Genomic DNA, 131244 nt, shown 5'->3' on the forward strand with positions numbered 1-131244 from the left:
AAATGCGCCTAGTTTGGGGGCGTTTAAGAGATTGGTGGATAGGTTTATGGACGAAAAGGGATTGGTTTAGATTAGTGGGTCAATGTTTTTTTTTTAAAAATAAGACTGGTCGGCGCAACATTGTGGGCCGAAGGGCCTGTTCCGCGCTGTAATGTTCTATGTTCTATGTTCTATCTGAGCTGCAGCCTGTTTATCTCTGTCTTTTAAGCTGCAGCCTGCTGTTTCAGTGCTTATCCAATTATCCCAGCGTGCTCTGTAAATCGCCTTTTTAGGTGGCCCGTTTGGCCACAGGACAAAAGAGAACCACTCTGCCCCACCCCACCCCAACTCCAGGAATGCAAGAATTGCATTCAAGACTGGAGATAAATCATCATGTGGAAATTATCAAGTTATCACTGTCTTATCCAGAGTATGGAAAATCCTGACACAGATTCTTGTGAATTGCCTACTTCCAGCCGGAGATAGAGTGTGGCTTTAGACCCTCCAGAGGAGCCTCTGATACGTGCTGCCAGAAAAATCTGAGGAAAATGTCAAGACAACGCCAGGAACTTTTTGTTGTATTCATTGACCTCAGCAACACATTTGACTCAGTAAATTGCGAGGCTCTACGGGTTGTGCTCCTAAGATTTGAACGTCCAAGAAACTTCAGTACAGTCTGGTGACAGCTTCATGATGATAGATCTGTAACTGTGTTGATGGGAAGATCTGAAATGGACACCTGCAAAGACTGGATCAGGGTCAAATAAGGCCTTGTTAAAGCCCCATATATTTTCAATCTGCTTAACACTGGTTATTCACCTTATCAAAAATCAACTGCCCTCTACTGTCAGCATTAAATATAGTCCAGATGGAAAAATCTTTAACCTTGAGTTGCCTCCATGCCAAAGCTAAACTGACTACCATGATCTGGAATTTGTGGATGATTGCAGTGTCATTGCCCACTCCTGACCAGATTTGCAAGCCACTCTTGAACTCTTCAATTCTGCATACTCTTTGAATGATGCCAAAACAAAACTAATATAAGGAGGGGTGGCATTGTGGCACATTGGTTAGCACTGCTGCATCACAGCACCAGGGACCCAGGTTCAATTCTGCCCTAGGGTCACAGTCTGTGTGGAATTTACACATTCTCCCCGTGGCTGCGTGGGTTTCCTCCAAGTGCTCCAGTTTCTTCCCACAGTCCAAAGATGTGCACACGGGTTAGGTTGATTGGCCGTAGTAAATTGCCCCTTTGTGACAGGGGGACTAGCAGGGTGGATAAGTGTTGTTATGGGGATAGGGCCTGGGTGGGATTGTGATTGGTGCTGACTTGATGAGCTAAGTGGCCTCCTTCTGCACTGAAGGGCTTCTGTGATTCTATATCATCTCACATCTGGTTGGCCAAATATTCCACCCCCCACCTTTTTTGAAGGAGAAACTCTGGAACATGTTGAGCGCTTCTCATACTTTGGAAGCTATCTCTATCAAAGGCTACCATTGAGCTACCATTGATGAGGCGACCCAATACTAGATCAGCAACGCCAGTTCAACCTTCTACAAATTACGGTGGTGAAAATTTAACAGCAAAGACTACCATAAGTCAATAAAAGTTATATTGTACAGATCAGCTGTTGTCACTGCACTTTGATACTGCAGTAAGATCTGGACTGTGCATGTGTCACATAACAGCAATAAAGAACTTCTATCAGTAATCCTTCTGCTGCATCCTCCAGATCCAATGTGAAGACCACCAAACAAACTCTAGCACCCTTCTTGAAGCCAGCTCCAAAAGTATTCAAGCATAGCTCCCACAAAAACAACTTTAATGGACTAAACATGACAAAGACAGTGAACCATTGAAAATTGTTATACCCACGTGCACTAATAGCTACCATCTATCTCCGCAGGTGAACAATGGATTTTGACCAGAGACATAAAAACTGATTGTTAACGAAAAACTGATCATTAATGGGCAACACCACATGAACTAAGCTCCTTTGCCTTTTGGAAATTCTTGATGTTACATTCCCAGATTTCCTGGGCAGTCTATTGTTAACATCCAGCCTGTCAACAGAAAAATAGGACTCCAGCTAATAACAAAGCCTGCCTCAAGTCTAAACTTCGTCAAAGCCTGATTCTCTGAAAGATTCCTGCCACTTGTAGAGTGGAATAATTCTCTGTATATCAACATCATCCTGCTGCACCATCACCAACTCTGAAGGAATTCTGCAGCTCCTGCTTTTAGCTAGCTAAACTCGTCTGAACTTTAACTCCTGCATGAAGGAATTCTTACTGGGTTCTGACATTCTGGACTTAAACATTCATGTGAATTAATATTTCTATCTTTGTTTTTCTTCATTGTTTTGAGTCATTCTTATTGTAAAACTCTTTTTTTTGTTCAAAGCTATTCTTAGCTGTAAAGCTCTCTTCTTTTCTTTACCCTTCTTGTGTATGTAGTTGCGATGACTATCCCTCAGGTTTGAACATATGAATAGATAATAATTCTGATTTAACCTTAAATAGAATTGGCTGCACTTTAAAGTTGCTTTAAAATTGAATTCACAAACAGAGATTTGGGGAAACATTGCAAAAATTAAAACACTTCTGCCCATGTACAGATGGCGAGAAAAAATAAAGGAGTTCCACTTGCCTCTCTTCCTCGTGCAGAACATAAATTGTTAACTTTGTTTTTTGTAATGTAACATTGTTCTTAAATTGCAGCATTGCTTGAAATGTACCTTTCACCTGGAGCTTGATTCCTTATAATCTGCACCATTACGTTGTAGGTGGCTGCAGAGATTGTTTTACTGGCATGTTTCTTTCAGACAAAATTGTCACACTGACTCCTATGTTTAGTTCAAAATTAGTAATGTGCTCACTGACACGTCAGCGTTTCAGAAGGTCGATCTGGGATCTTTAATCTAACCAAGGAAGCATTATTGTTCTTCATTTTGGTGTGACTCTTCAATTTTGTAGGTGGTCTTTTATGCAAAGATTCACTGGTGATCCTCTGTATGTTTAGGGGTTTGTGATCTGCACATTCTCCCAAAGTATCCCAGTCATTTTGTGGGAGCAATGTATTGTGCTTGGAGGACATTGTGCCTGTGAAGCTATTCGATGCCACAGTGCTGGCATGATTTATTACCACCTTAAGTTTTAACTGCATACATTCTTTGTCCTGGAGTGGCTTTCACATTCTGTTGTTTAATGATCCATTATTGGATCTATTCTGCAGCATGGTTTATCTTCTGCTCTTAAATGGATCAACTTTGGAAATGGACCTGAGATTATCTGACAATCTGTATCGCCTTCTCCAAAGTTAAATCTTCTTTGGATTGAAGAAAGACTATTGTCAGCTATCCCAACTCATATGCTGCCTCATATCAGCTCAGACTTAAGATCACCACATCCACAGCCTTCAACCAAATACAAATCATTGATGAAGGTGTCCACAGGTTTTCCAGGTTTTTGGACCTTTTTATTAAACTTTGATCTTTCCAAAATTTTGTTACTCATTGGTTAAAGTAACTGACAAAGGATTTCACGATCTTTCCAAATTTGGCAGATGATCCATTTTTCCATTTACCTGGCCACTACATCATCAGCAATTGCACCAATTAAATACAATAAAGTATTAACTTGTGCAGCCTTTGATTTATTATCTAATCCTAAAGTAGTTCTGAAATTAAAAATTATCTCCTTCAAAGTGTCCAGTTCTGTCTCTGGTCTTGCCTTTCCAACTGTTCAAATCATTCTGGCAAAATCAATTTTGAATCTATCACAGTTTTTAGCTCAGAAGAGACTTGCTTTAAAATCTTTAAAATGCTGCTAACAGTAATTAAGTTTTCCCACGCTGACTGGGGGTTTTCGGCTGTTGGCTGCTGTGACTACTAAGCCATTTCAAATCTTCACTAAATCTTACCAAAATGATTCTTAAGGCCAATTAGTTACAGCAGATGTTTTTATGTTTTTCATCAAGCATATTATATCTGGACCTGGGTTGCAGTATGTGTCAACTGAACAACGAACTGTCTCCCAGTGCTGCCTGGTTTCTGCACCTTGTTGAGTCTTTTTAAAAGTTTGCTCATCCTTGATTGTTGCCAGGTTCTCAACCCAACTTTTGATTGGGATTTTCAATGACCGCCATATGCTATGGTGGAATCCTTCTTGAGCTACACAGTTGATTTTTTTTCTCTCTGCCTCTCAGCCTTGGGGTGGCACGATGACACGGTGGTTAGCATTGCTGCCTCACAGCGCTAGGGACTCAGGTTCAATTCCCGGCTTGGGTCACTGTGTGTGCAGAGTTTGCACGTTCTCCATGTATCTGCACAGGTTTCCTCTGGGTGCTATGGTTTCTTTCCGCAGTACAAAAGATCTGCTGGTTGGCCATGCTAAATTCTCCCTCAGTGTACCTGAACAGGTGCCAGAGTGTGACGACGAGGGCATTTTCACAGTAAGTTCGTTGCAGTGTTAAGTCTACTTGTGAAATGAATCCATGTCTATTATGGGGCTTTTCTGGCAATTGCCAGTTCTTTTATCAAAATCTTCTAATTTGGCACTTTTTTATGTTGGACTGCAGATTTCTCAATATTAATTTTTGGAGAATTTGGGGTACTTCACCTGCGGCCACCAGTAGCACAGAAATAGGATTTTTCTACTTTTTAAATACCTCCTCTATTTTGTATCCCATCCTGTCATACCATTTCATTTCTAGTTCTGTTGGTGCCATCTTCTTCTCTAATTAAGTGAGATGCAAAGTAGTTAGTAACTGCTCTGAGGAATGGTAGTTCTCGTGATAATTCTTTCTCCACAGATGCTGACAGGTCTGCTGAGATTTTCCAGCATTTTCTGTTTTTGTTTCAGATTCCAGTATCCGCAGTAATTGGCTTTTAATCTCATCAGTGATTCTGCTATGCCTCTGGCTCCACAAAATCATCTCCTTTTAGTTCCCTGATGGATCCATCCTAACTTTGACAACACTTTGATTATTTATATCTACAGTGTATCTAACTGCTGTCTGTCAAACCAGTGCCAGTTGTTTACTGCATTATGATTAAAGTGTAAATGGATGCCAGCAGCACCTCGGACACCGGCTCAGTGTCCAGTCAGTGCCCATGCAGCTGCAGCCCTGCCGGAGCCTCTCACCTTTCAGCAGCCACGTGTGAAAGGCGTGCTCCACCCGCCGCGCCATCCAATCGCTCTCGCCGTGGGGCACGTGGGCCCTCAGGGTTCGGTCCAATGACAGCACGTTCGTTTGTCCGCTTCCCTCCAATCAGCAAGCGCACTTCCGAGGCCGCGTCCAATCAGAAAGTTGGCAGCTGTCGGGCGTTGTCCAATGGGGGCGCGCGCTGCGGCTGGGAACCGAGCGCCAGTCACATGACAGTGAGGATTTAGATGGAGTTGTTCAACTTTTATTCCCAATGCTGCCGAATGATCTTATTTTGTACCACTAAAATGGTACAAAATGGCTCCGACCCTGCTGCAGAAGCTGTTTAACAAAAGGGCAAATGCGGCGTCGCCTTCGAAAAGTTCTAAGGAGGGTCCGGGGTTTAGGTAATGTCGAGTGAAATGCTTGATGTGCTGTAAGGGGAGCTGGGGCAGGTATTTGAGGACATGACTGGAGGGAAGGGGAGCTGGGGTCTCAGTAACGTTTGGTATCAGAAAGAGGAGGCGTTTCAAAATGTGTTTCTATCGTTGTGAAATTCTCTTGAAAGCAGCAATAACTGCTGGCTTATTGTTTTTGGTTTATAGTTAATCACTGTTGCTATATAGTGTTGTTGATTTAATTGCAAGTATTTGCTGTACTCAAAGTGTATTTATATTATAAAGGTTGTCAGTATTTGCTATTTACATAAAATTAACATTGAAAACAGTGAAGCTTTGTGGGAGATTTGCTTAGAAATCACTATCAATCTACACTATTTATGTATGTTAATAGTCACTTGAGTTTTCTAGTTTGTATTATAAAACTGTTGGACTGAAATATTAATTGCTCAGGAGAAATATTTTGTTTCACAATATTATAATGGATGTCATTTAGTAATTAGAATGGAGATTGGTAATGTAGGAGGTCAGTTTTTAATTTTCACAAATTGGATTGAAAATGTGTTCCTTGTCATTGTTGTATATAGTGTTTGATTTTGTTACTGTTACCAATCCCAAAATAAACTTTATTTTGCTCTATAGTATCTATTGTAGTACACTGTTCTGTGAAATACTTCTGTAACCCTGCAGAATTTTTTCTTTAGAGTTCTATGAATGAACTTTACTGAGACAGGGAATGCAGGAAGCACTTGGCAGGTCTGGCAATGTCTGTGGATGGAGAACAGAGTTAATATCATGAATCTGAATGTTTGACTCTATGCTCGTAAAAGGCCTTGATTTTTTTTTATTTGATTATGTTGCCAAAAATTGTTAATGCAAGGAAACTTCAACTGTGTTTCTCTACAAGAAATCAAGAATGAAAACTGATCAGAGTGATATTGTGTAGATATTGAATGCATTTTTTAGTTCAGCCAGAAAACCCATGATTCTAACTGTGTTGGAAGGTACAAATTGAGAATTAATATTGAACATGGGAGTCCAAGAATATATATACATTAACTTTATTTTTAATGTAGTGTAGCAAGTTTTCAATCTGCAAAAATCACCAATGTTGGAAGACTCATTGATTGAAAATGCTTTTGGGAATTATGGGTCAACTTGTAGCTAGACATTGGTTAAGGGCATTTCAAAGGTTTTAGAGTTGAGCCTATTGATGCACCTGAGTCCAGTGTAATTGCTGGATTGAGGATCTTGAGTTTGTTAACTTGTCTGTAAAGATAAGTCAAAGTAAACTATTTGTTGTTAGAGGTCGTAACTGTTTGTACATCACCTGATTATTATTCAACAGGTGAAATGAACTTAAGCTGAGTTATTAAAAAGTTCGTTCTGTATGTATTTGGGTAGGTTCTTCACTAAATAATTAATGCAAAGATATTTACTCATGCTGCCATTTCTTTTGCTGTGGCTCTGATTTGTGCTGCGTTCCATGATTGTGTTGAATACTGAATCAAAAGACAAGGATTCCGTCTCCTATCTCTACAGAAACATCGGGATATTGTCATATTCGTACAGCTTTTCTAGTATTTGATATTTAACAATTTTGCTTCCTGTCAACTTCCTTCTCCCTCCCCAAGACTATTATGCCCTCACTGGTTCCAAAATACCTCAATCTCTCTTTCTCCCACACTGCCCCTCCACTTCTGGAACCCTGATAAAGCCACGGTTTGAACAAAGTAATTGATTGTCATCTGTGCGTTTGTCTCCAGATACATCATAACTCAGCTCATTGCCTGTACATGCTTCCTGAAGTAATTAGAAGTAGTGATTACTCTAGTACGTTTGCCAACTATTTTAGTTTTCAGTTGTAAATTGATCATGTTGGGTGCAAAATACTGTACATGATGTCATTAAAAGAACACTTAAGTTGTATTTATTGTCACAACATTTAGGATTTGATCCTCTCCTATTTCTCATCCACGTGCTGCCTTTTGATACATCATTTGAAATGTAACGTACGTGGCCGTTACATATGTTGACAACAACTAACTCTACCTAACCTTCACGTCACTGAAGCCGTTCGTTCTCTAGATTGTCAGACTGCTTGTCGACATTCAGTATTGGATGAGCTGAAATTTCCTCCAGTTAAATATTGGCAAAATTGAAGCCATTGCGTTTGGTCCCCATCGTTAACAATTCTTGGCCACTGATTCCATCCTCCTTTTTAAAATGACCTCAGGCTGAACTAGACTGTCCGCAACCTTCTGTTTGATCCCAAGATGAATTTTCAACCGTGTATCCATGCAGTTGCTACGACTGCTGATTTCTGCCTCCATAAAATCATACTACTTCACTCCACCTTAGCTCCTTTGTTGCTACAACCCTCCTCTCTGACTTTGTTACCTCCAGATTTGACTTCTATTTACACTCCTGGCTTGCTTCCTGTGCTTCCGCACTCTAAACTTGAGGTAATCCAGAACTGTGTTCTCCTTCCTGCCTTCCATCACTATCCCTTTGTTCACTGACTTGTATTGGCATCTGGACGAACAATGCCTTGATTTTAAAATGCTCGTTCTTGTTTTCAAATCTCACCATAGCCTTATCCTTCCCAGCTCTGTAATCTTCAACCTCTCATTCGTACTTGCACTCCTTAATTCTGGCATTTTGAACACCCCCAATTAGTTGGTTATATTTTCAGTGCCTGAATCCTAAAGTATGAAGTTCCCTCACTAAAGTGCTCTGCCTTGCTTTTTTTCCCCTATAAAATGATCTTGAAACTTGCATCTTTTAGCAAACTTTAGGTCACCTGCCGTAATATCTTTGCGTAGCTTGATATCAGATTTTGTTTTACAATGCCGCATTAAAGTGCCTTGGAACATTTTTATTATGTTGAAGATGCTTTACATACATTGGTCTGTTGTATTGTGTCAAACCTGAACCTAGAGGATAGCTGTCCTGCAGCATGTGTTGCCAATGTGAGCTAATACCAAAGTATCCGATTTTTGTTGTGTTTATCTCTATCTTTTTCTCCAGTTGCACGCACAAGAGTCTTAAATGTTTGTCTTTAATAAGCAAGGTCACTTTTTTTTAGCTACTACTAATAATGTAGAACACTACTTTTTAGCAGTGCATGTAAATGAAGGGTGTGACAAACCTAAGGATTGAATGCTGAGTGCCCTTGGACATGCTTCTGGCCTGGCAACATTCCACTTGCTGTATAAGGGGAAGAAGACTGTCTCTTACTTATGCTTCAGCATGTGTTGATGAAATTATGTCATAAGAAATGGTTTAGAATTATACAGGTCTGGATTACCACACGACATACAAAAAGTAATCTCGGGTCTAACTTTAAAAGCAATATGAAAACAGCTTCCGTTAAAGCTCTACTCGGTTTGAGGTACCTGAATCTCGGGTTCCACTGACATTTGTTAGAAATGGGTTAACGGTCACCTTCCACTTGACATTTCAAGTGGATGTTATCATTTTAATAAAAGTAACTGGGACATATAAAGGGGCTACAGGTGGCACTGAATGTTGGTGGAGAATTGCATGTGAAGTTGAATCAAAGGTAAAAACAGTTTGAAGAAGCAAAACTCATTTCCTTTACTGAACTGCAACCGAGAAGCTGAAACGGTGGTAGTAGACAATGGTGGCTGGTTCCAAGTAATGGGCTCCAAGTTATGACTTTTTTTGGGGGGGGGGGGGGGGAACTTCACTCAAATTCTAATCGAAGGAGTAGGAGACAACAAGATGGGTGAATCTAGAGTAAAAGTATCAGGATATGACTATCCATCATTCTGCTCAGACACAAAACCTTGTGACCTATGGAGAAGTTATCATGTGGACTAAAGTAACCACTGAGGAAAATAAAACAAGGAATGGCCTTGGCTGTTCCTTTACCACATAGAAAATACTTTGACTAATTTTATTTCTAAATTGGAGTTGGAACATTTTGGATTCTGAGGAAGATCTGGATAATTAATCTTTATGGATAAATCTATCAAAAGGAAGACCTGACTATATATAAGGCTGCAAATTCCACAGTCCATCTTGGCAATTAAGTTACTGGACTGTGCTAAAGTTACAAACATGGATAGGCTTCTGGTTTTGACAGGAGATAAATTTGCAGACAAAGGTATCATGTGATCAAATGTTAGAGGCCTTAAAAAACTTTATTTTGGGAAAACATTCTATCCCCACAGATGGGTCAGTCAGTAATAAAACAGACTGTGACAGATACACTGTTAACAGGATGGTAAGATTGTGCAGCACAAGTTGAATATGGCAGAAGATTGGGACTCAGAAATTGCATGGACAGAAACCCCTTTAATATCTAGAACCGGAGGATGGATATGGAGAGTGACAACAGAAATCTGAGCCCCAGAAATGCCCAGGGTGTGATTAATCAATGTTTTTAGTGTGATTCTAAATTTCATTGTTTTTGGACAATTGAAAGCATAATCAGTGTTTGATGCTGCATGTGACACAGAAGAATCAGCAGAGGAAAAAGATAGTGAACAGAAAGAAGGCATTGTCTTATGTTTTTCTCCTGTAATGAAAGTTTTGGTTGCAGAGACCTTTTTAGTTGGGCTGTATTGGTCAGTAGTTGTATGTCTTTGTGGAATTGGCAGTTATCTGGACTCTTTTTTAAATGCTGAAAATCAGAACAAATTCAAAAATTTGGAAGTTCCACAAGTTTCAGGTTTGGGGATGATGCCCTGAAGTTACTGAAGAGTGGTGATCCTTTGCAGTGTTGTCAAGTGAGATACCATTGCTTCTCAGAACGTTGATGAAGAAAGCACACAAAACTGGTTATAGAAAATGATAAGGCAACAATTTTTGGAGAAATGGTGCATTTATAATAGTGCCCTGACGATAGTGTGTAAATTGTATTCTGTTAATGAAAATTTTTTTTTTGGGTAAAGAGGTTAAGCAAGTGTCATTAGCGTCCAGAAATAAACTTTAACTGATGAAAAAGCTCATTGTATTGAACCTGCATCAGAAATTTGCATATTAATCTCCTCAGAGGCTGCAAAATTTATTAAAAGATGCAGAGGTAAGAGATGAAGACTATACTAGCTTGTAAAATAAGTCAGTGATCAGTGAGAGCTTTGTAGGCAGTACAGAAGGACCCCACGACCGATAGTAACTCTACCTTTGCCACAGGTTTTAATGACATTGTGGCCTTGGACCTTAAGATCTGGGATAAAGCAAACAATATATTTGTAGAATCATAGAAACTCTACAGTGCAGAAGGCGGCTGTTTGGCCCATCAGGTCTGCGTTGATGATCCCACCTAGTCCCTATCCCCATAACTCCATATTTACCCCACTAATCATTCTAACTGATGCAGCCGGGACACTAAGGAGCAATTTAGTATGGCCAGTGCACTTAACCTGCACACCTTTGCACTGAGAGAAAATTTAATGTAGACATGGGACAATGTGCAAACTCCACCCACAGTGACCCAAGCCAGGAATCAAACCCAGGTCTCTGGAGCTGTGAGGCAGCAGTGCTAGCCACCATGCTGTTCCAGCCACTGTCATTTCGCACGCTGTAGATTTAGTGACCAGATTTAATGGAGCACAGTTGTACGTAGTAAAGAGAGTAATGCTGGATCAGATCATGGAAAAATGGACAGAGACAGAAATGGGGTCATTAGCAAAGTTCCTTACAGACAATGGGGAGGGATTTGCTAATGTGTTTAGGGATAATTGTGAAACCATGAATATCATGGTCATGAGTACAGTTGCAGAAAGCCCATTTAGTAATAGTGTGAGAGAGGAACCATGTGGTAATAGATGACATTCTCTGGAAAATTTGGCAGATCAAGTTGCAGGTTAAATTCAGCCCTAGCATAGGCTGTACGTGCAAAGATTTCATTGCAGATGGTTAGGGATTATAGTCTATCAATTAGTATTTAGTCGAAATCCTAAAATTCTGTCATTTTGAATGACCAGTCTCCAGCTTGAGAATGGACTACAATTAGCTCTGCCTTTGAGCATTTAAATGCACTGCATCTAAGTAGAGTTTTTGGAAGCAAAAGTGCCTGAAAGAATTCAGAGCTTTAAGGCACAATGTACGGCCATCAAACACTGTTTATTCAGCAATGAGACATTGTATACTATGAGATTCAATTTTAATGGGAACGTTATAAGCGTAGATGGCAAAACAATTGTTTTGCAACATGGTAATCAGACTGTTGAGATACATTCATCAAGGATAATGGGTACAAATTTGTGAATTTGGAGTAGATGACCATGATGAGGAACCAGGGTCATCAAACTCAAATTACGGAATTGAGGACCAGTTAGCTGAAATAGACAGGGCATCTGTAGAGGAACACAATATTTCTGAACTAGAGCAGGCCTTTTTTTCTAAAGGCCAACTAACAAAGATTGGTACAAAAATGACTTATTTGACTGACAGGTAATGACATTTTCATCCTTCCATTGACGTTAGTAGAGCAGGGAAGGCCATTAGAAAATATAAACACTGGTTGAATGTAAAGAATACAGGGGAGGATGTCAGGACCATGGATTGGGAACACAAGGTTCAAAAATAGAGGGCACTGAAATGTGGTGTCGTTCAGACAGTGAATCCAATAGTGAACTTGATCGCAGGAAGAGATTGAACCATTGAAAGAACATTCTACAACAGAGGAAAAGATCAAACAGTTGTGGTTCAGATATCAGGTGGGGAAAGGGGACATAACTTGACAAGGTCTTGGAATAAGACTACAAATGCCAGTAGGAGTAGAAGTCCACGTGCTCATGAGATTTTGGTGGCTTCCAATAAATTAGATGAAAAAGTTATAAATTCCAAACAGTAAGAACTGCATGATTTGGCGTGATTTCAGGGTATGCATGGAGGTTCCAGATGGGGGACAGAGAGCTCCGGCTCGCAGATGAATTTGTATGGAAAAGGTGCATTCTGATAGAACTTGTTAGACTTGTGACAAGGGGATTTTGATTTTGATTTATTGTCATATGTATTGGTATAATAACTGTTTTCCTGTGCACTATATAGACAAAGCATACAGTATAGAGAAGCAAAGTGCAGAATGTACTGTTAGCTAGGGTGTAAAGAAAGGTCATAATTCCAGGTAGGTACATTCAAAAGTCTGACAGCAGCAGGGAAGAAGCTGTTCTTGAGTTGGTTGGTACATGACCTCACTTTTTTGCATCCTTTCCCAATGAAAGACTATATCCAGGTGTATAGGGTGCTAGTGTAGGCAGAGTTAATGGATGGGAGGCTGGTTTGTGTGATGGATTGGGCATTCTCAACGTTTTGTAGTTTGTGGTTTTGGGCAGAGCAGGAGCAATACCAAGTTGTGATGCAACAGTAAAAAATGCTTTCTATGGTAGCTGATTTCCCTACGCTTAGTGTAAGTGTTGGTGGGCTTACTTAACTCTAATGTTGGCGTGGGGGGCGATCAGGACAAGTTCATGATCTGGACATAAGAACACAAGAACATAAGAAATAGGAGCAGGAGTAGGCCATCTAGCCCTTCGAGCCTGCCCCGCCATTCAATAAGATCATGGCTGATCTGTCGTGGCTCAGTTCCACTTTCCCGCCCTCTCCCCATAACCCTTAATCCCCTCTCTTATCAAAAACCCATCAACCCGCGTCTTAAAAATATTTAGCGAGGCAGCCTCCACCACTTCAACGGGCAGAGAATTCCAGAGATTCACCACCCTTTGAGTGAAGAAGTTCCTCCTCAACTCCATTCTAAACCGCCCCCCCCTTTATCTTGAGGCTGTGCCCCCTAGTCCTACTGTCTTTTTTGAGCAGGAAGAGTCTCTCCACCTCTATCCTATCCATCCCATTCATCATCTTATACGTCTCAATGAGATCTCCCCTCATTCTTCTAAACTCTAACGAGTACAAGCCTAGTTTATTCAGCCTCTCCTCATAGCTCAACCCCCTCAACTCCGGTATCATCTGACGCATTTGACCCTTTCTACTTTGTAGATGGGTGTGTTCTTTACTATGTTTCCTGAAGTTGATGACAATCTCCCTTTTGTTTTGTTGGCATTTGAGGGAGAGATTATTGTTGTCGCACCAGTTCTCCAGATTCTGTCTCATTCTTGTACTGTCTCGTCATTGTTTGAGATCTGACCCACTATGGGAGCAAACTTGAAAATCAAGTTGGTGGGGAATTTGGCCCTACAATCATAGGTGTACGAGGAGTATAATAGGGGGCTGAACTTACAGCCGTGTGGGGCATTGGTGTTTATGTTCTATGTTCTATTTTTCTCCTTACTGATTTATAGTCTGTGGGTTGGGAAGTTCAGGGTGTTTTTCCAGGCAGCAGGAAGTGTAGGCAGAGTTAATGGATGGGAGGCTGGTTTGTGTGATGGATTGGGCATTCTCAACGTTTTGTAGTTTGTGGTTTTGGGCAGAGCAGGAGCAATACCAAGTTGTGATACAACACAGATCAGGATCCAAAGAAAAAGGCTGAGGCCCAGGCCATGGAGTTTGGAAATGTCATAGGATTAGTGGTGTTGAAGACATGGCTGTAGTCAATTAATAGCAGTCTGACATGGGTTCTTTTGTTTTTCTAGGCTTTCTGGGGTTGAGTGCAGGGCTAGGGAGATGGTGTCTGCTGTGGACCTGTTGTGGCAGTGGGCAAACTGTAGTGGATCACAGAGGCTGGGATTGATTTGTGCCTGACCTTTTGAAGCACTTAATGATGAATGTCAGAACCACTGGATGATAGTCATTAAGGCATGCTGCTTGGCTTTTCTTTTGGTACTGGGATGAAGGTCCTCTTCTTGAAGCAAGTTGTAAAGGGACGTTAAAGATGCCTGCAAATACCTCACCAGGTGATCTGTGCAAAATCTATGTGCTCGTCCGATACCCTATCCAGGCCAGTCGCTTTCCGTGGGTTGTCCTTCACGAAGGCTGCTCTGATATCTGCAATGGTAACCTCTGACACAGGCTCATCCAAGTCTTCTAGAGCAGAGGGTGTGCTCTCACTGACCCATTTTACATGCCTTCATCTTGGAGCCTGTTAGGTCTTGCAGACCATACCATGGTCAATGGGGCTCCATGTGGCTAGCCTGGTCCATTATGTCTTTTGGCATCTTTGGATTTCCTTGGATCATATCTGGTTTTGTTGTATTGGTCATTGTTGCCTGAGTTGAAATGCCTCACACCTAGACTTTGGCAAGCAATGGATATCCCTGTTCATCCATAGTTTCTGGTTGGGAACTGTTCGAATTTAAAGAAAATTTAGACCAGGAGTTGAGTGGATTCAGCTATGGCAGAAAGATAATTTTAAAAGATCATCTTGGCTCTGTTAGCTACAAAGGTATGGGAATGCAAATTTATGGATAATAAGGCTGCCCTTTTGCAGGGACATCAGTTTCAGAGAGCCCTTTTTCTCTGTCCACCTAAAGAGGCAACCAAGGCAAAAGGGGTATCCTGCAAGTTAAATGTTTATATGGGCTAAATGTTGCATCTAGAGTTTAGTTTTTTTTTGGTAAGGTTGGGTTTTGTTCAAGTTAGGATCTGCTTTCAACTGGCAACTGTCTGTTTACGACGTTTTATGGTACTATGGAGGAAAATTTTCTGGTATCTTTGCGTGTTGATTTTCTATGGAGTGGGAGTGATTTTGAAACTACTGTAACTTATGGGCTGAGGAAGGAATTCAGGATTGGAAGTCGGGCTTCAGGGGCTTTTGGATATAATGGACTGGAAATTGGACAGACTGTCAGGTGTCACATTTTCAGTAATCTTATCTGGAGAGCATCAGCCCATTAGCAATTAGTCGCAGTAAGGCTTCAAAAGGATGTGGTAGTTTCTAAGATGGAAACAGTACCCTGAAGTTTGGGCAACTGAATTGGGTAGGTAGACAGACCAAATGCTCGTTTTAATGTCTTAGAGTGGAGTATAAAAATGAGAGCAAGCAAAATGTTGGCCAAACTAAAAATGCAGGAGTGTTTTTTTTTAAGGTTCCCATTTTGGGTGATCTTGGGCACTTGAAACTTCTAGTTTATAGTGATGCATCCTATGCCAATTTCTGTGATGGGTTTTCAAGCACAGGGGTGTTTTTATAATCTTCTGGGGGGAAAATGGTAAATGTTGCCCTCTTGTATAGGAAACAAAGAAAATGAAACAGTGGTAAAAAGCACATTGGTCACTGAGACACTAAAGCCTGATAGAGGCAGTAGATATGAGCTTTATCACATCCCAGAAATGATTTTACCCATTGAGTCACATTGACAAGTCCCTTTGGGAAAATGTGCACTCCACAGTGTAAAGGAGTAGAGTTTGAGGATAGACTTAGCCAGCTTAAAACAAATGTTGGATAAGGGGGAAATATCAAAAGTAAAATGGGTTGGTAGCTACTATCAGTTATCCGATTGTTTTACTAGGAGAGGAGCTAGTTTGAAGAAACTTTTGGACGTTCCTTCTGTTTTTAACTTTAAGGAATGTATATGAAAAAAGGAGAACAGGAAATAGTGTTGTGTTTTCTGTTTTTCTATAGAAACAATATTAGTCAAAATATTCTCTAAGGAAGGGGAGACTGTTGGAATGGGTTAATAGTAGCCTTCCATTTAAGATCTAAATTGGATGTTAATCATTTTATAGAAGTCACTGGGATAAAAAGAGGTTACAGTGGCACTGTGTTGGAGAGAACTGTATGTGGAGTTGAATCAAAGAAAGAAGATAGTTTATGACAAAGCAGAACTCCTGTCTCCCTTTACTGAATAGCAACCGAGAAGTTCAAACAGTTTTATACTAGGGTAGAAATAAGAGAGGAAAACTCGACTCGGTTGAGTAAAATAGCGAAATAATTTTTGAGCATTATAAGAACATAAGAACATAAGAAATAGGAGCAGGAGTAGGCCATCTAGCCCTTCGAGCCTGCCCCGCCATTCAATAAGATCATGGCTGATCTGTCGTGGCTCAGTTCCACTTTCCCGCCCTCTCCCCATAACCCTTAATCCCTTCTCTTATCAAAAACCCATCAACCCGCTTCTTAAAAATATTTAGCGAGGCAGCCTCCACCACTTCAACGGGCAGAGAATTCCAGAGATTCACCACCCTTTGAGTGAAGAAGTTCCTCCTCAACTCCGTTCTAAACCGCCTCCCCTTTATCTTGAGGCTGTGCCCCCTAGTCCTACTGTCTTTTTTGAGCGGGAAGAGTCTCTCCACCTCTATCCTATCCATCCCATTCATCATCTTATACGTCTCAATGAGATCTCCCCTCATTCTTCTAAACTCTAACGAGTACAAGCCTAGTTTATTCAGCCTCTCCTCATAGCTCAATCCCCTCAACTCCGGTATCAGCCTAGTAAACCTCCTCTGCACTCCCTCCAGGGCCAAAATATCCTTGCGCAGGTGCGGCGCCCAAAACTGCACACAGTACTCCAGCTGCGGCCTCACCAATGCCCTATACAGCTGCAGCAAGACCTCCCTACTTTTATATTCAATCCCCCTCGCTATGAAGGCCAGCATCCCATTCGCCTTCCTGACCACCTGCTGCACCTGCAAGCTGGGTTTTTGCGATTCATGCACAAGGACCCCGAGGTCCCTCTGCACCGTCGCCTGCTGCAGTTTTTCGCCCCGTAAGTAATAGTCCTTCCTACCATTCTTCCTACCAAAGTGGACCACCTCACACTTGCCAACATTAAATTCCATTTGCCATTTCCTGGCCCATTCGCCCAGCCTATCTAGATCCTTCTGCAGACTCTCCACACCCTCCGCACAATTTGCCGTTCCCCCAATCTTGGTGTCATCAGCAAATTTCGACACCCTGCACTCGGTTCCCTCCTCCAGATCATCTATATAAATGGTAAATAGCTGAGGCCCCAGCACCGACCCCTGGGGCACCCCACTAGTCACCATCCGCCAATCCGAATAGCACCCATTGACCCCCACTCTCTGCCTCCTATTTGACAACCAATCCTCTATCCACGCTAACACCCTACCCCCAACTCCATGTCCCCTGACCTTCTGCAATAACCTCTTGTGAGGTACCTTGTCAAACGCCTTCTGAAAATCCAGAAAGACCACATCCACCGGCTCTCCTCTATCCACTGCCCTAGACACATCCTCATAGAACTCCAGTAAATTTGTCAGACACGACTTCCCTTTAATGAAACCGTGTTGCGTCCGCCCTATCAAGCAATTCCCTTCAAGATGCCTCGCAATTTCCTGCTTAATGATGGATTCTAACATTTTACCTACCACAGACGTTAAACTAACCGGCCTATAATTCCCCGCCTTTTGCCTGGCACCCTTCTTAAACAACGGCGTAACATTAGCCGTTTTCCAATCTTCCGGCACTTCCCCGGAATCCAGCGACGTCTGGAAAATAACCACCAAGGCATCCACTATCACCTCCGCCATTTCTTTCAGAACCCTCAGATGCATTCCATCCGGTCCTGGGGACTTGTCCACAATCAGCCCCTCCAGTCTGTCGAGCACCACCTCTCTAGTAACAGTAATGTCATTAAGACCCTCCATTCCTACCACCTTTCCATCGCTAACACCCGGCAAATTATTCACGTCCTCCTCCGTGAAGACAGAAACAAAAAAGTTATTCAAGACCTTCGCCATATCCCCATCCCCTACCACTAGCTCCCCTTTCTCATCCTCTAAAGGACCAACGTTCACCCTAGCCAGCCTCTTCCTTTTTATATATTTATAAAAACTCTTGCTATCCTTTTTTATATTAAGTGCTAGCCCAGCCTCATAGCTTCTCCTACCCTCCTTTATCAACTTCTTTGTCAATCTTTGTTGACATTTAAACCTTTCCCAATCCTCTTCTCGCCCACTGCTCTTAGCTACTCTAAATTCCTCCGCTTTTAATTTAACACTTTCCTTCACCTCCTTCGTTATCCACGGCTTATTACCTCTCTTCCTACTGTCCTTTTTAACCATCGGAATAAATTTCTGCTGAGCACCAAGAAAGATCTCCTTAAAGATCCTCCACTGCTCCTCAGCAGACCTACCTTCCAACACATTCCCCCAGTCCACATTCGCCAATTCTTCTCTCATCCTACCATACTCCCCTCTATTCAAACAAAGGACGCGTGTCCGGGAACCCACTTTCTCCTCCTCCATCTGCACCAGAAACTCCACCATACAATGATCACTCTCTCCAAGAGGATCCTTCACCGCAAGGTCCCTAATTCTACCCGCCTCATTACATAGCACCAGATCCAAGATAGCTTGCTCCCTCGTCGGCTCCAACACACACTGTTCAAGGAAATTATCCCGGCAGCATTCCAAGAACTCCTCCTCGAGCCCACCTCGTCCATTTTACTTGACACTTGGCAAGAATAGCAGAGCTGTAATGGCTGTATCTGTGGGGATTCTTATAGGTTGTTTGTAAAGAAATAAGTTGGATAAGAACGCTAAAAAGATCTTAAATTGTTTAATCCTACAAACTGAAAATGGAATTTGATTTACCCAGTCCCTGCTAGTCCTGATGATACAGGTACTTCAGACATGTTCTCAACCAGGAATAGTGATCTTTTTCATCTTTATTATTGAATTGGACCTATTGTAATCTGAAATGTACACTTTCATCTGTTTTTAAAAGTTCAGTGTCTTTGAATCTTTCCTGTTATGTTGCTAACAATCTGCAATATGTTAAGAAAATCAATTCCCATAGAAACTAGGTTTTACTCCTTGGATGAAACAAGCTGGTGCTGTGAAGTGTACAATGGAAGCACATCCTCATTACTTTCAAGCAAACCAACTGCAGTGCATTCTGGAGTTTTGATGTTAAATAAGACTTTAAACTACTACAAGTACTATGAAAACTCCCATAAATACTGCATTTGTGAATAATTGAACTGAATAGCCCTTTTAAAAAAAAAATTACCAGCGTGTGAAGTATATTTCTGTAAATGTGACGAAGACCACAAATTAAGTGCTATTTAAGTTGTAGATTTCCAAATTTTATGTTTATAGTTGTAATTCCAAACTGGCTATCATTGTTTTCCCTAAATCAAAACAAGCTAGTCAGATGTCATTCTTGAGGGCATCCCTCATTCAATCTTGAGTGGGGAAGACATTCAGCTGGAATGAATTTTCTAATGCTGTTTTAGAATGCTTTGATCAGGAGCTGGCAATGCTGCACATTTTGTGACTGACGGACGGCCACCTGCTTCAAATGATCAGCAGAGGCTGTTTTCTTGCTGTGTAGCTGGCAAGACAGGTCTCCAGGCATCCTATAATTTAACTTTAGCATTCCATAAAGGCTAGCATTTAGTGCCTTATGAGAACTGCTCAGTGTTTCATACATGCCTTTTTGAAGTAGAATTAGTATGCAACTACTACAGTAAGTTTCCAGTAAACATGAATTCTCAAATTTTTCATTAGAAGAATGACCAAGTGAGGTAGATATCTCTGGGAGGGTAACTGATTGTGTACAGGAAGGGTGGATTTTGTTTTAATACTTTGAAGGATGAAGATTTATTCCAACCTCTGCGTAGTCCAGGGGCTCCCAAATAGTGGGTCTCCATGGAAATGAACTGCGCTAGAAGACAAGACTAAATATCAATTCTCTAGTGAGGGTGAAAAGAGATGTGATTTAGAGGACTGGCAAAGCAGAAAAGAGGAAACCTGTGATTTGGAGAAGTAGAGAGGGGCCAGAAAGCTGTGACTGGTGGTAGAACATCTAAGAATGCATTACTGAGCCTTTTGATGACATTATTCTGCTCTTATATGGAGTATAGTGTATAGGTCTGGTAATTGGACTGCAGGAAATGCTTTGTAACACCAGAAGGAGAGCTATCTTCTTAATTCAGTATCAGACATCAGAGCTGTACAGGGAAAATACAGAACATGAGTTTATTTGGATTACAGAAAAGAAAACCAAGAAGGGATCTTAAGAGATTGAAGATCCTTGAGGGTATTGGCAAGCTGAACTAAAAATGTCCCTGAGAATGAATGAGGGGATCAGCAAATAAAGCTTGAGTAGGTGATTAGATATCTAACATTTTTGCATTAGGTGGAAAGTGTTTTGAGCGGAATGAATAGAATGACAATAACATCGTAACTTTGAGAGAATTGGACAGATCTGTGCTTATTGAACTATATTGGATTCTGAAGCCCTGACTGTAAAATTCTTCTTTGTCAAATCCCTCCATTGTTTCACTGCTTGTCATTGTGTACTTGTGAGAAATGCAACCAATTGTTTGTACTCCAGTCTTCAGACTGCCTGGGGAACCCATACTCAGCCCCAGGACTTGCACTTTCTGCTCAGTTGGCTGAATGGATCATGTGACCCTCTACCTTGTCCCTTAAAGGGTAACTAAATCCACCCCTTCTTGGTTGGTATGTGTTAACAAAGGATTTAAAGTTAAGCTATTTACAATACAATACCATAAATGAATTCTTTACCATAGTCTATTATAAAGTCTGCAACTATAAAGTCTTGATTACCTGTTGAGACTTGCATGTCAACCATTATCTTGTAATTGAGTCTGTATGTCTATGTGCCCTGTTTGTGAACCCAATTCTCCAATCACTTGATGAAGGGCAGTGCTCCAAAAGCTCATGCTAACAAATAAACATGTTGGACTTTAACCTGGTGTTGAGACTTCTTACTGTGCCTACCCCAGTCCAAGACCAGCATCTCCACATTATAAAGTCAATCTGGCAGGTTTCCTCTCCCTCTGGAAATGAGACAGCTTAGCAAAAAGGTGCCTCAACAGTAGGGGTTGATTCAGTTTGACTTTCAGAAATTGGACTTCCAACGTGTAAAGATGCATCAGTGCAAATCGTGTTTCCAGTTCCCACTTGGAACTGGACCCTTCCTCTGACTTATTTCTATACTGCTTTTGACTACGACAACATCATTAGTAGGCATACTCAGAGCAGATGCCTCATTGGTTCTCTGTGACTTGCTTCTTCAAGTGACCTGGATGCTGCTTCAGTAGTCTATCTTTGAACTTTTACTCCCAATGATATTGGGGCCCATCCTGGGACCCAACTCTGATCAATCCCAACAATTTTCATGTATGCTAGATCATCCACTTCGAATTGTGACATTTCTTTTGCATGCTGTTTTGCTTCCACTCTCCCAACCAAATTTGGAAACACCAGGTCCAACTTAATTTGCATATACCTACCCATCAACGATTCAGCAGGACTTGCTTCATTGGTCATGGGTGTCTTTCCATAGGGAATAAGAGCATGTTAATTTGGTTTGTAAGACTACTGGTGGTTGCTTTTTGATGGCTGCTTCAAAAGTTTGCACAGCCCTCTCTACTACCTGTCTTTTAATGACTTGGCAAAGTGCAGTACATATATGCTTAATGCCATTTAATATGAAATGCTGGAACTCCTCACTGGTAAATGTTGTCCCATTGATACCACCTCTACCTCTGGCAAACCATGGGTGACTAAGGTTTGCCTTAACTTTTGCATTCTTAGAAAATAAGTGATGGACTTCATTTCAGCTGCCTAGTCACTGAGTGTGAATCCACTGTAAGTAGGAACATTGTACCCAAGAATGCACCTACAAAATCAATGGCGTTTTACCCATGACTGGCCCGGCCACTTTCAAGGATGTATCAGGACTGTTGATGGTAACTTGTGTTGTCCCTGGTATTGGTCGCAATGTTTAATCAGGCTTTCTGTCTGTCTAACCTGGACAACCACACCTGCAGGCCAACATTTTCACCTTGGACATCCCTGACCATAAGTGCTGTGTAGTTCCTCCAGTAATGACTTTCTGCCAGGTATAGGGATGATCACCCTCGCTTTCTATAGAAGACTCCTCCTTTGCAATTTAATTCATCCTTCCTTGTTTGAAAATGCTTTGATTATATCGCAATGCCAGCCATGAAGAATCACACGTTTAACCCTCGGCAATATTGAATCCTTCTGGGTACATGGATAATATTGAGGAAATTAAAGGCAAAGGTAATGTCTGATGACACTGACGCAGGTATGTACTTTCTGCTCGTGAGATGGCTGAAGGCAGTATCTTTAAGAAATGGATTAATCATGTTTCTCAGGTTTTTCAACCTGAGGCCCTAGCATTTTGTCTGCACTGTCTGTAACTGGTATCCTTTTTATTACTGAACCAATATAATGAACATCATGCTGACTTTAACCTGGACTAATCCAATCTTCTGTCGTTTACTGGCCCTTTTGAGAATTGCTGACTGGAGCTTGATTTGAGATTGTCATGTGGTTAGGGACACCACATGATTCAGAAAAATAAGTCCATATTTATTAATGTCCAAGTAGGCTTACATTAACACTGCAATGGAGTTACTGTGAAAATCCCCTAGTCACCACACTCCAGCACTTGTTTGGATATACTGAGGGAGAATTTAGCTTGGCCCATGCACCTTAACCAGCATGTCTTTCAGACTGTGGGAGAAACTGGAGCACCCAGAGGAAATCCATGTGGATGCAGGAAGAACATGCAGGTTCCGCACAGTGTCTCAAGCTGGGAATCAAATCTGGGCCCCTGGCACTGAGGCAGCAGTACTAACCACTGTACCACCATACTATGTTTCATTTTTTTCTCAGCTGGTGGAAGGAGGCAGTATCTCTGGCTCGCTTGCTGGAACAGCGAAGATAGTTAGCTGTTCGTGTCATATTTATTTCTTGTAATTGGTAAAAGTTATGTTAAATCTTTTATATTTTAAACTTTTTTGATAAAAGCTTCCTAGTGGGTCACTTGAATCGTACCTGGCATGAAACACCCTTATGCTCACCCATGCCAGCATCAAATGTAAAACTTGGGAACTAGGCTAACTTTGTAAGCACCTTGGAGTTTCTGGACTGGGTCATGATGGGATGTGTCCCTGCTCTGTGTTGGAAGGTATATGCATAACGGGTATTTTGATATTTCTATTATTGCATGTGGAGTGAATGGGATCAAAAGTTATAAGGAGAAAGCAGGATTAGGCCGAGTTGGATGGTCAGCCATGATTGTAATAAATGGCAGAACAGGCTCGAAAGGCTAAATGGCTGTCCCCTGCTCCATCTTTTATGTAATAAAGCCCAGTGTATCATTGAAAATGCTATTGGAGTACTGGCATTGTCATATCGTTACAGCCATCCATAAACATATTGCTGGAATTTCTTTATCCCAAAGATGACATCCAGCCTCTTCCTTGATCTGTGAATGTTTTTCTGATCGCTTAGGGTCCATGAAGCTTAACCATTTGGTCTTTTTAACTGTGCTTCATTTTGTGACAAAATGGCTCCATTTCTGTAGAGAGATGCTTCACAATGTAGTTTCTTTTGAAGAGTCTAAATGGACTAAAAGGCAGGATGACTGCAGAGTTTGTTTCAGTTGTCTGGAGGTTTTGTTTTGTCTTCCAGTACTATCTTTAATAATGCATGTAGAAGTGCCAATATCATTGACAAGTTTGGAATACACCTTCTGTAATATTCTATTCCAAGAAAAGATTTAAATTCTGACGCATTCTTTGGGGCTTGTGCTTCTTTAATGGTCCTAACTTTATCTCCCATAGGGTACAACCCTTGTGGGTCTACTCTAAGCCCCAGAGAAGTCGCCTTGTTTGCCTTGAAGGCACACTTCTCAATTTTATTCCTGCTTTCTGGAACCTTTTTTAAAACCTCCTTTAGGTTATGTAGCTTCTGTGACTAGTACATCATCGAAGGAAACTGCTTTGAGTAAATCTTGATATAGGCTCTTCATCGTGCTTTGAAAGATTGCACAAGCTGGTGAAACTCCAAAAAGTAGTCTGGTATACAGGCTCCTGTGTATTAATAGTGACTAATTCCCCAGATGATCATCCAGTTCCAGCTATTGGTGCACAGGGCCCATGTTGGCTTACAAATCCTATATTTTGGGTATGGGATACCTGTCCAATTTTGTCATCTGATTTACTGTTAATTTATAGTTCCCACACATTCATACAGTCTTTCTGGCTTAAATATTGACAGAATGGGAGCTTCCCACTTCACAAACTGCATGGGCTTGATCATGCTAAAATCTTGCGTCTAAGTTTGGTCTCCACCTTATGTGGTGTATAGGGCATGGGCCTTGCTCTATAAAGGGTTGGTGTAGCCTCTGTATGCAAATAAATTTGATTTCCAAGCCTTATATTTTGTCTAATTTCTCTTGAAATACCCCTGGTATCTCCTTCTAGCTAATTTAACTTTCTTCCTGAAGCCAATCTCATCAAGCTTGACCCTCAACTACAATTAAAGGCAATTGGACAGAGTACTGCCTGTAACTTACAGGTACTGTTGTTTCAAAATCTGTGTATAGTGACCCTGACCACCACCGCCACCGCTCTTCTGCATTACAGACCTGGTTGCAGTGTTTTTTGAAGTTGAGTTGGGTGACTCCCTGTAGGTATTGCTAAGTTCTTCTATGGTGGCCACCTCCATTATGAGCAGACTATGATTGTGATGGGAACCACTTTGCCCGCTTTAATATTATTCAACCTGTATACATCCAGTCCTCCTTCAGAATAACACTCTCTCTGCTGTGCACTAGAGCTAGTTTTTTTTTCCATCTAGCACTAGGCAGGTCCTGTTTAGCCTTGCACGTGTATGTCCCTTTTTCTACTAAAGGCTAACAGCTTCCCTAAAGCTATACTTCTCCTGCAGGAAGGCTCCCCCAAACCAGTAGTGTTCTTCACAGCTTGTAGACTGAATCTGTTATACCTCTGCACTCTCTGATTCTGTACTTTGTTCATTAAACTCTGCCTACATCCATGGCACTACTACCATTAGCAGTTTTTCTCAACTTGGACTTCATCAACTTGCACAGTTGGAAGCTACATTGTGCCCTTTTCTGCACTTTCCATATAAAGGGCAATTTATATTCCACCTTTTATTTCTGTTTCTGCTTCTGTACGGCAGTATTGTTCACCCCACACGTTAGCCTGTGTCTCAACATCTCAATGGCAGATCCAAATGCACAATGTCCAGCCATTTGCCTCAATCTTGTCACAAAATGATTACTATTTTGAGTCCTTTGAAGATTTTACTATCAAGGACGTGTCAGAAGTCCAAGCTCCTTTTCAACTGCTACTGTCATATTAGCAGGCAGATGTATTGCACTTTTTGTTTCATCCAAATTGTTCTCGAGGAGTATGCTATGACCAAAGTGTAGAGTCGTTTACCCCCTCCACATGCACGTGCACACAGTTCCCCGAGTGTTGCCGAGCAACATGTCCAATGCACAACAGTACCAGCACATAAAATAACTTATTGTACAAGAAAGTTGTAACACAGGGTGCCGGTAGTGATGTTCCATGTGCTTTACTAAACCTGTTTAGTTGCTGCCAACATGATGAGGTGAACGGCAATGGTTATTCCTTCACCACTGAGAGCAAATTTGACCCTTTTGATCCTGTAGAACCATTCCGTTAAATAATTAATTTTTGTGCATTTTAGCACATTTAAAATGTGAAAATTGTCCATGTACAACTAGTATTCTTCCAGTTGATGCCAGGGAAGTAAATTGAAGGATATTAATACTGCTTCTATAATCTGTACATTCAGGCACTTTTGTATTTATGGTCACTTCAAACTTCTCATGCTAAATCCAGTTTGGAGGAATTTTAATGCTTAAAACTTTGATAATACTATATCTTGTACCATACTGACAATTAAAACAAAATGGGCCACAAAAACATCTTGTAAAGAACTGAATACAAAGTGATATTAATGTATATTTTTACTAATTTATTGTTTTGTGCACGTGACTTGTAAAATTTTTGGCAGGAAGAAAGCCTATTTTTAAAAAAATGAAAATTGACCAATTTAGAACTTGGAGCTGTTAAGGACTATAACAAACTCCCAAGCTTAATCCCTATTCTGTACTTAGTTAACTGAACTTTGCTTAAAATCATTCTCCAGCACAGTTTTGAACTAATGTCTGTTAGATGGAGTGCTGGAGAGCAACAGGATTTTGTAGTACTGTACCTTAGCAAGTATCATTCAGTCACAGGAAGGGTTGAGGTCTGAAGTATATGAACTGAATGAGACTAATCTATTGTGGCTGCATCATCTATTTGTAGTACTAATTGAAGTATTGGGGTAAGCATCTTAATATGATTTAGCTAACTATATATGGCATGATTAACCTTCCTTCCTCAGGAAGGTGTTGGACTATTTTCTTTTTGATGGGGGTTCAGTTTCATAGGCAAAGGTCACTTTTATATATCATGTGGTTAAATAATTGCTTACATGGTGATGTCACCGTGTTTCATAGGTTCCTGCTTTAATTTCATTTCCTGATCTATACAGACGACAGCTCCTATAATTGTTATTTTGAATCTACACGTGCAAACCACATTTAATTTTAAACCCACAACCCCACCCTTGAAATAGTTAAGATTTTACAGTGACTTTGAATCCAATTGCCATAAGTGATTCTCAGGCAGTGCAATTTTATTAATTTAATTCTATTCAACCCTCATTTAATGTCCAGAAGAATAAATTTCTGATCAGCTAATCCATCCTGCCAGTGTCACCAATAGGTCATTTAAGCTGATTTTGATTATAAAGTGAGACACTGTCTCCTTTTCAGATATTGTATATCAAAATTTCAATTTGTAAGTAGACATTCCTGAAACAGAATGTTGTTGGCATTTTGTCTAAAATGCACCAAGTCAGAGAAGAAGATGAGGACTTCGGGTCATTTTGAGGTTGTGAAAGGTACGTTTGTGAAAATCATAGCTCAATCGACAGTGTGAAGCACAGGCAGAGATCAGTTCTGTATATCGTAAAGCCAATTGGCCAAACACCATCAGGGCCAGTTGTGGCTCAGTTGGTAATATTCTTGCCTCTTAGTCATAGGGTTTTGGGTTCAAATGCTTCAATCAGTTGTAGTACTGGGGGACTGTTGGTGACACCCACTTTCTGATGAGAAATGGAGACATGGATATAAAGAATTTTAAACAGTGGAATTATTCCTGGTATACTGGCCAATACTCACCCCCTCAATCAACATAAGAGCAGGTTACCTGATCATTATCACATTGTGGAAGTTTGCTATATGTAGATTTGGCTGTTTATGATCCCTACATTACAATAGCATTACACTTCTAAAGTGCTGCATTGGCTCTGAAGTGCTTTGAGATGTCCAGTGCTTGTGAAAAGTGCTACACAAGTGCAATTCTTTGATAACAAGGGAAATAAATGAACCTATAACATTATGTTGTGACTTTTTAGATAGCTGTTGGATGAAGCAGCATTTATTTGGTGCTTGAAAGAATGATCATCTATGCTCCATTCCCATTATAAAAAAGGGAAAGTTTTAGGAATATCAATTTTGCAGAGGTGCTGCCTTGCAAATTCTACTGTTGGTAGTTCAAAGAAGAATAAGTTTGAAACCAACCACTAAGCAACAGGGTGACAAAGGGTCATCCAGTCTCAATGTTAGCTGTGTTCTCTCTGCATAGGTGGTGTTACACCTGCTGAAATTTTCAACCACTTGTTTTGTTTCAGATCCAGCATCTGCAGTAATTTGCTGTTAACAGGTATGCAATCCAGAAGAAATGCGATTCTGGCTAGTTTAAAAGATCAATCTGATCCATTGTAACACTGGGATATTTCCCTGCTGTCTCCTTTGCTTCCTGTTTCTGTCAACAGTAGACTCATGAAGTTTAATGCTCTGAATTAGAATGCCCATACATCTTTTATTTCTACAGTCATTTGATTTATTGTCACATGTACTGGTATACAATGAAAATTGTTTCTTGCGCGCTATTGACAAAGCATACTGTACTTGAACATAGAGTGCAAAATGTAGTGTTGCAGTCATAGCCAGGGTCTAGAGAAGATAAAAGTCTGGCAGCAGGGAAGAAGTTGTTTTTCAGTTGGTTGATATGTGACCTCAGACTTCTGTTTTTTCCCTGACACAAGGCAGAACAGAACGTCCAGGATGCCTGGGGTCCTTAATTAAACTGGCTGCTTTTTCTGAGGCAGCAGGAAGTGTAGACAGTGTCAACGGATGGGAGGCTAGTTTGTGTGCTGGGCTTCATTAATGACCCTTTATAATTTCTTGTGGTCTTGGAGCAGGACCTGTACTAAATTGTGATAGCTGGAAAGAATGCTTTCTATGGTGCATCTGTAAAAGTTGATAGTTGTAGCAGAGATGCCAAATTTCCTTTAGTCTTCAGAGGAAGTAGAGGTGTTGGGCTTTCTTCACAATAGTGTCAGCATGGAGGGACCAGGACAGGATGTTGGTGATTTGGATACCTTAACAACTTGAAGTTCTCAACCATTTCTACTTTGTCCCCGCTGATGTAGACAGCGTGTGCCCTCCACCAAGCTTCCTGAAGTCGATGACATTGAGGGAAAGATTACTGTTGTTGCACCAGTTCACCAGATTCTGTCTTGTATTCTGCCTCGTCATTGTGTGAGGTCTGTCCTACTACTGTGGTGTCATCAGCAAACTTGAAAATCAAGTTGGAGTAATTTGGCCACGTAGTCATAGGTCTGTGGAAAATGGGGAAATCGGTAGAATGAGTGGCATGGTAGCACAGTGGTTAGCACTGTCAACTCAGCGCCAGGGACCCAGGTTCAATTCCCAGCTGTGTAGGGGTGCTCTGGTTTCTCCCACAGTCCAAAAATGTGCAGTTGATTGAGCAATTTAGCATGGCCAGTGTTTGGGGGGGGGTCAGTAAAGTAAATATGTGGAGTTACAGGGATAGAGCCTGGATGGGATTGTTGGTGCAGCCTTGATGGGCAAATGACCTCCTGCGCTGCAGGGATTCTGAGAATTCAGTTACGGAAATTGGAGCCTTTTGGATTTGATACCTAATAGTTTGTGAATCACTAATGGAGGCATTTGGCTATAGGAATAATTGCACCACACGATGAAGGATAGTTGAAGGAAAATGCAGGACTGTGCAGTTTGTTTTCGTTTGAAAACTGGTGATTTTACTTTGTTTCCGAAGGAATTCAGCTCAGCTTTCTAATGGGCAAATTCAAATCTGAGCTCAAGGAGGAAATTTTACTTCAGGAACAAGTCTAATCTCAATTTTTTTGGTCTACATTCTAAAGTGTTTATGAATACTCTGGTTTCACTTTAAAATGTTCAGACTTTATGGTTCAGAAGTGGTGAACGCATTCACTGAACTTTTGTGTAGTAAATAGTAATTGTCCTCTATTCCCAACAGTGTATTGCAATGAAGCAAAAGATAGGCCTGGTTACATAGCGCTTTATTTAGCTGTGTACATAGATTAGATCATATCACCAGCTTTGGAGCTGGAATGAAAGGCATGTGAGAAGGGTATGGTCTAAACCAAAAGTTCCCAAACTTATTTTGAGCACCCAATTTTTTTCCAAGTTCGATAGAATTTTGTAGAAAAGGGTGGTTCAGTTCTTGGTTTTTAAAAATTGGGTGGCAAAATTGAGAAGCTCAAAATGCTTCATAAAGGATTGTCTCTCATAATCAACAGCTTCTAGGACCTCTGCTTTGACACAGCAATCAGAATATTTCACAATGTCTTTTTGCCTTAACTTTAATGCATCCTTGCATTGTCACAGATGGTGTGGAATGATTACAGTGCAGGAGCCTTGTTGATTTCTACAAGTGGACCTATCTGATCTGTTTCTGGTGAACCACAATTGGTTGCTATGTATCAGCAGAAGCTCTTGTAGGGCCAATGTCCACTTTTTTAAAAAAATTGCCAATTTCATTCTGTGCTGTAGTAAAGGGAGGGTAGCTAGTGAAATATGGAGGTAAATGGGTAATGGTGAAACATGTGAATGATTTGAGGAACTAGCAGAGTACTGTTGAGATCCTAAGCTAAATATAGTTTTCAATTTGTGATTCCTGTCCCTATCTCACAGCCCATCTGCCATCTGAAAGGCAAGAAGAGAAAAGCAAAAAAGCAGAAAGGGAGAAGTGGGGTGAGAAACAGCATCACCCATCTTCTGACATCAGGGAGATCAACTAATGTTTGTCTCCACGCTCTTCCTGTCACGTTTTCCACCTTTTTCGTAATGTGAAGTTATAGAACCTTAGGCTGTACTTGGAACATTAGTGTTCAATTCTGGTTGCCACACTACAAGAAGGATGTCAAGGCTTTGGAGAGGGTACAGAGAAGATTTACCAGGATGTTGCCTGGTATGGAGGGTATTAGCTATGAGAGATTCAAGAAACTTGGTTTGTTCTCATTAGATCGACGGAGGTTGAGAGGTAACCTGATAGAAATCCACAAGATTGAGAGGCATGGACACTCAGAAGCTTTTTCCCAGGGTGGAGGAATCAATTACTAGGGGGCACAGGTTTAAGGTGCGAGGGGAAAAGTTTAAAGGAGATGTACAAGGCACATTTTTTACAGTGGGTGCCTGGAACTTTGTTGCCAGGGGAGGTAGTGACTTGAGGGATGTCTTGACAAATATATAGGATGGGAATAGAGGGATATAGGCCCCCGAAAGATTGAGGTTTTTGTTCAGTCAGGCGGCATTGTTGGTGCAGGCTTGGAGGGCTGAAGGGCCTGTTCCTGTGTTGCAGTTTTCTTTGGTCTTCGTTGTTCATTGTCCATGTCAACTTGCCACACAAATTACACCTCTCTTAAAGGAGATCCTTTCTGCTGTAATGTAAGTATAGGAATCTATTCTGAAAATAAAACAAAAGAAGACCAGCTCATTGGCTTTAAAATTGAGTTTGATTAATCCTTGTGCTCCCTGCTCTAAATGTCCCAAAGACCCTGGCCTCGTTTGGTTTGAGATTGTACTGAATGGTTACTCCAAGTACAGTGTCATTGGTGATCATCTGGCTGTAATTCTTCAGGTTTTCCAGCATTAAGAAGGCAGTTCCCATTTTTAAACTGGGATGCTGACAGTTGGCATGGGGATAAATCACGAAGAAGCACTAAAGTCACAATTTCAGCACACTGTCCAGATTTGCTTGCATAGATGACTGGCAAAGCTGGCTGTCTGGAAAAAATTTTAGATGTAGCTTACTTCTGTGCCTACATACTGGTGCAAACTTGTGGAAGAAGAGTACTTTCACTCCCACCTGCAGTTTATGATTAATATATCCGTGACATCGCTGTTATGAAACTGACTCTGATGTATTAACGGCATTAATTCATACAATCTTCTGTATATATTTGCCCATGCCATCTGAGAACTTTAATCTTTTAAAGAAATTATATCAAACTGTGACTACGTCAAAATCCTAGTGCTCCCTTCCTGTACTTTGGGTACATCTTCACTAAATGATCTGCTTACCATCATCTTCTGAAGGGCACTTTCAGGATGGGCAATAAATGCGAGCCTGCCCAGCAATGCTGTATCTCAAATGAAGAGCCAGGTGATATGTAAGTGGACAGTTTTTTTAGTGATGGTCTGGAAATGTGGTGAGAAGCTCATTTTGGGGTCAAATGACAGTCAAGGCTGTGACTCAACCTCAAAACAGTTGTCAGGCCAGGAGTGGAATTTGTGTGGCAGAGACCAAAGACAGGTTTTTGGGAAGATTTTAGAATGGACTTTTTTTAAAACAAAATTCTTGCTTTTTTTTGTCATTTTACCTCCTTTGCCATCTTTCCCTCCCATAAATTTTCTTTTCCATGTCTAATTTGGCATAAATTCTCCTGCTGTAATTCACTTCCATCTTTTTGCTATTTATTTCTGGAACATTAACCCATTAGGTGATATTTTGTCACTTGCCCTGGTCACTAGGACCCTAGACGCCCAGTTTCCTTTGCTGTGCACTTGACAGTTCAGTTTCAGCAACTTCAGACAGAATTTCTGAGCTGATGTGTAGCAGTCGGTGTAATTAACATAGGCTGTTTGGTGCCTTGCTGCAGTGGAATGCCTCAGTATTTACGATTTAACTTGTTCTTTTGGAATATGTTAATACAGTTCAACTGTGTGCAGCAATTAATAATTAAATCATTAGCATTGTTGCCTTAAGAGTGCCACAGCGTCAGGTTCAATTCCAGCCTCTGGTGACTCTGAAGTTTGCACATTTTCCTCATGTCTTTGTGTGTTTCCTCCCACAGTCCAGAGATATGCAGTTTAGGTTGATTGGCCATGTTAAATTGCCTTGTTAGGGCAATAGGTTAATACATGGGGTTACAGGGATAGGGCCTGGGTGGGGTGGTTGTCGGTGCAGACTTGATGGGCTGAATGGCTGCCTCCTGCATTGTAGGTGCTCTATGGTATTGTGAAAGGATTCAAAATCTTTGAGTCACAGGCTGTGAATAACAAGTTTAGTTGAGACTTGATCAGTCTAAAGGTAACAAAAGCCAGGAAAAGCAAGCAACCGTTTTTCACATTTGAAAAAGAGAAACTTTAAAATTAGAATTTGACTTGAGATTTTCCCTCGTCACCTCTTCCCAAATCTATGTACATTACTCTGCAGAAAGTGTCTTTCAGGCTTTAGTAAAAATAAAGGAGGGAAATCAAATTTTAAATGAGTACCACAACTCATTCATTGTGTAATCCTTCATGTAAAATGGACTATTTTGTGTACACTGAAGAGAGCAACTCCCATTTTCTAAGTTATTTACTTTTGCCTTTCTTCTCTCAGCACAACATGCCTTCCCTGGCTGAGATGAGCAAATGGCTTGCTGTTTGCAGCTGACCCCAAACTTATTCACTTTTTTTTTCTCTCTTAAGGCACCCTATAATATCTGTCGTTAGCCAAACTGCCCTAATCTTGTGTTAATGTTATTAACGTTCCTATGAAATACCTTGGCATATTTTGCTACATTTAAGGCAATATATGCAACTTGTCATTATCATTTGCTCATTATTTGGAATACTGTACTTGTAAATTTTATCTCCTAATATTCTGCGGCATTAGGGTCCAGTGAACTCAACAATGGAATGCTGATGAACATTCCAAAACATAAGAGCAGGAAGAGGCCATTCAGCCCTTTGAGCTTCTGCTGCCATTCATTATCATCTCCAGAATTGGCCTGGTAAACCTTCTCTGCGCTCCCTTGAGAGAACATCCTTCCTCAGTAAAGGAGACCAAAACGGCACACAATACTCTAGCTATGGCCTCACCAAAGCCCTGAACTTGCAACCTCTTGCAATGAAGGCCAGCACACCATTTTATGACTTTTTGTACTGCCTGCTGCACCTGCATGCTTACCTTCAGTGACTGGTACTCCCAGGTCCCACTGCACACCCCCCCCCCCTCCCAATTTACAGCTGTTTGGGTAGTAATCTACTGCCTTGTGTTTGCTTCCATAGTGAATAAACTCTCATTTATCCAAATTATGCTGCATCCACCATTGATTTGCCCACTCACTCAACCTGTCCAGATTACGCTGAAGGATCTCTGCATCCTCATCATGGTTTACCCTCCCATCCAACTTGGTATCATCACCAAACTTTGAGGTGTGCATTTTGTTCCCTCATTCCAAATCATGAATGAACATTGTGAATAGCTGGGGTCCCGGCCCCAATCCCTGTGGTAACCCACTTATTACTGCCTGCCAATTTGAAAAGGACCCATTAATTCCTACTGTTTCTTCTTCGCCAACCTATTTTCTATCATCTCAATACACTTCCCTCAATCCCATGTGCTTTAGTCTTGCACGATAATCTGAGGGATTCTGTCAAATGCTTTCGGAAAGTCCAAATATACCACATCAACTGGCTCCCCATTGTCATCTCGACTGCTTACATCATCTTCAAAGAATTTAACAGATTTGTCAAGCCTGATTTTTTTTTTTCATGCTGACTCTGATTCTAACATTCTAAATGCTTTGCTATAAAATCCTTGATAATGGAATTGGAAAATTTGCCCCACTAATGTCAAGCTTACTGGTTTATAATTCCCTGTTTTCTTGCTACCTCCCTTTTTAGTATTTTGAGTGATATTCGCTACCCTCCCATCTGCAGGGACTATTCCAGACTCTCTAGAATCCTGGAAGATGATCACCAATGCATCCACTATTTCTAAACCTACTTCCTTATCTACTCTGGCGTGTAAATTATCAGGCTAATTTTATCTGCCTTCAATCCCATCAATTTTCCCAGCACCATTTCTCTTCTAATTTTGATATTCCTCTCTCAGTCTTGCATTTTCCACCATTTCTGGAATCTGATTTGTGTCCTCTTCATTGAAGACAACCAAAGTATTCAATTGCTTGGTCATTTTTGTTCCCTGTTGTATGTTCCCCTGCTGTCCTCTGTAGAGGACTTACATTTGTCTTGACCAACATCCTTATCTTCACATATGTCTGTAGAAACTTAGTGTCAGTCCTTATATTCCCTGCAAGCTTACTTTTGTATTTTTTTTTAAAAAGAACTATGGGGAATTACTGAAGAGTTTTTTTAGTGAAATATCTTGTTTGAAGTACACTTGTTTTAATCATCCTTGTGTTCAAGTCTTTATGGTAATGTCCCCCTCTATCTTTACTGTACTCCAGACCACCATCTGTATAAGACTACTGCATGATGTCAGTTCTGGTCTGTTGCACAACACACTGCTCACGCCATTGACAGCTATGCCTGAAGCCATCTAGAACCTAGGATCTGGCACTGCCTCCTAAATACTCTCTAGTTCTTTCACAAAACCCTTGGTTACATTTCCAAACATCTTAGTGTTCAAGTGATCCTGTGGAACATCTTTTTGACCTTTTTTAGTTGTTGAAAGTACTGCAAAGTGGAAGTTGTGGTTGCTCATTTTAAAAAAAAACTGTACTTAACCTGGGGAAGGGAATGGACTAAACTGTTGATCTTCACTGTAGTAACTTCAGTTTATGGCTATTTCATTGTCAGTGATGTTATCCAGCATTCTTCAAAGTTTTGATGCTCAGGAATCTCACTGCTATTTTTCAGAGCTTGATGTTTGAAAATAGCTCTAGAATTTATCCAAGTTGCTTTATTTCCAAGTGATTTGAGTTAGGACTTATTCACAGCTGGAAGCATTCTATTTAAATATCAGTCTTTCCATATCAATTGGTGGGTTGTAAAGTGGCACAAGATTAATCTTCCAACTCATTTTGATGGAACAACTTAACCATTTACACTAAAGCTTTTTATCTTGAGCAACTAAAGCATCACATCATTCTTAAAACCCAAATTGACTATAATTGTTGTACGAGTTTGTAGTAAGAGTGTTACAAGTAGAGTTTTCATTTACTTGTGTTTTTATCATGAAGTCTATATTGAATCAGAATCACAATCTTTATAGTGCAGAGGTCATTTGTCCATCGAGTCTGCACCTACTGACTCTTCTCTGCCTTATCCTCATAATCTAGCTTTTCAGGTAGCAGTGAAGTAGTATTGCCACTGGACTAGTGATCCAGGGCAAGATCTGAAGACTCTGGTTCAAATCCCAGCACGGCAGATGGTGAAATTTTGAATTCAATTTAAAAAAAAATCTGGAATTAAGTCTACTAAAAACTCATCTGGTTCATAAATGTTCTTTTAAGGAAGGAAATCTGGCATCCTTACCTGGTCTGGCCTAATAAGATTCCAGACCCACAGCAATGTGAAATAGAAGCAGTTTAAAGTTTGTGTCACATAAGCTCACATTAACACTGCAATGAAGTTACTGTGAAAATCCCCAGTTCGCGACATTCCCATGCCTGCACAGATACTGAGAGAGAATTTAGCGTGGCTGATGCACCTAACCAGCGTGTCTTTTGACTGTGGCAGGAAACCCACGCAACATGGAGAGAATGTGCAGACTCCCCACACAGTGACCCAAGCCAGGAATTGAACCTGGGTCCCTGGTGCAGTGAGGCAGCAGTGCTTACTGCTGTGCCACCCCAGTGAGGGACGGGTACTGATGTTAGCCCAGCCAGAGATGCTGACATCCTGTAAATTTTAAAAAAAAAACTAAGTCCATTTTTTAAATACCTTTTTAATCAAACCTGCCTCCACCACCCTTTCATGAGTTTGTTCCAGATTCCAACTCCCCTCTGGATTTTTGTCCCCTTTTGTTCCTTTTGCCAATTAGTTTGAAATCTATGTCTTGAAGTGAGAACAGTTTCTCATTATTTACTCTGCCCATATTCATCAGGATTGTGAATACCTCTCTCTAGACTCCCCTTGACTGCCTTTACAAGGAAAACAATCCCAACCCCTCCAATCTACTGTCATAGCTACAGTTCTCTATCTCTGGGATCATTTTAAAGAATTGCTTCTGTACACCTGTCCTCCAAGTATACTGTTAGTGGTAATTTCTCCCTATTGGATCTAATATGAAATTTAAGTTATGCACAATGGGAGTAATCAGAATTTGTTGCCAAATGCAGAGACCCAACAGATGGAAGAACACAAGTATTTTTATCTCGTGCGCCTTGTTGAGCCAGTGTAGAATTTTTTTAATGCCATGTTGATTTTAAGGGTTACTCTTGAGTCCATAATCCATTTCAGCATATTCATGTTTGTTGCTATACTATAGATTTTTTAAACAAGTTTGATATATTTGTATTGTGTGTGCCCTGCTGAGATCAGCAAGGTTGCTAAGAGCTATCAGATGATAGCTACTCACATGACAGCAGTTGGAGGCCGTTGTAGCCAATGTTTGAACAACCTTGCAGGGCGAGTCACAAAAGCATGTGTCTAGAGGAGCACCATGTGATGCTGTGATTAGTTATTAACTCGTGACAACTGTTCTGTACTCTATACTGGTTTAACTAATGAAGTGCAGGAATACTGCAGAAGCTTCAGTCATTTTTGTTTTTTTGCACATTTTGCAATTGTAGGTTTTAAATAGCATAGGAATTAGTTATTGAACAATATAGTTTTTTACTTTTGAAGATTGCAATTGGGTGAATTTGCACTAAGATGCATCTTTTTTGAAAAATGACAGCCTCTGTTTCATGCAGCTTTCATTAGAGAAAATGCAATTTGCACATGCAATGCTTTGTCATAAGAGAATTGTGTTGGAAAGGAATTGAAAATTGGTTGTTTAAAGGATAAAAATATGGGCTTTACAGCTTATGGAAAGCAGAAAGGGGTGAAATTGGCGGAGGCAAATAGGTACACTATTCCATCAGTGAGGCAATTGAAAAGATGAACAGTTTCCTGTTTTAAAATTAAAATTCTCATGTTGGTTCATTTCTGAAGTACTGCGGTCTCTGGTACCTTGTCTGTTTGGCCATCCTCCATGAGAGCTCATTAAATGTACCATCAAGCTTCTTGATGAATTGAAAACACTACTGCCAAGCTTGATCTTGCTCTTGCCCAATGCCCAAAAGCTGACTTTCCAACAAGTATTCAATAAAATTATTCTATTCTTCCTCCCATCTCCATTTCTTTGCAGTTAACTCACAGGTGATGAGTTGAACCAAAGCACTCATGACTAAGCTGGCTAAGCTAAAAGAATTAGGCTTTAATCTAGTCGGTCTCTTAACACCCTGTGTATTGCTTGGATCCACTAAATCTTGCATGTACCAACTGAACCATCAGAAGATCACTTGTTGATTTAGTATCCAGGCAGCAACAATTTGAAATATCAAAGCCTTGCCACACAAATCCGGAGCCACATCAGCTAATATTGGGGCAGATGACTAAAAGCTGGATCAGACTGGTAGGTTTTAAAGAGAACCTTGAAAGAAAATAGCATTCAAGGGGAACTCAGTTTTGGGGCTGAGGAAGTTGTAGGCATGGCCACCATACACGAGGCTAGAGAAGTGCAGATGTACCAAAGCCTGCGGGGCTGGAAGAGATCATAAAGAGTGTGGAGCAAGACCATGAACGACATTGTAAATGAGGAACTTTAAAATTGAGGCATTAAATAATGAAGAGTTAATGCATTGTCAGTGAAGATAGTGGAATGAGACTTGGTGAATTAGGATATGAATAGCAAGGTTTTGGAACCCACCTACTAAGATCAGCCATGATCTTATTGAATGGTGGAGCAGGGTCAAAGGGCTAGATGGCCTACTCCTGCTCCTATTTCTAATGTTCTTACTTTACCCTCATGCTCGTACTTTAGAACAACAGTCACTGGAGTAAAAAAGTGATAAACTTGGTTGTTTTTTTTAAGCTCCACAATCTAGGAATACTAAGGACATCTCTTTGGGCTGAGATGAACTAAATTGACAGCAGAAATCATATTTGTACCCCAAGACTCAATTTTTTTGTCACTTGCTCTTCAGCACTGTGATGGATCAGGGAGCTCTGATGTGATTTCTAATTTGTCTAATTGTTTCTCTTTTTTGCATGCTTTTTAGTTTGTGAAAAATTGAAATATAGTCTTGTATTTTTCGACATTTGAGTACTTCTGATCAGCACAAAACAGAAGAAAAATAAACAAATTAAATACAGCAAAATGAGTTGGAATGGCCAAAACAAACTGTTGTCCTCTGCATTATATATATTTTTATCTATTGCATGAATTTGATATCTTAATTCAAGAACTGAATTCTACTGATACTTCTGTGGCTATACAATGATTTACATTTTTAGTCCATCCTTTGTAACCAGATTCTTTACATCTAACTTGAATAGAAAACGGAATATTTTCTCAGTTTGATCAGTTACTGTTTTGTGTGATTGTTTAACTTCTGATCTTGAAGCATTTCATCTGTCTTTCTTGGGTCTCTGTCAGGCATCAGGCTACAGAAAAGAACTCATGACCTAATAGCCAAAGTTTTTCCATGGCTGTTTTGAGATTGGTATACAAGAACTGAAGACTTTTTCTCAAATATTCCATGTTTTACAGCAGAGTGAGGGCTCCCTAAAGTGTGAAACCTAGGCAGCTAAAGATATGGCCCTCAATCATGGAATGTGAAAATCTGGAATGCTCAAGAGACCAGAACTGGATGAGCAGAATGATCACAAGGGTGTTGTAGGGCTGAAGAAAGTTGAAGATGGGAAGTGGTGAGGCCATAGAAGGGTTTGAAGGGGATAAAATACATTCAGCACTTTTAAGTTACTGGGAGGCTATTCGAGGGACCACTGAAATATCCAAGTAAGGGTTTTAGCAGTGCATGAGCAGAGACAAGTGATGTTAGAGCTGGAAATAGGTGGTCTTGACGATGGAGGGGATGTGGGATTGGATGCACATCTTGGGGTCATGACCTTCCATAATGTGACATTATGGGATTGCTTAGTTTTCTAGACATGGCCATGTGTTAGAATCTAAAAATGGCATAAAATGGTATTTGAACAGGGCAGGGGGATGTATTAAACTAACTTTGAGGTTGGAAACAAGGTCATAAAATTGATTAATTCTCATGGTAATAAGACATACAGCATTAGATTATTTGGATTAGCATTACACCTAGACTTCTCCATTCTAACGCAGTACCTGCCCTTTGATGCCTTCCCCAAAAATTCCTCCAAGCATGTCTACTTTCTCTGACTGTAGCACGAGAAGCCACAGCATCTAGTTATTAGCACATTTAATAGAAGAAAACGTTCCATGCTTTTTCCTGGAGCATTGTAAAACAAAGCATGATGTTAGAGATGCAAACAAATGCTGGAAAATCTCAGCAGGTCTGACAGCATCTGTGGAGAGAGAATAGGTCAGATGGTCAAAAGTTTAGTCAGAGGTAGGTTTAAAGAAGGGTCTTAAGGGAGAAAAGTAAGATGAGATGTATGAAGGGTATTCCAGAGTTTGGGGTCTAGATAATTGAAAGCATGGCCAGTAATGGTGGAGCAATTATGACTGGTGATCTGGTCAAGAGGTCTAAATTCAGAGTGCAGATATTTGAGTTATGGAATTGGAAGAGATTACAGAGGGAGGGGCAAATCCAAGGAGGGATTTGAAAATAATGAGAATTTTAAGAATCAATATGTTGCTTGACCTGGAGCCATGGAGATCAAGCACAAGTATGATGGGAGTACAGAACTGGCTGTGAGTTAAGTCACAGGCAGCAATGTTTTGGAATGAAGGCAGAGATAATAAATAATATGACATTGTTTTTCATTCTTGTATCCTGTTCAAACAAATGCTTTACATTGGATATTTGAAAGCTTGTGTAATATTTCTTTTATGTATTTTGAGTTAATGTGAATAAACAAGCTAAGGAGATCCATTACACAGTTATTATAAGAGTTGAAATGAATAGTTGGTGACTTAGGCCAGTTTTTCTCTTTTTGTCTATCTAGTTTGCTTGCATAGGCATAACACAAGTGATTTTATTGTTGAGCTCTTATTCTGTAATGTAACTTCACGTGGAAATCACTTATTCGAACCATCCTGCTCTGTTTGCTTGTTTTAGGTCAAAATCATTTGAAACAATAGCATGGATGTTATGATCACCTGATGTTTCTGTTTTTGGATTTTAACCCTTCCCCCAACTGTAATGTTAACCTGAGTGCTTTACAACAAAGTGATACAATACTTTGTGATTGATGTGGCACTGACCCATGCACACGAAGGTCCCAAGTTCAATGCCCAGTCTCTGCAGAATTATCTTGTTCTGGGGCAATCATTAAAGCGCTGATAAACCTGTTTCCAATCCTATTGCTACCTGGTCTACCATACTGGACATTGGAAGAGAAAATGATTCTTTTTGTTTTTGATACTCATCGTTATAACACTTAACAATGTACTGTCTAGTCTTTAGATGTGAAGAATGGGCACTGGGAAATTAAGTGAAAGGTTCCAGGTGACCATAGAAACTGACCTTTGTAAGACTCAAACAGTTGAAAGGGAGAAACATTTATGCTGAAATCTGATGAGCAAAAGCTGTGGAGAACTTGTGAGTCAGTGAATTGTAAATGCTGCATTCTCATAACGTTAAGAAATTTCAGGGTGTTGTTTCTTGAGTCTTCGTGACATGTAGAAACTTTGGCAGCTACCAGTAGCCCAAGAATAGAATGTAAATGTATGCAGTAGCTGAAGACTTGATTCTACCAGTTTTCTGTCCTATGGTATTGTCATGCTTCAGGCTCTTTGTCACTTCATGGTGGTATTGTAGCTTTCTACTGGGAATACCATACTGGACTGTGCAGAGTGCTGTGCCTATCGGTCAGATTAGCAGCAGGAGCTTTGCAGAGGAAGTCATCTGACAGTCTTGTGCTTTAGGATGGTTGAAAGCTAAAATAATAACAGCAGTGCACTCGAGGACATGTTTCTTGTGGTTAGCTATAGGTGTGGGAAGATGGAGCACAGCCACTTCAGGTAAAGTACTGGAGAAAGCTTGATGGGAAAAAATTACCTGTGTCAAAATTTATTAGAATACTTAGTGCACAAATTATTGATGAAGAATTCATTGCTAACCGTTAAATTTTCTTTTGCATCTTGCTTTGATTTTTTGCCTGCCTTGTATTGACTGAAAACATTTATTTCGCTTGAGGTTTATATTTTACTCTTCTTTTACTAATGCTGCTACGATTAACATGGTTTTGTAACTTTAATGTAGCAATTGATGAATTGCAATTGATGGTTTGAAAGCTAGTATTTGAAATCAAGGTTTAATGTTTTGGTGTTATCGCTAATCCCTCAATTCTAGATGAAATAATCGGCAGTGCAGTGATATCAGTACAAGCCATTAATACAGCCTCTTGGTGTAAATTTTAGGTGGTTCACGTTTTTATTATTGGTCCAATTTGTATGTAAAGGATTAACTCACTGTAGGGCTTCTAGTGTGTTGGGTAGTGAATCTGATTAAAATTTGAGTTGGTAATACTGAGGGGAAGGTTAAACAGAATTTGGGCATATGTGACAAATGAAGTAATAGTTAAAAATTCAACTTCAATTCAGTCTTCAACTTATTTCCACATTTATCGGGTGTCTTAGCTTTCTTTGAAACAGAATTAGTTCTAAAGAAGTAGAGGAAAAGTTTTAAATTTAAAACTCAGGCTGGTACAGTGGCATTAAACATTCACTAGATGCTATGGAAAAATTAGCTTGTGTTTGTATATTGTTTATTACATCCTGAAGGCATATCAAAACAATTGATAATTGCAGAATTACTGTTGGGATGCAATCACATTTAGGCAAGAGTGAAATACATGAGCTGTACATCCATCAGTTTGCTTTGAACTATGTCCAGCAGTAGGTGTCAAGCACAAACTGCAGGGTGCCTCCAGCAGCAGGAAGTCTAAATTAGGGAGGATCTTACCTGGCTCACTCTTTTTTAATATATAGGTCATTATTGGCAGGTTGTGTGCCTACTTAGTTTCAGGTGGTGGGCTAGACAGCTGCAATTGCAAGAAGGAAAAAATAAAATGACAAGACATCTGTCAAATGTTTCATTTTGTGTAGGTATTTTTGGTACAATGATTTATGGAGAGAAGAATTTTCAGGCATTCTTGCTATTTTGTCCTCAGCATGCCTATATTAAATTTTTTTAGCTTTAACATAGTAATACAATGAATGTAACACATTTGACCATGACTAGCTTGTGGTAAAATTAAATTGGTTCCCATGTAGAACTGCAAAATTTTAAATTTTGATTTAAAAATTCATTGGTCATTAAATTATTTTGTTCCTCTTACAATATTTGCTAATGGCAGTTTTGCAGGGGGTGAAAATGAAGTTGTATAAATAGTGCACACATTGCTGATATTCCAGTATATATCAGGACAGCATAATTAAATGAGTGGTCAAGTTGTTCACAACCACTATAGATTGACCAGTTAAGTAGTTTTGTAACATCTGGTTTGCATGGATCTTGAATGCACTGTCTCCAATAGTTGCAATCTTTTTTTAAACTGGATTTCACTGAAGCAGCAATCATTCCAATATTAAATATGCAGTTTCTACAGTCCTGTAGTTTTTGTCAAATCATCTCAGTTCCATGAGAAGGTAGTATCATAAGCCCAACTATCTGAGCTTCATTTCATCATGGACATCCCCATTTCTGACTATTTGCATATTATTCACCATTCATTAATCAATAGACACTGAAACATCCATATCCAAATGCAACAAGACCAGTACAATATCCAGGCTTGAGCTGACAAGTGGGAAGTAACATTCACGTCAGGCAATGACCATCACCAGCAAGAGAACCTGGCCATCACCCCATAATAATATTCAATCCTAGGGTTACCATTGACAACAAGCGTAATTAGAATTGACATACAGATACAGTGGCTACAAGAGCAGGTCAGAGGCTAGGAATCCTACAGCAGTAACTCACCTTGGACACTAACCCCCACCTCCCCTCCCACCCAACCTGTCCACCATTGACAAGGCACAAGTCAGGAATGTGATGAAATACACACTTGTCTGAGTGCAGTTCCACTAAAGGAGCTTGACACTATTCAGGATAAAGCAGCCCACTTGATTGGCATTCCCTCCACCACTGATGCACAATAATAGCTATGTGTATCATCTACTAAATGTATTGCAGCTTCTAATCAAGATTCCTCAGACAGCATCTTCCAAACTCAAGACCACTACCATCTAGAAAGACAGGGCAGCAGATACATGGCAAGATTTTAGAGTATTAAAGATCAGATTGTGGAGCACTTGGAAGTGCATGATAAAATAGGACTAAGTGAGCATGGCTTTGTCAAGGGGAGATCATGTCTGACAAATCTGTTCAAGTTCTTTTGAGGTAACAACGAAGCTAGATAAAGGAGAACCAGTACATAATTTATTTAGATTTCTGAAAGGCCTTTGACAAAGGTGCTGCATTGGAGACTGTTGAATAAGTTAAGAGCCCATGGTGTTGAGGGTAAGATCCTGGTGTGTATAGAGAATTGGCAGAAGGCAGAGAGTGGGGATAAAGATGTCTTTTTCAGGATGGCAGTTGGTGACCAGTGGTGTGCCTTGGTTCGATGCTGGGACCACAACTTTTCACAATATACACTAACAATTTGAAGAAGGGACTGAAGGTACTGTTAAGTTTGTAGGTAATAAAGGTATGTGGAGGGGCAGGTAGTATTGAGGAAGAAGGGAGGCTGCAGATGGACTTGGACAGGCTGGGAGAGTGGGCAAAGAAATGGCAGATGGAATACAATGTGGACAAATGAGGTTATGCACTTTAGAAGAAGGAATGGAGGCATAGGCTGTTTTCTAAATGTATTTCTGATATCCCAAGCATTTTCCCCCAAAGGGACTTGGAATTGTTTGGTAAAGTCTCGTAAGATTTAACATGCAGGTTCAGTCAACAGTTAGGAAGGCAAATGCAATGTTAGCATTTATGTTGAGAGGGCAAGCGTACAAGAGCAGGATGTACTTTGAGGCTGTGTAAATCTCTGGACAGACCCCATTTGGTGTATTGTGAGCAGTTTTGGGCTCTATTAAAGAGAGATGTGCTGGCCTTGGAAAGGGTCCAGAGGAGGTTCATAATGATCCCTGGAATGAAGAGCTTGTCGTATGAGGAATGATTGAGAAATCCATGTTTGTACTCGGAGTTTTAGAAGGATGAGGGGGGGATCTTACTGAAACTTGCAGGATACTGAGAGGCCTGGATTGGGTGGATGTGGAGAGGATGTTTCCACTTCTAGGAAAAACTAGAACCAGAAAACTCAGGCTGAAGGGACAATTCTTTTCAACAGATGAGCAATTTCTTCAGCCGGAGAGTGGTGAATCTGTGGAGCTGTTTGCTGCGGAAGGCTGTGGCGGCCAGGTCACTGAGTGTCGATAAGATCAATCAGGAAATGTGGGGTTGAGAAAAATATCAGTCATGGTTTGAATCTGCTTTGCCATTCAATGGGCCTAATTCTGCTGCTATGTCTTGTGGTCTTATGGTAGCATTACCTGTAAGTTCCCGTCCAAACCACACACCATCCTGACTTGGAAATATATCATTGTCACTTGGCCAAAATCTTGGAACTCCCCTGTCTCCCTAACAGCTTTGTGGGTGTACCTACACATGGACTGCAATGGTTTAAGAAGGCAACTCAACATTGCCTTCTCAAAGCCAATTGGGGAAGGGTAATAAATGCTGGCCTGCCCGATACCCACATTAACAACTTTTTTTTTAAAAATGCAGTTCTATGACTTTTATAAATGCAATGGATGACAGCATTTATTTAGCCAATTGAAATTGTCGTAAACCACAACATTTCTTTGGCTAAGTGCTGAAATATCATGTAGGTAGTTCAAGCTTGATGACGGCAACATACGTGGTGCATTTTGTGCCAGGTCATCTTTGCAATTGACTTATGTAGAACAATATACAAAATTAATCTTTAGTTTATCTACAAATAACCATTTCATGACCCATGTGTCACTGAATTTTCCTTAGTATTCCCCTGGATTAAGTGCTTAAACACGTTGTACCACCCATAAATGTACACTTCTAATCTGCAATTTCTGTACCTCAAATTTGAAAATGTATCCTGTGGGTAATTCCTCATTCCATTGTTTCTCTCTCTTCTCATTCCCTCCCCTTAGCTGAGATGTTTATATTTTTAAACTGCTTTTTTAACAGTCTTTTTGTCCCATTACAGCTGGACACCTGCAGAGTTTGAAGTTAACCAAATTCGACTGATTGTTTACCAGGATTGTGAAAGGAGAGGCAGACATGTTCTGTTTGATTCTAAAGCTGTACGTAAAGTTGAAGGTGCCTCCGTGCAGGTAATTACTGCAATTTGAAACTATTTAAAAATGTTGAGATCTGCATGTACTATTAAAAACATCTGAGTGGGAAATGCCCTTTTAATGAAATGGTGGGTTCAGTATAATTCAAATACTCCCAAAACTGAAATGCCTTTGGCAATCTGTCATGAGATTGAATGAGTACTCTAGTGAGCATTTCAGTATTAATCTAACACGAGCTAGGAGCAGAAGCAGGCAACTCAGCCCGTCAAGCCTACTTCACCGATCAATATGACCATGGCTGATCTATCTGCACCTTCCTGCCCGCTCCCCATAATCCTTCATCCCTCCTCCTAATTAAATACCTATGTATCTCAAACTTTATTGCTCCAGAGTGCACTGCACTCGACTTCCACAGATTCACAGCCCTCTAGTAATTCTGCTTTCAATCTGCACCCTTTAGTCAAAAACAATGGATTCTTATTCTAGAATGTTCAACAGGAACGTTTTGCTCTATCTACCCTGGCAATAAATAACATTTCATTATGTACCTCAATTAGATTTCCCCTCATTCTTAATTCCAGCAAGTATAGGCTTAAATGGCTCAATCTCAAGACAAGTCTTACATCAATCTAGTGAACCTTCTCTGATCTTCTCTAACACACTTGCATCCTTAAGGGGATCAAAGCTGTGCACAGTCCCCCAGATGTAGTTTCACTAATGCTCTATACAGTTGCAACAGCACCATCGTACTTTTCTATTCTGTTCCATTAGCAATGAGTGTCAAAATTCTGTTTGCCTTCATTATTACCTGATGCACCTGCAAACTAAATTTGTGATTCATGCAGAAGGGCATCTAGATCTGCACTAAAGCATTTTGAAGTTTCTCGCCATTTGCATAAGTTGCCTTTTTATTCCTCCAAGCATACTTGAATTCAATATTTGTAAATAGTTGAGGACTGAACCTTGAGGCACACTGTGAGTTACAGCTTGTCAACCAACAAAAAATCCATTTATCTGTTGGTTAAGCAATCTGCTACCCAAGTTACTATATTACCCCCAACCCCATGGGATCTTACCTTGTGTATCCCACTTTTTGGGCAGTGCCTTAGTCTGATATACTACATCTACAGGACCTCCATTATCCATTTTGCTTTTTGTGTCCTATTCAAACATGATTTACCCTTCATAAAACTATGGTAAGCTCTGATGGATGGATTACTTTTTGACTTTTCCAATGTCACATTACTGTTACCTTCATAATGGTTTCCAACAGTTTCCCAACAGCAAATGTTAAAATTACTGATATGTCTTTTCTTTCTCCCTTTTTGAGCAGATACAAATGTTGGCTTTTTTCCAATCCATTGGAAACTTTCTGGAATTCAGGGAATTTGGAATATTATAACCAAAGTCTCCACTACCTCTGCTGCCACTTTAGGATATAAGTGATTTAAGCCCTGGGAGCTTGTCGTCTTTAATCCTAATTGCTCAGTACTCTTTTTTTTTTCCCCTGTGATGCAATGTTTTAAATTCCTCATTTTCAACAACCTCTGCGTTACCAGTTACTATTGGGATGATTCCTGTTTCTTCTACTGTGAAAACTGAGGCAAAATATTGATTTGTGTGTCTGCCATTTGTGTTCACCATTATTAACTCCCCAGCCTTGTCCACTAAGGGATTAACGTTGACTTTAGCTATTCTCTTCCTTTTATATTTTTGAGCTGGATTTCTTCATTTACCTTTTGCTCTTTTTATTTTTAGTCAACTTTTGGTCTTTACAAATTCCCCAATCCGCCACTGGTCTTTCCAAGATTGTTAGTTAGTGAATTGAATTGATTTATTAATGTTGTGTGTGTTGGGATATAGTGAAAAGTATTGTTTTTTGCAAGCTATACAGACAACACATACCATTCATAGAGTATATTGGGGAGGAGGAAAGGTGAGGGTGCGGAATATAGTATTGCAGCTGGGGTGAGGAGAAAGATGAACTTAATGTGATAGGACCTTTTCAAAAGTCTGGCAGCAGGGAAGAAGCTGTTCTTGAGTTGGTTGTTTTCAGACTTTTGTATCTTTTTCCTGACAGGTGGAGGTGGAAGACAGTACATCTGGGGTGTATGGGGTCCTTGATTATCCTTGCTACTTTGAAAGCAAAAAAGTTTTTGCCTTTTGTTTTCTTTAACCTCCTTGCTTAGCTAAAGATGCATTTTCCCCCCCCTATTGCAATCTTTTTTCTCCCTGGAATATTTTCAGTTGCAAGGAATTGAACATCTCAAATATTTACCACTGTTCCATCAACTGTCTTACTTTTTAGTCTTTGCTCAGTCCACGAGGGCCAAATCTGTCTTCATGCCTATATCATTTCCTGGTTGGACACTAGTTTGGGACTCTAGTTTATTGCCCTTAAACTGAATTTGAAATTCGTGTGCAATGATTACTCTTCCTTAGAGAATGCTTAACTATGATATTAATTAATCCCATCTCATTACATAATACTGTTGGATGTGAAGGTGATGTGACCCTCTGTGCAATTTTGGAACCACCCAAAGAGATGTACCTCATCTCAATCTTATACAAATGTGAAGTCGTAGGAAGCTACTGGTTTTGGTAAATTAAAACGGGATCTGCCACTCTCTATCACGAACAATTAACAGGGTTTTATTCTTAAAACTTGAGAAGTTTATTAAACAATTAACAAACTAAATAAAAACCCAATAGAATGCTGTCCAGACAAGACTCATTCAGAAATAATTAAATTCTTTATATAAACAAGGCTCTTTGAATTCTCAAAGAATATACAGCCAAGCATCTTTTGGAAGTATGAACGTTCTTCTGTGATGCTCTCATCTAGAATACTTTTGAGCTGGTATCTCTAATTTAGATGATTTTCTGAAGACATATATTACTGCAGGATCCTATATGAAAGAAAATCATGTCTCTCAAATTTGACTTCTTGAAGGGGTAACCAAGAAGGTAAGTGAGGACAGTGCAGTTGATGTCTGTGGACTTTAGCAAAGCCTCTGACAAGGTACTGCATGGTAGGTTGTTGCATGAAGTTAAATCTCACGGGATCCAGGGTGAGGTAGCCAAATGGATACAAAATTTGGCTTGAAGACAAGGTAGTTTTAAAGGGTTGTTTGTCAAATTGGAGCCCTGTGACAATCATTGCTTCAGAGATCGATGCCCGGTCCAGTGTTTTTGTCATTTATATTAATGATTTAGATGAGAATTTAGGAGGCATCGTTAGTAAGTTGCAGATGACACCAAGATCGATATCCAGTATGCCAGTGAAGATGGTTATGTAAGATTGCAACAGGATTTTATCAATTGGGCCAGTGGGCTAATGAATGGCAGATGGAGTTTAAATGTGAGGTGATCTTTTTTGGTAGATTGAACCAGATCAGGATTCATTGTTATTGGTCGGGTCCTGGGGAGAGTTATAGATCAGAGATCTAGGGATGCAGGTTAGAAGCTGCTTACGTGGAGTCACAAGTGGGCAGAATGGTGAAGAAGGCATTCGGCATGCTTGGTTTCATTGGTCAGAATATTGAATACCAGAGTTGGGACATCTTGTTGATAAGAACATCAGAAATAGGAGCAGGAGTAGGCCATTTAGCCCCTCAAGCCTGCCCCGCCATTCAATAAGATCAAGGTAAGAAACAGGCCTTGCAGATGTTACTTATAAAAAGCCTGTTTTGCTTCCGTTGTACCCTTTAAAAATGCAGTCAATTTTTAACTAACCCAGCATGCCTTTGGAGTTTTAAAATGTAGTCATGTTAGTTAACCCCTGCAGTTTAGCATTTAAATGTAATTGCGCAGGCAGAAATATCTTAAAATTAAGTCTTTGTATAGATGAAGCAAACCATACACAGGATCCCTCAACAGCCTCAAAAAATCTATTTTGGATATCGAAGACCACTCCTGCCTTAACTTGTAAGCCATCAAAATGCATTCTTATACAAGACCAGCAATTATGTATTTTAAATGCCCAGTTACTTAATTGTACATATTCAAATATAAATATCAAATTTAGTGATTTTTGCCAAAAATTTGACATGTTCTAACATTAACGGTCTTATCTTGAAATTATGGTGTACATCTGAAATAGTCTTTGTCATGGTGATTTTTTTTGAATAACAATGTTTATGGGGTTGGATGTTGAATCCAAGACCTATTCCTATACAGAGGCAAATATTTGCAATAGCACCCACACAGCATGATTTAGGTGTTATAACTTGTAGCTCCTCACCCAAAATGAAATTTTCTCAGAATTATAGATCTAGAGCTCTTTTATGGATGGTATTAGGGCCGCTGTTTATTAATAAACCTGGATTAAAGGGCACAGTTTCAGATGACAGAATTTGGGAATGTAGTAAATTTCAAGATGCATAGACAGATTGGTGGAATGGGCTGATGTGTACAGAATGGGGAATACATTTTGAAAGGAAGAACAAGAACTGATAAAAACCAAATGTTATAATTTAAAGCAAATCTAGAATTAGAGCTACCTAGGATTAACATTCACAAATTGAAAGTGGCAGGATAAATTAATGATTAAAAATACAAGTGGGATTTTAAGTAGAAGCATAGCAACAAAAGATTTTGCTAAATCTTTTTAAAACTGGTAAGCTTTGGCTGGAGTATTGTGTCCGATTCTCTGGGCATCCAATTTTAGGAAAGATGTTTCTAAATCTTGGATTGGATGCAGACAAAATCTGCTGGAATGACATCAGTTTCGAGAGGTGTTGGTGATGGGGCAAGAATATCGAAACTGGGATTGTACAGAGCAGAGACGTTTTGAGGCTAAATTTTGGTAAGCTCAAATTGTGAAGAGTTTTACAGAGTAAAACAGAAGAAACTGTTTCCACTAGCAGGAGGGTTGATAACCAGAGGACACAGATTTAAGACTCAAAAAAAATCAAGAGATGATGGCTCTTAATTTTTTGGATGCTTTTTTAGATGGTGTTCTCTGATCAGGAGCTTCAACAAAATACTATTCGTACAAGTTTGCATGCGTAAATGGGTATTCGCCTATTACATTGTGTCCCATCATTACTGGATAGAGAAAATATTATTTTAATTATTCCATCCTTATAACAAACTAAGTAATTGGCATTGAGTTTTTCTATGAAAGGGTTTTTTGAATACATCTGCAGTACTGTTCAATTTGTCAGAGGGTAATTGTGTATAAGAATACATTTTGATGGTTTACAAGTTAGAGGCAGGAGGGCATCTGCAAGAATGAGTGCTGAAGATGACAAAAACTATAGGACAGCCATCACTTAGTTTGTAAATTAATCAAAATTCCCATTTCAAAGTAGCCATTTCTTTAGACTCTGGTCAATGTGTTCAATTTCCAGTCATCTCTAATGTTAATGTTGTGGAAGTTAAATTGTTTTTCAAATTGGTCCATGATGGCACACAATGTTAGTGCTGCTTGGGCCACTGTCTGAAGTTTGCACATTCTCCCTCTGTCTGTGTGGGTTTCCTCCTGGTGCTTTGGTTTCCTCCCGCAGTCCAAAAGACGTGCTGGTTAGGTTCATTGGCCATGCTGAATTCTCCCTCTGTGAATCTGATCAGGTGCTAGTGTGGTGGCTAGGGGATTTTCATAATTTCACTGCAGGGTTAATGTAAACCTACTTGTGACACAAACTGTCATTACTGTTGTGTGAGCCAATGAATGTTTTGAACTGTAAAGGAATTGAATCATTAAGCTAGGTGCATGGAAGTATTCTCACTGTTTGCGTTGATTCGTCATTTTATGAACTGGAAAAATATTAAATTCCTTCACCCAAAAAAAATCTGCACTTTTCTTTCAAGGTTTTGGCAAATTTAGGTAAAACAAGATTGCTTTGCACCTTTTGATTTTTGAAGCTACTAAAATTCCCATTTTGTCACCACCTGTGAATTTGACCTGAGTACCTGCAATTAAGCAAGTTTATCTATATATAACTTCAAAAGGTTGTATGCCCAGTTATAATATTTTTATCAATGAGATTCAGTATTTTCCTGTCACTGGAAACCAGTTAGGAAAACCGTTACGTTGAAGTGTAGATTAAAGTGTCTCGTGGTGGGTTTACTGTGGGTCAGCTGAGAGAGAACTAGGTTATAGAGTCAGAAGTTTACAGCATAGAAACAGGTCCATGTTGCCTTATTTAAACCCCCTAAGCTAATCCCCAATTGCCTATATCCTCTATACCATATTATCCATGTAACTATCTAAATGTGTTTTAAAAGACAACATTGTATCTGCCTCCTCTTCTATCTCTGGCAGCTAGTTCCAGACACTCACCACCCTCTGGAAAAAACTGTCCCTCTGGACACTTTTTTTTAATCTTCCCCTCTCACCTTGTGCAAGACCTATGCCCTCTAATTTTAGACTCTCGTACCTTTGGGAAAAAATATTGACTATCTAGCAGACCTGTGCCCCTTGTTACTTTATAGACCTACGTAAATCACCCCTCAGCCTCCTATGCTCCAGAGGAAAAAGTCCCAGTTTGAGTCCTTGTAACTCAAACCATCAAGCCCTAGTAAATCTTTTCTGCATTCTTTCTAGTTTTAATAATATCCTTTTTCACTAACCTCCATGCTTTTCTCAACAGTAAATACTTGACCAGAGCCTCAATATGAGTCGTCCAGCGTTCCCTTCTACCAGCCTTGCCCTTCACTCTAAAAGAAATGTGTTTACCCTGAACCCTGGATAACGTGCTTTTGAAAGCCTCCCACTTATCAACCATCTCTTTACCTACCAACGGTCCGTCCCCCCCCACCCCAATCAACTTTGAAAGTTTGTCTAATACCATCAAAATTGGTCGTGCCCTAATTTAGAATTTTAACTTTTGGGCCAGACCTATCGCTTTCCATAGTTACCTTAAAATTAATAGTTATGGTCACTGGTTCTAAAGTGATTCCTCATTAACACTTCTGTCACCTGCTCTTCCTTATTTCCCAAGAGAAGGTCAAGTTTCGCTCCCTGTCTAGTTGGGCCATCCACACATTGAATGAGAATATACAACAAATTTCTCTAAGCCCAACTATTTCTATACAAAGAAGCAGAGAGAAAAGGAGGAACTATTGACCTGTTGGCCTGACTTCATAAATAAGGGAAAAAGCTTAATCTATTCTAGGTGATAAGTGGGCACTTGGAAAATAATGGTGAGATTGGGCAGAATCAACATGGATTTATGAAAATCTAAATATTTGACCAGTTTGAGGGTTCACTAGCAAGATAGATATGGGAGATCCAGTGGATGTAGTGCATTTAGATTATCAGCAAAGATGTTGCTTGACTCATCAATCAAGAGTTCCAACGCGCCGCAGCCAAAAACCGCACTGACCTTCTCAGAAGACAAACACAGGACATAGCAGACAGAGTATCCTTTGTTGTCCAGTACTTTCCTGGAGCAGAAAAGCTACAATATCTCCTCCGGAGCCTTCAACATGTTATTGATGAAGACTAACATCTTGCCAAGGCCATCCCCACACCCCCACTTGCCTTCAAATAACTGTACAGCCTCAAACAGACCATTGGCCGCAGCAAACTACCCAGCCTTCAGGAGAACAGTGGCCTTGACGCCACACAATCTGCCACAGCAACCTCTGCAAGACGTGTTGGATCATTGACACAGAGGCCATCATCTCACGTGAGAACACTATCCTCCAGGTACATACTCTTGCAACTTGGCCGACATTGTCTACCTGATGATACGCTGCAGGGAAGTATGTCCCAAGGCATGGTACATCGGAGAAACCATGCAGGCACTGTGACAACAGATGAATGAACGCAGTTTGACAGTTACCAGGCAAGTGTTCTCTTCCTGTTGGAAAACACTTCAGCAGTCACAGGCATTTGGCCTCTGATCTCGGGTAAGCATTCTCCAAGGCGGCCTTCACAACACAGCGCAGAGTCGCTGAGCAGAGACTTGTATCCAAGTCCTGCACGTGAGGATGGCCTCAACTGGGATCTTGGGTTCATGTCATACTGTCTGTAACCCCCATGATTTGCAAAATCTCTCTAACTGTCCTGTATGGAGACAATACATGTCTCTTTAGCCTGTGCTTAATGCTGTCTCTTCACTCACATTCTGTACCTTTTTTAAGACTTGATTATTTGTAAAAACTCGCATTCCAATCATCATTCTGTAAATGAAGTTTGTCTTTCTATGCCCTGTTTGTGAACAGAACTCCCACTCACCTGACAAAGGGGAAAAGCCCCAAAAGCTCGTGGCGTTTGCTACCAAATAAACCTGTTGGACTTTAACCTGGTGTTGAGACTTCTTGCTGTGTTTACCCCAGTCCAACACCGGCATCTCCAACTTTTTCTGATTTGGCAGAATGTTATGAGTTGACTCCCATAGGAGTGCTGGGGCCTTAACCTTCTTTACATTCTTTAACTTTGAGGGAAGCAAAGGCGCGGTAGCTACGTTTACAGATGAGACAAAGATAGGAATGTGTTTTGAAGGTGGTTGCAGGTGAATATAGGTTGTGGGTGAAAATCTGGCAGATGGAGTATTATATGGGAAAGTGTGAAATTGTTCAGTTTGGCAGGATAAATAAAAACTATGTGCATGATGAATGTCTGCATAGTGCAGAGGGATCTAGGTGTCCTAGTAAACAGCATCAGAAATATTTTTGAATTTCCAAAAGAAATGTTGAAGCTTATTCCATCTTTTTCATTAAATATAATTGTAGTCGTTAAGATTGTAAAAAGTCAACTTTTTTGTAGATTATCTATGCTTATTCCTTTCTGCCTACTACCCAAAGCTTTTCTCAAATACACAATGTAAATCAGAAAAAATGTATTCATAAACCGGCAGCATGCTTGTGCATGAAGATCCTGAACTTGAGCTGTTGCATTGCTTTCTAGAAACGTTCAGATGGTCTGTCCAAATTGCAAGGAAAATGCTGCACCCAAAATTCCTCTTCTACCTATACTCTCAAAGAGCAGCTTCCTAGGTATCAGGTAAGCAAATGAACCTGTTTAGTAGGTGTTGGCTATTTTAGATCTTAAAAATGAGTAGAAAATCAAAATTGGCTATTGCAGTGTCAGTTGGAGATAACTTGGCATGGCTTATTGGAATAGAAGGATATGGTCTAAAGTTTAAAAAAAACCTTTTCAATTGCTATGACATGTCATATTGGGGCCCTTGAGGTGACTGTAGTTTATATGAACATTTTAAGGCCCAAATTAACTAACCTCGGTTCAATTTTTTGTAAAGTCCGTGATCTAGGCTGACCTCTACTGTATTAACAATTCTTTTCATTGCAAGTTGTCCTGGATTTCCTTTTTTCAAGCCCTTTTCTGCATACAACTATATCATCCTTCGTTGTCACTGAATTATTATTATTATTATTGTATTCCCTACTGTTGTGTATGCATAATTGTTTCTTGCTGCTTTGACAAGGAGAGAGGATTTCTGAGGTATCTCACCATTTGTTATTTAAACCAGTGCAGCTTTATTTCAAAGGTTTTGCTTGATTGAAGTCCAACATTCAGATTTTAAAAAAAAACCCCACAAATGCCTCTGACATCACTGCATGTCATGTGACTAACCATATGCATTGCTTGACAATATATAAATGTCCCCTTTAGCTAGTATGACAGCAAACTTTTAAACATTAATGATTACACTCTATGAACACCAGTTATGTCACCAAGTATTATTATCTACATGTGTACAATGATAAGTCTTTTGGTGTGCGTTGATTTCATTTTGGTAAAGTACGATACTCTGATCCGAGATAGCCTGTTCCTCTCATTTCAGGTAGTACATCTTGTGAAGTTGCCACCTTCCAAAGATGGTGGTTCTACTGGTGTAGAATCTGAACTTGGTTCTGTGGTAATTCCTGGTTGACAAATTTCACAATTTTGGGTGTCTGACATGGGCCTTCCTGTTATTGTCTTTGCTAACCTTTTAAGCAAAGATTTGATCTGTGCTCCTTTCATATTCTAACCAAGTTGCAAAGTATAAGAAATTGGCTCTGCCTTAACTGGAATATCTTTCTTTCGAATACTTGCTCACTAAAACACTTCTTGTTTAAAACTTCTTGGTTTTGATTGTTCACAGCAAGCAATTTGTTTTTTATTGCTCTACTGTTCTGGTAGTGTTTGGTGTGAGTGGATTAAATTCAGTTCAGTTCCCTTCTCAGGAACAAAACTGATGTTGAACTTAATTGTGTGGTGGCATGAGCCATATTCTGATATTACATAGTTTTTCACTTCCCTGGATAATAAACCTTCATCTTTGGACACTTCTTGGCATGTTTGTGACCAAACTAGCCCCTCTGCCAAACTGAGTTGAAAGTTGATATGGGGCAGTCCTTGTGTTGTATATCATTCTTCTTGAGGTAATTCCTGGGATGTGAATTGTGTCCCATTATCACTAATTGTTCATGCTGTCCAAGTCATGCAAACAACTTTTTTTTTTCCTGTCATGGTGAATTTCAATATCTTGACTTTTTGGGTCACTTTGTGCTTCTAACTAGGACAAAAAACATGTAGCCTTCAATTGATCTCGGTAATATGTATCATCTGCCAAGGTTGTTTTGGTCAATCCCATGGGTGGAGTTTTCTGTATTCTAGCACATGACTAGTACTGCCCCACCTTTTCTAATTGTGAGTCAAGTCCTGGTCACCAAAGAGCTTTGTGGGAGCTCATTTATCCACAATACCCTCTGATTTTCATGCAATTGATCCAGGATTGGGCTTTGTAAGCATGGAGGGATCATCTGAACCCCAATAGCAATACTCCATTTTAGACAATTAATTCTGGTTCCTTCATTATGTAAGGTCTGAATTCAGGATTTTTTTTGGTCCAATGATGTTCCTTTTAAACCATGCCCATGACTCTTCCCATTATCGGTCAATGTCTTAGGTGCAAAGGCACATGAACAATGTTATTGGGGCATTCTCTGCCTGGAAGAAATATAATATGTTGACCTAGTTGTCTTGTGCTTGCATTTGTCCTGAAGTGTCAATCTCAATAAGGCATTTGTGTGGCATGCTGTTCTGATCTCCAATACTTGATTTCATAATTTTGTGCTGATAATATCAACACCCATCTTTGTCGTCAGCTAATGATGGAATTTCCTGATATGGACAAAATAGTCAACGGCCTGTGGCCCACCAACAAAGTAAATCGTCTGCCGTACAGGTACTAGTGAAATCCTCTAATGCCGAAAATTATGCTGAGCACCAAGTTGTGCATAATTTTGTTATGCACTGTATAATCATGAGTTGCCATAATGACATACAACAGCACCCACCCTGTAGGGCAATGCATCACATGTTAGTTGAGTTTTCAACTCTGGGTTAAAGTGGACCAGTAACTCAGCTTGCATGAGCATGTCTTTAACCCTTGTGTAGGTACTTTCGCAGTACTTCATCCAATTCCATTGTTTGTTAGCATACATTATGAAGTGGCTTTATTAATGTTGCAAGATTTAGGATGAACTTCCCATAATAATTGACTAGGGCCAAAAATGATTGTGACATACTCTGGTCTTGGTATATCCCGGTTCATGTTGTTTTCTTTGGCACTTTGTGGACACTATTCTTGTCTATTATGTGATCTAGATAATTGTGTAATTTTTGACAAGTTCACTTTTTTTCCTTTCATGTGGAGACTGGAGCATCAAGAGAAGTACAATGTTTCCTCAAATTTTGTCAATTCATCTGTACCTGTGATTAGAACGTCATCCAAATAACACTGGATACTGTTGAGGTCACTTAAGATTCGGTCCATTGATTTCTGGAATACAGCTGGTGCCAGTGTTTGGTTTTTTTATTCATGGGATATGCGTGTCACTGCTCAGCACTTATTGCTCATCCTTAGTTGCCCTTGAGCAGAAGGCAATTGAAGATCAACTGCAAACGGTTTTGAATTGCTTCATTTCAAAGTCCATGAACGAGTCCAAGTTCTTTGCTAACTTTCTCAGTATTGGAATGAATTGTGGTATATTTTTGCCGCTGCCTTGGCTCCAGTGATGAAATCAAGGTCACTTAGCAATTATTAGAGGTTTAGGCAAGAAATTACTTTGGAGAATCTTCGTTTAGGCCTTTGTAGGTTTTCATAGGCTTCTCAGGATGGACGAGGCTCTGTAGCAACATGAAGACTTTTGGCCCTACTGCACTTTGGAAAGTGACTACTTTTAAGTTTATCCATTTCATATTGTTTGCAGCCAGAAAACATTGAAATCTCTCTTCTTAAGTATTCCATGTGTCCATGTTTTCTTTGTGTGCCTCTATGGCACAATCTTTGCCCGTCATTGCAGTTACTGGTTATTAAATTGTAGCACTTTTCTTTTAATTCTTCTCTTGCATTAGTTCATGTAGAATGCCACTACCATGTTAAGTTGTACTACAAGTATGCCCTTGCTGGCATTCTCTCCTTCCCTTGAACGTCTGTTTAAAAACTACTGAATTTGTTTGGCTGTCAATGCCCAAATTTTAAGACAGCCTTCAGGGATGGTAATAGAGAATAGCAGTTCTTTCAACTCATATCCTTAAATATTTAGAAAAACAATATCCAGATTTATTATTATTATTATTCATTTATTATTATTTATTATTCATTTAAATAATTGCTAATTTCGTTCTTTGAATAACGAATACCTCCTGACTTGGTTACATCCACTATCAAAAACAAATGTTTCTTTGCTCCTGGCTTAGGCTCCATTTGAGCCAATGAAGTATAAAAACATTATTACTGAAACCTCAGTTTTGCTGCATTTGTTAACCTGCATGAATGATGTACAGTACTGGGGCTTTTGTTTGCAGTATTCTCGTCCTGCTTCTGATGTCAACATGCTTGGGGAAATGATGTTTGGCTCTGTTGCAATGAGTTACAAGGGATCTACGTTGAAAATACATCACATACGGTAAGAAACATGCAAGGTAATCTAATGGTGTTACGCTGAATTTAGATAATTTATTACACTTCCATAAAAGTTGATTTAATTTTCAAGAAAGTAAGACATTTCGCTGAAGCTCCATGAATCTGCAGTTTATTATAATACTGAGGAAGTCGTTCCTTTTCTTGAAATTAACTTGAGCGATAGAGCATAAAAATAATCTAGAATATGACTTTGAAAATTTCAACTCCTTAGAAAATAGTCGTTTACAAAATAGTATTTGCTGGAGCTGACATTTTGAGAATCCTGCAAATTAATTGAGATGGTCGATTCATTGGTCACATCAGTGAATATTTCTGATATTTTGACTTTAATATAATTGGAGAATTTCAGTTAATTATAAATTGAGCTGTGAAGTTTTAAAAGTCAACATTTATAGCTGAGAAGTTGTTTTTATGGTTCAATTTCTAGCAGATCGTAAAACCAATGAGAGATTTTCATGACTGAATTGTGTATTTTTTCCCTTTCAGCTCTCCCCCTCAGCTGATGATCAGTAAGGTTTTCTCTGCCAGATTGGGTAGTACTGGTGGAAGCTCAAATACGTAAGGTTCTACTACTTGTGACCTAAGTGCAAGTGTTTTTTTTAAATTGCAAGCTTTCTCGTATATCAGCAAAGTGCATATAGTGGCTGTTTATAATGTTCAGACATCTAAGCTTTGTGGATCTCTGGAATTTTAAAAGCTTAGCAAGGTACGCATGTGTTTGGCATTTTTACTTAACTTCCTTAGACATGTTTGTTTTATCCACAAATGCACAAACCAATGTCTTCATCTATCATTGATAAAGATTAACTAGAGAACTGCAAACCTAACTCCAATTTCTGAGGGACTGCATTAATAATTTATCTCTTGCAGAAGCACTAATTAATTGCTTTCTATGGAAATGCGATAATTCCTTGTCCAGTTGAATATCTGTGCTCATTATTCAGGCCTCCACTTATTTAGTAGTCTTTTAGTGCCACTTTGTCAAATCTGCTTTGGAAACCAAGATGCACAGTGTGAGCTTGGATTATGCCAACCTAGCAACTTCAGCAAATGATTCAATGCTAGGATGAGGCAGAACCTTTTTTCCCTAAAGACCTATTTACATGTTATAATTACTCCTCCGTCCAGATTTTCTTACTGAGCATTTCAGATCCCATCATTCTCTGATTTTCTATAATGGGTTCCTATTTTTGACTTGTTGAGCATTTTTAAAATGTGGATACTATGACCCTCCACCCAGTGTGTGGGGGCAGTTATAAGCCCCAGTGAGGCACTGAATGTATGAGAAAGTAGCTCACGGAGCACAATACCCGATGGTGCGTGGTGCTTAGACCAGCTGCATGATTCATTCTGAGATCAATAATTGTATTCAGGACATCATCTGCATCTAATTTTGACCCTTTTCAATTATAGTATCAATCTATGACTTATTGATAATTCAGTCTTGTCTTCAGTAGCGACAGCTGATGTAGAGTATATATTTAAAAAGTCTGCTGCATTCTGAGTGTTTACTAGAATGTGCCCTGAAGAATTCCCCAGTGGCCTTGTAACAGTCAATGGTGGCCCGCTTACCCTAACATTGTCAAAAAAGGATCTTGATCTCATTATCACACCTAACCCCGAACTTTTGTACCCTTGGTCATTGCTTAGATAACCACAGATTTTTTTTAGCTGATTTTGATATTCTGCTTTATTCTTGAGTATTATGTTCCTTAAGTTTCTAGGTATATTTAAGTCTAATTTGTATTTTTGGTAAAAATTTGTTTTATCATATGCCCTTGCAGCTTGAGCCATAAATGGCTTCCCTTTGCACAAAAAAAACGTGGTTGGCTCTGGAGAGGGCATGTGTAAGCTTACAGAGCAAAAGGATAAAACAGTGACAGGAATGTACAGAGGGTGCAATGTTTTTTGAAAAAGAGCAGGAAGTAGGGTCAAAGGGAAGAAAATGGTAAAAAAAATTAATTGTTCTTAAATGCACATGTTTATTAGTATTTGGCACAAAATAAGTTAATGGCACTAATTTGAGGGTATTATTGCAATTACAGAGACATGGGTGCAATCAAAGACGGGAACTAAATATTCAGGAGTATTATTGAGGGGCCGTTGTGTTCAGCATGTTACAGATTTTGTTCCCTTAAAGTAGCTCTCAAACTGCTAAATTCTATCACAGTATGGTCACTGTTGATCATTGGGGATCTTTTACTCATTGTTTATTAAACATGCCCCATTACGTTTTACCAGATCTACAAAAGCCTGATCCCTGGTTGAATCTACAGCATATTATTCTAGGAAACTGTTCCAAATACATGAATTTCTTCATGGCTACTGCTGTCAATTTAGTTTTCCTTATCTACATGAAGATTGAAGTCACCCATGATTAATAAACCTTTTTTACATGTCGTCTAGAATCGTAGAATGCTACAGTGCAGAAAGAAGCCCTTTGGCCCATCGAGTCTGCACGGAACACAATCCCACCCAGGCCCCGCGATGGGTCGTATGAGGGCTGCTCTTGGTTGTTTCAAGAGTAGCCTAGTGCTTCACGTTGTTAATGTACGCTTAAACTGGACCAGATGCTGGGCAACACGACAGCTCAGTGACTATCACTGTTTGCTGTGCACTTACGTGGATTTAGGCCAGTGTCTGTGGGAGTTTGCACATTCTCCCTGTGCTTGCGTGGGTTTTCTCTGGGTGCTCCACTTTCCTCCCACACCCCAAAGATGTGCTATTAGGCTGATTGGTGTAACAAATTGTCCCTAAATTAGTCTTCCCTCGATGTGGAATGCCATAAACATAGACAAAGGTCATGGGTGGAGGGGGGACTCTATGTTAAAATGGCGGCGTGGGCTCGTTAGGCCGAAGGGCCTGTTCCCTGGGCTGTTTTCTTCTTTAATCCCTCTAATCCCTAGACACCTAAGGGGCAATTTCTTAGCGTGGCCAATCAAGCTAACCTGCACATCTTTGGACTGTGGGAGGAAACCGGAGCATCTGGAGGAAACCCACGCAGACAATAGGCGTTTGTGCAAACTCCACACAGACAGCGACCTGAGCCGGGAATCAAACCCAGGACCCTGGAGCTGTGAAGCAGCAGTGCTAACCACTGTGCTACCGTGCTGCCCAATGTGTGCTGCTCTATCGCCTGATTTTTCTGTCCTATGTTTTGCCTGCTATTTAGGGGGCCTATTGACTATTCCAAGCAGTGTCTTCTCCCTTGTTATTTCTTAGCCTCACCGATAAGAATTCTGCTTTTTCTGATCAGAAATCATTTCTTGCTATTGTACCCCACCATGTTTTCCTTCCTGCCTGTGCTTATGAAAAATCATATACCTGAAGAGACCTATTAGCCATATTAATACCCATAGTTAGCAAATGGGTGAAAAGATGCCATTTAGCAGAAAAATGATGCACATTGTTAGCTGCAAGACAGCATACACTGATAAAACCGTGTCTGCTAGTTCTCAGGCAGAAATATCATGGGTATCAATCCTTACAAACAATGTGGAGCTGTTTAGAAAACTAAATAGTCCAAAAGTGACAAAGGGAAGGCAACACGGTTTACAGCTTGAATATAGCATCTGTTTATCTACTGAGGCCTCTCTAGCCTATATTATTCGTTAACAGCAGGAATCTCAGACATGGGTTGGCAAGGTGGCACAGTGGTTAGCACTGCTGCCTCACAGCGCCAGGGACACAGGTTCATAAGAACATAAAAAATAGGAGCAGGAGTAGGCCATCTGGCCCTTCGAGCCTGCCCCGCCATTCAATAAGATCATGGCTGATCTGTCGTGGCTCAGTTCCACTTTCCCGCCCTCTCCCCATAACCCTTAATCCCCTCTCTTATCAAAAACCCATCAACCTGCTTCTTAAAAATATTTAGCGAGGCAGCCTCCACCACTTCAACGGGCAGAGAATTCCAGAGATTCACCACCCTTTTGAGTGAAGAAGTTCCTCCTCAACTCCGTTCTAAACCACCCCCCCTTTATCTTGAGGCTGTGCCCCCTAGTCCTACTGTCTTTTTTGAGTGGGAAGAGTCTCTCCACCTCTATCCTATCCATCCCATTCATCATCTTATATGTCTCAATGAGATCTCCCCTCATTCTTCTAAACTCAAACTGGGCTTGTACTCGTTAATTCAGCCTCTCCTCATAGCTCAACCCCCTCAACTCCGGTATCAGCCTAGTAAACCTCCTCTGCACTCCCTCCAAGGCCAAAATATCTTTGCGCAGGTGCGGCGCCCAAAACTGCACACAGTACTCCAGCTGCGGCCTCACCAATGCCCTATACAGCTGCAGCAAGACCTCCCTACTTTTATATTCAATCCCCTTCGCTATGAAGGCCAGCATCCCATTCGCCTTCCTGACCACCTGCTGCACCTGCAAGCTGGGTTTTTGCAACTCATGCACAAGGACCCCGCTTGGGTCACTGTCTGGGTGGAGTTTGCACACTCTCCCCAGCTGCATGGGTTTCCTCCCACAGTCCAAAGATGTGCAGGCTAGATGGACTAGCCATGCTAAATTGCCCCTTAGTGTCAGGGTGACTAGCGAGGGAAAGTGCATGGGTTATGGAGATGGGGCCTGAGTAGGATTGTGTTTGATACAGACTTGATGGGCCGAATGGCCTCCTGCACTGCAGGGATTTATGATCTATGATAATTGATATCCACAAGCTATGATGTTAAAGATGACATGTAGCCAGTAGTAAGTTAGATCAAGCGTATTCACACCTTTACACTGGATGTAAATGAAATAGATGTGCAAATGCTGTGATTGGTTAATAACACCTGTATACAATGCATGGTGAAAATCTAATCAATACTTGTGAGTGGTCATAACTCCTATACAAATGTACATCTGATTGGCATATGCTAATTACTTGCAATCGAATCTAGAGTATATGTTTGTATAACTCTGTATCTAGTGCTTTGGCTTGCCACCAGCTGGCATATTTGGGCCCTTGCTATAGCTAGTAAATGAAAGGCTGAATTTAAACTCAAATTCTTTGTCTTTACCTATTTCTGCTGTTGCATCACTTCTGTGTTTTCAACGTTGCTGTCATTCCTGCTTTGTGAAACTGTCAATCAGTCTTAAATCATTTACCATCTGAGTAGATTTAACTGTCTTAAAATCTGAAATGCATTGAATTTTCAATGGCCTTGTTTTGGCTGATCACAATAAATACAATGTGATCACCATTGCTAAGTTGCTTGCTAACCTGGAGGCCTGATGGATCAAAATTAGGTGCTGTATTCAGTTATGTCTAGTTTCTTTGCTAACGTGTAAGGAAACAATTGTGCATGACTTTTACAGATCCTTCCTTCATTCATCCTGTCCTCCATGCTAGATGGATCACTATAGGATAATCTGAAAGTCTGGAACATTAGAATTCTGGTTATACCAGGCACTGCTTCTCATTTCAGTTGCACAGAATTTGTGCTGAAATTGCTTCACTGAACTTTTGCAGTTTATTACATAACAATGGCTTATTTAAAAAAAACTTATTTTCAGCATTATGGCATTTATAGCCTTTGCTGGATCAATTTAACATAACCCTCTGTCAGTTTAAAACACGAGTGTTGAACTATCCTATATATAGGCAGTCTTAAGTTTGATGCTATTAGAACATAACATAAGAAATAGGAGCAGGAGTAGGCCATCTAGCCCTTCAAGCCTGCCCCGCCACTCAGTTCCCGACCTCTCCCCATAACCCTTAATCCCCTCGCTTATCAAAAACCCATCAACCCGTGTCTTAAAAATATTTAGCAAGGCAGCCTCCACCACTTCAACGGGCAGAGAATTCCAGAGATTCACCACCCTTTGAGTGAAGAAGTTCCTCCTCAACTCCGTTCTAAACCGCACCCCCCTTTATCCTGAGGCTGTGCCCCCTAGTCCTACTGTCCTTTCTGAGCGGGAAGAGTCTCTCCACCTCTATCCTATCCATCCCATTCATCATCTTTATATGTCTCAATGAGATCTCCCCTCATTCTTCTAAACTCTAACGAGTACAAGCCTAGTTTATTCAGCCTCTCCTCATAGCTCAACCCCCTCAACTCCGGCATCAGCCTAGTAAACCTCCTCTGCACTCCCTCTGAGGCCAAAATATCCTTGCGTAAGTACGGCGACCAAAACTGCACACAGTACTCCAGCTGCGGCCTCACCAATGCCCTATACAGCTGCAGCAAGACCTCCCTACTTTTATATTCAATCCCCCTCGCTATGAAGGCCAGCATCCCATTAGCCTTCCTGACCACCTGCTGCACCTGCAGGCTGGGTTTTTGCAACTCATGCACAAGGACCCCGAGGTCCCTCTGCACCGTCGCCTGCTGCAGTTTTTATTGTTTCTATACAAACCCATTCTGTAGGAACAAAGGTTTGTTCAGTCTCTGGATTGTTCGAAGCTGAATCCTGCTTCTCAAAAAAATGTTTCTATCACTCACTGTTTTAGTTATATCTCTGCTTATTATGGTTATAACTTCTATGAATCCTGCACATTTATCCCCAATTTCTCTTTTTTAAACTGTTATTGTAATTCTTAGTTTTTATTAGTAAACTGTGCAAGAAAAAATTTTAATGTATGCAAAACAGCCTTTCTTATTGATTTTATGATTGAGTATGAAACACTCAAGTAACTTAACCCATCTTTCACCATCTTTCGGACCTATATGGATCAACTGCACATTCACATATCGGAGAATTTTTAGGATTTTTTTAATGAATGGTGCGACAAGTTCCGATGTGCCTTTATCTGCTTCTCTGCATAATCATTACTTGGATTAATGTTTTACAGGCTGCAAGATAGTTTTGAATACATCAACCAAGAAAACATCACTGGAAAACCCTGTCCTAGTCCAAGTGGTGGCAGTAACCTGGGTAAGGGTGGATTACAAACACTTTAATTTCTCCTGTTTAAATTTGTGTGTAATTATTAATTGTAGTCACTGGTACTTTTTTTACCCTCACTTTTAACATTAGGTCGTTTACTGGTTTGTGGTAGCAAACTGCTACTGTGCCCCACTGACCCAGGCCCGCTCCAACTCATCCGGAGTGCTTCTTTCTTTGCAGGTTTGTGTGGAATGCTGAGTACAGTGTGGACCACACAAAAACACTTTGTCTCATTTTGTTGTGATGTAAAACAGAATACAAAGGCAGAAGGTTTTCAAATTATTGTTTTGGTTTAATATTTCCCCTGCAATGTGCTAATGTTCCTTTTTTTTCATGCACGCAAGATATTGCCAATAACATGCGTCTGTGATCCTGTTCTAAGTGATTGGCAAAGAATCCCTTTTCAATTGTTGAAGATTTCTGCCTATGTATTTCTAGACTATGCATTCAGTTTTCTGGTGGATTGTTTAATATTGAGATGTGATTGTCAGTTTTTGCTTCTAAATGACGGTGCTCTGCTTCAGTTATACATAATGTTCAAATATGTAATGATTGCTGTGTGACTAACCATTGTAAAGTTATATATTCTGCCTAAATTGGATCAGGGAGGGAACAAATTCGTATTCACCCGTTGCACTGCTTACATCTGAGCCTCACTTAATGCTGAATTTGTAAAAGATTTGCATGGTTTTTAAAACTTCAAGAATCTGCATGAGTGCATTTTCTGTTATTGACTAAATTCATTTTAGTGGGCTGTTGATGAATGCAGGCTTCACCATAGAAGACTGTTTGGTATATTGTTCTGCTCTGGAAAGCACCATTTCGAGCTACTTTATAATCCTCTTTTTCCCCATGTCCTTTACACGTTTATCAGTTTCTTCAGTGTTTTGCTTTTTCCAGTGACTATCAGTGCTGTGCTCTGCTACACAGGCCATGGGGATGGATGAGGAAACTCTTTCCCTAAAAGTGTTCAAAATTGATGTGGAGAAAATGTCCAGTACGCCATTGGTAATTAAAGTTGACAACTCACCAAGACCACATGAGGTGCATCCAAGGATATTGAAGGAAGTGATGGAAATTGCAGGGGTGCTGGCCATTACCTTCCAGCCTTCCCTGGATTCAATTAGGTGCCAGAGGACTGAAGAATTGCAAATGTGATGTCTTCACTCAAAGATTAAGGAAAGACCCAGTAATACAGAGTAGTCAGTTTATCATCAAGTGGGCAAGCTTCAGGAATAATTAGTGTATGTGGACTTTCAGAAGATATTCAAATCAGGACCACACAGCAGACTTAAATTATAGCTCAGAAATAACAGCAGCAATGAAGCTGCAAAATTGGCTGAATAATAGGAAGCAATGAGTAACAGTTAATGGAGATAGTTTTTGAGGTGTTCATATTGGGCTCCTTGCTTTTCCTGGTGTATATTAATGATCTATATCTTGTGCTTGGTGTTTTTGAAAGTTTGCAGATGACACCAAACTTGGCAGTATTGTGAACTATGTAGAATTTCAGAAGAACATAGGTTGGTAGAGTGGGTAGGGAAGCAGCGAGTGAAGTTTGAGTTGAATGAGAGGTGATGCATTTTGGTAGCAACACATAGACAAAATAAGGGGTAATAGCGAGTGCAGGAGCAGAGACCTGGGAATATATGTCATTAAAGGTGGCAGGATAGATGGAGAAGCAGTTGATAAAACATATAGTATTCAGGGCTTTATTCATAGAGGCAAGATGATTATACTGAACTTGTACAAGACACTAGTCAGACCTCAGTTGGAATATTGTATACAGGACTGGATGTTTCCCTTTTTTGGAAGGATGTGAACACATTGGAAACGTTACAGAAGAAGATTACAAGAACAGTTCTAGAGATGAGAAACTTCAAATACAAGGATAGATTGAAGAAATTGGAACCAGTATCTTTCAAGAGAAGAATGCTAAGAGGAGATTTGATGGAGATGCTAAAAATCATGAAGTTGGACAGAGGGAGAAATTATTCCTGCTCAAAAGGATCAAGAGCAAGAGGGCATGGATTTAAAGTGACTTGCAAAAGAAGTAAGTGTGATGATAAAACATTTCAAACAACAAGTGATTAGGGTCTGGAAGTGTGGTGGAGGCAAGTTCCATCAAGGCATTCAGTAGGGCATTAGATGATTTGAATAGAAATAGTGTGCAGGGTCACAGGGAAATGACAGGGCAGTGGCACTAAGTTTATGCTTGTTTGGAGAGCTGTTGTCGATGTGATGGGCCAAAGGGCTGCCTCCTGTGCTATAACAATCCTGTAATTGTGAACTGGGGAAATATTTCCTCCGATTACTTCATGATCTTGGAAGTAATTCTAATTTGCTGCCCAAATGAAAATCATCTCACTGAGCATGATACATTCTCCATAAACACATGTGGTCAAAGATTTAAAAATAGTGCATTATTTCACCCTGATCTTTACTTCAGCAGCAGTCAACTTAAAAGTCAAAAATTTTGTTTTCTCTTGTGCTACATTTTTTTTTGCCTATCTCAGTTGCCCTGAAACTGATGACCCCTTGGGTCATAGAGTTTTACAGCATGGAGTGAGGTCCTTAGGCCCATTTATGTCTGCACTGGCCATTGAGCACCTATCTATTCTAATCCCATTTTCCAGCACTTGGCCCATAGCCTTGTATGCTATTGCATTTCAAGTGCTCATCTATATAAATACAATTCAAATGTTTTGAGGGTTCCTGCTTTCACCATCCTTTTCAGGCAGTGAGTTCCAGATTTCCCACCACCTACTGGGTGAAAAGGTTTTCCCCTCGTTTCCCATACTCTCTTGCCCCTTAACCAGGAGGTTTTAAGTTGTTGCTCTCTCTGCTAAGGGGAAAATTTCCTTCCTATCCATGCCCCTCAATTTTATCTACTTCAATCAGGTCACCCCTCAGCCTTCTCTACTGCAAGGAAAACAGCGCCAGCCTATCCAGTCTCTTTTGATGGCTGAAACACTCCATTGCAGGCCATTCTGGTGAATCCTCTAGTGCAATCACTTCCTATAGTGTAGCAACACCTAGGACTCAAACTGCACGTAGTACCACAGCTGTGGCCTAACTATTTTATGCCGCTCCATCGTAACCCCCCTGCTCTGATGTTCAGTGCCTCTTTTAAAAAGGTAAGTATCCTAGTTGCTGCCTTAACCACCTTATTTACCTGTCCTGCTGTCTTCCTAAATCTGTGGACATGCACATCAAAGTCCCTCTAATCCCCTGTACTTTCTAGGATCCGACAATTCATTTGTATATTTCCTTGCCATGTTAATCCTCTCAATGCATTACCCCTCACTTTTCAGGGTTAAATCCCATTTGCCACTGCTCTGCCCATCTAACCAGCCCATCTATCATCCTTTTAATCCAAGGCTTTGTTTCTTGCTACTTACCACACACCAATTTGTCATTGTGAACTTGCTTATCATACCTCCTGCATTCACGTACAAATCACTGATGTACACTACAAAACAAGGACCCAGCACCAACCTTCTGCGGAACTCCACTGGACACAGGCTTTTGGACACAAAAACAATCTTCAACCATCACACTGTGCTTCCTACTATTGCACAGTTTTGGTATTTGGTTTTTCCAGTAATCTTGGGCATTTGTTGTTGTCTTCAGCCTCCCTTTTGGGACAATGTCAAATGCCTTCCAGAAGTCCATGTAGACTACATTGACTGCACTACCCTCATCTACACACCTCTTCGAAAAATTTAATCATGTTTGGAAGACGTGACTTGTTGACTATCCTTGATTTAATCCTTGCTGCCTCAAGTGGAGATTAATTCTGTCCCTCAATCTTTTCCAATAGTTTCCCGACCACTGAGGCTCAGGCCTGTAATTTCCTGGTTTTTGTCTTTAGCTCCTTCAGTCCTCTGGCACCTTTCTTGTGTAAGAGGTCTCAACACCAGGTTAAAGTCCAACATATTTATTTTGGGAGTCTTGAGCTCCTTCATGAAGTGAGTGAAGGAGCCTGAGACTACAAAAGCTAAAGCTGCCAAATAAATCTGTTGGCCTTTAACTTGGTGTTGTGAGACTTCTTACAGTGCTTACCCCAGTCCAACGCCAGCATCTCTATATCATGGCTATCTTTCCTGTGGCCAGAGAAGATTTAAAAACTGTCAGAGCTGTGGCAATCTCCTTCCTTAGCTCCCACAGCAGCCTGGGATACATCTCATCAAGCTTGGGGATTTAGCTACTTTTAGGCCCATTAAAATGTTAATCCCTCCTCCCCTCAATATTAAGTTGAAGTGAAATACAATGCCACTCCATGATTTCTTTACCTACACCATCCTTCTCCAAAGTGAACACAGATGCAAAGTACTTGTTTCAAATCTCGCCTGTGTCTTCAAGCTCCACACACAAATTGCTATGTTGGTCCCTCGTGAACCCTACCCTTTCCTTGGTCATTCTCCTACCCTTCATGTACTTGCAAAACATCTTTTGGATTTTCCTTTTACTTTATCCACCAGTGCTTTTTCTTCATGGGCCCTCTTCACTCTCCTAATTTCATCTTAAGTAACCCCTGGCCGTTCCTATATTACTTACGGCTTCCACTTTTTGAGCCCTCTGTCTGGCACAAACCTTCCTTTTTTTTTTCCCTAATCCAACCCTGGATTTCCCTTGACATCTGCATTCTCTAGACTTGTTGGTCCCACGCTTCACTTTCGCAGGAGCACGTTGGCCCTGTACACTCCCTCTCTTTCCTTCTTGAATGGATCCCGCTGCTAGATTTTCCTGCAGATAGCTGTTCTCATTAACTTTGGCCCAATCCTATCTTATTAAAATTAGCCCTTCCCCAATTCAAATTTATTTCCAGTCCATCTTTGTCCCTTTCCATGGGCAGCATGGTGTTGGATTGGTTAGCACTGCTGCCCATCAGTACTGGGGACCTGGGTTCAGTTCCTGGCTTGGGTCACTGTGGAGTTTGCACGTTCTCCTTGTGTCTGTTTGGGTTTCTTCCCGCAGTCCAGAAAACATGCTGGTTTAGGTGCATTGGCATGCTAAATTCTCCCTCTGACTCCCGAACAATCACCAGAGTGTGGCGACCAGGGGATTTTCACTAACTTCATTGCAGCGTTCATGTAATGTGACACAAATAATTAAGCTTTAAACACAACTACCTTAACTGCTACTGAGTTAGTAGGGTAAGGCCTGGATAGACTGGACATGGAAAAGATGTTTCCATTAGTGGGAGAGATTAGGATCTGAAGGCATAGCCTCAGAATAAAGGATTTAGAACCAAAATGAGGAATTTCTTCAGCCAGAGGTGGGATGATTCTATGGAATTCATTGATTTATTGTCACATGCATTAGTATACAGTGAAAAATATTTTCTTGCATGCTATACAAAGCATACACAAAGAAGGAAGAGTGCAGAATGTAGTATTAGTCATAGCTAGGGCGTAGAGAAAGATCAACTTAAGGTAGGTCCATTCAAAAGTCTGATGGCAGTAGGGAAGAAACTGTTCTTGAGTCATTTTGGTATGTGACTTCAAATTTTTGTACCTTCTTTCCAATGGAAGAAAGTGGAAGTTTGTCTGGGCTGCAAAGAGCCCTTAATTATACTGGCCGCTTTTCTGAGGCAACAGTAAGTGGATGAGAAGCTGGTTTGCGTGATGGACTAGGCTTTGTTTATGACCCTTTGTAGTTTATTGTGGTCTCGACAGAGCAGGAGCCATGCCAAGCTGTGATACAACCAGAAAGAATGTTTCTATGGTGCATTGTGAAAGTTGATGAGAGTTGTAGCAGATGTGCCAAATTTCCTTAGCCTCCTGAGAAAGTAGAAGCGCTGGTGGGCTTTAGTGTTGGCATGGAGGGAACCAGGACAGATTACTGGTGATCTGAACCCTTAGAAACTTGAAGCTCTTGACCATTTCCCCAGAAGGCTGTGGAGGCCAAATCATTGAGTATATTTAAGACCGAGATAGGCCCTTGATTGGTAAGGGGATTAAAGTTTACAGGGGAAAAAGCAGGAGAATGGGGCTCAGAAACTTATCAGCCATATTGAATAGCAGAGCAGTGGGCCAAATGGCCTAATTCTGCTCCTACATCTTATGGCCACTATCGCCAAAATGCACCCCACTAAAACTTCTACAACTTATCTGGTTTGATTCAGTAAAATTAGGTCTAGCACTGTCCCCTCTCTTGTAGGACTTGTTACATATTGGTGCCCTCACTGAGCACTGCAGAAGCATCTCTATAATGTTGTCAAATAGGAAATTCCAAGGTATTGACCCAGTAACAATGAAGAAATCATACTTCATTTCAGGGTGGTGTGACTTTGAGGGTAATTTGGAGGGGATCATTTTCCCATGACATTGCTGTTTGTCATCTTATAAGTTGGAGAGAAGGGTTCAAATGGTGATCAATATTTCTGCTAACCTGGCTGTTATCGAGGTTACATAGATTAATAGAATCCCTATAGTGCAGAAGGAGGCTGTTTGTTCAATCCAGTCTGGATTGACTGGCAGAGTTTATTACCCAGGCTCACCCACTGTCCACAGTGGAGGACTTCTAAAGCAATCTTTCACAGTGCTCAGCAAAAGTATATACCAGTGATAACGGACTGTAGAAAGAGATAATCAGCCGTGGATACCTATGGAAATAAAGGAGGGTGTCATCAAATTGAAAGAAAATGCATACAAAATGGCAAAGATTAGTGGAAACCTAAAGGATTGAAAAATGTTTATAGTTTTTTTTTGTGGCTTTCTGCTGACCTTTAAAGAAAAGTAAGATGGATTATGAGAGTAAACTAGCTCAGAAAGCAAATATTTCTACAAATATATAAAATGAAAGAATGGCTAAAGTTGACATGGGTCCTTTAAAAGGTGAGAAGGGGGATGTATAACTGGAAATGAGAAAATGGCTGAGGCATTCAGTCTTCATAGGTGGAAGACGCAAATAACAACATTTCAAAAATTGACAGAAGGCTATGGCAGGTGAGAACCTAGAAACTATCATTATCACAAAAGACGTAGTGTTGGGCAAGTTAATGGGGCTAAAGGTAGACAAGTCTCCTGGTCGTGATGGAATGCATCTCAGGGTACTAAGAGGTGGCGGGAGAAATAGCAATTGCACTGGTAATTTACCAAAGTTTGCTGGACTCTGCGTTGGCAGATTGGAAAACAGCAAATGTGATGCCACTATTTTAAAAAAGGAAGTAGACAAAAGGCAGGTATAGGTGGCACGGTAGCACAGTGGTTAGCACTGCTGCTTCACAGCTCCAGGGATCTGGGTTCAATTCCTGGCTTGGGTCACTGAGTTTGCACATTCTCCTCATATCTGTGTGGGTTTCCTCCCACAGTCCAAAGATCTGTGGGTTAGGTTGATTGGCCAAACTAAAATTGCCCCTTAATGTCCTGACGTGTGGGTTAGTGGGTAAATGTGTGGGGCTATGAGGGTAGAGCCTGGATGGGATTGTGGTCGATATAGACTCGATTGGCCAAATGGCCTCTCTCTGCACTGTAGGATTTCTATGAATTTCTATGAATTAGCATGGATAGAAAATTGGTTAACTAACAGAAAGCAAAGAGTGGGGGTAAGTGGGTGTTTTTTCCGGTTGGCGATCAGTGACTAGTGTGTCTCAGGGATGAGCATTGGGACTGTGATTGTTTACGATTTACATAGATGATTTGGAGATGGGGACCAAGTGTAATGTGTCAAAATTCGCAGATGACACTAAGATGGATGGCAGAGGACATTGAGTCTACAAAGGGTTATAGTCTGAGTGGGAGAGGGTCTGGCGGATGGAGTACAATGTGGTAAATGTAAGGTCATCCATTTTGGTAGGAATAACAGCAAAATGGACTGTTGTTTAAATGGTAATAAATTGCAACATGCTGCTGTGCAGAGGGACCTGCGAGTCCTTGTGCAGGAATCTCAAGGAGTTGGTTTGCAGGTGCAGCAGGTAATTAAGAAGGCAAATTGAATTTTTTGTCTCATTGCTGGAGGGATGGAGTTTAAAAACAGTGAGGTTATGTTGTAACTAAAAAGGGTGCTGGTGAGGCTGCGCCTAGAGTACCGTGTACAGTTTTGGTCTCCTTTCTTGGGAGGATATACAGGCACTTCCATTGTCACGCCTGTGACCACTCAAGGGTTTTTCTTTTGATTTCTGCTTAGCTCAGTCTTGCTGGGGCCCCGACGTGCCATAATTTGTTGGATGCTGCTTTAGTGTTGGGGCAACAATTCTGTGGCATTCCGCCTTTGAATTTATATCTGGAGCTGAGTTCTGGCAGAACCCTGAACTGAGTATTAGTGAGTAGATTAATGGCAATGGGGTGTTATTGTTGACATTATTAATGATTCTTCCTTTTGATCATTATTGATCCAATAGCCTCCTGACAGAGTTAGCTTTATCAGCAGTTTGTACATGCTCCTACTTCACCTCCAATACTGTAATCTATATCTTAACAGGTCATTAATGTTGAACTTTGTCCAAGTGTGTTATGTCCATTGTATTCCCTTTGTTCATCGCATTTGTTTTTTTCAAATAATTCAATTATATTTATCAAGTGTGATAAATTTACAAGTGTGATTTACAAATCAGTGTTAGCCTGAAAGTTTAAGTTCACCATTGCCTGTAAATGTAATTTATTTCCTTTTGTAAGTTTTGACTAATCCTAATAATTTATTCAGTTTGGGTGAGTAAGGAGCCATTGCTAAACTGTAGCCTCCTTAAATGCAAAAGGAGGCCATTCAGCACATTGGTGCTGGTGCAGACTCGTACCCAGGCCGTATCTGTGTTTAGTTACCCTGCTAATTCCTCTAACCTAAGGGTTAGTTTAGCATATCCAATCAACCTGACCCAGAAGAAACTCCCTCAAACGTGGGGAAAATGTGCAAACTCCGCACGGTGACCTAAGTCAGGAATTGAATCCAGACTTTTAGCTAACAGTGCTAACCACTGTGTTGCCACATTGCCCTAAGAACACACAATTTGATTGAGAAAGGATTGACAGTTAATTTGATCTAACCCATCAAGATTTGAAATTAGTGACTACTTAAATGAGAATGCAGCTCCTCTTCCTGGGAGATCTTTGTGGATGTTGATCACTTTCTGCAGTGAGGTGGTACTACAAATCTGATGTGATTTTATGATTTCTAACTTCAAAGGTTGGAGGAGGTTAGAGGTGGGGAGGGATAAGACTGAATGGTGCTAGTTAGTTGGGGCAATAGATGAGGATTGAAATTAATTCTCAGAATTGGACTTCATAATTTAGTTGTAGCTTCGAGTCCTTTTGTTAACAAAGTAATTTTTTATTGAAAACTGTATTTTTGTTCAGTAGTTATAGCATGCCCAATAATAATAATATGCTAACTTTTAAAATCATTTTGTAGCTCAATCATGCTGGGTGGTGTGCACTTGGGATAACTAGCCTGCCACATGTGGTACATGATCGTGGCAGGAGCAACCTGCAGAGTTCAGTACAGGGTGATGTGGAAATCAATGAGCAATGTTATGTCCAAATGTCATAATACAAATGAAAAGTGCATTTTGTGCTTTTTTGATTTAAGTAATAGCATGTGGCAATTGAAGTCTACTATATTGATCTGCCTTGGAGCCTGAGAAGTCATACTACAAGGAAACAGCAAAAGTAGTTTGCTTTCCTCTGCCTTAAGTTAATCACAAGTAAACTTGAATCAACACTGCAATGAAATTACTGTGAAAATCTCCTAGTTGCCCCATTCTGGCACCATTTGGGTACACTGAGGGCAAATTTAGTGTGGCCAATGCACCTAACCAGCATATCTTGGATTTGGGAGGAAACCACAGCACCCAGAAGAAATCACGCAGAGAGTTGTGAAAACTGCGCACAGACAATGATCCAAGTTGGGAATCGAACCTGGGTCCCTGGTGCTGTGAGGCAGCAGAGCCAACCACTGTGCCAGCTTTTTATGTCTTTACCTTTTTGTTTCTGATTGCCTTTTGACGACTTTCACCATTGTTTTTCTTCTGAAAGCAAGGATACCCAGCTGTCAGTCCATGGCTACGTTTAGTATTTCCCTGGGTGCTGTTCTTCAAATGTGAACTCGATCAGTGTGTGTGGCTCTTCTGCAGTTGTAACAAAACATAATCATAAATTTCAATTAGAAATTGGGCAAAAGGGATTATAGCCATTTGGTTTCTGTCCATTTTCTGTGGATGGTTTTGCTTTGTATAAAAATAGCAGTTGTCTGCCAAGAAAAAAGATGCGTAAACGTGCAATCGACATTTTGAAAAGGAACACTGATTTGAGCAACATTGATCAAGATCATTTCACTACAGGAGATGGAGGAATAATATTGCACACTGTACACAGTATAATTGGCTCAGCATCTTGTACAGTAGTGAAATATCCTTCTATTGCAATCTGATTTGATGTGCGCATTGTAATGGAAATGTTTGTGTTGAGTTTAAAAAGATTCAACCATTGTTCCAGAGATCACAGTTCTTGCCTGTGATGTTTCTTTTCTGTTAGAATGACTGTTTGATCTGAAAGTCTCTCCTTTAATTCCTAACAACTGTATCCTCCCTGTGAATTAATTACTATTTTGCTACTGGCAACAAAAATGAGAATTGCAATTTATGTCAAGTACAAAAATGTGGTGACGGTCCTAATTTTGAAATTTCTGCTTGTAGCTCATAGTACACCTGTAGATATGCCAAGCCGAGGTCAAAGTGAAGATGGAGATAGTGGAATAGCACGGTCAGGTATTTGTTACATTTCGTTTACATTTAAATAATGTGAATCCTAAGTTCACAAATAATCTTAAACCAATGTATCAGTAGGCTATTGATACTTTTTAAACTGCCATGAATTGGACTCGGATGAACTTTTCACCAGATTTATTTCATTTGTAAAAGTTCAAATCTGAAACTCAAATTGGAAGTAATAAGATATCATGCTTGAATCTTGCATTTTGAGATTGGAAATTTTCTTACTTTCATCATTTAAGGTAAAATTATTTTCTATTTCAGAAACTATCCTAGTGCAGTTGGAAAAGGGGTTGCTTGTGGTACAATTGTATGTTTGTTATCTCTTAAGCCTTCTGTGGCTGAGATGCATCCTAATCAGTTTTTGTATATTTCATCTTGCAGCTTCCCTAAGCAGTCTTTTGATTACACCATTCCCTTCTCCAAATTCCTCCTACTCCAGTAGCTGTGCCAGTAGTTTTCAACGGCGCTGGCTACGCAATCAGACTACCAGTCTTGAAAATGGCATTTTTCCCAGGTGGTAAGTGTAAAGCTTTTAGTGTAAAGTTTATAGTGTAATCTTGCCTTCTTGACCAATAATCGTGTGCAAAAACAAAACATCTGAAGAAAGAAACTGGTAATGCTAAAGAATGGCAAATCAAAACATTTTAAAAATTAAAGTGTCTGGTATCCTGTGATCAGACCTACAGATTTAAAAAAAAATTACAAATCAGCGATTGCATTCAGATTGTGGAGTATGAGTGACTTATGTAGAAATCGGGGGTGAAAAATCATTCTACCAGTGGGAAAAGGACATTGTGTAGTATTGTTATTAGAGATTCAGAAATATTTTCACTTTGCATGATGCTATCGGGCACCACACTTGTGAGCACTGCTGCCTCACAGCACCAGGGACCTGGGTTCAATTCTGGTGTCAGGTCACCTGTTTGTGTGGAGTTTGCACATTCTCCTTGTATCTGTGTGGTTTCCTCCATGCTCCAGTTTTCTCCCACAGTCTGAAAGATGTGTGGGTTAGATTGATCGGTTCTGCTCAGTTGACCCTTAATGTCAGGGAGATTAGTAGGTTAAATACATGGAGTTGTGGGGATAGGGCCTGGGTGGGATTGTTGTCAGTACAAGCTTGATGGACTGAATGACTCTTCTCTGCACTGTAAGGGTTCTATGAATCAGAGATGCTGAAAAGCTGATCAGAAATAATTCCAATCATTGCTGCTGTGATTGAGCTAAGAACAAAGAATATTATAACACATGAACAGGCCCTTTGGCCCACTAAGTTTGTGCCAACACGGATGCTTCTCAAATATATTTTCTTGCCTCCACATGTTTCATACCCCTTTTATTCCCTGCCAATGCATGTATCTATCCCAATATCTCAAACGTTGTTATAGAATCTGCTTCCATCAGAATAGTCCCTGAGACATCAATCATCTGTCTGAGCTCATTTCCCAGAACCATGCCTTCCTGAGTTGGACTATCTACATATTGATTCAAGAAGACACATTGAACAAATTCTGCTCCTTCCAGGCTCCAGGCACTGAAGGAATACCAGTCTATGTTGGAGAAGTTAAAATCGCCCATTCCAATATTCCATTACAGGAAATATTCCCACTAACTAACTGCATAATCAATTCCAGCAGTTGTTTTGTGGGTGGCACGATAGCACAGTGGTTAGCACTGCTCTTCACAGCTCCAGGGACCTGGGTTCGATTCTTGGCTTGGGTCACTGTGTGGAGTTTGCACATTTTCCTTATGTCTGCATGGCTTTCCTCCCACGTCCAAAGATGTGCAGATTAGGTTGATTGGCCCTGCTAAATTACCCCTTAATGTCCTGGGATGCGTGGATTAGAGGGGTTAGTGAGTTAAAATATATAGGGATATGGGGGTAGGGCCTGGCTGGGATTGTGGTCAGTGCAGACTCGATGGGCTGGTTGACCCCTTTCTATACTGTAGGGTTTCTATGATTTCTATGACAACAACCCTGTTGTTTTTACATATTCCCATTATAACTGACACATTTAGTCCCCCCATTTAGGGGAGGGCATGTTCTCAGAGTAAAGGAATCAATTGTTTAGGACTGAGACGAGAAGAAATTTGTTCAATCAAATGGATGTTAATCTTTGGCACTCTCTATTGTAGAGAGTTATGAATGCTCCCCATTGAATACATTCAAGGCTGGGACAGACAGATTCTTGGTCTCGTGAGAATCAGGAGATATGGGGAACAGATGAATAAGTGGAGTTGAAGTCCTGAGGTTAACCATAATAGTATTGAATAACTGAGCAGATTTGATGGCTATATGGTCTACTCCTGTTTCTATTTCTTATTTCCTGCTCACTAGTGCAGTAATTACTAATATGCTCATATATTCCTATTCTCAATGATTGATTTTGGTTTGTTTGTGTTTAATGTATCCTTATTTACAAGGTCAGCTGAGGAGACATTCAGTATGGCAGATGAGAGCTTTACTTCGAACCCTCAGATGGTCCGGAGGAAGAAGATTGCCATCAGTGTTGTTTTCTCTTTGCCAGAGAAGGAAGATGGGAACAAGACTTTCCAGGAGTTCTTTTTCTCACATTTCCCTCTCTTTGAGACTCACCTGAACAAGCTAAAGAGTGCAATTGAGAAGGTACCAAACAATTACTATTTTACGCTCCATTTTTCTATCTAAATCTATTACATTTTATTGCTAGATGTATTTTCAAGCCTGTTGATAACCCAGGTTTGCATATTGAGTGCATTTTTTTCTTGTTAATTTTAGCAAAGTTGTAATGTGGGATTTGTACAATTGTGAATCCATTCTGGATATATTGAATAAACCTGTCTCCCTTTTGTTAAGGTCTTGCACAAATTGCTGTTCAGGTGATCTCAACTACATTGGCCAAACTTCATCTCATGGAACCTGCCCTTGGTTGTCACAATTAGAGCTAAGTTGAAAGCAGGTGTGGGAAATAGGAAAATTTCCACTGTAAAGCCTCTTGCATAACTTGAAACGAGGTTGAGGTGTCTTAATGTAAAGTGAAGTACCTTTACTTTGCACTTGCAGACATTTGAGTAATAAAAGTGAGATGGGCAAATGTTCCATTCATCAGCATTTTGAGCACAAAGTAACACATGAGGTCTCAATGTGTATTCTTTAAAACCTTGTCATCTTCATTTCATAGGCAATGATTTCCTGCAGAAAGATTGCAGACTCTAGTCAGAGAGTACAGGTTTTCATCAGCCAGGTAATGGAGGGCCTGGGCGAATTCAGGTGAGATATGAAGGGATTTGTACAGTTTTGCTCATCTGCAATTGAGTACTAATCACATGTTCCTCCTAACCATTAATTGTGAAAGGATTATAAGTTAGGTAATTTCCTGCACTAATGAATTTGGCCACCATACCAAAACTGTTCTTATCAAAGTTACAAATGACATCCTGTGAGACTGACAAAAGCAAATCATCTCACAGTTGATCATACCATCCTGCTCTGATTCTTCACTGCCCATTCATTTGGTTTCATATCAAATTGGAACCCCTGTGATGGATTCTCTTCCTGCTCCTCCACTATCATCTCTTGTAAGAAATTATCTGTTGTACCCTCTTCCCATTTACATGCTGCTCTTCAGTGACATCATCCAAAGACCGTCAGTTTTCACATGATCATTGATGCCCAGCTCTGCTGCTTAGCCACTTGGCTATTTTTCTAATGTCCATCACTGGATCAGTGCACCTTTTCTCCATTGGGGAGAAGGAAACCATTGTCTTTGATTGCTGCTACAGACTCTGTTCTCTGTCCACCCATTTCCATCCTTCTCCCTGTGGCTGTCTGAAGTGGAACCAAGCTGTTCACGGCTTGACACCAAGGTGAGCTTCTGACAACTATGCCATTGCGATTTTTGAACATATCTAGCACATTTCCTTGAAGCTTTTCTGCTCAAGGAGAGCGACCCCAGCTTCCCTAGTGTCTGTACAGAACTGAAGTGTCTCATCCTTGGTACCATTCTTGTAAATCACTTCTGCCCTCTATGGGGCATAGATATCTTAAGTTATGCGGCCCACAACTGAACTTGTACTGCAGCTGAGGGTAAATCAGTGTACTTTTTCGTAAAACTCCCTTATTTTTGTACTATACCACTACTAAAAATCCAAGGACCAAAGCTTTAACTGCATTCTCAATTTGTATAATATCTGGGAGGAGTTTGCCAGTAAATGTTCAGAATGGCATCGATTTGTCCATCAAGCTGCATCATGCTTTGAGTCCAAACTCCATGATGATGCAGAGCAGTGGCAGAGAAGGAAATAAAAGGAAGCAAATCCTGCACTCACCACACCACTACCTCTGTGGGACGTCCTGCTGCTTGTGCCCAAAGATCTGAGTTGAGAATTGGCCAGTTCAGTCATATAAGAACTCGTAGCAGAAGCTTATCACCCTGAGGTAGATGTCATTCTGAATCAAGAGACAGCTGATATCTTTAACTTCCTTGGGTAGTTTTCCTGAGTCTTTTTTTTCTAACTGGACTAATCTTTGAAAATGTTGAAATTTCTCTTAGTCCAAGGACACGAGTCCAGTTGCAACACCCTATTATTTCCTTGGCTGAGATTTATTAAACATGTGTAATCTTAAATCCTTCTGGACTATGGCTTGATTACTCAGCTGTTGAGCTGCATCTATATATAGTTAATAACATGTTGTAGCAGTTATCTTCAAGCTGTCTCTGAAGTCTATCCCAGCTTTATAATGTATCCTTAAAGGACTATTTATATTTAAAATTCATTGTGGCCAGTAGTTGAGTGAACTGTACAATGTACAGTGTGAGAAGCAATTTGCAATTGAGTGAATTATATGCTGTGTATTCATATTGTGTCTCTTGTATGTTGGGCATCATGTCATTCTGTAGTCAACCTTCCCTGTTGTTTTTAGATGTTCTTTATCTCTAATTGTGCATAATTAACAAAACTAGAAAACAATCAGGTGAACAAGACCCAGGCATCAAAATGTTAGCAAATCAGAAAATATCTCATCTCCCAATATTCCAACATCTAGGAGCCAGAGTGCTTCCTGCCTCCCTCATAATATGTGAAATTGTATGCAAGCTATGCTGTGATGTTTAGGAGCCAGTTTAAAGCTTTGCACTCCACAGCAGCTCAAACCCTATACCAGCATTTGTTCCTGGCTTGAACCTGAAGTGGTTTACAAATTGATTTACAAGCCCTAGTTGATCTGCTTTTGTGCCCTATGCAAGTCCCCCAATCTCAATATAACCTTTCCTTGCCTAAGCAATGTTCCCTGCTTCAGCTTCTTGCCCAGCTTAAACCATGAACTCAGTCTCTCACTCCCACTCATTTAAAAAATATGCACTGGACATATTAACTGCTTCAATTTGTGCTGTTAAAGACCAAGACCATAATTTAAAAGTTTATGTACATGTAAAATGTAAGAATTTTTTGTGCACCAAGGAATGATTCTTTTGCAATATGTGAAGTTTTGACAAAGCAAATGTATTACAGCTAGTTAAGGGATTGTATAGGATATATTCTGTGATCAGAAAATGCATGGGGCATGGTTAATGTTTTTAAACATGTTTTTTCTTACAGGACCACTATATGCAACCTTTACACTGTCCCAAGGATCACAGAACCTGCATGGCTTACCATGATGTTTAACATATCAGAGAAGAGTCGATTATGCTGTCATTTTGTTAGAGATTTCACATTGCTGATAGAGCACATGTCAAAGAATCAGTATGTATATGGTACTCTTAAGACGTTTCAGTAAACTTTTTCAATATTTTCTGACTCTCTGCCAATGTATTTCAAGTATTAAAAATGTTCTGTTGCTGAGTGCTAGAGATTTGCAGCTAAACGTTTGGTGTTCTCTTGTTTTAGCATCTTGCATCTAGTCCTATATGGTTACAGCATAAGGTGTGTTAACAAGGTTAATTTGGCTTCTATGCTGTGCACCAGTGGATGAAGGGATTGAAGGCTAAAGGTAGTGGATTGGGTACAGTCAAGTTGTTTTTGTCCAGGATGGTGTTGAGCTTCCTAAGTGCTGCTGGAGCTGCATTCAGTCAGACAAGTAGTGTGTTCTGTTACCTTGCTTCCTTGGCCTTGTAGATGGTGGGATAGTTAAGTGGATCACTCTCTGCAGTACCCAACCTCTGACCTACTCTTGTAACCACAGCTTTTTACATTTCTGGTCAGTGATGAAACCCCTAGAATACCATCTTTTCTAGGTAGAATGCCATATTTTCTTGGACTCGCCAATAGTGAGGCAGTCAATGGCCTTGTTGAACCCTACTCTGGTGGGCTTGTCCAGTTTCTGCATGGCAAGAAAACATGAAATGGCATTTAAAACTTCAGTGGCCACCTTCTCCATTGTGTGGAGTTTGAAGTAATGAGTCATCTGCCTTTCCATCTGCTTGCTAGTTTGAGTGGTGATTATCCTTGTCTTTGTCTTCAAGAGAGCTGATTGAGCCCAATAGCCAATGCTAGCTTAATTTCTTCATTCATCCCTAGATTCAGCTGTTAATTGGATAGTTATTCTGTGTACGTTTGAGACATGATTTCTGCCAGCATCAGAAGTCACCTGTGATGCTCATGCTCAATCTCACTTGAGTGAGAGCTTACAATCAATAACTGCTTCCTGTGTTTGTCGACATAAACCACAAAACTGAAGTGTTCTCTCAGGTACAGACTTGGGCAACTCAAGAGTTTCCATACTATTTGTCCAGGTGTTTAGGTCCCCTTTTGTAAGCATTGCTAGTATTGTTCAAAGGAAAGCATAAAACCAGTATTGTTTAGGACCAGCCCTGATATAGGAGTTATCAAAATGCTGCCTGATGGATTTCAGATTGCAACCTACAGAACTCTGCTTTGGATTTGCTATCTATGCTCGTTTAATCATCACTCTTGGGCTGTCCACAAAGCAGTGAAGCTATTTACTCATATAAATTGGAAGTTGGGTTTGTGGATATCAGGGTGTAGTTGCACACTTGTGGACCTGTGTGCTCTGTATCTGGAGCCAAGGTACCTTAAATCCCCTACAATTTAGCTTTGGTCTGCAGTGTACCCAGTTCACAATGTCATTTGGGAAAGGCACTACATAGTGAAGGAGAGGCTATGTAGTGGTGAGAGAGGTTAACACACTGCTGTCTTTTTGCTTTTTGCAATGCTAGCCAGTGGGTGAGCTGAAAGCAAGTAATGACACACTTGATTAAGCTAATGGACTGGTAATTGATTGTGTAAGAACATAAGAAATAGGAGCAGGAGTAGGCCATCTAGTCCTTTGAGCCCGCCCCACCATTCAATAAGATTATGGCTGATCTGAAGTGGATCAGTTCCACTTTCCTGTTTTCTCCCCATAATCCTTAATTCCCCTGTCTATCAGAAACCTATCTACCCGTGACTTAAATATGTTCAGTGAGGTAGCCTCCACCACTTCAACGGGCAGAGAATTTGAGATTCACCACCCTTTTGAGTGATGAAGTTCCTCCTCAACTCTGATCTAAACTGCGCACCCCCCCCCCCAAACACACACACACACACAATCTTGAGACTGTGTCCTCTAATTCTGCTATCCTTTCTAAGTGGGAAGAATCTCTACCTCTACCCTATCTATCCTCGTTATTATCTTTATACGTCTCTAAGATCCCCCCTCAGCCTTCTAAACTCCAGTGAGTACAGGCCCAGTCTATTTAGTCTCTCTTCATAGGCTAACCCCTTCATCTCCGGTATCAGCCTAGTGAACCTTCTCTGCACTCGCTCCAAGGCCAATATATCCTTCCGCAAGTGTGGCGACCAAAACTGCACACAGTAATCCAGCTGTGACCTCACCAGCACCCTGTACAGTTGCAGCAAGACCTCCTACTTTTATGTTCTATCCCCCTCGCTATGAAGGCCAACATTCCATTTGCCTTGATCATTAGACTGTATTGTCTTGCCTTTAGACAGAGCCGATCTGGGCAGTTTCTACATTTGTCTGCTAGATGCCAGTGTTGTAACTGTGTGAAACGATTTGGCTAGCAGTAAGGCTAGTTCTGGAACACAAACCTTCAGTACTAAAGCCAGGATGTTACTGGGACCCAGAAGAGGTCGGTACCGAATATTGGAGACTGGAGACTGTTTGCTCAGGTTCTTTGTACTGCAGCCTGAGCAGCCAGAGGCAGAGTTGTAAATCTGAAAGACTGACTTTAAAACAAAATCAGAATAGTCATCCTGACAATTCCGAACTTCTTTAAGCCCATTAATTTCACTGAGTTTTTGTGCTGCTATTTGCAACTTCGGGCAGCTTTCTGGTTCCAATTTCTTATTGAAAAGCCCACCAGAAAGTGATGAAACTACCTGAAGTCAACCCCAATGCAGTAACTAAGTGTTCTTGCTGGAAAAATGTTAAGTGAAATCTTCATTCTACAACCATGTGGATGCTATGGGAGGAGATGATGGGGAAGGTGTCATGTCTTTGATGTTGGAATTTCTTATTACATTTTTCCATTTAAGGCTATAACTTCAGTATACAAAGTTTTGTGTAATAGTTTGAGAGAACGGGAAACAATTCTGTTCTTGAGTTAAGGTTGTACTGAATTTTTGTACCTAGATCATTCTTTGAAAAATTCCGATTGTCAATTCAATCTAGATTTTTCCTAAACTGCGGGTAGGTGTCTGATTAACAAATCCTGGGGATTAGCATATGTAGTGGAAAATGTCAATTAGGTGACCAAATTAGATTAATTCTAAATGCAACTTTTGCAAAAGTAAAATGATTGTGTTTATTAAGCGTAATGAATTTATTTTAAAAGTTTTATCAAAACACAAATTCAACCATAATCATACAATAGACAAAACAATAACTTCGACTGAAGGGAGACCTCATGTCTAATGACACAAGCGTACCGTAGAGCTTTCTCAGAAGATCCTGCTTTTCGTGCCAAAAAGCTAATCAATTATACAGTTTATCAGTAGTTCAGCTCAATAATTAGCTTATTATTTCATTTATTATTCAGCATGTCAATCTAATCATCGCAGTGTTCTGAACCGAATCACAATCTGACATCTTAAATATTAGTTCCTTCTAATCTTAGATTCTATTAGTTCCTTCTAATCAGTAGAAGTCTGTGTCTTGGCATAGGTTGCTTTCTTGTTGCTATGGCATCCAAGAAACCTTGTGTTGCATAATTCAGCACTGGCTAACTGCAAAGACCTGACACAACACCAGTTGAGGGTCCATCACCTTGATCTTCCTCCAGGCCTAAGCAAGTACATCTTATACATTTGTAATATTTAAAATGTCCCTACCATTTGATTTAATCAACTAGTTTGCCTACATCCTTTGTCTTCTGGATGCAAGTTTTCATAATTTAGTCGTTGAATGATATCTTTGCATGTTTCTATTTTTCAGATAATACATGTTCAATTAATACATTTTCAATAAGTCATTAATATTTAATACATTTCAAGTTAAAACACGTTTAAGACATATAAATCGTAATTCTATTTAAATCTTTTTAGTATAAATTCAGTTATCCTCATTTTGGGTACAATTGATTGTTTCTCTAACTTCTGTATATTAGTTTGTTAATGTCTAGAAGGTTTGTCTGCTAAATTCTCTTCTGTAGTATAAAAGAAGGGCAGTGCCATTTATGGCATATTGTGGTTGACCCCAGTTAAGTCAGAATGGTAAAGCTGTATTAGCTACAGGGGAATTGTTTTGGAGATGTAGTGATTTCTTTAACTCCAGTGGTTGCCCTGTGATTCATAATCCTTGGAGAATTGGGCCTCCAACTTCACTATAGTCACTCTGCATACTGCATGTTGGCGTAATGAGAGGACAAAACTGTCATTGATACAGTGCTTTTTAGGAGGTCTCAAATCAGTTTGTAGTCAATTAAATACTTTTTGAGTTGTAGTCACTGGTATAATGTAGGCAATGTTATTAAATGGCAGAACAGGCTCGGGACTGAATGGTTTGCTTTTATCCCTGATGCATATGTTCATATTTAATTCTTGCAGATGATTTTGGGCTAGATGGCCTTTGGCTTTGATAATTGTCTTACAAACTGGTTGGAATCATGACTGGGGCTCTGTTCATTTAGTTAATGGATGTTTACCATGAGCAGACTGTGGTCAAGTTGCCAGGAGTGTGTAATAGCTCATAACAAATCAGTAATCTGTTTTACCCTACACATGATTCTCAAGAGTCTATTTCATTAACTTCACTGTCCTTTTGTCTACTTGTTTATTATCCCACTCAATCATAGTGATCTTGAGCTTTTTGAGGAATTATCATGTTAAAAGTTGTTGCATAGTAGATATTGAAAATGTATTGTAGTGTGAAGCAACAATCAACATTCTTCAGACATGCTGGTCAAGAAAACACAGACACAGTTACAAGCCATTCAGTGTCTTCTGGCTTCTTAAAAGTTGCATCCAAAGAGGCTACTGGGTACTTGATGCTTCTCATATAAGGGTGAAGGCCTACGTTATTAAATAATTCCACTTTGTTGCTCAGAAGTCATTTGATCTTCCTACCCAGTGAGATTACTGATTAAATAGAATCCAGTTGCATTCCTATGAAATAATTTATATTGAATAATATCGTGCACCCAAGTGGGAGAAAGAATTCTCCTACATAATGGGAAAGATCTTGTGTAGTTTTATCTGGTTGCCAGTATTGAATCTTTTTTCCAGATATAAATTCATTGCCACCGTGTTCCTATGGTACCGTGTACAAACCATGTTAATGAGGGCTGCAGCACTACCAAAATTGATGTCATCTACAGTGTTCTAAATAATTAATGGAATCTTTTCCTGGCAATTTAAGAATATTTAAAGTAAAATTTGTATATCCTGGTTTGTTTCAAGTCATAGTGGGATCACATTGTTGCTGCTCTTAAAATTAGCTGATATTTATGCAGCACGGCTCATTAATGTTTGTAGCCAGATGGCGATATGTTATCATTTTATTAGGGTCTTTTCTATGGTTTGTGAATCTTGAAGGAGGAAAAGGTAGTATGCGTGATTGTGGGGCTGTGTGGAGGAATAAGAGGTCTGGAAACAGAAGAAGCACCAGGCCCTATGCTTTCTGTCCTGTATCTTTTGTTGTATCCAGTGAGCTCAGCCATTTCTTACTCTTAAATCAAATTGGCTGAAGACCTGGCATTTATGATGCTCGAGGCTTTTTATTTAATTTGTGGAATGAGAGTCTCAACTCATCCTTGATTTAATTGGGAAAGTAATGATGAATGGGTGCAATCCATGTGGTGTGGTTACTGATCTCAGGCAGAGACCTCAATGAGTCATCTACTCAGCACTTCTGGCTGGAAAGGGCTGCCTTCTGCATTGAGTGCTTGCCATAATTCAATGTTATGATATTAATGGAGCTGTGGCCTTGTTTGTTTAATTGTGTGCCACCATGGATATAGCGGGGCTGCAGAATTTTGATCGAACGTGACCTATTGTTTGAGAGTGTTCAGCATGCTGCTATCGCTGTCTATTGATGTAGGTTCACCAAGTTGTCATCTCATTTTTAAGGTATATCAGGTGTTGCTTTAACATGCTGCATCTGATACTCCTCATTGAAGAAAGGTGGCTTGATAATACTAGCAGTGAAAAATAATCATGCAGTGGGGTTGCTGATTGTGATGTGAAAATATTCTGCTGATGGCCCACAGTGCCTCAGAACAATTGAAAGTGGCATTAGTGCAAAGGCAGTCTCCAGAGGACTGTGCTTTGATCACTGCTACTAATACTGTCATAGAAACATTTGAAAAAATATTTTTTGCTTGTAGTGATTCTTTCACTATCTGTTTGCAAGACCAGTCCAGCAGCTGAGCCTTCCAGAGCTCAGTCAGTGAAGCTAGCCAGTCATGCATAGTGATGGATATTTGAAGTTCACAGCCCAGTTTTTTTTTGCTCTTGCTGCCTTTGCTCCAAAATGGTGGTCAATATGAAGGAATGCTGATCATCTGCTAACTGAGGACCGTAAGCTAGTAATCAGGAGATTTTGTTATATTGGGATGAGCTGGAATGAGTACTTTTTTTTATATAAAGGAGTGTTTTATAGCACACAGCAATCTATCAGCCATTTGTCCTTTTCTACCACCCATTTTTTTTTTAAACCATAATAGTTCTTGTCTTTGTAATTCTTCCCTCTTTTCTGTGTATTTCTGATTTAAAATTATATATCATGCAAATATTTCCCTTTTTTTAAACACAATTTACTTTTATATCTAATATTCTGCGGCAGTATGTTCTGTGTTCTTGTCCTGGAGTTGACTACTGAAGGGAAAACTCACTCGTTTGCCACCATGGAAATGCCCAAAAGTAAAAAAAAACTTGCTTAGATTTTCCCCTAGTGTTTCATCTCTTGGGACTATAACACCAGTGCACTCAGTCTTTTAACATAATTAATTTTATCCCAGAGTATCATGTGGTGATTCATTTGTTCTATTGTTATCTATCCCAGTGTTAGAGAAACTAGTTTGCTGGTGTGATCAGAATGTTTTCAAAACTTAATTTTCTTGTCTCCCCAATTCAGATTCCTTTCAGCTTTGCTGACAGCTGTACTCACATATCATCTCGCCTGGGTTCCCACAGTTATGCCAAATGACCATCCACCTATAAAGGCTTTTTATGAGAAACATGCATCACAGAATGTGGACTTATTGGGAAAATCACATCCATACAATCCTCTCTGGGCACAACTTGGTAAGGGTTCCCTGATATTTTTCACGCTTAAATAACCTGGCCTTATTGGAACTGTTGTTTTATTTATATTAGTCCCAAATGGTAAAATAATGAGCAATTGTGATTAATGATGAAGGATATACAATGGGGAAAGAATATGTTGTGGATAATTGCCTTAAATTTAGACTGTTTCCTTTTTAGCAGCTCAGCCATAAAATTTGTGGCCAAAATCTGTTCAGAGAAATCATTCTACACAACATGATACACACCCCTGTTGAGCAGTGGCATTACAAGCACTCGTCTCATATCAAGCACAGGAAATCTAATCTACACAGTATTCAGCTGGCACAGAACTGTTAGCTGTTCTCCTGTGGTATTTCACTAATAGGTCAGTCCACTTTGACTCTCGGGAATAGAAAATGAGCAGAATAGTTTAGAGAATTGGAAAATTAAAACAGTTGAACTTCTAAGTATGGATTTAGTTATTAAATAGCAAAGTACATGGTGGAAATGTGATTTGTATTCATATTTGTATGCACATTATTGTTCATCAGTGAAATGTGAGCTGCTATGGTTGTGTTTTGGTGGCATTATGGAGTAACTTTGTTTAATAGGGACTTTGCTTGATTGAACCTCTTTGTTCAAGTTCCAGAAGCGCACTCCTAAAGCATTTGGCAGAGCACGTTTCCTAAGATCTAAAGAGTGGAATAGCTCTATATGTGGTGCTGTGAATAGGAAACGGCTTTGACATTCTGTGGCTAATTTTAGAGATTAGTTACTAAGAGGCAGTTTGAAAACTTTAAACTTAAAAACTTAAATGATTTTATTGCATAAGGACTTTACAAAATAAATTCTTCAAACTTTTTTTTTCTAAAGTATCCTTGACCATGATGTACTTTTCAGCAAGTCATGGTGGTAGTGGTTAGCACTGCTGCCTGAATACCAGGGACCTGAGTTCGATTTCTGCTTTGAGGGATTCTGTTCTCCTGGTGTCTGCTTGGGTTTCCTCTAGGTGCTCCCATTTCCTCCCACAGTCCAAAGATGTGCCATGCATCGGCTATGCTAAATTGCTGCCTAGTATAAAAAGACGTGTAGGTTTGGTGCGTTGGCCATGGTGTAAATGCACCACATTGAGGATGTTTGGTTGCCGGGGAGGGGGGGATGTTATTTTTTTAAAGCTAAAATATTGACCCTTGACTGTTTTAAAATGTGAACTCCAAAGAAATTTACTTCATTTTAAAGCAACTGCAACTATGCCAATCTTCTGTATCAATACTAACGTCAAGTTTGTAAGCAAATGTGGAATTTGAGTTTCTCAATTGTGTATTTTTTAAAAATCTTGTGACTATGTAGGAGGAGATTATAAAGGTTGTAGGTTTTTTTGCAGGATTTGCGTAATTACCCAGGATTTTGGTGAAAAAGGATAAAATGTAATCTTAGAGCATGCAGCAGGCTTAAAGTACAAGAGCAGGTATGGCACATCCAAAAAAGAAATCCTGGATGGAGACTGACAACTGGAACTAGAGAGAAAAACAGACAGTGGTGTCAGTGATAGAGCAATCTGGAAAAGTCTAAGGGAATATGAAATGTTACAACTTGAAGGGAAAAAAGTGGAGCGTAAAGGAAATAACAGCAGCCAGTTAAATGGGAGCAGAGATATAAAACACTGGACAGTGTGCAGATACCTCTTTAATATTTAAGATTATGAATCCCTTCCACCTAGTGTACTTCGCATTAGATTGCAGAATTTCGTGTCTGTACAAATCGTGTAGGTTGACGTGTGCCAAAAATTTGTCTGTCTTCATGCTTCCAGATGACTTTCCATGGATTTTTGCCTTTTGTCTTCAGCACATCCAAAGTGTTTCACAATCAATGAATTACTTTCAATAAAATCACCTGTTGTGCAGGGAACAGAAGTCAATTTATGCACAATGATGTCTTAAATGCTGATGAGTTAATTCGCTTTGGGGACAACTATTGATCAGTACATGGAGAGCTCATTGTACACATTTAATTAGAGCCAGGCATTTAAGATGAGGCAGATTTTTATTCCAGAAGACTGAGATATGCTGAAAATATCAGAATATTTTCTGTATGGTATTTGTAACTCTTAGCAATTCTGTGCCTTTCTTTCAAGGTGATCTGTATGGAGCAATTGGCTCTCCAGTGAGGCTCACCAGAACCGTAGTGGTCGGAAAACGCAAAGAACTAGTTCAACGCCTACTCTATGTCCTTAGTTACTTTATACGATGCTCAGATCTTCAAGAGAACCAGCTATTGTGCAAGGGGAAACTACAGGAAAGTGAAAACGCACAAACAGGAGCCAAGATCTCTACTGCACTGGAGAAGGGAGAAGTGGAAGAATCTGAATACGTAGTGGTCACTGTTCATAAGGATGACTCTGCTGTCGTGACTCCAGTTCGATCTCTGACAAATGACGGAAAAGGAAACATCACAATTATAAATAAACCAACACCAGGAGATTTCAAATCCAAGACGGTCAGCGACGGAATGACTGAATCTGATGGCTGTCAAAAGTGGACTTCTGGACAGTGCAGTGAATCCTCGTTGGTTGTGAATGAAACCAAATTTGATCCTGCTAACACTTGCAGAGAAGTCTCAGTTTTAGTTCAGGAGAACAGAAGAGAGGCAGTGATTGTAAAAGAGACTGCATTGTGTCATACAGAGATACAAATGCTTGAGCCTGAGGCAGTTGGGCTAACTGAAGGATCTTTTCATTCTGCATCATCTACTGCAGCTACGTTGGCAAGAGGTTCCCCAGTAGAAATGTTTCTAGCTTCCAGAGTCACATCTGGAATGAAGTGTCCAGACAGGCTTTGTCAAAGGAGCTCCCACCTGCAGGACAGAGTGCTGTTTCAGATTGGGTGTTCATTATCACCTGATTCAGACATTGAAATGAGAAGGAAGGAAATGGAAGAAAAACTAGAACACTTCAGGGACCATCAAAGTGGAAAAAATAACAATAATAATCAAATGCAGAAAGGTATTGACTTTGCAGAAACAAATGGAGTAATTCACCTTGCTGAGGACCAACTGAAGATGCCAGAAGTTACAGGAAGAATGCAAACAAAGCAGAACTGTTGTAACATAAGAATTCCTTCCTGTAAAGGAAATACAAATATCTTTGAATATTCCACTGAGGACAATGAGATAGAAACAAACACAATGGATGAACTAACTAAACTGGTTGCAAGCATCACCATTGGAAAGGAAACACTGAAATCACCTGGATCCTTAAAAGAAAATAGCTCTGAGAATATTGGAAGAATGAGGACCTTGTGCTGTGACATCATGGAAATGCCTCTTCATGAATTGGTTGACGTTAGTTCTGGCAGCCAGGATTATGGGAGCAGGGCCTCTGACAACCCATGTGAGGAGGATCAGGATTCTGGGAAGGTTACCTTGAGGATAGATGGTGACATTCCCAGGAATGAAAGTTCTGACAGTGCTCTTGGCGATAGTGATGATGATGATATGACCCACGATTCACCGACACAAGGACCTGAATGTTTTGATGAGAGACAGGATGTCATGGAGGAGTTTGACCTTCCAACAACAAGGTAAGAACATGTATACATCTATGATTGCAATAGACGGGCTAGAAAAAAGTTCCCCTGAAAAGGCCATATTTTGGTTCTGATGGTTACAAATCAATATAATGTTTGTGCTATAGATCTGTACAGTCCTGGAAGATTATCAGTTTATGGTGAGTTACATAATCAGGCTTCCATCAGCAAACCTGACAGGACTCCTTTTTAGCCACCCCTCCTTCAAATTGAAAAACTTGATCCATGCTGTCTTGGCTGACACTTTACAAGTGCTAAACTAAGCTGCGAAGGACTGTCAGTCCCCAAGGAGTCATAATTCTAACTTCAGGAAAGAATTTGAATATAAGTTAGACACATAACAGGAGCATCCTATTTGGCACCTGTTCTCATTTGATTAAATCATTACTGATCTGTCACCAAGCTCACTATCCTCCTTTGCCCAGATCCCTAAAGCTGCAGCCAACAAAAATCTAATGATGTCAGTTGTTTGTGAAAATTTAAAACATTTGCAACTTTTTTGGTGTAGCAATGTTTCCTAACTTTGTTCCTGAAAGACCTGGTTCTAGATTTTGACTTTCTTCCTTGTTCCAAGATTCTCCATCCAGTGGAAGTGGTTTCTCTCATCTTTTGGACCCCATAAGTCACATCATAGTCATTGTCCTGCTGCTCAATGAATTTCCTAATTTAACCAACAACTTGTCCTCAATTCTAGGAGCTTCAGCTATAGCTTGCTGTCTCATGTTATGTATATTCCATTTGGGGAATCTAAAGCTAAGAGGTACAGCTTAAAAATAAGGGGTCTTCTATTTGAAATGGAGATAAGGAGGGATTTACTTTGAGGGTTATAAATCTTTGGAATTCTGTTCCCTAGAGAGCAGTGGAGACTGGGTCTTTGATTATCTTCAGATCAGATCAAAATGTATTCAAGACTGAGCTAATAGATTTTTGGGGTACAAGAGAATACAGGGTTTCGAAGGGGAAGTAGGAAAGTGGAGTTAAGGCAACAGCCAGATCAGCCATGACATTTAATGATGTAGCAGGCTTGATGAACCAAATGACCTTCTACCCCAATGTCTTATGTTCTCATACTTGCACATTAGTTGCCATTGGGACATGGCCTACCCTTTACAAATGTATGCTGGCCTTTTCTGATCAGCTGGAAATATTCAAATGTTGAATCACTATCCTTGGATGCTAATAATGATAGGCTAACTGGTCTACTATAATCCCCTGTTTTTCTTATGTTACCTTTATTAAATGGCAGAGTGATATGCAATTTTACAATTTAAACAAAGTTCCTGAATCGAGAGGACTATAGGCAATTGTAGCTGGACCATCTACAATATTCTCGTGCACTACTTTTTGAAACTTTTGTGATGGAAGCCATCTGGTCTTGGTGGATTATTATCTTCTAGCACTTTATTTTTGTATTATAGTATTTTAATTTTGGTGAATCCCTGTTCCTGCCTCAGTGTCAGTTTCCTTGGTGTGCCGGTATCTTCCCCTATCATTTAAAAACTGACACTTGCCTCGACTGACCATATAAAATTTTAAGGGGCCCATTGCTTCCAATCAATCCTTTTTTCCCTAACTTCATTGTAAAAAGTTTGTTAATTTTTGATGTCCCTTGCAAGATTTTTTCCCTACTCTCTTTTTATAGTCTTCTCCAGCTGTCTTGTCATTTTGCTGTTGTTCCTGTCCCATTTACTGGAATTAATGTTTTTTGGCATGCATGTATGCTTTTGCATTGAGATTTATATTATCACTTACCTCTTCAGTTATCCAATGTTATTTTTTGAGGGAATTAAAACTCTTACAACTTCGGAACATTAACTTGTTCTGTTGCATTATGTATTTTGTCTTTCTTTGCAAAAATATACTTTATTTGTAAAATATCTGAATGTTACAATATTTCAAAATGGCCACCTCTCACAGTGCAGTAATATTCAGGTTCTCAGCTCAGGTCAAGCTGCGGTCTTGAGATGCTTCAATACAGTCAAAAAAACAAGTTCAAAATGGTAACGATAAATGGTGTAAAGGTATTTAAGTTGTCAATATGGATCAAGTTGCATTCATGAGATGCTTCCTTACAAATGTGATGTATGTAATATTCACTATATACATTCAATAGAGTCATCTGGCCCAAGATGATTCCAAGTGATCCCACTGCCTTCAGTTCACTGTGCTGAAAGGTCTTAGAGTGACCTTTCCCCATTGCACCTCTGTGGCTGCTTCTTGAAGCTTTAGTACATCCTCAGCTCATAGTCCTGGGCTTTGGAAGGTGCCAATCTACAACAGTCAGGAACAACTCCTTGGTACTGGAAGACCAACAAATTCTGGGCAGACCAAAGACCATCTTTCAGAGTTGACGATTGTCCAGCAACAGCTGATGTCTGTCTAGGTGTGTCTCTGGGAGCAGCCCATAGAGCAATCTGATCATTTTCTACCAATCTAGCCATTAACACATTCCAAGTTTTCTGTTTGTTAGTCTTGGACTCATCCCATTAAAATCAGCCTTATGTACAGTTGGACTGTCATCAACATTTGGCTAATTACAGATAGCATTAAATATGATCTGCCCCCTTATTGGTCCAAGGACATGTTGCTGCAGAAAATGTCCTGAACACGCAAGGAATTACTACCTTTTTGATGTAAACTTGAAACCATAAGCCATAGGAACAGAATTAGGCCATTCAATCATGGCTGATATTTTCCTCGTCCCCATTCTCCTGCCTTTTTCCCATAACCCCTAATCCCCTTATCAAGAATCTATCTATCGCTGACCTAAGGATACTCAATGACCTGGCCTCCACAGCCTTTTGCGGCAAAGTTCCACCTCCCCACTCTCTGGCTGAAGAAATTCTTCATCAGTTTTAAACAATCTTTAGCCTGAGGTTGTGATCTAGTTCTAATTTTTCCTACTAATGGAAACATCCCCTCCACATCCACCCTGTTCAGGCATTAGGGTATCTTGTAAGTTTCAATAAAATCCCCCCTCCTTCTAAACTCCCAAGTATAGACCGAGTCCTCAACCGTTCCTCATATGACAAGCTTTTAATTCCAGGGATCATTCTTTTGAACCTCCTCTGGACCCTTTGAGGCCAGCACATCCATCCTTGGATATGGGGTCCAAAACTGCTCACAATGGGGTCTGATCAGAGCCTTATACAGCCTCAGAAGTACATCCCTGCTCTTTACATTCTAGTCCTCTTGGCATGAATGCTAACGTTGTATTTGCCTTCCTAACTGCCAACTGAACCTGCATTTTTAAGAGAACCTTGAACAATGACTCCCAAGACCCTTTGTTTTTGATTTTCTAAGCATTTTCCCATTTAGAAAATAGTGTATGCCTCCACTCTTTCCAAAGTGCATAACCTCACTCTTTTCCACATTGTATTCCATCTGCCACTACTTTACCCACTCTCCAAACCTATCCATGTCCTTGTGCAGCCCTCTCCTGCTTCTATACTATATACCTGCCCTGCTACATATCTTTGTATCATCTGCAAACTTAGCAACACTGCCTTCAGTTCCTTCCTCCAAATTGTTAATGTGTACTGTGAAAAATTATTGTCCCAGCACTGCCCCCGAGGCACACCTCTAATCACCAGCTGCCACCCTGAAAGGCCTTTATCCTCATTCTGCTTTTCTGCCAGTCAGCCAATCCTCTATCCATGCCAAGATCTTAACCTTAACACCATGGGCTTTTAACTTATTCAACAGTCTGAGGCAAGTGGAAGTTGTTTGCTTATGTCTTTCTATATCTGCAATAATGCAGTTTATCATATCATGAGGTCTATGCATTGCTACCACTACAATATCCATAAATTTTCCATTGCCTGCTTGCCCTCATTATATCATATTACATGTTGATTGCAACATAAACTACTTATTGATGAAACAACCTGGTGGTACGGTAGCACAGTGGTTAGCAATGCTGCTTTACAGCTCCAGGGATCTGGGTTTGATTCCTGGCTTGGGTCACTGTCTGTGTGGAGTTTGTACATTGTCCTCTTTTCTGCGTGGGTTTTCTCCAGGTATTCGGTTTCTTCCCACAGTCCAAAGATGTGCGGGTTTAGAACATAGAACATTACAGTGCAGAACAGGCCCTTCGGCCCACGATGTTGCGCCGACCAGTTAAAAAACAATGACCCACTAACCTAAACCAATCCCTTTTCGTCCATAAACCTATCCACGGATCTCTTAAACGCCCCCAAACTAGGTGCATTTACAACCGCAGCAGGCAGGGCATTCCAATCCCTCACCACCCTCTGGGTAAAGAACCTACCCCTGACATCCGTCCTATAACTACCCCCCCTTAATTTAAAGCCATGCCCCCTCGTGCTAGCTTTCTCCATCCGAGGAAAAAGGCTATCGCTGTCCACCCTATCTAAACCTCTAATCATCTTATATGTTTCAATAAGATCCCCTCTTAGCCGCCTTCTTTCCAGCGAAAACAACCCCAAATCCCTCAGCCTCTCCTCATAGGACCTCCCCTCCATACCAGGCAACATCCTGGTAAACCTCCTCTGCACCCTCTCCAAAGCCTCCACATCCTTCCTGTAATGTGGGGACCAGAACTGCACACAGTACTCCAAGTGCAGCCGCACCAGAGTTGTGTACAGTTGCAACATGACGCTGCGACTCCTAAATTCAATCCCCCTACCAATAAACGCCAAGACACCGTATGCCTTCTTAACAACCCTATCTACTTGATTCCCAACTTTCAGGGATCTATGTACACATACACCTAGATCCCTCTGTTCATCCACACTATTCAAAGTCCTCCCGATAGCCCTATACTCAACACATCTGTTATTCCTACCAAAGTGAATTACCTCACACTTCTCCGCATTAAACTCCATCCGCCACCTCTTGGCCCAGCTCTGCAACCTGTCCAAGTCTTCCTGCAAACTATGACACCCTTCCTCACAATCTACCACACCTCCGACTTTGGTGTCATCAGCAAATTTACTAATCCACCCAACTATACCCTCATCCAGATCATTAATAAAAATTACAAACAGCAGTGGCCCCAAAACAGATCCCTGAGGCACACCACTCGTAACCGAACTCCATGATGAATATTTACCATCAACCACCACCCTCTGTCTCCTATCTGCTAGCCAATTCCTGATCCAATTTCCTAGATTACCCTCAATCCCATACATCTGCATTTTCTGCAGAAGCCTACCATGGTGAACCTTATCAAACGCCTTACTAAAATCCATATATACCACGTCAACTGCCTTACCCCCATCCACCTCTTTGGTCACTTTCTCAAAAAACTCAATAAGGTTAGTAAGGCACGACCTACCCGCTACAAAACCATGCTGACTATCTCCAATCAATTCATTACTCTCCAAATAACTATAAATCCTATCCCTAATAATTTTTTCTAAAACCTTGCCCACAACAGAAGTGAGACTCACCGGTCTATAATTCCCGGGGAAGTCTCTGTTCCCCTTCTTAAACAATGGGACAACATTCGCTAACCTCCAATCTTCCGGTACTATACCAGAGGCCAACGATGACCTGAAGATCAGAGCCAGAGGCTCTGCAATCACTTCTCTTGCCTCCCAGAGAATCCTAGGGTAAATCCCATCCGGACCAGGGGACTTATCTATCTTCAATCCCTCAAGAATATCCAGCACATCCTCCTTATCAACTGTAATACTGTCTATTCTACTCCCCTGCAACCCAGTGTCCTCCTCAGCTATATTCTTGTCCCCCTACGTGAACACCGAAGAGAAATATTGGTTCAATGCCTCTCCAATCTCACAGCGTCAGGGAGGTCCCGGCTTCAATTGGCGGCCTTGGGCTCAGTGTCTGTGTGGAGTCTGTACATTGTCCCCGTGTCTGCGGGGGGGAGCCTTTCCTCACACTCTCCAAACATCAGCAGCATAGGGACACTGGGCAGGATCAGTTACTGCTTACTGGGATAGGATCTGTCTGGATGGACTGAATGGCCTCCTCCTGCCCTGCAGGAACTGGATATTTCATAGAAAGATCTGTTATTACAATCTAGTCCTTGTTTGTGTAAACACTGTGCTGCACCATCTCAGTGACTACAATCAAGCACTTGTATGAATAAACACAGCACCAGATTTTTCCCCATTATTTCAGTCTGGGCCCTGCTCCGGTTTCTTTCCGCAGTCCAAAGATGTGTGGGTTAGGTTCATTGGCCATGTTAAAAATCGCCCCTTAGTGTCCTGAGATGTGTAGGTTAGAGGGTTTAGTGGGTAAATGTGTAGGGATAAGGGGGTAGGGCCTGGGTGGGATTGCGGTCGGTGCAGACTCAATGGGCCGAATGGCCTCTTTCTGTGCTGTAGGGTTTTGATGATTCAATGATTCAAATCCAATATAGCCTCACCTCTAGTTGGCTTATCTACATACTGACTCAAAAAACCCTCCTGCACGCTTTGTACAAAAACTGACCCCTCTAACGAGCTAGAGCTATAGCAATTCCAATCAATATTAGTTAAGTTAAAGTCCCCCATAACAATTACCCTATTACTTTCACTCCTAACCAGGATCGTCTCCGCAATCCTTTCCTCAACCTCTCTAGAACTTTTAGGAGGTCTATAAAAGACTCCCAACAGGGTGACCTCTCCTCTCCTATTTCTAATCTCCGCCCATACTACCTCAACAGACAAGTCCTCATCAAACTTCCCCTCTGACACTGTGATACAGTCCTTGACCAATAATGCTACCCCTCCCCCCCCCTTCTACCTCCTTCTCTACTCCGACTAAAGCATTTGAACCCCGGGACCTGCAACAACCATTCCTGACCCTGCTCTATCCATGTCTCTGAAATGGCCACAACATCAAAGTCCCAGGTACTGATCCACGCTGCAAGTTCATCCACTTTATTGCGAATACTCCTCGCATTAAAGTTTGGTTGATTGGCCATGCTAAAGTTGCCCCTTAGTGTCCTGAGATGCTTAGGTTAGAGGGATTAGTGGGTAAAATATGTAGGGATATGGGAGGTATGGCATGGGTGGGACCATGCCATACCCACAATGTCGGTGTAGACTCAATGGGCCGCAGGGCCTCTTTCTGCAGTGTAGGTTTCTATATGATTCTAAATGGTGTTAGAAGACTGAGGTGAATGGAGGCTGGTGTTTAGTTGCATACCACAAGGTTCAGCGCTGGGGCCCTTTTATTGTTTGTTATGTACATAACTGATGTTTATTATTCCTCCCACATTTAAGTTCTCAGATGACATGAAGATTAATAGGATGGTTGATCGTGTAACCTAAGACTTTCTTCACTGAGATATATAGATGGATTGTTTAAATAAGCAAAGCCCTGGCAGGTGGCATTTAATCCTGATAAGCGCAAGGTGATGTATTTTGGAAGAAGTAACATGACGAGGGAATATTTAATGAATGGCAGGACACTGGGAAGCTTAGGGATAGATGGAACTTGGGGTACTTATTAACAGATCCCTGAAGTTGGCAGAGCATGTGAATAGGATAGTTAAGAAGGCATATGAGACACTTGCTTTTATTAGTCGTGGCATAGAGTATAGGAGCAAGGAGGTAATGGTGGAGCTGTACAGAATGTTGGTTAGGCCACTGCTTCAGTACTGTCACCTCACTAATAAGGATGTGATTGCACTAGAAAGGGTACAGAGGAGATTTACCAGGGATGGAGCATTTTAGCTATAAGATGAGACTGGATAGGCTTGGATTGTTTTCTTTAGATCACAGATTGAGGGATATGGGCAGGGTGAATAGGAAGCAGCTATTCCCCATGGTTGAGGAGCCAATCATGATGGAGCATAATTTTAGGGGAGGGGCAGGGGATTCCAAGGGATTTGAGGAAAAAATGCCATTGTGGTGGGAATCTAGACTGCACTACCTGGCAAGGTAGTGGAAGCTGGAAACCTCAACCATTTGTTGTATCTGGATGAGTACTTAAACATAACATTCAAGGATATGGGATTAGTGTGATTTTGATGGTATTTATTGGTGCAGATTTGATGAGCTGAAGGGCCTTTTCTGCCCTCTACGACTGACTCTAAATCATTAGAACATCTTGCCTTCAAGGAGAAGGCTGGATTGCAAGTTAGTGTGCAGGATGAGGCTGATTGGTCCCAGAAAATAAAAGGATGGAAAGAGCATCTGAAGGTCCTATTGCTCCAAGGAATCATGAGAAGGGTAATTGGATACCAAAACAAAATGGAGGGCTTTGTATCTGATTTGCAAAGCATTTGGAATAAAACTGTGGTGACAGTGCAAATAGAGAGAGATGGGAATGATTTAGTGGCAGTTATTGAGACATGGTTACAAGGAGATCAGGCTTGGGAGTTAAAGACTCAATATTTTGCAAGGACAAAGTAAAAGGAGGTAGTGGAGCTTAGTAAAGGAAAGGATCAGTGCAGTAGTGAGAAATTATGTTAGCATTAGAGATCGAGATTATAATTGGTCTGGATGGAAATAAGAAACAGCAAGGGAAAAAAGTTGCCGGTGGGAGTAATCTATAGGTCTCCAAACAGTAATTCTACAATGGGGCACAAGATAAACCAAGAAATATTGGGGGCTTGGGGGGAAAAAAAAGCTATGGCAATAATCATGGATGACTTAAATGTGCATTTGTAGACTGGATTAATCGAATTGGCAAGGATAGTCTCGAAAGTTCATTGAATGTATTGGGGATTGTTTCTCGGAGCAATATATTGTGGAACCAACCAGGGAACAGACTATTTTGGATTTGGTGTTGTGTACTGAGGAGACCTTAATCTCCTAGTTAAGGATCCTTGAGGGAAGAATGATTATGGCATTCAATTCGAGGGCAAGAAACTAGAGTCCCACGCTAGCATTTTGGAGATAAAACAAAGGTAATTACCTGTGCACAAGACTGTTCCCTAATGGACTGGGCAAAAAAACTATAAGGTAAGACAGTAGATGAGCAGTGGCAGATGTTTTAAGGAGCTATTCAATTCCTCCCAACTAAAATATATTAGAAGAAATATTGTAAAACTGATGCAAAATATTGATAGTATCTCTGCCATTTGTGTTCTCCACCCTCATTCTCCAAGGGATCAACATTCACTTTAGCTACGCTTGTCAGAAATATTGTAAGAAGGGGAGAAAACATTTGTGGTTAAACAAAGGTCAGAGGCAAGCTGGAAAATGGAGAAACTTGGGTTACCAAAAAAGTCATAGAATGAGCAAAGGTAAATTTATGAAAGAAAGCTAGTACCAAATGTAGAAGGATAGCAGAAGTTTCCAAGTATACAAAAGGGATGAGTGTAGCTAATGTGAATGTTTGCATCAGTTTAAGGTGGAGGATTCTTGTAGCATCCCAACAGTAACAGGTAATACAGATTATAAAGGAGGAACTAAAAATATACAAACATTATCACCTGGGTACTGAATACGTACTGAGCAAACTATTGGCATTGAAGACAGACAGGTTCCCAGGGCCTGATGGCCTACATCCTAGGGTCTTCAAGAAAGTGGCAGTGGAGATGGTAGATCCATTGGTTATTATATTTCAAAATTCCCTGAATGCAGGAAAGGTTCCAGTAGATTAGAATAACCTTTATTCAAAAAAGGACAGGCAGAAAGTAGGACACTATAGACCAGTTGACATCTGTCATTGGGAAATTGTTAGAATCCATTACTAAGAAAGTAATAGGAAATTTGGATAGTCAAAACAAATCCATCAGAAATAGCATGGTTTTGTGAAAGATGAGTTGTATTTGATTAATTTGCTGAAGTTCTTCGAACATGTAACAAGCAAAGTGGATAATGGGGATCCTGTGTATGTAGTATATCTGGATCTCCAGAAGACATTTGATAAGGTGCCATACAAAAGGTTAATAATATACAAGGTGAGATCACATCACGTTAGAAGTAATGGCAGTGGTTAGCACTGTGCCTCAGCTCCAGGAACCTGGGTTTGATTCCTGGCTTGTAGAGTTTGCGTGTTCTCTCCATGTCTGTGTGGGTTTCCTCCCAGGTGCTCCAGTTTCCTCCCACAGTTCATTAGGCTCATTGGCCATGAACCCTAGCCCCTTAATGTCCTGGAATGAACATAGCCCCTTAGTCTCCTGGAATGCATAGATTAGAGGGATTAGCAGGGTAAATGAGGTGGTGGGTGGGATTGTTGCCGATGCAGACGCAATGGGCCAAACAGCGGTGGTCTGCACTGTCGGGTTATGATTCTGATTAGCTCGGGTAGATGACTGGTTAACCAACAGAAAGAAGTGTCAGGATGAATGGATCCTTTGCTGATTGGTGAGGTGCCACAGGGTTTGGCCCTCAGGCCCCAACTATTTACAATCTATATTAATAACTTGGATGCAGGGATAGAAGGTACTATAGCTAAATCTGCAGATGATACTAAAATAGGTGGGATAGTGACAGTATAGAAATTAGTTTACAGATGGAAAGGTTGGGAAAGTGGGCCAAAATTTGACAGGTTGAGTTTAACATGGATAAGTACAAGGATACCCATTTTGGTTGGAAAAATAGGCAACTTATTTAAATGGAGATGTGTTGCAGAGAGATCTGGGTGTCCTTGTGTAAGAATCTCAACTAATATGCAGGTACAGTAGGTAGTAAGGAAGGCAAATAGAATTTTGGCATTTATTGGTAAAGGAACAGAATATAAAAGTGGAGAAGTGTTGCTGCAGCTATACAAGGCATTAGTGAGACTACATCTGGAGTAATGTATACAATTTTGGTCCTCTGACTTGAGGTAATAATTGCAATGGAGGAGGTTCGCTAGATTGATTCCAGATGGGTTTCTATTGTGATGAGTGTGCAGTTTAGGCCTATATTCTCAAGTTTAGAAGAATGAGAGGAAATCTAGTTGAGGAATACAAGATGATAAAGGGAATTGCAAAGAAAACAGGATGTTTTCTCTTGTGGGGTAATCTAGAATGAGAGACTGTTGTTTTAGGCAAAGCATTAACAGATTTAAAACAACACATGAAAATAAATTATCTCAAAGGGTCATGCATGTGTGGAATTCACTAATCCAGCATATGATGGATGCCAGAACATTGAATTAATTTTGAGGAGGAGGTGGACAATTTTTTAATTTAGTAATAGGTTGAAAAATTAGAGATTGAGCAAGAAAATGGAGTTGAGGCTGTGATGAGATCAGCCCTGATCATATTGAATGGTGGAGCAGGCCTCGGGCTGAATTGCCTACTCTTGTTCCTAGTTCTATGCTTATCTGCCATGCAGATGAGAAGTCTCCGGGTTTAATTCCCAGTCTCTTGTATAGCTAATCTCGGATGAACATAGAACATAGAACATTACAGCGCGGAACAGGCCCTTCGGCCCACAATGTTGCGCCGACCAGTCTTATTTTTAAAAAAAAAACATTGACCCACTAATCTAAACCAATCCCTTTTCGTCCATAAACCTATCCACCAATCTCTTAAACGCCCCCAAACTAGGCGCATTTACAACTGCAGCAGGCAGGGCATTCCAGTCCCTCACCACCCTCTGGGTAAAGAACCTGCCCCTGACATCCGTCCTATAACTACCCCCCCTTAATTTAAAGCCATGCCCCCTCGTGCTAGCTTTCTCCATCCGAGGAAACAGGCTATCACCATCCACCCTATCTAAACCTCTAATCATCTTATATGTTTCTATAAGATCCCCTCTTAGCCGCCTTCTTTCCAGTGAAAACAACCCCAAATCCCTCAGTCTCTCCTCATAGGACCTCCTCTGCATACCAGGCAACATCCTGGTAAACCTCCTCTGCACCCTCTCCAAAGCCTCCACATCCTTCCTGTAATGTGGGGACCAGAACTGCACACAGTACTCCAAGTGCGGCCGCACCAGAGTTGTGTACAGTTGCAACATGACGCTGCGACTCCTAAATTCAATCCCCCTACCAATAAACGCCAAGACACCGTACGCCTTCTTAACAACCTTATCTACTTGATTCCCAACTTTCAGGGATCTATGTACACATACACCTAGATCCCTCTGCTCCTCCACTCTATTCAAAGTCCTCCCGTTAGCCCTATACTCAACACATCTGTTATTCCTACCGAAATGGATTACCTCACACTTCTCCGCATTAAACTCCATCCGCCACCTCGCGGCCCAGCTCTGCAACCTGTCCAAGTCACCCTGCAAACTTCGACACCCTTCCTCACAATCTACCACACCTCCGACTTTGGTGTCATCAGCAAACTTACTAATCCACCCAACTATACCCTCATCCAGATCATTAATAAAGATTACAAACAGCAGTGGCCCCAAAACAGATCCCTGAGGCACACCACTCGTAACCGAACTCCATGATGAATAATTACCATCAACCACCACCCTCTGTCTCCTATCTGCTAACCAATTCCTGACCCAAGTACCTAAATTACCACCAATCCCATACATCTGCATTTTCTGCAGAAGCATACCATGGTGAACCTTATCAAACGCCTTACTAAAATCCATATATACCACGTCTACTGCCTTACCCCTATCCACCTCTTTGGTCACCTTCTCAAAGAACTCAATAAGGTTAGTAAGGCACGACCTTCCCGCTACAAAACCATGCTGACTATCTCTAATCAATTCATTACTCTCCAAATAACTATAAATCCTATCCCTAATAATTCTTTCTAAAACCTTGCCCACTACAGAAGTAAGACTCACTGGTCTATAATTCCCAGGAAGTCTCTGGATGTGACAATTCGGGTACGGTAATCCATTTAAAAATGTCCGTGTAGTGAATTGAGTGAGGAGCAAATAGTTTAATGTCCTATAGGTTTGAAAAGGCTGTGCATGTTTGGATCACTTATGAATAAGTATTGACAACTCGAGCATATCTTTTGTGAGGATGTGCTCTGGAGAACAAGACAGAAAATTGGACAAAGACACTAAAGAAGGCAGCCTGAATTCAAAGTAGTATGTTGTCAAATTGACATTTTAAATGTTAACATGGCTGTTCATATATAAGAATAAGTGTATAGTGCTGTGTATGTGCCTGTCTGTATATGTCAAGGTTTTTTGAAATAACATTTCCCTGTGGTTGTGTTTCAGCATCAAAATGAGTAGCAGGCCAAGTATCAATAACTTTGGAAAATCTTTGTTTGGTGGATACTGTTCTCAGTATGTTCCAGACTTGGTCTTGCATGGAATTAGCTCTGATGAGAAGCTGAAGCAGTGTTTAATGGCAGATTTAGCTCATGCTGTGCAGGTAAGTGTTAGATGCAGTATCACTGCCAAATGTTTTACTATCTTCTGTCAAATTATTGCACTCCAAGCTGTTTCTTATTAGCCTCTATATAGAGAGGAAAGAATTATTTGATTTATTATTGTCTCGTGTGTTAGTATACAGTGGGAAGTATTGTTTCTTGCATGCTATACAGAGAAAGTCTACCATTCATAAAGGAGAGATTGCAGAATGTAGTGTTACTATCATAGCTAGGATGTAGAGAGATCAGCTTAATGCGAGAGAGAAGCAGCTGTTCAATTACCTGTATCAAAATGCACAGACAAATTTGCTACTAAATTAAGCACATTTTAAAAATATTGCATCTATATTCTGTGCCAATAGGTAAAATGATGGATCAAAAATAGGATTTGGGCCCTAAAGGCTGTCTCATAGATGTGTGCAAAATATAGCAGGGAAATCTTATTGATATGATGGGCACATTTTGTATCACAGAACCTCAACTGTGCCTTCATGAAACAGACCCTTGGTCAGTAAAATGCTCAAATTATGTTACTAATTGCAGTATTTCAATGTGCTGCTTCTCCCCGTTTGCCTTTGTAGTAGCTGGTCCCTTCAAGGGGTGTATATCGGAAGAGTCATGCAACTCAACCATCCAATGGCAAATAAGCACAGAATTCTTGGTGCAGAATCTTTTTGCAGCCAAAATTGATCCTAGAACTGGCAGTATTAACATTGTGAAAGACAAATAGTTTATTATATACTAACTGGTGGTCCTTCTAATTACTAGATTGGGGAAGAGGAAAATCAGTGATTCCATTTGTAATGAGGAATTTGAAGAGAATGTCATTGCAAAAGTGCAGTGTGAATCAATCTAATCTTTAAAGGGAAAGCAGGCATCCCTCTCAGGAAGATAGAAGCCTTCGACATACTTATGAAAAATGTGGAACAGTTGGAGGATTATTTTGGGGCTATTGGAATGTGAAGAGGAGAGGGAGTTATTTTACTCGCAGCGTGTGGGACCCTGACATATTCACAGCTTAACAAGCCCAAATGCACCAACCATGAAGACATTTGCAGAGCTCATTGAACTAGCAAATGGGCATTCCCACCCTAAGCCTTGGTAACACTACAAAGATGCAACTTTACCTTGATGGGAAGGGCACCAGAGGAGACTATTGTAGCCTTCATAGCAAGGCTAAAGCAGATCATGGGAGCATTGTGACTTCAGGTCAGCTTTAAATGATATGTTCAGAGTTTGCTGAGTCTGAGTTGACTATTAAGGAGGTGTTGGAAATGGCAACAACAATCAAGCACCAGGCAGGGTGCCCAGGAGTTGCAAAGCACCTGGAGTGGGAGGCTATGAATAGTAATGATGCCAGAAGTAAGGGTGCAGGATTAAGCTCATACAGTGAGTTGAATGCACAAGTGTGAATAATCAATAAACACCAAAAGATTTAAGCAGCCTAGGAATAACAGTGCTTTTAATAGCAGGGGAAACCTCAAGTGTGTAGATTTAGAGGAGCAGAGTACTTTGGATGAAGAAAAGTCACTTAACCAGTGCATAGTATGGGGGATTGTCCAGTGGGGGAAATAAATTTTATGCCATTAAACAATGTCGATTTGGCAAAATAGCACCCATCATAATAGTGTTGGTAAAAGATGGTCAGCCACTGAAGACAGAAGTAGACACATGCGTGTCAGCTGCTATTGAGCAAGCAGACCTACCAGTATCTTTTAAAAAGGAGTTCAACCCCTGAAGCTGATGAATACTGCAGTAAGATTAGCCACACATACCAGAGAAGTAGGAACAACTACAGTCAGCTACCACAGATGATGATACCTGGCCAAGGACTGAGTCTAATGAGAAATAATTGACTCCAGGAGATTAAGTGGAACTGGCTGGGGATCTTTAGGATAAAGGAAACGGGCCTGCACAAGGTCATTAGGAAATACCAAGAAGTACTCTAAGACGAACTTGGAAAGACTTGCACATTGCACGGTCAGATCCATGTTGATCTGGAAGCCCCACCAAAAATTCTTCAGAGTGTGACCTAGTAGAGGCAGCATTAAAATATCTGAAGACTTGGGCATCATTTAGCCTGTACAAGTTGCATGGTGGACCACACCCATTGTACCAGTAGTTAAACCAGACAGGACAGTCAGAATCTCCTGGAGATTAAGTTGATGATGAATCAGGCTGCAGAGCTAGATTGGTACCCCATTCTTAAAATAGAAGATGGGAGTCCTAATATATACCAAATTGGACATGTCATGCTTACTAGTCAGAACTAGACAAAGCTTATGTCACCATAAGCACCCATAAAAGGTGTTCATCAATTTCCATGTTTACCTTTTGGCGTTTCATAAAAACGTAAGAACGCGAAAACCAGGAGCAGGAGTGGGCCACCTGGCTCCTCTAGTCTACTCTGCCACTCAGTCAGATCATGGCTAATCTTTTTGTGGACTCGGCTCCACTGACCTGCCCACTCACCATAGCCCTTAATTCCTTAAAAATTTATCTACCCTTGTCTTAAAAACGTCCAAATGAGGTAGCCTCAACTGCTTCACTGGGCAGGGAATTCCACAGATTTGCAACCCTTTGTGTGAAGAAATTCCTCTTCAACTCAGTCATAGATCTTCCCTTTAGTTTGAGGCTATGTCCCCTAGTTCTAGTTTCACCTGCCATCTATTCCTGCCATAATCTTGGGGACATAGCCTCAAAATAAAGGGAAGATCTATGACTGAGTTGAAGAGGAATTTCTTCACAAAGGGTTGCAAATCTGTGGAATTCCCTGCCCAGTGAAGCAGTTGAGGCTACCTCATTGAATAGTTCTAGTTTCATCTGCCATCTATTCCTGCCATAATCTTGTATGTTTCTATAAGATCTCCCCTCATCCTTTGAATTCCAATGAATATAGCCCCAGTCTACTTAATTTCTCCTCATAAGCCAACCCCCTCAACTCTGGAATCAATCCTAATGAATTTCCTCTGCACCCTGTCCAGTGCCAGTATCACTATCCTCAAGTAAGGAGACCAAAACTGTACATAATACTCCAATGCGGCCTCACCAGCACCCTATACAGTTACAACATAACTTCACTTTTTAAAGTCCATCCCTCTAACAGTGAGGGACAAAATTCGATTTGCTCTCTTAATTATCTTCTGCACCTACAAACCAACTCCTTGTTGTTCTTGCACAAGGACACTCAGGTCCTTCTGCACAGGAGCATGCTGCAATTTTTTACTGTTTAATAATAGTCCATTATTATACCAATTGTTATACCAAAATGGATGATCTCACATTTACCAACATTGTACTCCATCTGTGAGACCCTTGCCCACTCAGACTCCCATTACAGACTTTGTCATCTGTGAATTTCAGCACACCACACTTGGTCCCCAACTCCAAATCATCTATGTAAATTGTAAACAATTGTGGTCCCACTCATCACTGATCACCAACCAGAAAAACAACCATTTACACTCATTCTTTGTTTTGTTAGTTAACCAATCCTCCATCCATGCTAATACTTTACCCGTAACACTGTTCAACTTCATCTTATGCAGCCATCTTTGCGACATCTTGTTAAATGCCTTCTGAAAATCCAGATACACCACATCCACAGGTTCTCCATTGTGCATGTCATGTTCTCTAAGAATTTCACCAGACTACCAGGATCTTGGTACAGAGCCTGGGCTTTTGTAGCCAGAGGCGATCCTATAGCTGGAAGTGTTAACATCGTGAAGGACTGTGTATTTATTGGTTTGTAAATAAACCATTGTAGTTTGTTATATGTTGGTCACTAATCTTTCCAATTATACAGCCACCTTCATTTCTCTTCTGAATTCCTCCCAAAAAGCTGGTATGGGTACAGTTGATTTGTTCCAAGTCTGTCTCTCTAGCTCCAGTTGTCTGATATGCCACAGGATTGAGAATCCAGTTATGAACCATAGAATGCACTTCCTTTCAGCTATTTTTTTCAGCAATTCTGCTTGCTTCTCTTAAGAGTCATACAGATTGAATGTTAACTGTTTTTCTCTCTCCACAGATGCTGCCAAACCTGTTGAGTCTTTCCAGCATTTTCTGTTTTTGTTTCAGATTGCCAGCATCCATAATATTTATTTTTAACTTCCCTTCAACTTCATTAGCGAACTGGCATGTTTTAAACATGTTGGGATTGTTCAGAGCACATAATGAATTCAATGCCAAATATCTGTTGTAGGAGTTGCCTTAGCGTTCAAAATTTGATCAGTTCAGTGCAAGAAATCAGTTGACTTTAAAATTTGACTTTTTGTTGAGAGTACTATAAAGGGACTTTTTGATGCAATAGTTTTCTGTAACTGAGTAGCAGCAGAATTGGTTGGAATTGGGAGCATGTTTTTGCAGTGTCAGAGTCCAGGGGCTGGAATAATTTTGTAGATGAGGGCTAGCTAACTGGCTGATTTTGTAGAACAATAATGGGACAGTGAAGTCATAAAATTCTGACAAGTTAGTTTCATATTGGTGTCTTGTCTTCTACAAATGTTCTAGCAGTTGACCAAAATCAAAAATGGCTGGAAGCCTGAAGTTTGTAGTACCATCACAACTTTTGAATGGAGTTTAATTATTTTGAAACAATTTGAGATCAAAATATTAAATGCTTTACCCTTTCTGCTTTAGCATCCTGTTTTAGATGAACCCATTGCAGAATCTGTCTGTATTATTGCAGACACAGATAAGTGGTCAGTCCAAGTGGCTACAAGCCAGAGGAAAGCGATGGACAACAAGCTGGGCAAAGAGGTATTAGTCTCTAATCTTGTGTCCTCCTTGCTCCAGTCGATTCTTCAACTGTACAAACTACAACTCCCACCTGATTATGTAAGTAAATGGTTTTTACTTTAGTGTGCAATTTGTCTAGCCTACATGACCACAAGTATTACAAGATAAGGTCCATTGTGTGTTGACTTCTCCAGAGACAAGGACAGGCCAGTGCTAAATGCTTCTTCTAAGTGTGCAATTCCTGATATGAATTCACAGAATTGTTAGTGTAGAAGGTGGTAATTTGGCCCACTGTCTGTGCACAGGCTCCCTGAACATCTTTTACTTAGTGCCATTCCAATAATTTTCCCCATATCCCTGCACATTTTCTTTTCAAGTTATCATCTGATGCCCTTATGAATGCCTCAATTAAACCTGCCTGCATCTCACATCCAGGTAATGCATTTCAGATCCAAATTCACTTTGAATATGTGCCCTCTCGTTCTTGTTCCTTTTGCTAGGAGGACAGTTTCTGCCTACCCTTCTCATGAATTTGAACACCACTATCAAATCTCTCTGCTGCTCTCTTTCCAAGGAGAGCAGTCCCAGCCTCTCCAAATACCCCCAACTGAAGTTTCTCATTCCTAGAATCATTCTTGTAAACCTCTTCTGTGTTCGCTAATGCATTCACATCTTCCCTAAAGTGTGGCACCTAGAACTGTACAGAGTCTTGTAAGTTCAGCATAGCCTCTTTGCTATTGTATTCAATAGCCCTATTAATAAATGTGTGCAGACGCTGTGACAATGGATGAATGAACACTGCTCAACAATCACCAGGCAGGAGTGTTCTGTTCCTGTTGGGGAACACTTCAGCAGTCACAGGCATTCAGACTCTGATCTTTGTGTAATCGTTCTCCAAGGTGGCTTTCATGACACGATCACGCAGAATCACTGAGCAGAAACTGATAGCCAAGTTCTGCACACATGAGGACGGCCTCAACCAGGATCTTGGGTTCATGTCACGCTGTCTGTAAATCCCCTATCTTGTCTGGGCTTGCAAAATCTCACTAACTATCCTGGCTGGAGACAACACACACCTCTTAACCTGTGCTTAACCTTCTGTCCACTCACATTATCTGTAGCTTTAAGATTTGATTACCCGTAAAGACTTGCGTTCCAACCATAATCTTGTAAATTGAGTTTGTGTCTATACATGCCCTGTTTGTGGACACAACTCCCACTCACCTGATGAAGGGGCAGTGCTCCGAAAACTTGTGGCTTGTGCTACCAAATAAACCTGTTGGAATTTAACCTGGTGTTGAGACTTCTTACTGTACTTACCCCAGTCCAACGCTGGCATCTCTGCAACTTGCCTGTTAATAAAACCCAGAATACAACATGCTTTGCTCACTCCACCTGTCCACCTTCAATGATCTATGTACATATACACCCAGGCCCCACTGCTCCTGCACCTGTTTTAGAATTTTACTCTTCTGTATTGGGTCTCCATATTTTTACTGAAAAATGCATCACTTCGCACTTCTGCATTGAATTTCATCTGCCACCTAACCACTCACTCCACCAAATTGACTGTCCTTTTGAATTTCTACACTGTCATTTCACTTTCAAGTTTTATATCATTCACAAACTTTGAAACTAAGATCTAGATCATTAAAATATATCACTAAACATTGCAGGATATAAAATTTTAGAAGATGGGAGAGCTGGGGTAGTGGCACTTATCAGCCATAGAAGATGGACTGTACCTATCAGCAGGTGAAAAGTAGAATCCATATGAATATCGATCTAAGATAAATCATCCATCACATTATAGGTAAAGTCTACAGATGACTTGTAATGGAAGGACTTTGGAGAAAAAGTATGCTGACCAGAACTATGGGTCATAGTTTTAAGATTATGGGGCAAACCTTTTAGACCTGAGGTGAAGAGAAATTCCTTCACCCAGCAGGTGGTGCATATGTGGAATTCACTACCACAGAATGTATGAGGCCAAAATGTCACCTGATTTCAAGAAAAAAATTAGATACAGCTCTTGGGACTAAAGAAATCAAGAGACATGGGGGGGATGGTGGGAAGAGAAATCAGGATATTCAATTTAATAATCCAGCCATGATCAAAATGAATGGCCTACTCCTGCTTCTATGACCAGATTAGGGAAATGAGTAAAAATACATGAAATAATCATGGATTTCAACTGTCCTGATATGTTTAAAAAGCCCAACAAGGGAAGATTTGTTATCTATTGGATCAAGCAATGGGGATTAAACAAGACTATGGACTAAATGTGTTTAATAAGTGCTTTAAGATGATAGAGAAGGACATAAGTTTGATCGATTGGAGAAAAGCTGATTTTGAGGGGCTAAGGATAAAAGTTAGAAAAAATAAAATGGGTGCAATATTGGCAAGTAATTTAAAATGTTCAGAGTGCAGAAATAACATTATGCTACATGGAAAAAGAAAGCTAAATATTAGTGAAACTCCACGGATGAATAAAGACATAAGGGAACAATATAAGGTTAAGCAGCAGTACATAGTCAACTGAGGAATGCATGGTGATGAGCAAATATGAATAGATTAGGAAAGAAGGCATTGAAATAAGTAAAAAGACAGGAAATGCAAAACTAAATTATCAAGCACTATAAAACAAAGTAGTTAAATATTTTATAGGTGCATCAATAAGATGGAAGACTGGTATAAGACCTTTAAGGGATAGACAGTTTTACAATCTTTTTAGAGACACTTATCGTTTAAGCAGAAATCCAAACTCATTTTAAACAATGGAACGACACAAATTTTTACTTTTGACAAAACACAAACTTTGTGTGTGTGTATATATAAGACCAAAGGACATGGGAGCAGAATTAGACCACTTGGCCCATCGAGTCTGCTCTGCTGTTCAATCACGGCTGATATTTATCTTGTCCCTGTTCTTCTGCCTTTTTCCCTGTAACACTGATCCCCCTAATTAATCAAGAACCTATCTATCTGACCTAAAGACCTCCATGACCTGGCCTCCACAGCCTTCTGTGGAAAATAGTTCCACAGATTCACCACTCTCTGGCTGAAGAAATTCCTCATCTGTTTTAAAGAATTGTCTCCTTTTAGACTGAGATTGCGCCCTCTGGTTGTAGTTTTTCCTATTAGTGGAAACATCCCCTCTACATCCATTCTATCCAGGTCTCGCAGTATCCTCTAAGTTTCAATAAGATTTCCGCGTGCCCCATCCCCAATTCTTCTAAACTCCAACGAGCATAGACCCAGAGTCCTCAACTGTTCCTCCTACAACAAGCTCTATTCCAGGGATCATTCTTGTGAACCTCTTCTGGACCCTTTCCAAGGCCAGCATATCCTTCCTTAGATATGGGGCCCATAACTGCTCACAATACTCCAAATGGGGTCTGATCAGAGCCTTATACAGCCTCAGAAGTACATCCCTGCTCTTGTATTCTACCCTTGTTGACATGAATGCTAATGTTGCATTTGCCTTCCTAACTGCCAACTGAACCTGTGTCCTTAAGAGAAATGACTCCCTTTGTTTCTGATTTTCTTAAGCATTTTCCCATTTAGAAAATAGTCTATGCCTTCATTTCTCCTTCCAAAGTCATAACATCACACTTCTTTTTTCTACATTGTATTCCATCTGCCACTTTACCCACTCTCCTAACTTGTCCAAGTCCTTCTGCAGCCCCACCCCGCTTCCTTAATGCTATCTATCCTGCTACTTATCATCTGCATACTTAGCAACAATGCCTCCTGTTCCTTCCTCCAAATTGTTAATGAATATTGTGAAAAATTATGGCCCCAGCACTGACCCCTGAGGCACACCACTAGTCACCAGCTGCCATCCTGAGAAAGACCACATTAGCCCCACTCTCTGCCTTCTGTCAGTCAGCTAGTTCTCTATCCGTACCAGGATATTACCATTAACACCATGGATACTTACCTTATTTAGCAGTCTCTTATACGGCACCTTGTCAAAGGCCTTCCGGAAATCTAAATAAATCACGTCCCCGGTTCTCCTTTACCTAACTTCCTTGTTACCACACATGACCACCCCTTGACAAAGCTGTGCTGACTCAGTCTTATTTCATTATGCACTTCCAAGTACTCTGTGATCTCATCTTTAACAATGGACTCTAAAATTTTGCTAATGATCAAAGTCAGACTAACCAGCCTATAATTTCCCATCTGCAGCCTCCCTCCCTCCTTAAACAGCGATGTTACATTAGCTACTTTCCAGTCCTCTGGTTTATAGTTATTTGGAGAGTAATAAATTGATTGGAGATAGTCAGCATGGTTTTGTGGCGGGTAGGTCGTGCCTTACTAACCTTATTGAGTTTTTTGAGAAAGTGACCAAAGAGGTGGATGGGGGTAAGGCAGTGGATGTGGTGTATATGGATTTTAGTAAGGCGTTTGATAAGGTTCACCATGGTAGGCTTCTGCAGAAAATGCAGATGTATGGGATTGGGGGTGATCTAGGGAATTGGATCAGGAATTGGCTAGCGGATAGGAGACAGAGGGTGGTGGTTGATGGTAAATATTCATCATGGAGTTCGGTTACGAGTGGTGTGCCTCAGGGATCTGTTTTGGGGCCACTGCTGTTTGTAATTTTTATTAATGATCTGGATGAAGGTGTAGTTGGGTGGATTAGTAAATTTGCTGATGACACCAAAGTCGGTGTGGTAGATAGTGAGGAAGGGTGTCATAGTTTGCAGGAAGACTTGGACAGGTTGCAGAGCTGGGCCGAGAGGTGGTGGATGGAGTTTAATACGGAGAAGTGTGAGGTAATTCACTTTGGTAGGAATAACAGATGTGTTGAGTATAGGGCTAACGGGAGGACTTTGAATAGTGTGGAGGAGCAGAGGGATCTAGGTGTATGTGTACATAGATCCCTGAAAGTTGGCAATCAAGTAGATAAGGTTGTTAAGAAGGCATATGGTGTCTTGGCATTTATTGGTAGGGGGATTGAATTTAGGAGTCGCAGCGTCATGTTGCAACTGTACACAACTCTGGTGCGGCCGCACTTGGAGTACTGTGTGCAGTTCTGGTCCCCACATTACAGGAAGGATGTGGAGGCTTTGGAGAGGGTGCAGAGGAGGTTTACCCGGATGTTGCCTGGTATGGAGGGGAGGTCCTATGAGGAGAGGCTGAGGGATTTGGGGTGGTTTTCGCTGGAAAGAAGGCGGCTAAGAGGGGATCTTATTGAAACATATAAGATGATTAGAGGTTTAGATAGGGTGGATAGTGATAGCCTTTTTCCTCTGATGGAGAAATCTAGCACGAGGGGGCATGGCTTTAAATTAAGGGGGGATAGTTATAGGACAGATGTCAGGGGTAGGTTCTTTACCCAGAGGGTGGTGAGGGATTGGAATGCCCTGCCTGCTGCAGTTGTAAATGCACCTAGTTTGGGGGCGTTTAAGAGATCCGTGGATAGGTTTATGGACGAAAAGGGATTGGTTTAGGTTAGTGGGTCATTGTTCTTTAACTGGTCGGCGCAACATCGTGGGCCGAAGGGCCTGTTCAGCGCTGTAATGTTCTATGTTCTTATGTACCCTTCCCACCTCCAGTGATTCCTGAAAGATCACCAACAATGCCTCCATATCTTCCTCAGCTATCTCCTTCTAGAACCCTGGGGTGTAGCCCATCCAGTCTAGGTGACTTATCCACCTTCAGACCTTTCAGTTTCCCTAGAAACCCATTTAGTGATGGCCCCTACATTCAGTTGTGCCCCCTGACTCTCCTGGAGCTCTGGCATCCCACTAGTGTCTTCTGCTGTGAAGACTAATGCGAAGTAACTCTTCAGTTCCTCTGCCATTGCAGTGATCCAGTGGCTATTTTTGTTCTCACCTTTTATGTATTGAAAAAAGTTGATGTACTAATGTTATGTGCTTGTTCCTGCAATAATTCTCAGTTATTTACTGAGGTAGAACTTTTAACATCTCTTGATTGTGGGTGCCACAGTGATTTGTACTGGTTACTTTTCTAATACTTTCAAACTAATCTCATTGTTGCTATCTTTGGCACAGGTCTCTGGGAACTACTGTAGGTATTCCACTGGGTAATCTTTCAGCAAAAATCATGTCACGCCCTCATTCACTCACTAGATGAAAGAAGTTTGTTTATCTTTAACGCTGTTTCTGGTGCAAGTCAATTTAACTATCTCCTGTCAGTGGGCTGAAAATTGGATACACCAGTTCCAAGCTGCAACTAATTCTCTCGGCAAACACCCAGATAAATTGAAACAAGAAACCCACCCAAGTGTAACCCATCCCCACAACGACAACAATTTGAGAACATCCTAGCTCTGGGATGTTCTTAAATCGACCTTTAATTATCCCTCGGTCATAATTTTGTGTTTAATCTAACAAAAGTAAAGGGGTTTTATAACCTTTTGGGGTTCACTTTTTAACCAACTTAACTGTAACTCTCAAAACAGAAGCATCTTTCTGGCATAGATTCCTTGTAAATTTCTTTGGCTGGGCAAGTCCACCTATTGTTTTATAGCACTCTGTTCAATTCTCCATTTATTAAATGGGTAGGGTAATCTTTTGAACCACCACATCTTTAAGTGTTCAGGCAATCTCTAAAGCACAGCATTTTAATCATCTGATGGTTACAGCTTTAATTTTCCCAGAACTGAAAATCACCTTTAAAATATTAACTTGAACCATGAGCTTCATATTTGACAGCTAATGGTAAGGAGGTGACATATTGCATAATTATTTTATTTAACAGCGTGTAACATAGGCAGACATGACAATTGGTGAGATGAATAATGAAATAAGTGCATTTAAAATACAAAGAAATGTATTGAATTAGCAAATCAAACTGAGGATAAAGCTGCATACCCAGACAGGTTGCATTCATCCATTTTTGAAGAATTTGGGGATAATAATGGATGCCCTATTAAAGGAAAGAATAGAAAATAATTTCAAAGCAAAAAGTGCAGTAATGAATAGTCAGCATGAACTTCAAAAAGAAAAATCTTGTTTAACCAGTATTGAATGTATTGAGGTGACAAGTACAGTAGACATGCATCTTGCAGTAAATGTAATTTGCCCCTTTTTCAAAAGGCCTTCAGTAAGGTGTCCCAAAATAGCCTGATGAATAAGATTAGAGAATATGGAGTTGGGGGCAAGTGGCAGAATGGATTACTAGCTGGTTTCAAGAGATAAAGCAGAATGAGCGAAGGGCTGTTATTCATTGGAAAATAGGGCAACAGTATCTACAAGGATCTGTGCTGAGACCCCTGTTCATGACTTGCATCAACTAATAGGACTTCGGAATCAAAACGCAATTTTTAAGTTTACTGATGACACCAAATTGGCTGGATTGTCCACAATAAAAAGGACTGCAACAAATTACAGGAGAACACTAATAAACTTGCAGAATGGGTAAACAATTGCCAAATGGAGTTCAACACAGATAAATGCCACCATTCCCATGAAACTCATCTCCAAACACCATGGCCTGGGCCTTCCTAACTCGCAGACCACAATCAGTAAGGATAGGCAACAACACCATCTCCACGATCATCCTCAACACCGGTGCTCCACAAGGCTGTTGTTTCAGCCCCCTACTATACTCGTACACTATAACTGTGCGGCCAAATTCCACTCCAATTTGATTTTCAAGATTGCTGACGACACCACCGTAGTGGATTGGATCTCGAACAATGTGAGACGGTGCAGGAATGAGATGGGGAATCTGATGAACTGGTGTGGTAAGCCCCCCCGCCGCCACCACCACTGACTTCAGGAAACGTAAAGAAAAACATGCCCCTCTACATCAACGGGGACGAAGTAGAAAGGGTCAAGAGCTTCAACTTTTTAGGTGTCCAGAGCATTTCCAACCTGTCCTGGTCCGTTATGATTGTCCGAGCACCAAAAAGCATTGTTTCTGGTTGTATCATAGTTTGGTGTGGCTCTAGCTTTGCCCAAGACTTTAAGGAACTACAAAAGGTAGTGAATGTAACCCAATCCATCACGCAAACTAGCCTCCCATTCCTGCTGCCTTGGCAAATCAGCCAGAATAATAAAGGACCCCATACACCCTGGACATATCTTTTTCCTGATGGAAGAATGTACAAAAGTCTGAGGTGAAGAGCAGCTTCTTTGCTGCTGCCATCAAACTTTTGAATGGACCTACCTTATTCAAATGATCTTTCTCTACACCCTAGTTATGACTTTGACACTACATTTTGCACTCTTCTCTATGAATGGTCTACATAGTGAAAAGTATTGTTTCTTATACACAATGTTAATAGATGTGACAATAATAAAGCAAACCAAATGTAAGCTAGTACCTTTTAGAAGGAAGAATGAGGAGGTCACTTATTCTTGGAAAGTACAAATCTAGTGGGCTGAGGAACAAGTATGTGGAATACGAGTACACATTGCTACAAGATCTTCCACAAGTTAGCCGGGCCACTTTTTTTTAAAAAAAAGCAAATCCAGCACCAGGCTTTAGTTATTCAGTGAGATTAGTATTTTGATAAATTTCCCAGCATTTCTTATTGAAAAATTGAAGTAATTTCTGGCATTTCTTTCTTTGCAGTGTTTAATCCATCTTGAAGATAGACTGCAGGAGCTTTATTTTAAAAGCAAAATGCTGTCAGAATACCTGAAAGGCCACACTAGAGTCCATGTAAAAGAACTGGGAGTGGTGCTGGGGTAAATCGAACTTTTGTATTAATCTGTATATTGTGCCTATTGTCTTCAAACCTGTCATGTCTTTGTTAAATGGTTTCACTAAACTTGTGTTGTAATTTATAAAATTATGCATATTTTCTTAAATTGTATATTCTAATGGAACTGGATTTTTTCCTTTTGCTATGTTCGCTATTTTCAAAAGAACATAGTCATCGAGCTGTTTGTGGAACAGGAATTGGCCAATCCTAGTCCATGTTGGCTCCCCACAGTGCAGTACAGGCGATTTAACTCCATTGCTCAATCCCTGAACCCCTGCAAGTTCCTTTGCTTCAGTGTTCATCCAATATTTTTAGTTACTGAATTCCAAATAACTATTTTTGGGTTTTTAGAAAAACAAACTTGCTCTGTCAGCCATTGCTTCTCAAATTGCAGCCTTTTGCAGATAATTTTTACACTGTCAAGTCTTGAGCTGATCTTTTTGTTGTAGGATTAACATTGGGAGAATTTTGTTCCTGTACTTTTTTGGTTTTTGTTACATATACAGTTGTATTTTTAGTTTATAATGTATATAATCCCAAAAACGCTCCTTTGAGCAAGGGAAATTTTCTTTCAGAAATTTGGGAGGAAGGGCAACTATTACTTCAGTTTAGCAAAATTATTAAATATATTACCCTGCATTTAGCACATTTAGAATAGAATATGGTATGGTTTTCTGGTCAGGACTATATTAACACACTTAGAATTTGTATCTTTACACAATGCCTACAGTCCTGTGAGCATAGTCTTGCCAAATAGCATACACTTGCTTTAAATAACAAATTAATTTTAGGAAAACAGGCCCCTAGAGGCGAGTTGTCTATAATTGTTCAGGGCTATTATTTGAGATGTCATCCCCTGAATTGCAACACTTTCTTTGAAATTATGTTTTCTTTTTGGCTTTCAGAGTTTTATATATTGAATGTTGTTTACAACAACTTAGTGATTGTATTTTTCTCTTTCAGGATTGAATCAAATGACTTGCCTTTGTTGGCTGCTGTGGCAAGTACTCATTCTCCATATGTTGCCCAGATACTCTTGTAAGCTAAAATCACAACAGCTTTTGTCCAGAAAGGATTAAAAAAATCAAACTGAGCATTGGATGGCAGTGAGTTGGGAAACTTCGTTGTGCACATTGGTTACAAGTATTACGCAAACTGATGACCAGATCAGTGCTGCATTGTGCATTGAGTAATCTTCTACATGTTCGTATGCCATAAACTGCAAATTTTCTTCATCTTTCAGAAAATTTCTGGGATATATGTTCAACTCTCAGTAAGGAATTTTAAGGGCAAGTGTTTCAGGTTTGTTTTTTAACAGAATTTAAGTCTGCTAAGCTCATAAACACTAAAAGTGGTTGCAATGAAAGCATGTGTTTCATACAAAGCAGACTTCTAAAAACAGACCATGTTCTCACGCCATCTTGAATGCTCGCTTCTGTGGTGTTTTTTGACTTCTGAGTCACTTGAACAGTTGCCTTAAACGGTATATAATTGAGTATTACAAAAGTTACACATAGCATTCCGATTCAGAAGAATTTGAAATTACATCTATTGATTTTACATTTCTAAATTGCTAGGATACTGTACAATCCTGCAACAAAAGCACAGCAAAAAAAGCTATTGAATTTAGCAGTTTACTTTATACAAGTGGTTTGAATTTTTTGAGAGTTTAGTTGTCTAGTCATCTTTAAAGGGACAAAGTAGGCAGAATTATATTTTTAAAATTTGTATGGGGTATCTTCTTTACATGAGCTTTGTTTACAATAATTTCTCAACTTATGCAAGTTTCTGTTAAACAACATGTATGGAATATTGGGGCTAATCCTGTGACACCAGCTTTGTATGAAAAACACTGCTGTTTTACTGTTAGTGAGGTTATTGGGTGTCATTAACACAGTCACTTGTGCTGAATAATTTTCAGACTGACTTTAGTGAAGAATTCCAAGATGTTGAATGATGGGAATAATGAAAATTGAATTGGAGGCGAGAAAGGAGCTGTATTTTTGTTGTGTAAATGCATATGGTACAATCTCAGCTGGTAAGAATCACATGGAGGCTACTTTATCAGAAATCTATTTGTTGATGCAAGTGCCTTTCAAAAACCAACTGGGGGAATGTTCCAATTAAAAGCTACAAATAATTCAATTAATGACTATCCCAGAGTATGCTGATGCTTCATCCAGTGAACGAGACAGGAAACATTCAGTATTTATACTCATGCCAAATTTTCCCTGTGGAATAGGTTAATCAAATTGTTGATAAATCCCCCTTTATGAAATAATGCACAGAAGACCATGGAAATGATTTATCTGCCACTAAATTTAGCACAATACACTTGAGTTCCCTATCTTGCACATATGTTTACTTTATTTAAGAACATAAGAAATAGGAGCAGGAGTAGGCCATCTAGCCCTTCGAGTCTGCCCTGCCATTCAATAAGATCATGGCTGATCTGTCGTGACTCAGTTCCACATTCCCGCCCTCTCCCCATAACCCTTAATCCCCTTGCCTATCAAAAACCTATCAACCCGCGTCTTAAAAATATTTAGCGAGGCAGCCTCCACCACTTCAACGGGCAGAGAATTCCAGAGATTCACCACCCTTTGAAGAAGTTCCTCCTCAACTCCGTTCTAAACCACCCCCCCACCCCCCCCCCCCCACCCCCTGCCCTTATCCTGAGGCTGTGCCCTCTAGTCCTATTTGTGAAGTTAGCGACTGGAGAAACTTCACTGTCCTCTTCCTTAATCCAGTTTTTGCTAAAAGAAAAATCATCTGTTTAGGGTTTTATATTTTGCATAAAATGACAGGTATATTTTCACTTTTTAAAAGTTTAGTTCTGAACAAACCGGCAGAGCTTCTGCTAACACAATTTTAATTTAAGTATGTAGTTTATTGCTACATAACTAGAGAGGGTCATATTTCAGGCCTAGAATTATAGTGTGAAAAATTGTGAAATACACTAAGAACATGTGTCTGAAGGTTTGATGCTTGTCTTGCTGTTGCATATTTTCAATTAGGAGCTAATGCTGTATTTCAGTTTTACCTGTGGGTCAGGTTTTTGGTCAACTTCTGAAAGTCATTAAACTTGAATTAAAACATTCCAATAAATAAACATCATATCTGAACATGAGAATATTTCTAATATAAAGTGAATACATAGCTAGTTACTTGGGAGAAATTGGAGACAGGATTGTTTAGGTTTTGTCTTTGACCTTCTTAAAATAGTATGGAAACCAAACACATTGGGCGTACTATTGTGGGCCACAACAATTACACCTTACTGATGAATGCAACTCCGCTTCTAATATTTCTTAACATCAAACAAACATGAATTAACTTATTTTAATATTCCACCTCACATTTTTAACGTAATTTATCCCATATACCCAATCCCGTGCAACCTCCGCTTCACCAAATACCAAAACTGTTAAGCTAAATTATTTTAGTCTAGTTTTTCGCATTTCTCACTTGTTACACAAAAATTACTTTGCTTAACACCATGCTTCGTAGTTTGAGTATTGCTCTTGATCCCAACTTTTGTTACTTATTCAGCAGTTCCACGTCTATTTGGAAAACCCACTATTGACAGCAGTGGGAAATAAAATGCATGGACCATATCATCCCCAAGTAAGACATCCACAGCAGAGACATGAAACCAGAACGTTTGATCCAAAGATTAAGCTTAGGATTTGGCTACTAGATGAAATTGACATTTGTCGCTGCTTGGGTTCACTGAACAGTAACTACACACTGATTCCTTGTTGTTTAGTGGCTGAACTTGGATGAAAAGCATTTTTACTTATTGAGTCATGGAGCTAAATCTCATCACGCTGCCATTCGCTGCTCCAGTACATTCCGTTCTGAATTGCAGTCACCAATGCATTTTATTCTTTCCCTCTTATAGATATTAATATCATCCCCTTTCTGTAAAGGCAACTCGCAAACCAATTGGGAGTATTAGAAATCTTTGATTTCACTTAAAGGAGTTAAATGCTGAGTTATTCAAATTTGTGATACAGCATTATGCAACTGCCATTGGAACTCAACTGTAAATCAAATTTAGTGAATATTGTTTCATTTTAAATATGATCAGAGATGTTCCTGAGTTTCAGATATGTCTGATACTTTAGTTCAGTTTAGTTGTGGCTGTACGCTTGAGCTACAGTTGACCCTGTTTCCAAAATCAAACAGATCCTATGTGCTGGCTCACCATCTTTTGTAGTAGATCATGGGTCAAGTGTGGAAATATTGAAATTGATAATCTAACATTGGACTGCCTAATTTGCTGGAACAAACTCTATTTTGCAGTTCCTTGAATGCCATGATGTCATTGTCTAAGCCAAACTTTCTGATCATGGAACACCTTGACTTTGTTGTTGGGGCTTTGGTTAAACCAGAGTCTAATGTTCTTCCAGCAGCATCCCTCACTGGTCTCTTGCCCTCTTAACCCTTCCTGTGATGATAAGGCACTCCAACCCCTCTTCACTGGTAACATGCCTGAATGACTCCATTTGTCTTTTATTATTCAATAATTCTTTTGTTCATCTAGCCTCACTCAATACTTCATTTAGTTTTGTCCTCCACCCAACATAACCTTAAGATCCTACTATAGTACCACATTCTGAAGCTGATGATGTTCTTTTCATCCTTTCGCAATGCTCCCAAGTTTCACATCCACAGAATCCCTGCAATGCAGAAGGCTGTTCAGCCCTTTGAGCCTGCACCATCAACAATTCCACCTAGTCCTATTGCTTTAGCCTCACGTTTATCCTACTAATCTCCCTGACACTAAGGGACAATTTACCATAGCCGATCAACCTAACCCGCGCATCTTTGGACTGTGGGAGGAAACGGGAACACCTGGAGAAAACCCATGCAGACTCCACACGGACAGGTGACCCAATTGAACCTGGGTTCCTGGTACTGAGGCTTGCCACTGTGCCATCCATATTTCATTACTGACCAGATGTAACATTTTGAATTTTATGAAAATACTTTTGGCTTTTCCACTCCTTTTTTGATTTCTGTATTGCTTTCACCATCAGATATTGCAGTGCTTCCTAGACGATTGAATTGATTGGTGTGTTCTAACTAGCTTCCATTTACTGTGGTGCTGCATACTGGAATATTTGTTTTCCCATTACCATGGGAACTGTCAATTCAGTTGTGTGTGGGCCCAGATCTACCACTTCCTTTTTATCTCTACACTGATTTAATTTTTGCAAGCCTTCATTTGTTGCTGTGAGTGGTGTTCTCATAGCGTGGATGTTGTTGATGACTCTCCTGCTTCTCAATTCTGCAGACTAATTGATTCTTTGGCTAATTGATTAAAAACAGACTTGGATATTCGTGGATAATGTCAGTGGTGTACATTTTGTTGGTAACCTGTTTTTAGTTCCTAGCTATCCTACTGCTTCAATAATGTCTCCTGATATTTCATCTGGTCTCTTTGTTCTTCCATTTCTTGCAAAATTTCCATGTAGGTGCTCAGTCATCATCGTACAATTCTTCTATATATTCACTTCATCTTTCCCTGAGTTTTATCCTTTTCCATCAGAATTGAACCACCTCCCACTTTCAAACATCCAGTGGAGTTTGCCTCTCCAAATTTTCCTGAGCAAATTGGTGAATTTCCTTAGAATGCAAGTTTTTCATTGGCAAACACATTGTCATTTAGCCATTTTTTTCCTCTGATGCATTTTCATTTTATTTTTAGGTTCTGTCTATTAGATTCTGACTGACATTTTCTCCATTCTTCCTTTTTGTTTTGCTTAAAATGCATTGCTCTTGTCGAAACCTTAACATTTGCATTTTTGATTAAAATCTCAATGAAATCTCATGTTAAATTCCTCCTCTTTGTTTCTCCCACCTGCAGTGCTGGAAAACAGTTCTTTACCTCTACTCAATGTTTCTTTTTATGATGGGGTCTTTCAGTCATTCACGATCCAGCCTCCTTGACTTTCCTATAACTTCATTAAGAATTTCTAACTCGACATTCATTGTGGCAGCCACTTGTAAATGATCACTATCATAGTCTGCTCCAGGATATAGTTTTGACTGTTCAATGAAGCTTCTGAAATATCTATTTGCTGTAATAGTCTGATTTTATAATGTCACTTTCAATATTCAACTTTGTTTAAATATTACCCTAGGCAATGTGTATGGTGCTGTTGGAACAAAATCAACCCATCTATCAACTCAGTTGTAATATGCTGCAAGACCACCTGGGCCAGCAGTATCCTGTGCACAAGAATTTCCTAATTTTGTACTACGATCTCCCATGACAATTATGATACCTTGAGAACCACTTCTTGTTTTCTTGATTTTAGTTAATCTAATATTTCATGGCCCTTACCTGATGTGCTTTGGGTTGGGAAAATGCTTGTATAATGCTCAAATTGGAAAGTTTACCTGCTGTTCTGACAAGGAGAATTTTCACTAAAGTAGCTCAATATCTTGAGTTTACAGTGTTTTCAATCAAGATCCACAACAACATATTTTTCATGATTCACTCCATCTGAGTGGAAAGTAATTCCATCGTTGTGTAGGCATTGCCCAGCTGCCATCCACCCTATTTCAGAGACCATGAATATTGATAATCTGCAGATTGCTTGAATGATGCCTTCTGATTTCCCTCCTTGATATGATGATCTAACATTCCAAGAGCAATTCTGGTGTGTCAGTTTGTATTTTCTTTGCTCTTGGAGCATTTTGAGGGTTGCATAGTAGCATAATCTGGTCCACCTGCAGTTGGATACCTGTACTAACTAGGTGCTAACACAAATGGTGTCAGTCTCATTCAAGCTGTTGATAAGAACTATGTATTAACCACATTTGACTAGGGAAAAGTAAAACATGGTGTTTCCTGATGGCTTCCTTGTGGGAAGAGAAACTGACCCTTCTAGGTTCTACCAGCTGAATATGGATTTGCAAAAGGGCAGGGTGATCACACCCTGGCAGTCATACCCTGTTAGCCATTAGAATTCTCTGCTTTGAAAGATTAAGTTCAAAACCTGTGCAAATCAAGCTTCAGAAATTATCAGATTATTTGGAGGGTTAAATATTGTAGGGGCAAATTGTGCTAAATTCTAAATTTACATTAATGCTTATTAACCCCAGTTTTTATTTGAAGTACCCATCCACCTTAGCCATTAGTGCATAAATCTACTGTTGGATCAATTGATGCAGAATGCCAACCATTGATGAGGTACACTTATCCTGAAGTACAGTATAGTGTTTTTAAAGTAAACCATTCAATCTGAAAGTTAGCTTTCAGTTGTCAGCAATATTCTCCCAGTATAGTTTAAGAAAAGCAAGAGTGCAAAACTTGCAAGCTGAAGTAGTAAGTGTGCTTAATCAATGATTACACTCATGTACCAGTGCCTTGATTGTCCCTTTTAAAAGTGTACTCTACTTGGAGCAGGTCGTGTTGTTTTAATTGTTTTGTCAATCTATTAATCTGCACTCTAATCTTGTGCATGTGGCCATTTTTTTAATTCTTTGTTGTAACCTGTTTCAGCAACAACAACTTGGGCAATTTCTTTGCTTCTCCACTTAGATTATTGCCAGATCCAGGAAGAGTACTGTTCTTCTGTGCTGATTTTTGCTTGCATCTTAAAATAATTGCTTTCTCATTGACTCTTTTTTTGCATTGTTTGTGTGGAAGTGAAATGAATGCTGCAAATTCATTCTGTAGTAACTCAGTATGTTAAGTTCTTAGCACATTTTCTACACTAAGGTTTAGTTTTGTGTCAATTTTTAAATGTGGAAAAATTGAGAAACAAAGATTTGAGTTTTTTATTTTCAAAAATAGAAAACTCTGAAGTATGTTTCTATTTTAAGTGGGAATTAACTTGCTAGTAAATTCAGAGAACTGTTGCTTGTTAAAACTACCTCAGTTGACTGGAATTCAAACCTCCTAGTTCATATGTTTCTAATGTCTTACCTATACGAATTTGTCCTTGTGTTTTTGAATTTTGCTACAAAAACAAATTCCTAAATTGATAAATGGCATGTTAATGAAAAGCAAGTTTTAATTATGCTCCGTGTAATTACTTTATGTAAGTAGCTTTTCTGTTGTAATATCTAATAGTGGATGTAAGGTGAATTTTGAAACCAGTTTTGCATGACTAATAGTTTTGGAATGTGACTCTAGTATTAGATGTAGCTGACATAGATATCTTTTATTTGTCGTTTGTGTCCATTTCAGTGTTAATAGTAAACTAGTTTTACTCAAACCATCTCTTCAGGCATTTGAAATGCATACATAAATCCAAGTCTGGTTTGCAATTTATTCTGGAAGTTACATAATGTATGCAACTCTGAACATGCACATCATGATGCCATTTTGTGATGCATTAAATTTTTGATCTTTGACTTAATTTTACTGTCTCAATTTTATTGAATACTTGTTAAAATTATATCATTTGTATCAGAATTTGCTTTTTAAAAATTTCCTGTCAGTTTATTTTTAGTAAGTTTGCAATGTAGAAAATTTGAGGCAGAGTTCTGAATTTTGGGCTTCTCTGTACTTTTGAAAAAGTAATTACAAAACGTATTCCACAGAATTTGAGGTTTCAGAGTAAAATGCAATGGACTTTAAGTGCAACAAATTTTCCTACACACTACATTGTCATTGTTATCTGTTCAGTGGTGCTAGGATTGAACAATGTCGAGAAGAGTAGTTGTGCAGATATTATCATGTAAATAGTGTATTTCTGATCTTATGTGCAATAAACCATTGGATTATATACCTGTATATTTGCTTTAATAAATCAATAGTAAATATTGTGCGGCACACACTTTGAACCTACTACTTCCTATGTTGTATTTTGAAGGGTGAAGGTTGCCTCCTTGAGGGGGGGGGGGGCGGTGGTTACATGTTTAAAGGACAGTAAAATGTTAGTTTCTTCAATTGGTTGAGAAGAGCTTGATTGCTTTTTCCTATCCTTGTGATTCTTTTATTATTTCCCCTTGAATAAAGTGCCATGGGACATTTTATGCAAAAAGTTCTGTATTGATAAATTGGACTATTATCAGTATAATTATCTTTATTGATTCCAATTCATCTAATTGGACAGCCACTCCTGTGAGCTATTTCATGGGCAAAACCAGCAGACATGGTTGAATAGTGGTAATGGTCCTGGAATGATAATCCAGAAAGCCTACTGCCTGGAGACATGAATCCAAATCCCTAGAGGAATTTAAATGCAAGTAATTAGAATATCTGAAATTAAGCCAGTCTCTGAAATGATGAGCTTGAAACTATTGGATTGTAGTTTAAAACAAAACAATTCCGGTTCATTTATGTCCTTCAGGGAATTGGGAGACCTGTCCCACAGATGAGTCAAGCAACTGCCTGACATTAATATTCAGCACATAAGAACATAAGAAATAGGAGCAGGAGTAGGCCATCTAGCCCTTCGAGCCTGCCCCGCCATTCAATAAGATCATGGCTGATCTGTCGTGTTTCAGTTCCACTTTCCCGCCCTCTCCCCATAACCCTTAATCCCCTCGCTTATCAAAAACCCATCAACCCGCATCTTAAAAATATTTAGCGAGGCAGCCTCCACCACTTCAACGGGCAGAGAATTCCAGAGATTCACCACCCTTTGAGTGAAGAAGTTCCTCCTCAACTCCGTTCTAAACCGCCCCCCCCCCCCTTTTTTTCTTGAGGCTGTGCCCCCTAGTCCTACTGTCCTTTCTGAGCGGGAAGAGTCTCTCCACCTCTATCCTATCCATCCCATTCATCATTTTATATGTCTCAATGAGATCTCCCCTCATTCTTCTAAACTCTAACGAGTACAAGCCTAGTTTATTCAGCCTCTCCTCATAGCTCAACCCCCTCAATTCCGGTATCAGCCTAGTAAACCTCCTCTGCACTCCCTCCAAAGCCAAAATATCCTTGCGTAAGTACGGCGACCAAAACTGCACACAGTACTCCAGCTGCCCTATACAGCCGCAGCAAGACCTCCCTACTTTTATATTCAATCCCCCTCACTATGAAGGCCAGCATCCCATTAGCCTTCCTGACCACCTGCTGCACCTGCAGGCTGGGTTTTTGCGACTCATGCACAAGGACCCCGAGGTCCCTCTGCACCATCGCCTGCTGCAGTTTTTCGCCACATAAGTAATAGTCCTTCCTACCATTATTCCTACCAAAGTGGACCACCTCGCATTTGCCAACATTAAATTCCATTTGCCATTTCCGGGCCCACTCGCCCAGCCTATCTAGATCCTTCTGCAGACTCTCCACACCCTCTGCACAATTTGCCGTTCCACCAATCTTGGTGTCATCAGCAAATTTCGACACCATACACTTGGTTCCCTCCTCCAGATCATCTATATAAATGGTAAATAGCTGAGGCCCCAGCACCGACCCCTGGGGCACTCCACTAGTCACCAACCGCCAATCCGAATAGCACCCATTAACCCCCACTCTCTGCCTCCTATTTGACAACCAATCCTCTTTCCACGCTAACACCCTACCCCCAACTCCATGTCCCCTTACCTTCCGCAATAACCTCTTGAGGTACCTTGTTAAATGCCTTCTGAAAATCAAGAAAGACCACATCCACCGGCTCTCCTCTATCCACCGCCCTAGACACATCCTCATAGAACTCCAATAAATTTGTCAGACACGACTTCTCCCTTAACGAAACTGTGCTGCGTCTGCTCTATCAAGCAATTCCCCTCAAGATGCCTCGCTATTTCCTCCTTGATGACGGATTCTAACATTTTACCTACAACAGATGTTAAACTAACCGGCCTATAATTCCCTGCCTTTTGCCTGGCACCCTTCTTAAACAACGGCGTAACATTTGCCGCTTTCCGATCTTCTGGCACTTCCCCAGAATCCAGCGACGTTTGGAAAATAACCACCAAGGCATCCACTATCACCTCTGCCATTTCTTTCAGAACCCTCGGATGCATTCCATCCGGTCCTGGTGACCCAAATATCTCTCTCACTTTTTCAATGTCCTGTTCCAACACAAAGGCTAGTGGCTAAGGTCAAACATGATTGTCACCTATCACTCCCTTAGCTGATGAATCAGTAGTCCTGCATTTTGTACACAACTTGAATTGAGAATTGAATTACCAGACATATTTGTTCTTTTCTGGGGGCATAGGAGGTAGTGGTTTGTCTCCTAGGGATTGCATGTTAAAGGGATAATTAAATGTTGTGATTGGTGCTATCAAGCCATTCTTGGTGATGTATATTGAATTCCCCCAAAGTTGGCTGAGCTGGTTAAGTACTGAGGTTTTCTGGTGGCAGATGTTATAAGAACTAACACTTCTCAACCTACCTGTCTTGTATGCATCTGCCCATGACAGTATTGGTAAGAGTGACCATTGTACACTGCTAGAGCAGAAAAATCCTGTGGTGTATTGTGTGGCAATATTGCTGTGCTAAATGAGATAGACTCGGAACTGCTTTAGCAGCTTAAAATTGGGCATCCGTGAGCCTCTATGGTCAGAAGTGGAGATGTTCACTGCGCAATAATCAGTACTATTCATATCTCAGAAACTGAAGCAGTGTCTGTATGCAGCAAGACCTGGGCAACATTCAGGTTTGGGCCAGTAAGTAATGTTTGCACCACGCAAGTGTCAGACAATGATCATCAGAACAAGAATGAAACTAACTATCTCACTTGCCTTGACGTTGAGTGGCATGACTATGACTGAATTCCTCTTCTATCAAAATCCCTGGGTTACCATGGACCAGAACTGGACCAGCCACACACATACAGTGACTGAGAGCCAGTCAGAGGTTGGGAATTCCATGGCAAGTAACTCTCCTCCTGACTCCCAAGTTTGTCCACTATTTTCAAGGCACAAGTGTGTTGGCATACTCAGTATTTGCCTGACTAAATAGATTACGTTCTATATTTAAAAAAAAAATGAACACCACAGAGCTCAACACTATCCAGATGGTGTTAGTTTAACCAAATTAAATGTTTATTCCCTCCACCACAAACACATGAGAACAGCAAGATGCCTTCTTTGACAACACCTTCCAACTACCACCTAGAAGCACAAGGACAAACAGATGCATTACAACACCACTGTTTACAAGTTTCATCACAGCTTGGAACAATATCACATTCCT

The 131244-nt window shown here is 40.3% G+C and overlaps 1 protein-coding gene across 3 annotated transcripts; it reads left to right on the plus strand.

The window, feature by feature from the left end:
* The first annotated feature begins 5368 nt into the window (after nt 1-5368).
* LOC145345905 (folliculin-interacting protein 2-like) lies at nt 5369-120336 on the plus strand. 3 transcript variants are annotated; one of them, XM_080193484.1, is made up of 18 exons: nt 5369-5532; nt 45737-45863; nt 54688-54783; nt 58600-58700; nt 59204-59275; nt 65498-65580; nt 65683-65772; nt 76226-76297; nt 76685-76820; nt 78725-78926; nt 79462-79550; nt 81878-82024; nt 88815-88984; nt 91101-92544; nt 105552-105708; nt 110348-110545; nt 119003-119118; nt 120099-120336. In XM_080193484.1, exons 1-18 carry the CDS (start codon nt 5444-5446, stop codon nt 120175-120177), a joined length of 3468 nt encoding a protein of 1155 aa, XP_080049610.1. In that variant the 5' UTR covers nt 5369-5443; the 3' UTR covers nt 120178-120336. The 3 variants fall into 3 exon arrangements, with proteins under 3 accessions (XP_080049610.1, XP_080049611.1, XP_080049612.1); XM_080193485.1 differs by lacking the exon at nt 65683-65772; XM_080193486.1 differs by lacking the exons at nt 58600-58700; nt 59204-59275 and having other exon boundaries at nt 54688-54776.
* The last annotated feature ends 10908 nt before the right edge of the window (nt 120337-131244 follow it).

This window comes from Carcharhinus amblyrhynchos, chromosome 1 (genome assembly GCF_965287045.1).
Source record: "Carcharhinus amblyrhynchos chromosome 1, sCarAmb.v2.hapA, whole genome shotgun sequence".
Classification (NCBI taxonomy): Eukaryota; Metazoa; Chordata; class Chondrichthyes; order Carcharhiniformes; family Carcharhinidae; genus Carcharhinus; species Carcharhinus amblyrhynchos.

Bases quoted from the DNA above. Each gene is read 5' to 3' on its own strand.
- LOC145345905 (XM_080193484.1), top strand. From the start codon at position 5,444: ATGGCTCCGACCCTGCTGCAGAAGCTGTTTAACAAAAGGGCAAATGCG. The intron at 76,298-76,684 runs GTATTTGTTACA...TTCATCTTGCAG, and splicing joins TAGTGGAATAGCACGGTCAG to CTTCCCTAAGCAGTCTTTTG. The intron at 82,025-88,814 runs GTATGTATATGG...TCCCCAATTCAG, and splicing joins GAGCACATGTCAAAGAATCA to ATTCCTTTCAGCTTTGCTGA.